General features: G+C 41.8%; 2 protein-coding genes across 2 annotated transcripts; one reads left to right on the plus strand and one right to left on the minus strand.

Annotated features, from left to right (window-relative positions):
* Positions 1–27,232: 27,232 nt before the first annotated feature.
* CDYL (chromodomain Y like) lies at positions 27,233–95,889 on the minus strand. The gene is made up of 7 exons (XM_075826674.1): positions 95,503–95,889; positions 74,509–75,166; positions 40,571–40,824; positions 32,475–32,647; positions 31,576–31,786; positions 27,588–27,731; positions 27,233–27,494 (listed from the first exon to the last, which is right to left on the minus strand). Exons 1-7 carry the CDS (start codon positions 95,524–95,526, stop codon positions 27,336–27,338), a joined length of 1,623 nt encoding a protein of 540 aa, XP_075682789.1. The 5' UTR covers positions 95,527–95,889; the 3' UTR covers positions 27,233–27,335.
* A 1,296-nt stretch (positions 95,890–97,185) lies between these two features.
* Positions 97,186–103,978, plus strand: LOC142652784 (uncharacterized). The gene is made up of 2 exons (XM_075828462.1): positions 97,186–97,769; positions 102,499–103,978. The coding sequence occupies exon 2, from the start codon at positions 102,653–102,655 to the stop codon at positions 103,784–103,786; it is 1,134 nt and encodes a 377-aa protein (XP_075684577.1). The 5' UTR covers positions 97,186–97,769; positions 102,499–102,652; the 3' UTR covers positions 103,787–103,978.
* The last annotated feature ends 40,201 nt before the right edge of the window (positions 103,979–144,179 follow it).

The following is a 144,179-nucleotide window of genomic DNA, read 5'->3' on the forward strand; positions in this document are numbered from 1 at the left end:
TCTAGGAAAACCAGATTCTTGTGGTCGGTAAGGACTGTTACCTGGTGCCTAGCCCCCTCCAGGAAGTGGCGCCACTCTTCAAATGCCCATTTAATGGCTAAGAGTTCGCGGTTGCCAATATCATAGTTACTCTCAGTGGGCGAAAACTTCCTGGAGAAGTAGGCACAGGGACGGAGATGGGTGAGGGACCTGGTACCCTGGGACAAGACAGCCCCCACTCCCACCTCGGACGCGTCAACCGCCACGATAAATGGTTCCATTTGGTTGGGCTGAACCAGCACCGGAGCCGAGATAAAGCACTTCTTAAGGACCTCAAAAGCCTGGACAGCCTCAGGAGGCCAGTGGAGGAGATCAGCACCTTTGCGAGTGAGATCCGTAAGAGGCTTAGCGATGACCGAGAAGTTAGCAATAAATCTCCTGTAATAATTAGCGAACTCCAGGAAGCACTGTAACGCCTTCAGGGAGGCAGGTTGGACCCATTCCGCCACCTCCTGGACCTTGGCGGGGTCCATGCGGAATTCATGAGGAGTGAGGATTTGACCCAAAAATGGTATCTCCTGCACCCCAAACACACATTTTTCGGTCTTCGCAAACAGTTTGTTTTCCCGAAGGACCTGGAGCACCTTCCTGACATGCTCAATGTGGGAGGACCAGTCCTTGGAAAACACGAGTATGTCATCAAGGTACACTACAAGAAATACCCCCAGGTAGTCTCTTAAAATCTCATTTATGAAATTCTGGAAGACCGCGGGAGCATTACACAACCCAAAGGGCATGACGAGGTATTCGAAATGACCTTCGGGCGTGTTAAACGCAGTCTTCCACTCATCCCCCTCTTTGATGCGGATAAGGTTATAAGCCCCCCGTAGATCAAACTTAGAGAACCATTGGGCCCCCTGAACCTGATTAAAGAGATCAGGAATCAAAGGAAGGGGATACTGGTTCCTCACAGTGACCTTATTCAAGTTTCGGTAGTCAATGCATGGCCTAAGACCACCATCCTTCTTCCCTACGAAGAAGCCAGCACCTACCGGAGAAGTAGAGGGGCAAATGTAACCCTTGGCCAGGCATTCCTGGATATACTCTCTCATGGGTTCACGTTCGGGACAAGAGAGATTAAATATCCTAGCCTTAGGGAGCTTAGCTCCTGGTACCAAATCGATTGCGCAATCGTATTCTCTATGAGGGGGTAACACTTCGGAGGCCTCCTTAGAGAAAACATCAACGAAGTCCTGAACAAACTCAGGTAGCGTGTTCACCTCCTCAGGAGGAGAAATAGAATTAACAGAAAAACATGACGTCATGCATTCATTACCCCATTTCGTAAGATCCCCAGTATTCCAGTCAAACGTGGGATTATGCAACTGCAACCAGGGAAGGCCTAAAACCAAATCGGACGATAATCCCTGCATTAACAGTACAGAGCACTGCTCCAAATGCATGGAGTCAACAAGGAGTTCAAAAACAGTTAAAATAACCATTAGCAAGAGGAGTGGAGTCGATACCCACTACCGGGACTGGTTTAGGCAAAAAAATAAAAGGCATAGCTAGAGACATAGCAAATTCCACAGACATGATATTAGCAGAAGACCCTGAATCCACGAAGGCACTGCCGGTAGCAGACCTACCACCAAAAGAGACCTGGAACGGAAGCAAGATTTTATTACGTTTCATATTTACGGGAAATACCTGTGCGCCCAAGTGACCTCCCCGATGATCACTTAGGCGCGGAAGTTTTCCGGCTGCTTATTCTTACGCCTAGGACAGTTGTTCACTTGATGCTTGTCATCCCCACAGTAGAAGCAGAGACCATTCTTCCTGCGGAACTCTCTGCGTTGTTGGGGGGACACGGAGGCCCCGAGTTGCATAGGTACCTCCAAGTCTTCCGTGGAAGAACGAAGCAACGGGACCTCGGGAGGCATCATGGGGGAGTCAGAGGAGAAAACACCAAGACGTTCAAGTCGTCGTTCCCTGAGACGTCGGTCAAGTCGTACCGCTAAAACCATAACTTGGTCTAGAGAGTCAGAAGAGGGGTAGCTAACTAGCAGGTCTTTCAGGGCGTTCGACAGGCCCAACCTAAACTGGCACTTTAAGGCAGTGTCATTCCACCGAGAAGCTACGCACCACTTCCTAAAGTCAGAACAATACTCCTCAACAGGTCTCTTACCCTGACATACGGTCACCAACTGACTCTCTGCAAAGGCAGTCTTGTCAGTCTCGTCATAAATGAGTCCGAGAGCAGAAAAGAAAAGATCCACGGAGGAAAGTTCAGGGGCGTCAGGAGCCAAGGAGAAGGCCCATTCTTGGGCCCCCTCCTGGAGCCGGGACATAATTATACCCACACGCTGGCTCTCAGATCCTGAGGAGTGGGGCTTTAAGCGAAAATAGAGCCTACAACTCTCCCGAAAGGAGAGAAAAGTCTTCCGGTCCCCTGAGAACCGGTCAGGCAACTTGAGGTGGGGTTCAAGAGGTGAGGGGCACTACCATGGTAGCATCAGGCTGGTTGACCTTCTGAGCCAGGGCCTGGACCTGTAGGGAGAGACCCTGCATTTGCTGAGCCAGGGTCTCAAGGGGGTCCATAGTAGTGTCAGGGACCAGGGTAGACTAAGTATATAGGCTTGTGATTATGCAATGACAGGGATTGAGAAACAGACAAGTGAGCCCTAATCTACCCGCCACTCAGTCCCTGCCTACTTGCAACGACCCGCCCTAGGCGACGGGGTACAACTGGGCGACGGTCCCTACACTCAATAAGTGCACGACAGACAACAGACAGGGAACACAGAACCAAAGGGAAACGGGGCAGTTGCCCACGGCAACACCGTGAGCAACAAGAGTAGTAAATGAGCCGAGTCAAACCAGGAGAGTACGAGGTGCCAAACGCAGAGCAGGAGAGTAGTGAACAAGCCGAGTCAAACCAGGAGAGCACGAGGTACCAAACGCAGAGCAGGAGAGTAGTCAGCAAGCCAGGGTCAATACGAAGCAGGTACAAATAGTTCAAGAAGCTGCAGCAGGGCCAGGAAACCAACAGAGAAGAATCACAAGCAAGGAGGAACAGGAAAGGCAGGTATACATAGACAGGGGGCGGGAGCTAGCTCCGTCTGGCCAGGCTGTGATAGGCTCTCCCACTCCTAATCCTGCCATCCTGAGTGGTCGAAGATGGAGTCAGTCTCACAGACATAGAAGCAGGTGCAGACTGATTACCTATGGGCGTTGATACAGAAGCTGTGCCTGGCAGATCCTTTACACCCCTGGCCCTGATGGGTTCCCAAATGAGTATTATAAGACTTTTTTGGATATTCTACTTCCTCGTATGAATAGATTGTTTAACCCGTTCAGGACCGGGCTATTTTGAGCCTTTAGGCCCAGACACCGTTTAGCCCTTTTTAGCACGTGTTAGTTAAATGGCTATAACTTTTTTATTTGTTGGGCTAACGACGTGATTTTTGCGATGTTTTTTCCGTAGACAATGCAGGTTGCTTTTTTTATTGTTTTTATACACATGCTTTTTGCTATTTTTGAATTTTTATTTTATAAGTTTGAAAATAATAGTAAAAAAATAAGTTTTTTTTAAGTTTCAGCTATTTTTTTTGGTAATAACATAGTTTTACCCTAAAATTGACCTTTTATTTGGGATCGTCATTGTGTACCGTAAATTTTAATATATTACATGTCTATATTAGTGTAATTGGGTCAGCGCTAGCGTTACAACAATGATTGGCAGGGGGGGGGGGAACGTTTTTTTTGGGCGTGGGTATTTTATGTGTATTTATTATTAATTTTTTTTTGCACTTTACTTTACTATTTTTTTATTACTATGGTCTGTCCCCCAAAGGTCAAAAAAGACCTTTGGGGAACTTTATATACTTTTTTTCTTTCTTTTACACCATGCTTTTCCACTGTAACTGGAGTTGCACAGCAGCCCCAGTTACAGGGGAAATCAGCCCTCTCATAGTGACGATTGTCACTAATAGGGCTGGGCTGGGTCTAGTAAGACCCAGCAGCAGTCTGTCAGTAACGGCACCCGGCAATCATGTGAGCAGTCACATGAACACCGGGAGGAATAGAGACAGCGGCGTGAGCGCTGTGTACAAGTGAACGGAGAAGACAGAACCAGCGAAAGCTGCTTCTATCCTCTCCTCAGGGTCCCCGGCAGTCACTGACAGCCGGAGACCCGACATTCAGCTGCCCAATCGCTCGGGCAGCAAGTTAAAACCTGAGCCGTAAAAAGTCTATGGCTCGGGTTTTAAGGACCCTGACCGCTGGCCGTAAAAACACAGCCAAGGGTCGGGAACCAGTTAAAAGTATTGGTGAAACTCAATATCCCCCTCCTGAAATGCTACAAGCTATTATACCGTGTTTCCCCAAAAGTAAGACAGTGTCTTACTTTCTTTTTATCCCCAAAAGCCTCACTATGTCTTACTTTCGGGGTATGTCTTATATTGGGAAAAAATTGTCGAATTATTATTATTTTTTTTTTCACAAACTTTATTTAACTGTTTTACATTTTTTTTTTTAGTCCCACCAGGGGACTTCACTATGCGATGTGCCGATCGCATATATAATGCTTTGGTATACTTAGTATACCGAAGCATTATTGCCTGTCAGTGTAAAACTGACAGGCAACCTATTAGGTCATGCCTCCGGCATCGCCTAACAGGCAGATGCTGAAGGCAGACCTGGGGGTCTTTGTTAGACCCCCGGCTGTCATGGAAACCCGACGGCGACCCGCGATTTGTTTGCGGGGGCGCCGATCGGGTGACAGAGGGAGCTCCCCCCTCTGTCAAACACATTAAATGCCGCTGTCACTATTGACAGCGGCATTTAATGGGTTAAACTGCCGGAATCGGCGCGCGGTTCGATTCCGGCAGTTGCAGCAGGAGCCAGGCTGTGTATAACAGTCGTGCTCCTGCCGCTGATGGAGACGTATGGAGAGGGGGGCGGCGCGGAAGTGGGCAGGAGGCGGCAATACCCCCGTGTTTCCCCGAAAGTAAGACATATGTCTTACTTTCGGGGTACGGCTTATATTAGCCGACCCCCCTGAAACCCCCGATACGTCTTACAATCGGGGGTGTCTTACTATCGGGGAAACACGGTAGTAATGATCCCCAAACCTGGGAAGACTCCAAATTCTCCAGCTAATTTTCGCCCAATTTCGTTATTAAATAGCGATATTAAACTCTACTCTAAACTATTGGCCTCCAGATTGAATGACTGTCTGGCATCATTGATAGCTTTGGACCAGGTCGGTTTTGTTAAAGGTCGCCAAGTGAAAGACGGAACTAGACGATTTTTAGATTTGATACAGGTTGCTCATAACTCTGGAGCCCCATTTGTCATGCTGTTTTTGGATGCCGAAAAAGCCTTTGACAGAGTCAACTGGAGGTTTCTAGAGGCTGTATTAGAGAAGTTTGGCTTTACGTCCTTTATAAAGAGTGCAATCCTCTCTCTGTACTCACTGCCTTCTGCAAAGGTATTTTCGTCTCGCTTCTTTTCTAGATCCATACAAATTAGTAATGGGACTAGACAGGGATGTCCGCTATCTCCCCTAATTTTCACGTTATGCATGGAACCATTTGCTGAAATTATTCACACGTCTACCACTATTATGGGCCTTACAATAGGAGATATAGAACATAAAATAGGTCTATATGCAGATGATGTACTTATTGCATGTAATTCCCCTCTTACTTCGGTGCCTGAGATACTTAAGGTTATTCATCAATACTCAGAAATTTCTTATTATAAATTAAATGTTTCAAAATCCTTATTAATGCCAATTCATATCTCGCCTCAGTTAAAATCCTCCTTGGTTAATTTTGAGTTTACTTGGGCTGACTCGGGTGTATATTACTTGGGTATACAACTTACTCCCCAACCTTCTCAAGTAGTGCAAACAAATTATTCTAATCTTATCTTAAAGTTAAGACAGGATTGAGACAGAATGGATAAATTTAGTTTCTCATGGATTGCTAGAATTCACTTAGTAAAAATGATATTACTTCCTAAATTTCTGTATTTATGTAGAATCTTGCCTCTCCTCATTCCTTTAACATTTCTGTCACAAATTCAGTCGCTATTTTTGTCTTTCATATGAAACAAAGAAAGAGCCAGAGTAGCAAAAACTATTCTATACCGCAAAATTAGGGATGGAGGACTGGGTGTACCAAATGTGAAAGCATATAATATAGCGGCTATAATGGACAAATTATATTCTTGGTGGAATTCCCCATGTACTCGCCTATGGTCTCATCTGGAAGATTCGATTATTACAAGCATTTCTCTTAGACATTTAATGATGGCAAAATACTTAGGAGCTAACGCTCCAATATTGCCATTACAGACCATGACGGATTCTTTGAAGGTGTGGGCTGAATATATATGTAAAAACAAATGGGTTTATATCTCTAGTAATTTAATTCCACTATCAATCATAAAACTTCTTATACCGCATATTTCACTCCAACCCTGGATATCTGCCGGTATCACATCCTTCTCAGATTTTATGGACTCTGGACAAGTTATTTCCTTTGAAAATTTAGCGAAGTCTTTTCAGTTACCTCACTCTCTCTTTTACCAATACCTCCAGATTAGACATTGTATACAAGGAAGGACTCTTCCAGCTAACCCTTCCAAACTTACGTAATTTCATAAATTTTTATTCAACTGGCAGGGTTATCCTAAAGGGTTGCCTATTGGTTATGACCTAATTGTTAAGTTAGAGAAATCTGGTAAAGCCAATCATATGTTGAACGGGGAAAGGGAGTTGGGAGAAATCTTTTTGGAAGAACAATGGATTAAAGCTGCTAACTGGGCGCCGAAACATTCAAAATGTGTTAACCATTGGGAGTTGATGAAAAAAATACATCTTAGATGGTATCTGACTCCTACCAGAATTGCCCATATGTCTCCAGGCTACTCCAATTTATGTTGGCGTGGTTGCAGACAATTAGGTTCCCCTTTACATATGTGGTGGTCTTGCCCAGTATTTGCTTCACTGTGGGAACAAGTCTTTAAATTGATTGGAGAATTAGTTGAGATTCCCTTCCAAAAATCTCCAGCTTTTGCTATATTAGATTTATTTTTGGACGAAATTGTTCCTTCCGCTAGATCACTAGTACCACATATACTTATTGCTACAAGACTAGCAATTGCTCAAACTTGGAAATCTCCCATATCCCCCGTCCCTTTCTGATGTTATTCAAAGGGTTAATAGCCAAATGTTACCATTAAACTTTTTTGATATCTGATGCAACGGTGCACTGTAGAAATACGCATTTGTGGGAAGCTTGGTCTCACTCTCAATATTTTGTATGATGTCATTGTGATAGAATGTTTATTTACCTTCTGTACTTTACAGCATTGACAGTGTTTGGTTTTTGTTCTTGTTACTTTATTTTATTATTTAAGTCTTCTTTCTTTAAACAATGGTTCATGTAATAATAATTATAAAATCTTTAATAAAGATCGAATGTTTTAACAAAAAAAAAAAAAAAAACAACGTCGGACAAAAAATGAAAAAGTTATGAGGGAAATAGAAAAAAATTGCTCGGTCCTCAGGGTCAAAATTGGCCCGGTCCTTAAAGAGAATGTGTTGCCAGAAAAACATGTTTTTGTTTTTTAATTAAACATTTAGTGTGTAGGTGATTAAACATTGTTCAAATTTTTTTTATTTTTTTCACGAGTCAGGAAATATTATAAATTAGATTCTAATTTATATTTCCCATTGCTGGTCACTAGATGGAGCTATTCCCAAAATTGCAGCATTGCAAAATTGGGTAAAAAGCCCTCGCTCTAGTGAGCTCTCAGCATCCCCCCTCCTTTATTCTGGCTAGTGCCGGGATAAACGAGGGGTTTGAACGGTCTAACCTCCTACACTGTGTGTCGCCATTTTTTGAGCTAACACACAGTGTAGTAGGTTTACATACAGTAGTAAACGTACACAAACACGAACATACATTGAAATCTCTTACCTGCTCCTGCCGCCGCCGCGGCTCCCTCCGGCCCGTCCGCTCCGTCTGCTGCCACTGGTCCAAGTGCACAAGTCCGGAAGCCGCGACCGGAAGTAGTAATCTTACTGTCCGGCGCGACTTCCGGTCCACAGGAAAATGGCGCCGGACGGCGCCAATTTCAAATTGGACTGTGTGGGAGCGGCACATGCGCAGTTCCCACACAGACGGCGTACACAGAAGTGGCTGGGACGGGACCCGTTCGCAGTCCCTATGGGACTGTGGCTGCCGTATTCCATGTCTGTATGTGTCGTTAATCGACACATACAGAAATGGAACAAAAAATGGCAGCCCCCATAGGGAAGAAAAAGTGTAAAAATAAGAAAAAGTAAAACACAAACACACAAATAAATATAAACGTTTTTAATAAAGCACTAACATCTTTAACATATTTAAAAAAAAATTGTGATGACACTGTTCCTTTAAGGAGTTGAAGACCTTGCGACCTCGCTCTGTGAGTCTGGTGGTCTACTTCTTCATGGCTGAGCGGTTATTACACCTACACACTTCCCCTTCACAATAATAACACAGTTGACCAGGGCAAATCTAGTACATCAGAAATTTGACAAACTTACTTATGGCAAAGGTGGCATTCTTTGATGGTGCCATGTTTAAAGCCACTGAGCACTTCAGTATAACACCTACAACTATAAATGAGTGTCTATGGAGATTGCATGGCTGTGTGCATGATTTTATGTACCTGTTAACAATGGGTGGGGCTGAAACACCCGAACTCAAAAAATAGGAGGGTGTCCACATACTTTTGACTATATAGTGTATATTGTAAATGATTTAACTTGAATGTGTTTGAAATTATATTTATTTAAATAAAATATTGGTAGAAATCCCTTACTTTTTAAAGGAATATTTACATCTATTTGTTAAAGCTTTGTATTAAAACAAGAATACAAATAATTAAATACTACAAATAAAAAAAAAACATTACTCTATTTAATTTAATTTTACCATTTAATTTTTGTCTTCTCAATGAAACCTTGATTCATTTAATAAGCTTTTGCATTTTAAATTATGTTCGCTGCTATAAAAAAAACATTGTTGTATACAGATGTCTTATATATTTTATTTCCTGTGGGACTATAAGAAAGCTAATGCAGAATTATTTTACACTTTAAGGCGTAACTAAACATTCAACAAACTTCTGACATGTCATAGTGACATGTCAGAAGTTTTAATTGGTGGTGGTCCAAGCACTGGGAACCCCACCAATCGCTAAAACGAAGCGGCAGAACAGAAGCAATAGTGCGAGCGTTCAGCCGCTTGGCTTCTGCACGGCTTTTTAAGGAAATCAATTTATCGGTGTACGGGCTCAATAGAAAGTCTATGAGCCCGTACTCCGATAAATCGGCTTTCCGGAAAAAGCCGAACAGAAACCAAGCAGCTGAGCACTCACACAAACGCTTCTGACGCTTTGTTTTAGCGATTGGTGGGGGCTCCAACAACAGACGTCCTCTCCTGCTCTACCCTCCCCGGCTCACCGCTCCACCAATGTCCTCATATACTCCTGCTGCTCCAACATCCTCCTCATCACTCCTGCTCTACCAACATCCTCGTCAACGCTCCTACTCCCGACACAGACACTCCGCCACGATTCCCCTGAACAACGAGCACTAAGTATCCACATGTAGCAGTAGCTGCACATAACCCTCCCCCTACACACACATTTTCCCCCTGATTAACCCTTACCTCCACTAGACAACGAGCTAGTTTATTAACCCCTTCCCCTATACGAGCAACCCCTTTACCCCCATCCTAGTCCTGCACAATAACCCTTTCCCACCTGCCTGCACATTCCCCACTGGTTATCCCCTAGCTGGTTAACCGTTTTATATCCCCTAGTATTATCCCAGTACATTCCCCTTGTTAACCCTTTCTCCATATCCCTTGTTAACCCTTTAGTGTATAGGGAAATTTAGAGATAGGTGGGAGGGTCTCATAGTTAGCGTGTGTGTATTGCAACATAACTTATGAGTATGTTTAGATAAATGGGTGGGGTTATAAAATAGTATTGTGATACCTTGTTAATAATACAGTGTACCACGCAGTGTCTGTATACTCAATACATATTAACTTGTTATGTGTATTGGGGTATGAGACTATACTGCGATTATTTAATGTGTTCTGTGTTTGGTGTTTTAGTGCGATTACGGTTTGTATTAACCCCTCCCCCCTGCTTGCATTCTGGGCCCTAATGACCATGCAATTTTTTTTAGTTTTTCCATCGTCCCATTCGAAGAGCTATAACTTTTTTATTTTCATATGGATATGGCTGTATAAGGATTTGTTTTTTGCGGGATGAGCTGTATTTTTCAGGGTATGTAGAATTTTTTTTATTAACGGTTATTAACTTTTTTTTTTTGGAGGGGGGGGAAATAAAAAAAACAGCAATTTAGCCATTGTTCTATGCGTTTTACATTTACACCGATTACTGTGCGGCGTAAATAACATACTACCTTTATTCTATTGGTCGGCACGATTACGGCGATACCAAATATCTAGTTTTTTTTAATGTTTTACTACTTTTGCAGAATAAAAACTCTTTTGAACTAAAATAATTTTATTTGTCATCTCTGCTTTCCAAGTGCCATAACTTTTTTATTTTTCCGTCAATGTCGCCATATGAGGGCTTGTTTGTTGCGGGACTTCATTGCTACCATTTTGTGGTACATGGGACTTGTTGATTAACATTTTATTATTATTATTTTGGGGAGAAATGGGAAAAAATAGTAATTTTGCCATTGTTTTTTGCGTTTTTTTTACAGGGTTCAACTTGCAGTTTAAAAAATATAACTATTTTTTGGCTCATTATGATTGCGGGGATACCATATATTCGTATACCAGAGCATTATTGCCTGTCAGTAAAGTACGAACAGGCATCTATTAGGACATGCCTCTGGCACGTCCTTATAGGTATATAGCCTGGGGGCCTTTGTTAGGCTCCCGCCTGCCATTGCATTTGCGGGCCACTGATGGGCGACAGAGAGAGCGTGCAGGACGTTGATTAAGCCACCGTGAAAAGGCGGCGGCCTAGAATAAAGCCCATTAATAACCGCCGTGAAAAGGCGTATCGGCGGTCATTAAGGGGTTAATAAATATTTATTTTATTTACTATACAATTGTATATACTTAGGAGCAAAGCGATTAGATTAGCGTTAATACAAGAGAAAGTTAGGGGAAACTAGGCATAACCCTAGTGACGCTGATATTAAATGAGGTAGTAAGAGCGGGTGAGTGGTTTATTTTTGAGACTTTTTTTTTTTAACATTAAACATTATCTAACTTTTTTTTATCTCACTAGGGGAATTTTACTTTAGAACATTACTTTTTTCTTCTACAAAATAAGAATAACTGTGCCCTTACAGGTAAGATTTAAAATCAGCCCAGGGAGCCATTGTTAGTCTCGAAATCGACACTAAAAAACCATCAAACATGGCAAACCCATCCCTTTGTTGATGCTGCGATCACTATGGACCATGGCAGCTCAAGAGTTAAAGTGCTGGGATATGAGTTATCATGTTGCTTTAAATATACATTAACTTTTCAAACAAGTTATGCTAATCTAATAGTATACCTGGTATATATAAACTTTGCAATTCACTTACTGTTAAAATGAAGTTGTTTTATCCATGCAAATTCTATTTGAAGTTCCTGTAATCTGCTCTTCACCCCATTGTTTTCACAAGGGATAAAGGACAAAAGGCAGACCAACATTTGTTAAGCAATTTTTCCCGAATACGGCAATACCCCACATGTGAAAAACAACCTATACCCGCACAAGCGCCAGGGACATAACATCCCAATAAAATCTAGAAGTAGATACCATGAATAATAAGAAAATATATATTTTTATTAGTTTATCACAATACATGGTATAACAATATCAAGTGTGTTAAAAACTGTATATGGCGGATCATATATCAAAAAGAGTAACAAAGCGGTAAGTATGACAAAATACCATGGGAAGCACAGAAAACATAACCAAAAAAATCCCCACAACTCAATGCGACCATACCAAGAGCACAGATGATGAAAATAACAGAGACAGAGAGACTCTATATCGATGTGAATAAAATACCCACATAGAGAGAGTACATGTCATAAATCTACAAGGAATAAATAGCGTGCTATACATATCGCCATATTAGGTGCACATAATATTGAGAACCTAACTCATGTAAATACCTGTCGACATGATGGAAGCAAGAGATGGGGGGAGATGGCACAGGAACGCCTCGACGCGCGTTTCGCCCACGACCGGCTTCGTCAGGAGGCTACCATATATACAGAACCGGGGGTTTATATACCGCCATATGTAAACTGATCATTAATTAATTCATTGGTGGCATCTGTGGGGTGCACGCATGGACGGCGCTCACAGGACATGATGCGAGCACTGCATCATCAGACAGCGCCATGCTGTCTGCGGTGTGACGATGCGTCTCACGGCATGAGACGCACGTCACCATAGTAACGCAGACAAACAAAGTGAGGCACCCTGAGATACAGCGCCCGCAGCGCATGCGCCCGAGAGCGTCTGGTACACATATACCAGCATAGACCATCAGGGAATACAGAAAAGGAAATATTTAATAGCATTCATACAAACATTGGCAAAAAAAGAGAAATAATGAATAAATAGATACATAGCTATGTGATGTACAATCTAAGAGGAGAATTTAAACAAAATTATAAATAACCTAAATCGGTACAAGTACACAATAAACCTCTATATAGTGTATGTATCACTAAATGGTATTTTGATACAGAGTTCATCACAGACATAAACCAGTTACATAAATACATGGAATATGAAAATAAGACAAATAGTTTTAATAAATAAAATAAATACAAAAAATAAAAAATAAAAATTAAAAATTAAAAATTAAAAAATAAAAAAATAAAAAATAAAAAATAAAAATAAAAATTGAAAAATAATAATAAATTGAAAATAATAAATAAATAACAAAATAAATAAAAAATACAAATAAAAATAAAAAATAATAAAAAATAAATGAAAGATGAATAAAAGGTAAATAAAAATAAAAAATATAAAGAGTACAAAAATAAAAAATAAAAAATAAAAAATAAAATAGAATATATAATATAAATAAAAAATAATAAATACAACATAAAATATAAAAAATAAAAAATAATAAAAATATGTCCCTATAAATAAATAAAACAATAAAGAATAAAGTGAAGCATAAAAACAAGAATATATATGTAGTGAGTGAAATACAAAACAGTGCTATATATAGAAGAATATAAATATAGTAATTTAATTATAGTGAAAAGATGTGTATAAATTTGTACAAAAATATATATCATATATATTGCAGAGAAAAATCTAAATACAAAAATAAGGAAATAAATCAAAGTGATCAAAAAATAATAAAAGTGAACAAAATATAAATAAAAATTGAAAAATATAAAATATATATAAATAATATATTATGAACAAATATTATTGAAGAAAAATATATAATAGAAATGATATTGCACAGAAACAGAGAAATTGAAAAAGTGAATAAGCAGGATGATAACGCAACACAAAAAGGCGTTAATATGTGAAACCAAACAACCCTACATACATAATATACAATAAATGCATAATAAAAAGGTGAAAATACATGAAAGTGAACAATAAATATAAGGTGAAAAATATAATGAAAAACAAAAAAGATTTACATATAAATTAAAAGATAATAAAATAAAACTAATAATAACAACAAAACAAAATGAACTATAAAAATACAAAACAAAAAAAGCCAGACGTATGGACAGCAAGCCCAACAGATGGTCATTCAAAGTCCATACGATGAAAGATGTATTGCCCACATGATGGTAGATGTCACCAGTAGAAACAGCAGCACTAAAATATAACACAGCTGAAATTAGTAACATATCACAGAAACAAAAAAGGCAGAATATCGGTCCCCCAAAACTTAAATTAAAATTCACGCTAACTATGATGATTTATAAAAAAGGTTTGAAGCTAGTGGCCTCATTGAATTTAGGTTGTCGAGGAGGAGATGTACGCAAGGCTCTCCTAAAGAAAGAAATGAAATGGATCACCCTGCTTAACACTACCACACCATTTGGTCTCATGAGGCCACTAGCTTCAAACCTTTTTTATAAATCATCATATTAGTTTTATTTTATTATTTTTTAATTTATATGTAAATCTTTTTTGTTTTTCATTATATTTTTCACCTTATATTTATTGTTCACTTTCATGTATTTTCACCTTTTTATTATGCATTTATTGTATATTATGTATGTAGGGTTGTTTGGTTTCACATATTAACGCCTTTTTGTGTTGCGTTATCATCCTGCTTATTCACTTTTTCAATTTCTCTGTTTCTGTGCAATATCATTTCTATTATATATTTTTCTTCAATAATATTTGTTCATAATATATTATTTATATATATTTTATATTTTTCAATTTTTATTTATATTTTGTTCACTTTTATTATTTTTTGATCACTTTGATTTATTTCCTTATTTTTGTATTTAGATTTTTCTCTGCAATATATATGATATATATTTTTGTACAAATTTATACACATCTTTTCACTATAATTAAATTACTATATTTATATTCTTCTATATATAGCACTGTTTTGTATTTCACTCACTACATATATATACTTGTTTTTATGCTTCACTTTATTCTTTATTGTTTTATTTATTTATAGGGACATATTTTTATTATTTTTTATTTTTTATATTTTATGTTGTATTTATTATTTTTTATTTATATTATATATTCTATTTTATTTTTTATTTTTTATTTTTTATTTTTTATTTTTGTACTCTTTATATTTTTTATTTTTATTTACCTTTTATTCATCTTTCATTTATTTTTTATTATTTTTTATTTTTATTTGTATTTTTTATTTATTTTGTTATTTATTTATTATTTTCAATTTATTATTATTTTTCAATTTTTATTTTTATTTTTTATTTTTTATTTTTTTATTTTTTAATTTTTAATTTTCAATTTTTATTTTTTATTTTTTGTATTTATTTTATTTATTAAAACTATTTGTCTTATTTTCATATTCCATGTATTTATGTAACTGGTTTATGTCTGTGATGAACTCTGTATCAAAATACCATTTAGTGATACATACACTATATAGAGGTTTATTGTGTACTTGTACCGATTTAGGTTATTTATAATTTTGTTTAAATTCTCCTCTTAGATTGTACATCACATAGCTATGTATCTATTTATTCATTATTTCTCTTTTTTTGCCAATGTTTGTATGAATGCTATTAAATATTTCCTTTTCTGTATTCCCTGATGGTCTATGCTGGTATATGTGTACCAGACGCTCTCGGGCGCATGCGCTGCGGGCGCTGTATCTCAGGGTGCCTCACTTTGTTTGTCTGCGTTACTATGGTGACGTGCGTCTCATGCCGTGAGACGCATCGTCACACCGCAGACAGCATGGCGCTGTCTGATGATGCAGTGCTCGCATCATGTCCTGTGAGCGCCGTCCATGCGTGCACCCCACAGATGCCACCAATGAATTAATTAATGATCAGTTTACATATGGCGGTATATAAACCCCCGGTTCTGTATATATGGTAGCCTCCTGACGAAGCCGGTCGTGGGCGAAACGCGCGTCGAGGCGTTCCTGTGCCATCTCCCCCCATCTTTTGCTTCCATCATGTCGACAGGTATTTACATGAGTTAGGTTCTCAATATTATGTGCACCTAATATGGCGATATGTATAGCACGCTATTTATTCCTTGTAGATTTATGACATGTACTCTCTCTATGTGGGTATTTTATTCACATCGATATAGAGTCTCTCTGTCTCTGTTATTTTCATCATCTGTGCTCTTGGTATGGTCGCATTGAGTTGTGGGGATTTTTTGGTTATGTTTTCTGTGCTTCCCATGGTATTTTGTCATACTTACCGCTTTGTTACTCTTTTTGATATATGATCCGCCATATACAGTTTTTAACACACTTGATATTGTTATACCATGTATTGTGATAAACTAATAAAAATATATATTTTCTTATTATTCATGGTATCTACTTCTAGATTTTATTGGGATGTTATGTCCCTGGCGCTTGTGCGCGTATAGGTTGTTTTCCTATTTGGCTTGGGGTTTCCCCTTTGTCCTGTTGTACCTTATTTTGAGGTCCTTTTGTAGGTTTAATACCCCACATGTGGTCATAAACTGCTGTTTGGACACACGGCAGGGCTCAGAAAGGCAGGGGCGCTATTTGGCATGCAGATTTTTGTCGCATTTGCAAAAGGTACCAGAGTACAGTGGAAGGAAGCCCCCAAAAAGGGACCCCATTTTGGAAACTACACCCCTCAAGCCATTTATCCTTTGCCTGGACATTTGACAGGACTAAGAAGTGAAGAGCAAAATGTGCATTTGAGGCCTATTTTGGTGATTTTCACAGCATTGGCCTACAATTGCAGGGCTCTGAGGTGAACTAGTAAAACAAACGCCCAAGTAGTGACCTATTTGGCAAACTACACCCCTTAAGGCATTTTAAGGGGTATAGTGAGCATTTTGACCCCACAGGTGTTTTTTTTTATTAGAAATTAACCCTTTCAGGACTGAGACATTTTTTGCTTTTTCATTTTTTAGTCCCCGCCTTCCAAGAGCCATGAATTTCTTATTTTTCCCATCAATAGAGTAATGTGAGGGCTTATTTTTTGCAGGAGGAGTTGTAGTTTCTATTGGTCCTATAAAGTACCATATAATGTACTTGGAAACTGCCCAAAAAAAAATTTGCAGGCTGAAATTGGAAATTTTTATGCAATTCCTCCATTGTTTTTACTGCTTTCACCGTGCAGTTAAAAAACTACAACTTAACTTTATTCTGCGGCTCAATACGATTACGGTGAGATTTATATAGTTTTTTTTAATATTTTACTTCTTTTACAAAGAAAAAAATATTTGTTAAAAAAATTATTGTTTTGTTTCACCACATTCTGACAGCCATAACTTTTTTATTTTTTGGTCGATTGAGCAGTGTGTGGCCTTAATTTTTGCGGGACAAGCTGTAGTTTTTAGGGGGTACATACATACATACATGCTACATTTTTTGGTACATACAACTTTTTGATCACTTTTTATGACTTTTTTTGAAAGCTAAGTTGAACATAAAACAGCGAATTCGGAGGTTTAAATTTTTTACGGCGTTTACCGTGCGAGTTAAATAATGGTATATTGTAATAGTTTGGACTCTTGTGGAAGCAGCAATACCTATTTTTTTTTTTATATTACTTCTGAGAAAAAAAGGTTAAAGTTTTTTTTCACTACTAATAACTAACTTTTTTCACACATTTTATTAGTCTCCCCAGGGGACTTGAACCTCAGATTGATAGTACAATACACTGCAATACTAGTGTATGGCAGTATATTGTCGTTTTTACAGGCTTCTGTAACAGTTCAATCGCTGTTCCTGTCTGTTAGTTTCAGGTGTCAGTTATAATACACAGCGGACACCCGCAGCTTATTGAGCAGGCTCAGCGCTTGAGCCCATTTCATACATCACACCCCCCCCCCCCACACACACACACACCATGAACTGCTATTACTTCATGGTGCGCGAAGGCGTTAATGCGCAGTGGATGGTTTAGAGCGAAAATTGCAATTTTCCACTGATATGCCATTTTAGTGCACAATATGTTGTGCCCAGTTTGTGCCACTGAAGACAAATTCCTCATAAATGTTAAGCGTGTTCTCCCGGGTATAGTGATACCATATATGCGGACATAAACTGCTGTTTGGGCACACTGTAGGGTTCAGAAGTCTTTTGAACCGCAGATTTAGCTTGGTAGTTGTTCTGTTTGGCATTTTACTGGTATTTCAGTTTATAATGTGCGGGCATGTGTAAACTGTGCGGAGTACATCAGGGCATATGTAAGCTGTGTGGCGTACATCAGGACATAATAAGAGGGTACAATAATGGGGTAAATAAAGAATAATCCCAGATGTGTGGCCGGTGTCGCACTGATAAATGGTGCCCAATCTTATCCGCTTTTGGAACTCTCTGCACATTTTGCATCGCCATATTCTGAGAGCCAGAACGTTTTTCTTGCACCGGAGCTGTGTGAGGGCTTATTTTTTGTGGGACAATCTGTAGTTTTTATTGGTACCATTTTGGGGTACATGTGATTTTTTGATCACTTTTTATTCATTTTTTGGCAAGCAAGGTGACCAAAAACCAGCAATTCTGACAATGTTTTTTATTCTTTCTACTTTTTATGTTTACCGTGTTAACCATGGGCTATAAATGCCATTTTTACTTTATTCTGCGGGTCGATACAATTATGGCGATATCATATGTATATATTTTTTTTATGTTTTGCAGCGTTTGCACAATAAAGTCACGTTTTTATTTTTTATGTCACCATATTCTGAGAGACATAACTTTTTTATTTTTCAGTCAAAAAAGCTGTGTAAGGACTTGTTTTTTGTGGGATGGGTTGAAGTTTTTATTGGTACTATTTTGGGGTACATGCGACTTTTTGATTACTTTTTATTCTATGTTTTGGAAGGGGTGGTGACCAAAAAATAGTGATTCTGGCATTGTTTTTTATTTATTTATAGGTGCGTATTTCACCGTGCGGAAAAATAACATTATAGTTTGGGTCGTTACGAAAGTGGTGATACCAAATATGTGCACTTTTTATAATAAAAGTCTTATAGGAAAAAAGGCAGTTTTAACCCCTTCCCGCTCCTTGACGTACTATTACGTCATGGCAGCTGTATCGTTCGCGCTCCATGACGTAATAGTACGTCACGGGAGTAACGGCCGTTTCGGCCGTCCTCCCGACACATACAGGAGCTGTGACTCTGCTGTCTTGTTCAGCAGCTGTCACAGCTCCTACAGCGGGGACCGATCGCTGTGTCCCCGCTGATTAACCCCTTAAAAGCCGCGTTCTATAGAGATCGCGGCTTTTTAGGGGTTAAGCTGCCATCGCCGGCCTGCTACGCGATAGCGGCCGGCGATGGTGACTATGGCAACCGGACACCAAACAATGGCGTCCGGCTATGCCATAGACGTTAGCCTAGTGGGTCCTGACAACGTCAGGACCCACTATGCTTGCTGTCAGTGAGTAGCTGACAGTTCTAATACACTGCACTACGCATGTAGTGCAGTGTATTAGAATAGCGATCAGGGCCTCCTGCCCTCAAGTCCCCTAGTGGGACAAAGTAATACAGTAAAAAAAAAGTTAAAAAAAGATGTGTAAAAATAAGAAAATAAAAGATTTAAAAGTAATAAAAGTAAAAATCCCCCCTTTTCCCTTATCAGTCATTTATTATTAATAAAAATATATAAACAAACACATAAACTATACATAATTGGTATCGCCGCGTCCGTAACGGCCTGAACTACAAAACTATTTCGTTATTTATCCCGCACGATGAACGCCGTAAAAGAAAATAATAATAAACCGAACCACAATCACAATTCTTTGGTCACTTCACCTCCCAAAAAATGGAATAAAAAGAGATCAAAAAGTCGCATGTACCTAAAAATGGTACTGATCGAAACTACAGTTCGTTACGCAAAAAATAAGTCCTCGCACGGCTTGATTGATTGAAAAATAAAAACGTTATGGCTCTTAGAATAAGGTAACACAAAAAGTGAATGATTGTTTACAAAACGTATTTTATTGTGCAAACGCCATAAGACATAAAAAAAAAACTATTAACATCTGGTATCGCCGTAATCGTATCGCCCCGCAGAATAAAGTGAATATTTTATTTATAGCGCACGGTGAACGCTGTAAAAAAAAAAACAAAAAAAAACAATAGTAGAATTGCTGTTTTTTAGTCACCACGCCACCTAAAAATAGAATAAAAACTGATCAAAAAGCCGCATGCACCCCAAGAAAACTACAATGAATTCCTCAAGGGGTCTAGTTTCAAAATGGGGTCACTTTTGGGGGGTTCCCAATGTTTTGGCACCACAAGACCTCTTCAAACCGGACATGGTGCCTAATAAAAAAGAGGCCTCAAAATCCACTAGGTGCTCCTTTGCTTCGGAGGCCGGTGCTTCAGTCCATTACCGCACTAGGGCCACATGTGGGATATTTCTAAAAACTGCAGAATCTGGGCAATACGTATTAATTTGCGTTTCACTGATAAATCCTTTTGTGTTAAAAAATCCTCTTTATACCATTTTTTTTATGACAATAAATTTTTTTAAAATTTCACCTCTACTTTGCTCTAAATTTTTGTGAAACACCTAAAGGGTTCATAAACTTTCTAAATGCTGTTGTGAATAATTTGAGGGGTCTAGTTTCTAAAATGGGGTATTTGATAGGGGTTTCTAATATATGGGCCCCTCAAAGCAACTTCAGAACTGAACTGGAACCTAAAAAAATAAATAAATGAGGCAATACTTCGCTTCTTACATTATACTGATAATGAGCCGTGCCCACCCCGAGATGACCCCAGTTTTGACCGTTTGTATAAACGGAGACCCCTATTAGACCGTTCCAGTGCCCGGTTTTCCCCAGCATACACCCCGAGAAGTGTATTTCTATTGATGAGTCCCTGGTACATTTTAAAGGGAGGGTTCAATTCCGCGAGTACCTGCCGGGTAAGAGGGCAAGGTATGGCGTGAAGATGTATAAGCTGCGAGAGTGCATCAGGGTATACCTACAGGTTTAGGATATATGAAGGAAAGGCCACCCCCAAACCAGACTGCATCCTGGACTACAATAGGTACATGGGAGGGATGGACTTGTAAGATCAAGTCCTGAAGCCCTATAGCGCCATGCGGTGTGGTATAAGAAGCTGGCCATGCACATCATACAGATGGCTTTGTACAATGCGTACGTGCTACGTCGATGTGCAGGCCAGACGGGAACTTTCCTGGAATTTCAAGAGGTGATTATCAATAACCTAATCTTTAGGGACCAAGAAGGGGGGGCACCCAGTACTTCTGGAAGCGGGGCCACACGCATCGTACCAGGGCGGCAACACTTTCCAGGGGAAGTTCCCCAAACTGGCAAGATGGGAAAAAGTCAAAAGAGGTGCAAAGTCTGCTATAAGAGGGCGATAAGTATGACACAATATATCAATGTGACACGTGTCCCGAATAACCAGAGCTCTGTATGAAAGAGTGTTTTAAAATTGATCATACATCCCTTGGTTTATAATTTACTTCAATTTTGCTTACCCTGATGCACTCCGCACAGCTTATCCCCCCTCGTCTTTCCCCTCTGAGCCCTGCTGTGTGCCCAGGCAGCTGATAACAGCCACATGTAGGGTATTGCCATACCCGGGAGAACCCACATTACAGTTTATGGGGTGTAGGTCTCCGGTCAAAATGCTCACTACACCTCTAGATGAATGCCTTAAGGGTGTAGTTTTTAAAACGGGGTCACTTCTTGCGGGTTTCAACTGTACTGGTACCTCAGGTGCTTCTGCATACATGACTTCGCACTAGAAAATCCCCAGTAGGCCAAATGGTGGTCCTTTCCTTCTGAGCCCTCCCATGGGCCCAAACGGCAGTTTATCACAACAAATGGGGTATTGTAGCCCTCAGAACAAATTGCGCAACAGAATGGGGTATTTTGTTTCTTGTGAAAATAAGAAATTTTCAGCCAAAACTACATATTATTTGAAAAAAATAATTTTGTTTTCATTCCCAGCCCAATTCAAATTAGTTCTGTGAAAAAACTGTGGGGTCAAAATAGTCACAACACCCATAAATGAATTCCTTGAGGGGTGTAGTTTCCAAAATGGGGTCATTTGTGGTTGGTTTCTATTGCTTTGATACCTCTGGGGCTCTGCAAATGCGACATGGCACCCGAAAACCAATCCAGCAAAATCTGGACTCCAAAGAACACACAGCGCTCCTTTCCTAATGAGCCCTCCCATGGGCCCAAACGGCAGTTTATCACCACAAATGGGGTATTGCCGCACTCAGGACAAATTGGGCAACAAAATGGAGTATTTTATTTCTTGTGAAAATAAGAATTTTTGAGCTAAAATGACATATTATTGGAAAAAATATATATTTTTTTAATTCCCAGCCCAATTCAAATAAGTTCTGTGAAGAAACTATGGGGTCTAAATGGTCACATTACCCATAAATGAATTCCTTGAGGGGTGTAGTTTCCAAAATGGGGTCACTACTGGTGGGTTTCCATTGCTTTGATACCTCTGGGGCTCAGCAAATGCGACATGGCAGCCGAAAACCAATCCAGCAAAATCTGGACTCCAAAGAACACACAGCGCTCCTTCCCTTCTGAGGCCTCCCATGGGCCCAAACGGCAGTTTATTGCCACAAATGGGGTATTGCTGCACTCAGGAGAAATTGGGCAACAAAATTGAGCATTTTGTTCCCTGTGAAAATAAGAAATTTTGATAAAAAATTACATCTTATTGGAAAAAATGTCATTTTTTTAATGTCACAGCCCAATTGAAATAGGTGCTGTGAAAAAACTGTGTGCTCAAAATGCTAACAACAACCATGAATGAATTCCTTGAGGGGTGTAGTTTCCAAAATGGGGTCACTTTTGGTGGGTTTCCATTGCTTTGATACCCCTGAGGCTCTGCAAATGCGACATGGCACCCGAAAACCAATCCAGCAAAATCTGGACTCCAACAAACATATAGCGCTCCTTTCCTTCTGAGCCCTCCCATGGGCCCAAACGGCAGTTTATCACCACAAATGGGGTATTGTCACACTAAGGACAAATTGGGCAACCAAATGGGGTATTTTGTTCCCTGTGAAAATAAGAAATTTTGATCACAAATGACATTTTATTGGAAAAAATGACATTTTTTTCATTTCACAGCCCAATTCAAATACGTGCTGTGAAAAAACTGTGCGGTCAAAATGGTAACAATAACCATAAATGAATTCCTTGAGGGGTGTAGTTTCCAAAATGGGGTCACTATTGGTGGATTCCTACTGTTTTGGCACCTCAACACCTCTTCAAACCTGGCATGCTGCCTAAAATATATTCTAATAAAAAAAGAGGACTCAAAATGCAATAGGTGCTTCTTTGCTTCTAGGGCTTGTGTTTTAGTCCACGAGCGCAGTAGGGCCACATGTGGGACATTTCTAAAAACTGCAGAATCTGGACAATACATATTTAGTAGTGTTTCTCTGGTAAAACCTTCTGTGTTACAGAAAAAAAAATGAATAAAATTGAAATTCCGCAAGAAAAAAGAAATTTGCAAAGTTCACCTCCACTTTGCTTTAATTCCTGTGAAATGCCTGAAGGGTTTAAAAACTTTCTAAATGCTGTTTTGAATACTTTGAGGAGTCTAGTTTTTAAAATGGGGTGTTTTATCAGGGTTTTCTAATACATAGGCCCCTCAAAGCCACTTCAGAACTGAACAGGTACCGTAAATAAAAGGCATTTGACATTTTCTTAAAAATATGAGAAATTGCTGTTTATGTTCTAAGCCTTGTAACGTCCAAGAAAAATAAAAGAATGTTCAAAAAACGATGCCAATCTAAAGTAGACATATGGGAAATGTGAACTAGTGACTAGTGTGGGTGGTATAACCGTCTGTTTTACAAGCAGATGCATTTAAATTCTGAAAAATGCAATTTTTTCAAAATTTTCTCTAAATTTTGCAATTTTTCACCAATAAACACTGAATATATCGACCAAATTTTACCACGATCATGAAGCCCAATGTGTCACGAGAAAACAATCTCAGAATCGCTTGGGTAGGTTTAAGCATTCCCACGTTATTACCACATAAAGTGAAATATGTCAGATTTGAAAAATGGGCTCTGAGCCTTAAGGCCAAAACAAGGCTGCGTCCTTAAGGGGTTAATTTTTCTAACTTATAACTTTTATTTTCACACTTTTATAAACTTTGTTTGTCTTCGTCCCACTAGGGGACTTGAAGAGCTACAGCACTGATCTCTGCTGAAATACATTACACCTACGTAGTGTAATGTATTATAGCTGTCAGTGTGACACTGACAGGAAGTGTATGAGGAGGACCAGCCATTGTAAGGCCTCCGGTTGCCATGCCAACCATAGCCCCTCCCTTGATCGCATCGTGGGGGGGGGGGGGTTACAATCTGCTACAAACCCCTTAAATGCGGTGATCGCCGCATTTAAGGGGTTAATTGACAAAATCACTGACGTTTCACCGCTGGCCCGCAACAGGGGAGTGTCAGCTGATCTTCCTGTTCCTGGACACTGTCCTTTGGGACAGTGCTCACTGGGAACGTCTCTGTAACTGTACGTCCTGGTCCGGGAAGTTACCCCTACCCAGGATGTATAGTTACGTCGTCGTGCGGGTAGGGATTAAGCCACCTTTCATAATTCTATGAACCATTAAGATCATACTACTGTAAACAGGTTGTCCCAACAAACATTTTTGGCACGTGGACGAGATATGCCATAAACATTTCACTGATGGGAGTCTGACCACCGGGACCCCTTAGGTGGCCACACATGTAGGGGCACTCTCCATTATTCTCTACGGGAGATACAGAAACAATTATACTGTGTTAGTGAGGCCAACTGTATTAGGGAAATGCTTAATTTATCCATGTGATCAAAACAATAATATTCAAGCCTGCAGGTTATTCAAGAAATCTGTGGCCTACTGCAGACTATTCTATGAGTGTCTACAGCCTGACTGCCATCCACAGACTACAGAATGTGGTTATCAGAAGCCTAAACTTGCTGATGGATTCACATGGTAACCATGGGGGATTGGTAAGGCTGCCCTGCTGTTTTTTCTGATCCTTCATATAAATAGGCTAGCTCCCACTGGCTTACATATTCAGTGGCTTAGAGCGCAATGTAAGGCCTCATTTACGCGAGCGTAATATACACGCGTGCGACGCGCGTGCTTTTCACGCGTGTCGTACGCACCTATGTTACTCTATGTGGCACTGCAGACGATGCGTGAATTTTGCGCAGCGCGAGTGCGTTGCGTAAAACTCACGACATGTTCTATAATCGTGCGTTTTTCGTCACTGTCCAGGGTGCTGAAATAGTTAAACTGGTTCAGCACCCTGCACAGTGACTTCCGATCCCAATATACGTGAACGTGTAAAAAAAAAAAAAAAAAAAAGTTCTGACCTACCGATAAAACTCCCGGCTTCTTCCTCCAGTCTGACCTCCCGGGATGACAATTCAGTCCAAGTGACAGCTGCAGCCAATCACAAGCCAAGCACAGGCTGCAGCGGTCACATGGACTGCCGCGTCATCCAGGGAGGTGGGGCCAGATGTCAAGAGAGGCGCGTCACCAAGGACGCGACGCGTCACCAAGCCAACGGCCGGGAAGTTCTCGGTAAGTACGAACCTCTTTTTTTTTTAAACAGGTTACTCGATATGGTGATCGGAATTCACTGTCGAGGGTGCTGAAAGAGTTACTGCCGATCCGTTAACTCTTTCAGCACCATGGACAGTGACTGACGTCGGCTAGCCTCATCTCTATGATGGCGGCTGCGTGAAAATCACGCAGCCGCGCATCATACACGGATGACACACAGAGCTGTCAAGTGCCTTTTGCGCACGCAAAACGCTGCGTTTTTTACGCGCGCAAAACGCACACGCTCCTGTAAATGAGGCCTAAATTAAGATTTATAATATCCAGGAGATTTTTGTACTCCTAAATACAAAATGTGAGATCGGGTGAGATCTCTACTAGTATGTAAGCTGGAAATACAGATTTTACTCTTCTTACTTTCTGTACATTGGATTCCACAATTTGTTGTACCTTTTAAAATACGCATGGACTCGTGAACATTGTAACAATATAGAACCCCCCAACATGACCTTTCATTAAAACATCTGGTCTGCATGTCATAGTAATACTAATGCTACTCCTTGTGAAACATGGAAAGAAATGCTGTAACTTCCTATAAAACATGTTTATTTTAAAGCGACAGATCAATAAAGCACGACAGCTTGCCAGGACTGTATTGGTTAAGTTAAGAAAAATTAGTTTTATTTTAGCCAATTTCACAGCTGTATATTTTAGAAAACTTTACAGACTGTACAGTGTATATATATTTAAACTTTAGAACAAAACCATAGATCCAATGAATGCAAATACTGTACCACCCCAAGCAACAGGGAGATTTACACTACTCTCCAACAAGAATGGGAGATGGTCAGTTTGAAGTAAAAATGTAAAAACTGTACAAAAATAATGTGGATTCATTTTCTCCATACATTCAACTACATTGCAAGCAGATACAGATACCTTAGTAGCCAGAGTAATATATCTGTAGTCACAAATCTATGATACACCCTGGGAACTGAATGGCACATTTTGTATATTTACAAGACACTCCTCTACACTAGTATATATATATATATATATATATATATATATATATATATACTTATTTGGGATTTATATAGTGTATCAATTAAAAAAGGCAACAGAATAGCACACTAACAAAAAAAGGCAGTTTGCGGAGGGTATTTTGCAATTTAATAGTGTACCAAAATTAACTTATTAAATAAAATATATTCTAGTGAGATCTAACATTTATACATGTATAAACATAAAATTATTTTTGGTGTAATACATTACCTGCAAACAGCTAGGAAGTTTCCCTCGGGAACTAAAACTATATAAAATTGCTGCTGAAAAGTAAATGAACCCCAACCTTAAATACAAGATAAATCAGTGACCTGTTAATACTGCATCACACAAAGGAAAATACATGGACAGTGGTTTCTTCATGCTAACGTAAAATTAACTAGACATGTTCCTGACAGTGTACGAAGGTTTGTTTTCCTTTTCCATTTTATTAGCATATGTCCTGAGTACAAACACACACTCTTTTTGGGGCTTGTTAAAATTTATCGGTACACAGTACACATAGCCTTGTTGGAATTGATTAAGTCCATTACAAAAAAAAAAAAAAAGTCCATGTCTGAGGTATTTTACCTTCTTTTTAACCAAAGAATTTGCACAGTCCAACCTCAGTGGGCAATGAAAGTCAGGGCTCACTGCTACCCGTTTTTTATTTTAAATATATTTTTATATAATTTTATATATATATATATATCTTATCTTTTGAACAAAAAAAATATGCATTTTTCCATACTTCCTTGTCACAAAGTTTTTCAACATCTTGTTTTAGCACTATGTCTGCAGAGTTCAAGATGTGGCTTGCTAGATGGTTCTGTAAGTTTACTCCATATCTTACTTTTGCCTGGGAAGCATTGATGACAGGCTTTATTTGTTCAACAATAAAAAAAAACAAAAAAAAAAAACTTTAAATAAGCTAGGACATTGGCGCAGATGTCCCTTTACGTGTTTCAAGGCGACTTTATAAAACAAGCAATGGATTTTTAGAATTCATCAATTTTCCTTTGCAAATATTTCAACATGGAGTCCATTCCTTGAGCAGATCCCCAGATCTTCTTAAGCAATTCGCACTCCCTTTCATTTGTCTGCTCTAAATCTCCTCTCATGACATTCCGGACTAAAGCTTTAGACTCTTCAAGTACCTGATGAAACAAGGAAATAGAAAATGAGTAACTTGAATCCCACCCATAACCAAATAAGTAATAAAATATATTCATAACATTAAATCCACCTACAACGGGATTGCAGGTCACAAGTTCCTTAATTCGGACCATAACTTCTTGTGTGAATGTCCCAGGCCAGAACACCTGAGATACAAGGCCCTTTGCACATGCTTCTTGTGCAGTCAATTTTCTTCCACTGAGTAACATCTCATTTGCCTAAAATGAAAGAAAATTAAATGTTTGCATATAAGACAGCAATTTGTCACTTGTCACATGATTAGAAGAAAACACAATACAATACAAAATACAGTGAAACATCTCTATAAGTCACCTCTTTAAGAGGACCCCCTCCCCCATAGAAAAAAAGAGATGTTCCTGGGACGGATTTGCAATTACATTATAGTCTATGTACAGTCGCCCTCTTTAAAAAGACCAACCCGTGACTACACCTTTAGCGCACATTTTTTTGCTGGGATCCCTCTTTGTAAATTCACATGGGTTACTTTTACTTGACCCTTCTCCCCTTGCTGTGTCCCATGAATTGAAATGCAGAGTGGGACAGCAAGGCCTAGCAGAGGATAAGAGGTAGCCAAAGGAGGAAAGGAGCTGCCAAGCTTTGACTCTCTTCTCTGGTTTCCCTGTTCCCAGAATCAACAAGCCCCTGATTGAATGCAGTGTAGGGGAGCAAGGCATTGCTTACTGGAGGACGGGAGAGAGCCAGAAAAGGGGAGCTGCCAAGCTCTGTGTCCAACAGATGTCATGCTGCATGTGAACAGAGTTTAGACCATGCCATAAGTTGCAGCACATCCTGCCACTACCTGGTGAGGAAGAAACCATCGTTTTGAGAAAAACAAGTTAGCCATGCTGTGTAGAATGAGAGGGGGGAGGCTATGGTTGGGGCTGAACAATGGGAAGCTATGCTGGGGAGTCGGGACCAAGGAGGAGAGTGGAGCCATGATGGAAACCGAAGAGAAGGGGGAGGAGCCACTCTAGGGACCGAGATGGAGAGGGGAGCCATGCTGGGGACTAAGAAGCATACTGTACAGTACTAAGCTGTGGCCCTCCAGCTGTTATAAAAATAAAGCTTGTATCATGCGCTACAAGCTACACGTAGAAGACTACTGCAGTATAGGGTTTTGATATTTATTTACATAGTACACTTAAGTTACAAGACTAGGTGCAGGGCAGGACAATGCTTCCCAGATGCAGGGAATTAATGGAAAATGTCATAGCTGTGTGCTATATTCAAATTGTGTCATTGAGGACATTATTTTTGAGGAGTTTAATCATTGTGTATGTTTATGTGTACTGTGCATGTTTGTGGTTTGTATGCAGAAAACACTTTAACCAGCATTTCGTATACTTTTTTGAGAGGAGCACTCCCATAAAAACAACATTTATTTCACTGTATATGTGCTACTACACATTTATACTATAATGGCACCTTATCTTTTTTAATAAACACTATGGTGCTGCTGTGTCTGTATTAGGGGAGGGATCTGCACACACGCTGCCAATTCTCATGTTTCATGGGGGAACAGATTATTGATCACAGGACCCTCTGCTAGTTCATTAGAAGCAGACACAGAATTTTGTGCTGGGGTGAGAGAGAATCAGTGGTCCCGAGTGTGGGAGAACATCATAGCAGGCGACACAGCACATCCAGATCACGCTGTGCTGTAATTTACAGTGAGATTACGCTTGCTGTGCTGTAAGTCTCACACAAACGTTACCGAAGTGTCAGGATTGTGAATAGACATCTCGTCCTGGTTGGATGCGATGTCTATTTACTGTCAAGACACTTCAGTAACGTTAATGTGTGTGTATGTGACTGAACATAGTGAACAACGCAGGATCACTATGTGCAGAGTAAATGAATGGGGAGAAGTGTATGACGCCAATTGGTCAGCGTCATACTCTTCTCTTCACAACGCCCACTTGGTCAAAAGTAAAAACACGCTCAGTTATCCATTAAGAAAGTCATTAGCATAAAGCTAAAATAGGTCATAACTTGGTGAAAATCGGTCGTTTTTCTCAATAAAAACCACTGCTGTAACCTACATTACAGCGCCAATCACATTATGTACAAGATAGTTCACTTATAATGTGGTGACAGACCCTCTTTAACTTCACCAAAATAATCAGTCTAGATTGAAACACTAAATATCGGACAGGGAAGAGGAAGCAGCAGCAGAATATCTCCCTCAGTGTCTGTGTGAGACTCTGTGCTGTGAGCGGGTAGGGGGGATAATATTACAGTCAATGAGCATTTGCAGAAAATATGCACATTTGACACATTATTTCTGGCTACTCCCATAATTACGGGCCATAGACTTCTATTGGCCATGGGTACCTTCCCGTTTGCGTACAGGAAGGTGCCCGGGCCGTTGAAATATATGGAACATGTCCTATTTCAGGCCGTACTTATGGCACGGGCAGGCCCATAGAAGTCTATGTGGCTCCCGTAATTACGGGTGGCTATGTGTGTGCACCCGTAATTACGGGAGTGTTGCTAGGCGACATCAGGGACATAATTTCCAGCCCCCCTTTTTTTACGGGTCCGTAAATACGGGTGGAATACGGATGACAACGGGCACGGGTCCGCAAATACAGGTTACGGACCCGTATTTACGGGAGGGAAAAAATACAGTCGTGTGCATGGGGCCTCACAGATGATTAAAGAGTGATTGACAGCTGACTAAGGAATGATTGAGATTTTTTTTAAAATAATAAATAGGTGTTCTTTCTATAGTTGTCTGCAAATGTTAATACACCATTACTGTTCTTTGCTGATGTTATCAAAGTGGAAAAAATGAAAGATAGAATTTGTGCAAATTTGGACATCCAGTTAGTTAGTATTTAGTAACAAACTACTATCAGGCTCCCAACATTGTAGCCGCCTTCCCACTCTCCTTTGCAGAGAGTCTTTAGTTCAGGAAATAATCTTTGCTCGCCGTGCATACACAGCAGAATTGAGATCTACTCACACTTTTTAATAATGTCTAACTCTGGGGACTGTAAAAGCCTTTCCAAAACCTTAATATTTTGTTTCTATATGGGTACCTACACACGTAGAAGATTTGTCGCAGATTTTACATCCAGATTTGTGGGCTGGAAATACGCAGCGGAAGACTGTTGTAGGCAAGTGTATGAGAGATTTATCAAATCTCATTCACATGCAGCGGAACATTTTCCCGCACAGAAATCAGAACACGCTACAGAATTTCAAATCCACGGATGCTCATTCTGTTCCGGATGTTCAATATTTCAATGTAGAAGAGGTGAAATCCACAGTGAATCTGAAGCAAAATCTGCATGTAACACATCGGATTCCACTGGCTTCCAGGATTTATTCATATTAAATATGATCCATTCTTTCCTCTATCCACACAATATATCAAATGCCACTGGCTGCCACGCAACCACAAAGCATAACAGGACTACTCCATCCTTAGTAGCTGGCACGGTGTTCTTTTCTCTTTTTTTCTTAAACATCGCATAACAGCATTTAATTCCAAAATGCTTCTATCATATCGAAGTTCTGTGTGGCATTCTTGAAACGTTGGCCTGTAAACAGTTTGCAGGTAGCATTTTCATTTGATGACTCTTGCACTCACATGATGTTTGTGTGTGCCGCAAGTCCCTCTACTCCCATAGAAGCCAAACTCCCCTGCAGGTTCTTTGCCGTGAAGTGGGGGATTTAATTTCTCTACAAGCAGTTCTATCATCGATATTTCCAGATCTAGTCTTCACTTCAACAGTCTGTTATAAGTTCCATTTCATTGGAAATTAAAAGAAGAAATCTACCTGCTTTGTGAGAGTCAATTATCTTTATTCTCCTATTCTCAGTAATCTGCTTAGGGGAGCCCAAGGCTGTTGTGTAGGTAAGACCTAACAAGAATAGGGTTCAGAAACTTTTCTAAACTTTTGCATCTTCCCAGTTTCGTTTCATATTTCCCACTACAATAAAATCATCAAGCTTTTCAACATATAATAATCTGTATTTTATTTCCCATAGACAATATCTGTAAAATCAAGTATCTGTAGAAACAAAACTTACTGATGCAATGCCCATTATTTTGGGGAATAGTAAGGATGAGCAACCATCGGGGCTTTGTCCAAAAGTAGTGTAAGGCGTTTGAAACCAGGCCTTCTCATTAGCCCAGATAACATCACAAAGAGGCAATATGGATGCACCAAGGCCAATTGCAGGTCCATTTACGGCAACGATAATTGGTTTCTTAAACTGTATAAAAGTATTCACAAACGCTCTGCAAAATAATATATTCAACAATTAATATATACACACACACACACATACATATTGCAAGAAACATATTTAAATTATTGTGAATTTCTTATTGTTTAGTAACAATTTATCATACAGTTGTTAACTCAATGCTTGCGATGGCCCACATTAGACTACAAAATGCCAAAAAAAGAAATACTAATACCATCGGCAAGAGGCTGCTTAGCACCGACTGGAAAGAAACTCTAAGCTCCACCCTTGTTTAAACCCCACCCCTTAGCCATCTGTCCAGCAAAAACCGGAAAAGAGCAGGAGTAAATTAACACCTGTGTTCTCTACATGATTTCTACAATACTGAATGTCAGTCTGTAGGATTTTCTGCATGCCTCTGAAGCAAACAGATTTTTTTTATAATCATATTTTTTATTATTCATGTCTAGGTTTGGGGTTCCTTTAATCTATCTAATCTCATATCTATCTATATTTCTATCTATCTATCTTTATGTCGATCTTCATACGTCTCTATCGATCTTCATACGTCTCTATCGATCTGCATATCTATCTATCTATCGATCGATCGATCGATCGATCACTAATCCAACATTCAACAGATGCACAATAGCTCAAACTGCTTTTATTAATAAACTTTGCAAATATTACTCCACACGATTGCTATATAATGCAGCACAATTTCGAGAAAGCATACATACCTAATTGCATCAGCCATTTTAGTGCTCTCTTTTTTTCGGTCATCTGTCAAGCGTCTTATAAAATAAATAAAATCCAGCCCACAGCAAAACACACTCCCAACTGCACTGAAGAGAACTAGCTTGCTGTCATCTGCAGCTGCTGTGGCTAGTGCACCTTGTACTTCCTTCATTACCTACAGAGTGACAGAGAGAGAATGTTCAATTTATAGGATTAGATTACTCACAATGTAAAACTGCAGTCTTGTTATTTGTAAGAAAGGATAGCTGCAGAAAGTTTGTTTTGGAGTTGGATTGTCCAGCACGACTTTTATATGTCCTCGCTTAAAAATTCACAGGATTCTAAAGTGGAAGGTGCAGATACAAAACTGAATAAAGTAATTTCTAAGAATCTGGATATTCCTGGCATCACTATTTATTTATTATGTTCATGGCACAAGAAGTTGCACAACTGTAACAAACCAAATGTCTAACTGACTGTATACATGCCACAAAAAGTGCAGTTACTGGAAGATAAATCCATGTTCCAGAATCTAAGGCTGTGTTCACATCAGAGTTAGTTTCCGCTGAGGGGTTCAGTCTGAGGTTTCCGTCGGGTTAACCCCTCAGCGGAAAGGAAAACGGAAAACTCAGCTTCCGTTTCCCTCACCTTTGAACTCAATGGTGACGGAAACCTAGCTAATGGTTTCCGTCTGTCCCCGTTGTGACAGGGTTCCGTCGTTTTGAGGGAATCAATAGCGCAGTCGAGATGGAACCCCTCAACGGAAGGGCAACGGTGATGTGAACAGGCCCTAACTTGTATTTTACATTTCCTTCTATACAGACTTAATGGAATAATTATTAGCAACTGTGTGAAGATAAAATCTTGCACAAACCATACTTTTTATTTTGTTTGCTTAAAATTACAGAACTCAACTGTATTTAATTAAATGTTGACTATATTACAGAAATATTAGTAATAAAAGGATAATTCTAAATAGAAGTAGAATCAAGTCTATGTCCATATAGCATTTTTGTATTGTGTTCGGGCACCCGGTGCAGACACAGCATGCATCCATAGGGGGCTATTTACCTGATGTATGCCAAAACAATGTCCTTTTAGCATATGCTCAGGGAGGTATGCGCAGGTATACCTTTATATTTATTCAGAACTAGTGACAAGAAGCTATGCTTTTCAGTGCAGTGGAATTCCCCAAGGAAACCTATATGTACGGTATGTGTTTCTTTTACATGGGAGCCGATAAAGGTGCATGTCAGATTTCCCTGGTGTAAGTGACAGCACCCGGAGGACAGCATGTCTGTCGCTTGCTTATGCTGCCCTCAGAGAGAGCAGCATAAGTATCTGACAGATCCTCTTTAAAGCTCTAAAAAAATAAATAATTTAGCAATCTTGTATTTGCCTGACTTATGTTTTACAATTTTTCTTTTTTTAAACAGGCAGCCATAGTAACATTATTTGTATAATTTGTAGCAGCATTCTATAGCTCAAACTCCTGGCAAATTTTTATGACTAGCAACATGGACCTACTAGTTTCATTTACCATAGCATGGTGACCTCCTCTCTGACATTACTCAGTGCTGTGCAGCTATTGGCTGAAGCTGCATCACATAGATTTCCTGTTCTTCGCATCTCCTGCATGCACTTTGCACATATTTATAGAACAAGAACCTAAGAACGGAGTCAAAACCACGATATTATAGATAAAATAATAAATTTTTATTAATACATAACAAAACAACAATGAATATAAATGCTCACATATTAAAATCAAGGAGGACTACCACATTGTGGAAAGAATGGAAGCCAGACACCTGTATGTGATGGGCTAATGTAATAGCATATGCATAAGGTAGATAGTACAAAAGTACATGAATGAGAAAGCAAGCAAGTCACTAAAACCTGGAAGACCATCAAAAAGTATGTGTTTGTGTAACGAGCTATACACTGTCCCAGGTCATGTTTGTGAGGTTGTAACTATTGGTGTCACTTGGCACCTACCTCACATAGGTCACTAATAAAGGGGAACATATGCAGCTTGATGTAAATAGCTTACCCATAATGTATAGCACTGTTTGTCTGGCGTAACACCCGACGCGCGTTTCGGCGAGGAAAGCCTTCGTCCGGGGGTGTAAGTTTGAAAGATGTAAATTTGTAAGCTATTTACATCAAGCTGCATATGTTCCCCTTTATTAGTGACCTATGTGGGTAGGTGCCAAGTGACACCAATAGTTACAACCTCACAAACATGACCTGGGACAGTGTATAGCTCGTTACACAAACACATACTTTTTGATGGTCTTCCAGGTTTCAGTGACTTGCTTGCTTTCTCATTCATGTACTTTTGTACTATCTACCTTATGCGTATGCCATTACATTAGCCCATCACATACAGGTGTCTGGCTTCCATTTTTTCCACAATGTGGTAGTCATCCTTGATTTTAATATGTGAGCATTTATATTCATTATTGTTTTGTTATGTATTCATAAAAATTTGCTATTTTATCTATAATATCGTGGTTTTGACTCCGTTCTTAGGTTCTTGTTCTAATATATATATATATATATATATATATATATATATATATTATGAGTCATAGCCAATGTTACCAATAGTCATGGGCATCAATTGGTTTTTGCCCTCCCCCAATATATGATACAGTATTTGAAGCAATTTAATTTATTTTGCATTAATCGTAAGGCGTATTCAGGTTGTCCTCCGTATTGGTTGCGTATATTTATAGAAGTTGTCTCATCAGGACACCTGTCCAGATCACAGGAGGGGTGGCCCCCTGCTCAGCACTTGCCTCTATGAGCCAGAGCTATGAACCACTAACAAACAGCAGCTCTGGAAAACTAGCTCTGTATGGTCACCATTTCTCCAGGAGTGGCCGTATCTTAAAGAGGCTCTGTCACCAGATTATAAGTGCCCTATCTCCTACATAGTCTGATCGGCGCTGTAATGTAGATAACCGCAGTGGTTTTTATTTTGAAAAACGATCATTTTTTTAGCAAGTTATGAGCAATTTTAGATTTATGCTAATTAGTTTCTTAATAGACAACTCGGCGTGTTTTTACTTTTTACCAAGTGGGCGTTGTACAGAGGAGTGTATGACGCTGACCAATCAGCATCATACACTTCTCATTGTTCCAGCCCAGCTTCTTTCACTGCACAGTCACGCTCTAATAATGTGCTGGAACAATGAGAAGTCTATGATGCGGATTGGTCACTGATTGGTCAGCGTCATACACTCCTATGTACAACGCCCAGTTGGTAAAAAGTAAAAACACACGCCCGGTTGTCTAGTAAGAAACTAATTAGCATAAATCTAAAATTGCTCATAACTTGCTCAAAAATTATCGTTTTTCAAAATAAAAACCACTGCTGTTATCTACATTACTGCGCCGATTAGATTATGTAGGAGATAGGGCATTTATAATCTGGTGACAGAGCCTCTTTAAGACAACCCTTTTAATTCGGAGAGCTATTTGCTCCATCTTAAAGAGGCTCTGTCACCAGATTTTGCAACCCCTATCTGCTATTGCAGCAGATAGGCGCTGCAATGTAGATTACAGTGACGTTTTTATTTTTTTAAAACGAGCATTTTATGGCCAAGTTATGGCCATTTTTGTATTTATGCAAATGAGGCTTGCAAAAGTACAACTGGGCGTGTTGAAAAGTAAAAGTACAACTGGGCGTGTATTATGTGCGTACATCGGGGCGTGTTTACTACTTTTACTAGCTGGGCGTTCTGATGAGAAGTATCATCCACTTCTCTTCACAACGCCCAGCTTCTGGCAGTGCAGATCTGTGACGTCACTCACAGGTCCTGCATCGTGTCGGCCACATCGGCTACAGTTGATTCTGCAGCAGCATCAGCATTTGTAGGTACGTAGCTACATCGATTTACCTGCAAACGCCGATGCTGCTGCAGAATCATCTGTAGCCTCTGGTGCCGGCTCGTCTAACACGATGCAGGACCTGGGGAAGTGACGTCACAGCGTGATCTCTCGAGAACACGGCTGTGTCTGCACTGCCAGAAGCTGGGCGTTCTGAAGAGAAGTGGATGATACTTCTCGTCAGAAAGCCCAGCTAGTAAAAGTAGTAAAAACGCCCCGATGTACGCACAATACACGCCCAGTTGTACTTTTGCAAGCCTCATTTGCATAAATATAAAAATGGCCATAACTTGGCCAAAAATGCTCGTTTTTTAAAAATAAAAACGTTACTCTTATCTACATTGCAGCGCCGATCTGCTGCAATAGCAGATAGGGGTTGCAAAATCTGGTGACAGAGCCTCTTTAAATACTTCCTCCTACAGTACATTTGGATCAGAATGCAGAGAGAATAATTTGAAAAGAAGCAGAGAGCTCTCAGTATTATGTACAGAGTGAATGCAGGGGACGGCAGAGTAGGAGATGTCCTTTTGGCAACTTTTTCAGTGGTGTTAAGGTACTATAGTGCGCAGAGCACCTTGGAAACTTAATTGGCATGTTAAATAGATCTAATAAGTTGATTTTGCTAAATATCTTGTTACTTTTATAATAGGCATGTCGGATATTTAAATAGCTACTCTGATTTGACTATAAGCAAATATTGACAAGAAAATAAGGTTTTATAGCTTCAGACGTTTCGCAGATTATGGATTCGCATTCAAAGAGAACCTGTCAGCAGTTTTTAGTACTCAAAACTGCTGACAGCGATATATACAGGGTGGGGAGTGCAGCATAACAATACCTATGTTGTTGGTCATGCAAGTTGAATGAAGAGAAAATCTCTGTTTAGATGTCCCCGTCGCTGGGATCGCAAGTGCCCCTCTAGCAGTCTCCTCAGACTGGAGAGGTTTTCAGCGATCAGTGCAGAGAGCCCGGAGCACTGAACATTGAGAGGCCACCCCTGTGGCACTTGCGTCAAAACGTAGGTTTCTCGGACACACGACCTGCCTGACCAAAAAATTAGGCATTGTTGCACTGCACTCCCCACCATCTACATCGTGGTCAATAATTTTGAGACCTCAAAACTGCTGACATGTTCTCGTTAAGGTCAGTTTACAGGTAGCAATTATCAGCTTGTAACTATAATTTTACAGAGAAAACGCCTAAAGTATAAAAAATAAGCATTGGTCTAAATGAATTGTTAATAAAATAAATATATATACTAGTCCTTATCAATGAATTAGAATATCATCAAAAAGTTAATTTATTTTAGTAATTCAACTCAAAAAGTGAAACTCCTATATTATAGATTCATTACACACAGAGTGATCTATTTCCAGCATTTTTTCCTTTTAATGTTGATGATTATGGCTAACAGTTAATGAAAAACCAAAATTTAGTGTCTCCGAAAATTAGAATATTATATAAGCCCAATTTAAAAAATTATCTTTAATACCAAAATATAGGCCTACAGAAAAGTATGTACAGTATATGCCCTCAATACTTGGTCGGGGCTCCTTTTGCATGAATTACTGCATCAATGCGGCGTGGCATGGAGGCGATCAGCCTGTGGCACTGCTGAGGTGTTATGGAAGCCCAGGTTGCTTTGATAGCGGCCTTCAGCTCGTCTGCATTGTTGGGTCTGGTGTCTCTCATCTTCCTCTTGACAATACTCTATAGATTCTCTATGGGGTTTAGGTAAGGTACTGGTCAATCAAACGCAGTGATACTGTGGTTATTAAACCAGGCATTAGTGCTTTTGGCTGTGTGGGCAGGTGCCAACTCCTGCTGGAAAATGAATTCAGCATCTCCATAAATCTTGTCAGCAGAGGGAAGCATGAAGTGCTCCAAAATTTCCTGCTAGACGGCTGCGCTGACTCTGGACTTGATATAACACAGTGGACCAACACCAGCAGATGACATGGCTCCCCAAACCATCACTGACTGTGGAAACTTCACACTGGACCACAAGCAACATGGATTGATGCCTCTCCACTCTTCCTCCAGACTCTGGGACCTTGATTTCCAAATGAAATGCAAAATTTACTTTCATCTGAAAACAGGACTTTGGATCACTGAGCAGCAGTATTGGTCCACTGTGTTATATCAAGTCTACAGTCAACGCAGCCGTCTACCAGGAAATGTTAGAGCACTTCACGCCTCCCTCTGCTGACAAGCTTTATGGAAATGCGGATTTCATTTTCCAGCAGGACTTGGCACCTGCCCACACTGCCAAAAGTACCAATACCGGGTTTAAGAACGACAGTATCACTGTGCTTGATTGGCCAGCAGACTCGTCTGACCTAAACATCATAGAGAATCTATGGGGTATTGTCAAAAGGAAGATGAGACACCAGACCCAACAATGCAGACGAGATGAAAGCCGCTATCAAAGCAACCTGGGCTTCCGTAACACCTCAGCAGTGCCACAGACTGATCGCCTCCATGCCACGCCGCATTGATGCAGTAATTCATGCAAAAGGAGCCCGACCAAGTATTGAGGGCATGTTCTGTACATACTTTTCAGTAGGCCTATATTTCGGTATTAAAAATCATTTTTTAAATTTTGCTAATCTAATATTCTAATTTTCTGACACAAAAAATTAAATGTGACATTAAGTGTGCGTGCGGTCAGCATGAGGTGATGCGGCCGGCGCTGCACTAATGAGCGGCGGTTCAGGCACCGAAGACAGAACATGGGGGTGTTTTGCAGTCTGCCCGCCATGTTCGGTCTTCAGTGCCGCCGCTCATTAGTGCAGCGCTGGCCGCATCGCATCATCCGGACGGTGCCATTGTCAGGACTCAGGAGCGGGGCAGTGGCTGTATTACACAGCCGCAGCCCCGCTCTCATACATTCATGTGTTACAATGCGGCTGCACAGCTTAGTATCAAAATACATGAAATATCCGCGGCACAGTAAATTGTGCAGGTCCTGATCTGCAAGGACCTTCTAGCCACGCCCCCTCCTATGTACAGAGCAGATTCAACACCATTAACCCCTGCCTCTCCACACCTCCGATGTCTGGTTAGTTCAGGAGAGGCTGAGAGCACTATAGCTGCCAATATCTTGTATTTCTGTGTCTGACATTGTTATGGGGCACTGTGGCTGGCATTGTGTTGGGGCACTGTGGTACCCTATTGTCTCAATATTACCCAGGAAATGCACAGTTAAAGGCAAAAACTATTTTTTCTCCTCTGTTATGCTACAATTTATGGATGTGCCTTATGGTCCAGTACATCCTATAGTCCGTAAAATGCAGTAAATGACTTATTACTCTTAGATTATTGTCTCATTGACTATTTTCAGGAAATGAGACTAAGGGGTTTTAATAGGACTCAAAAGGCTGGAGATATGACCAATCACATTCACTGTTGATCAGCAGTGAATGTGTCACATGACAGACCAGGAGAGGAAAATGCTAAATATTCATGAGCATCCATTTTTATTAAAAAGATTTATCAAAATCTGCATATCATTTTAAAAACAATTTTGAAAAATAATAGGCTTTATGACACTCCCCCCGGGCTTCATTCAATTCAATTCCTTCTGCGTTGTCTATAATGATATCACTTGTTAGAAGCGGTTAACTGCTGCTGGCGGTGAGGTCTCATCTGCAGCAACATCCTGTGTCAGCAATTGGCTGCTATGGTCGGGTGATGCGATACCATTCTGGACAAATGACGTTAGGTGGAAGAAGATAGATGCCAGCAGAGGGGAGGCAAAGCTCAATTTTTAGGGTAAATATATTACTAATGTTTTTATATTTCAACACGGTGGAGCTTCAGTGAACTTTCTTCTTGTTGGAAAATAGTTCCAGGAGGCCTGAAGAGTAAGTTCACTCAAGAACATAACGCTAATATATAGTGAAAAAGTAATAAAAAAAGGACCTGTCATGTCCCCGGAAATGTTAATCTGCTGCCATACCTGCATTGCTCGCTTTCCAAAGCTGATGAAATGGTCTGAAATTGAAATCCCATTTTTGTACCAGTCTACATGACTATTTCTGCAGCAAATCTATATTTCCAAGGTATTTATGTGCTTCGTCTCAAATTAAACATACAAAGCATGCACCATACATTACTTGTAGATTAAAAGAAAAAAAAAAAACACACAATCATGTTGAAGGCAAAACTTGCAACTGAATCATTTACTGATGAAACTAACCTCAGGATTCAGTGAATTATTATCAGATGATTTTGTGGAAAGTAATATATGTGTGAAGCCGTCCTGTTTGCGCACAACAATATCCCTGTATCGGTAAGCACTTTCCGTTTGTCTTACACTGAATCGTAGCCTTTTATCAAAAGACTGGTCTCTTCGCTCATCAATAAACTTCCGCTTTCCTGTAACTCCAGCCACTGATGTCTGTAAAGTGTTGGTACCATTTGCTGTCAATGCCTGCATGAAAGTAGATGGCCCTGCAAATAATTAAAAAGAGGTTACACTTTGGTTATTTTCCAGTAAGATGGTTACAAAAGCTCAAACTATATTGCAAATATTAGAGGTTTGGTTCTGGGATAGAGCTTCTAACACTGGTGTGACACTTGTCATTCTTACTGCATTAAATCAACGGTTGTATAATGTTTATCCATTATATACACAGCTCTACCTATTGAGGTCCAATTATTCCAGCCACAACACAATTGCTAATCATATCTCACCACTCCAAGTACTCCTCACCTATGAACAGATACTGAAGACATGGAGCCAGAGCCCAAACAATGCCAACATAAAAGCAGCCCATTACAAGGAACCACCATCCAATCCTTAGTCATAGTATACTATGATTAAAAGAGCTGTCAGGATCAACATTAACCCCTTCCCGCTCCTTGACGTACTATTACGTCATGGCAGCTGTATCGTTCGCGCTCCATGCCGTAATAGTACGTCACGGGAGTAACGGCCGTTTCGGCCGTCCTCCCGACACATACAGGAGCTGTGACTCTGCTGTCTTGTTCAGCAGCTGTCACAGCTCCTACAGCGGGGACCGATCGCTGTGTCCCCGCTGATTAACCCCTTAAAAGCCGCGTTCTATAGAGATCGCGGCTTTTTAGGGGTTAAGCTGCCATCGCCGGCCTGCTACGCGACAGCGGCCGGCGATGGTGACTATGGCAACCGGACACCAAACAATGGCGTCCGGCTATGCCATAGACGGAAGCCTAGTGGGTCCTGACAACGTCAGGACCCACTATGCTTGCTGTCAGTGAGTAGCTGACCGTTCTAATACACTGCACTACGCATGTAGTGCAGTGTATTAGAATAGCGATCAGAGCCTCCTGCCCTCATGTCCCCTAGTGGGACAAAGTAATAAAGTAAAAAAAAAGTTAAAAAAAGATGTGTAAAAATAAGAAAATAAAAGATTTAAAAGTATTAAAAGTAAAAATCCCCCTTTTTCCCTTATCAGTCCTTTATTATTAATAAAAATATATAAACAAACAAATAAACTATACATAATTGGTATCGCCGCGTCCGTAACGGCCTGAACTACAAAATTATTCCGTTATTTATCCCGCACGGTGAACGCCGTAAAATAAAATAATAATAAACCGAACCACAATCACAATTCTTTGGTCACTTCACCTCCCAAAAAATGGAATAAAAAGAGATCAAAAAGTCGCATGTACCTAAAAATGGTACTGATCGAAACTACAGTTCGTTACGCAAAAAATAAGTCCTCGCACGGCTTTATTGATTGAAAAATAAAAACGTTCTGGCTCTTAGAATAAGGTAACACAAAAAGTGAATGATTGTTTACAAAACGTATTTTATTGTGCAAACGCCATAAGACATAAAAAAAAACTATAAACATCTGGTATCGACGTAATCGTAACGCCCCGCAGAATAAAGTGAACATGTCATTTATAGCGCACGGTGAACGCTGTAAAAAAAAAAAAGAAAAAAAAACAATCGTACAATTGCTGTTTTTTAGTCACCACGCCACCTAAAAATAGAATAAAAACTGATCAAAAAGCCGCATGCACCCCAAGAAAACTACAATGGATTCCTCAAGCGGTCTAGTTTCCAAATTGGGGTCACTTTTGGGGGGTTCCCAATGTTTTGGCACCACAAGACCTCTTCAATCCGGACATGGTGCCTAATAAAAAAGAGGCTTCAAAATCCGCTAGGTCCTCCTTTGCTTCGGAGGCCGGTGCTTCAGTCCATTACCGCACTAGGGCCACATGTGGGATATTTCTCAAAATTGCAGAATCTGGGCAATAAGTATTGAGTTGCGTTTCTCTGATAAATCCTTTTGTGTTATAAAAAAAATGGTATAAAGAGGATTTTCTGACAAAAAAAAATGTAAATTTCACCTCTACTTTGCTCTAAATTTTTGTGAAACACCTAAAGGGTTCATAAACTTTCTAAATGCTGTTGTGAATACTTTGAGGGGTCTAGTTTCTAAAATGGGGTATTTGATAGGGGTTTCTAATATATGGGCCCCTCAAAGCAACTTCAGACCTGAACTGGAACCTAAAAAAATAAATAAATGAGGCAATACTTCATTTCTTACATTATACTGATAATGAGCCGTGCCCACCCCGAGATGACCCCAGTTTTGACCGTTTGGATAAACGGAGACCCCTATTAGACCGTTCCAGTGCCCGGTTTTCCCAAGCATTCACCCCCGAGACGTGTATTTCTATTGATGAGTCCCTGGTACATTTTAAAGGGAGGGTTCAATTCCGCGAGTACCTGCCGGGTAAGAGGGCAAGGTATGGCGTGAAGATGTATAAGCTGTGCGAGAGTGTATCAGGGTATACCTACAGGTTTAGGATATATGAAGGAAAGGCCACCCCCAAAGCAGACTGCATCCTGGACTACAATAGGTACATGGGAGGGATGGACTTGTAAGATCAAGCCCTGAAGCCCTACAGCGCCATGCAGTGTGGTATAAGAAGCTAGCCGGGCACATCATACAGATGGCATTGTACAATGCGTACGTGCTACGTCGATGTGCAGGCCAGACGGGAACTTTCCTGGAATTTCAAGAGGTGATTATCAAGAACCTAATCTTTAGGGACCAAGAAGGGGGGGGCACCCAGTACTTCTGGAAGCGAGCCCACACGCATCGTACCAGGGCGGCAACACTTTCCAGGAGAAGTTCCCCAAACTGGCAAGAAGGGAAAAAGTCAAAAGAGGTGCAAAGTCTGCTATAAGAGGGCGATAATGAATGACACAATATATCAATGTGACACGTGTCCCGAATAACCAGAGCTCTGTATGAAAGTGGTTTAAAATTTATCATACATCCCTTGGTTTATAATTTACCCCAATTTTACTTACCCTGATGCACTCCACACAGTTTATCCCCCCTCGTCTTTCCCCTCTGGGCCCTGCTGTGTGTCAAGGCAGCTGATAACAGCCACATGTAGGGTATTGCCATACCCGGGAGAACCCACATTACAGTTTATGGGTTGTATGTCTCCGGTCAAAATGCTCACTACACCTCTAGATGAATGCCTTAAGGGTGTAGTTTTTAAAACGGGGTCACTTCTTGCGGGTTTCAACTGTACTGGTACCTCAGGGGCTTCTGCATACATGACTTCGCACTAGAAAATCCCCAGTAGGCCAAATGGTGGTCCTTTCCTTCTGAGCCCTCCCATGGGCCCAAACGGCAGTTTATCACAACAAATGGGGTATTGCGGCACTCAGAACAAATTGCGCAACAGAATGGGGTATTTTGTTTCTTGTGAAAATAAGAAATTTTCAGCCAAAACTACATATTATTTGAAAAAAATAATTTTGTTTAAATTCCCAGCCCAATTCAAATAAGTTCTGTGAAAAAACTATGGGGTCAAAATGGTCACAACACCCATAAATGAATTCCTTGAGGGGTGTAGTTTCCAAAATGGGGTCACTTCTGGTGGGTTTCCATTGCTTTGATACCTCTGGGGCTCTGCAAATGCGACATGGCACCCGAAAACCAAACCAGCAAAATCTGTACTCCAAAGAACACACAGCGCTCCTTTCCTTCTGAGCCCTCCCATGGGCCCAAACGGCAGTTTATCACCACAAATGGGGTATTGCCGCACTCAGGACAAATTGGGCAACAAAATGGAGTATTTTATTTCTTGTGAAAATAAGAATTTTTGAGCTAAAATGACATATTATTGGAAAAAATATATATTTTTTTAATTCCCAGCCCAATTCAAATAAGTTCTGTGAAGAAACTATGGAGTCTAAATGGTCACATTACCCATAAATGAATTCCTTGAGGGGTGTAGTTTCCAAAATGGGGTCACTTCTGGTGGGTTTCCATTGCTTTGATACCTCTGGGGCTCTGCAAATGCGACATGGCACCCGAAAACCAAACCAGCAAAATCTGCACTCCAAAGAACACACAGCGCTCCTTCCCTTCTGAGGCCTCCCATGGGCCCAAACGTCAGTTTATTGCCACAAATGGGGTATTGATGCACTCAGGAGAAATTAGGCAACAAAATTGAGTATTTTGTTCCCTGTGAAAATAAGAAATTTTGGTAAAAAATTACATCTTATTGGAAAAAATGTCATTTTTTTAATGTCACAGCCCAATTGAAATAGGTGCTGTGAAAAAACAGTGTGGTCAAAATGCTAACAACAACCATAAATGAATTCCTTGAGGGGTGTAGTTTCCAAAATGGGGTCACTTTTGGTGGGTTTCTATTGCTTTGATACCTCTGAGGCTCTGCAAATGCGACATGGCACCCGAAAACCAATCCAGCAAAATCTGGACTCCAACAAACATATAGCGCTCCTTTCCTTCTGAGCCCTCCCATGGGCCCAAACGGCAGTTTATCACCACAAATGGGGTATTGCCACACTAAGGACAAATTGGGCAACAAAATGGGGTATTTTGTTCCCTGTGAAAATAAGAAATTTTGATCACAAATGACATTTTATTGGAAAAAATGACATTTTTTTCATTTCAGAGCCCAATTCAAATACGTGCTGTGAAAAAACTGTGCGGTCAAAATGGTAACAACAACCCTAAATGAATTCCTTGAGGGGTGTAGTTTCCAAAATGGGGTCACTATTGGGGGATTCCTACTGTTTTGACACCTCAACACCTCTTCAAACCTGGCATGCTGCCTAAAATATATTCTAATAAAAAAGAGGACTCAAAATGCACTAGGTGCTTCTTTGCTTCTAGGGCTTGTGTTTTAGTCCATGAGCGCAGTAGGGCCACATGTGGGACATTTCTAAAAACTGCAGAATCTGGACAATACATATTTAGTAGTGTTTCTCTGGTAAAACCTTCTGTGTTACAGAAAAAAAAATGAATAAAATTGAAATTCAGCAAGAAAAATGAAATTTGCAAATTTCACCTCCACTTTGCTTTAATTCTTGTGAAATGCCTGAAGGGTTAAAAAACTTTATAATTGCTGTTTTGAATACTTTGAGGGGTCTAGTTTTTAAAATGGGGTGTTTTATCAGGGTTTCTAATACATAGGCCCCACAAAGCCACTTCAGAACTCAAGAGGTACCTTAAAAAAAAGGCTTTTGAAATTTTCTTAAAAATATGAGAAATTGCTGTTCATGTTCTAAGCCTTGTAACGTCGAAGAAAAATAAAAGAATGTTCAAAAAACGATGCCAATCTAAAGTAGACATATGGGAAATGTGAACTAGTAACTATTTTGGGTGGTATAACCGTCTGTTTTACAAGCAGATGCATTTCAATTCTGAAAAATGCTATTTTTTCTAAATTTTCTCTACATTTTGCAATTTTTCACCAATAAACACTGAATATATCGACCAAATTTTACCACGAACATGAAGCCCAATGTGTCACGAGAAAACAATCTCAGAATCGCTTGGGTAGGTTTAAGCATTCCGACGTTATTACCACATAAAGTGAAATATGTCAGATTTGAAAAATGGGCTCTGAGCCTTAAGGCCAAAACTAGGCTGCGTCCTTAAGGGGTTAAATGAGCAAAGGGAGAGGGAGTTTGCTCTAAAATACTAAAAGATGCATTACTTGTCTGTTAAATCCCCAGTCGCTCCAGTGCTCCTCACCAGACTGTTTACTGAGCTGCAGCGATGGCTGCTGTGGTCATGTTTCGCCATGACGTCATCGCTACAGCACAGTTATCATAGACCGGCAGGGAGCACCAGGATGGCAGGGATCTCACGGGTAAATAATACTTTTTTTACTATTTTATGGCACCGCCCCCCTTTGCCGTTTTTTTTTTGCCAATTTCAGACAACCACTTTGCGTGGACCAACACAGGCTGCTTTTATGCTGATCAGATTTAATAAATTGGAGCAGTGTTTTATGCTTGATAATAAAGCAAGGATGCAATATTCAGATCCTGCACGTGAAACGAGGAAGAAAGACCACAACCTGTTAGGATAGAGTTACACTTTGCTCACTAATGGAAAAAAAATTTTGCTCTCCATAAAAACGCACTTCAAAATCTCTTCAAACTAGTTGCTAGCGATTTCCTTAAGTTATCAAACCAATTATAATTGGGATGGGGGGTCTTTTGGGACCAGTGGGAAAGGAAGGTTGCAGTGTCCCAATACAGCTGAAGTCCAGAGAAAATGATAAAAGAGCTTATGGGCGTTTAGAACTCCAGCAGTTCCGAGCACGCGCCAGGCTGCAGGTCACAGATTTCTCACTTGCCGCTAGAGAGCATCACGTGACCTGACTTGTAAAAAAAAGTGCATCTCTATGAATGATGCGGTCGCGTGATGCCACTTTTGCCACCATTTTGTTTGAGTGGCTCTGAAAGGAAAAAGAATGGGTAACTATTTACAATAAGTAAATGTTTTCCCTTTTTTAAATGTATTTAGCTATACTTTTGCATTAACTGCTTTAAAAGGAAACATTTAATAAATTTTTGTCTATTTGGGGACCATGGCGAGTAACAGTTACATTATTAATTAGGTTGAAAAAAGACACAGGTCCATCAAGTCCAACCTTTAATACTACTGTGATCCAGAGGAAGGCAGAAACCCCTATGAGGCAGATGCCCATTTCCTCATTAGGGACAAAATCAGAATAAATCCATATACAATGTGTGTGCCTCCAATATGGCAGTCCAAGGGAAGTTTTTACATTTAAAAAATAAATAGCTACATAAAATATATATATATATATATATATATATATATATATATATATATATATATATATATCTTCCAATTAGTTAAAGGGTATCTAACTTTTCAGAATAAGCTGTACGTACACAAGGAATAACATTATTTCTGGCCATTACATGTCATGTATCCTGAATTTTTTTAGCATTTTTTTCCCCTCTGCAGGCGCTCGCTCTCAGCTAGTGGGTTGGGATTATAGATCGATAGACTTTAGTCATCTCCAATTGGGAAATTGTGTTGCAGCATTATGTAATCACATAAAAAATGGAGTACAAAAAAACACATAAACATGACATAAAAAGACAATAATACAATAAAAACAATTTGCCTGCCTATAGAAGAAACACCAGCAATACTTGTACTTCTATGTCTATAATGTTAATGATTTCCACATCCATCTTTCTCTGCCAATGATTTATAGTAGAGTTCAATGGCAGTTGGCAGAAATGACCGCCGATAACGCTCTTTCACACTGCGTAACTGTACAAATCTATGGCTAAAAGTGCTGCGCTGTGCCTTAACCACTTCAAAAAATGGATGAGAGTCATTCTCAATTATCGCTCTGAACCGAGAGTGTCCTAGTCTCAAATAGCAAAAGAACAAACTTACATCCAACTACCTGACCTGCTTTCTTAATTCATTTCTCTAGCTTGTTAGCATCTACACTCCTGACATTGTTCCCCCAGCAGATGGTCCCATAATAAATTGGTACGCGCAACAACCAACCCCTAAAACATTGCTAGTATTTTTGTTATTTATTTTTACACACCCGAAAATTATAATTAGAAATTATAACCGTACCATACCCTTATTGTAGATCTTTTCTACACTTGTACAAACAAACAATCAAGCTTCTGGTCAATATGGACACCTGAGTACTTGTAATTGTCCACACTCTCCACATCATGGCCACCTATAACCACCAAAGCAATATCCCTACTCTTCTTGCCCAAATCAATAATCATTTCATTCATCTTTCCGACGTTCAAAGTAAGGCCGTTGGCTGCACTCCACTCAACAAAATTTTCCACCAACTGCCTATACACCGTGTTCCAAATTATTATGCACATTGGATTTAAGTGTCATAAACATTTAATAATTAGTTTTTCAATTAAACTCATGGATGGTATTGTGTCTTAGGGCTCTTTGGATCATTGTAATCAATCTCAGACACCTGTGATAATTAGTTTGCCAGGTGTGCCCAATCAAAGGAAAACTACTTAAAGAGGCTCTGTCACCAGATTTTGCAACTCCTATTTGCTATTGCAGCAGATAGGCGCTGCAATGTAGATTACAGTAACGTTTTTATTTTTAAAAAAACGAGCATTTTTGGCCAAGTTATGACCATTTTTGTATTTATGCAAATGAGGCTTGCAAAAGTCTAAGTGGGCGTGTTTAAAGTAAAAGTCCAACTGGGCGTGTATTATGTGCGTACATCGGGGCGTTTTTACTTCTTTTACTAGCTGGGCGTTCTGACGAGAAGTATCATCCACTTCTCTTCAGAACACCCAGCTTCTGGCAGATCACGCTGTGACGTCACTTCCCCAGGTCCTGCATCGTGTCAGACGAGCGAGGACACATCGGCACCAGAGGCTACAGGTGATTCTGCAGCAGCACCAGCGTTTGCAGGTAAGTAGCTACATCGACTTACCTGCAAACGCCGATGCTGCTGCAGAATCATCTGTAGCCTCTGGTGTCGATGTGTCCTCGCTCGTCTGACACGATGCAGGACCTGTGAGTGACGTCACAGCGTGATCTCTCGAGAACACGGCTGTGTCTGCACTGCCAGAAGCTGGGCGTTCTGAAGAGAAGTGGATGATACTTCTCGTCAGAACGCCCAGCTAGTAAAAGAAGTAAAAACGCCCCGATGTAACACACATAATACACGCCCAGTTGGACTTTTGCAAGCCTCATTTGCATAAATACAAAAATGGTCATAACATGGCCAAAAATGCTCGTTTTTTTAAAAAATAAAAACGTTACTGTAATCTACATTGCAGCGCCGATCTGCTGCAATAGCAGATAGGGGTTGCAAAATCTGGTGACAGAGCCTCTTTAAGAAGGACGTTCCACATTATTAAGCAGGCCAGAGGTTTCAAGCAATATGGGAAAGAAAAAGGATCTCTCTGCTGCCGAAAAGCGTGAAATTGTCCAAGGTATTACACTAGGTATGAAAACATTGGATATTTCAAGAAAACTTAAGCGTGATCATCGTACTGTGAAAAGATTTGTGGCTGATTCAGAGCACAGACTGGTTTGTTCAGATAAAGGCATAACGAGGAAGGTTTCTGCCAGACAAATTAATAGGATTAGGAGAGCAGCTGCTAAAATGCCATTGCAAAGTAGCAAACCGGTATTTGAAGCCGCTGGTGCCTCTGGTGTCCCGCGAACCTCAAGGTGTAGGATCCTCCAGAGGTGTGCAAGTGTGCATAAAGCTATTATTCGGCCACCCCTAAATAATGCTGTTTACCGATGAGTGCCGTGCAACCCTGGATGGTCCAGATGGATGGAGTAGTGGATGGTTGGTGAATGGCCACCATGTCCCAACAAGGCTGCGATGTCAGCAAGGAGGTGGCGGAGTCATGTTTTGGGCTGGAATCATGGGGAGAGAGCTGGTAGGCCCCTTTAGGGTCCCTGACAGTGTGAAAATGACCTCTGCAAAGTGCGTAGAGTTTATGACTGAGCACTTTCTTCCGTGGTACAAAAAGAAGAATCGTGCCTTCCATAGCAAAATTATCTTAATGCATGACAATGCACCATCTCAAGCTGCAAAAGAATACCTCTGTGTCATTGGCTTCTATGGGCATAAAAGGAGAGAAACTCATGGTGTAGCCCCCATGTTCCCCTGACCTTAAACCTATTGAGAACTTTTGAAGCATCCTCAAGCAAAATATCTATGAGGGTGGGAGGCAGTTCACATCAAAACAGAAGCTCTGGGAGGTTATTCTGACATCCTGCAAAGATATTCAAGCAGAAACTGTCCAAATACTCACAAATTCAATGGATGCAAGAATTGTGAAGGTGATATCAAAGAAGGGGTCCTATGTTAACATGTAACTTGGCCTGCTAAGTTTTTTTTGATTGAAAGAGCTTTTGATTTCTGTAAATATGACCTCCTGATGCTGAAAATTCAACAAATTACCATTTTAGTTCTCTTTACAACCTTTAAAATGTTTTGACCTCTGTTGTGCATAATAATTTGAAACAGTGCATTTTGAGTTTTTTACTTCTAAAAAAAAAAATCTGTTATCATTAGGAGATTTGTTCAATAAAATTTGCATTATACTCCAACGGTTGATGGCTTGAAGATTATACTGACTGTCATTTGCATCGACTATTTAGGAAAATCAACGAAAAATAACATTTGCATAATAATTTGGAACACGGTGTACACTTATTCATCACCACATTGTCATAAAAACACTTCTGAAGATGACAAGTTTCCATACAATATCAGAAATCATATGTGTACAGGGTAAACAGAAAAGGCAACAGGACAGTTCCCTGTGGCACCCCAATGTTACTCAATAAACAAGTCTTCAATGCGCACTGAATTAGAGCTTGCCGTCAGGTAATCCATCACTGGCAACCAGACGTTCATCCCCACCAACTTATCCCGCTACCCATGTTGGCGTACGGTGTTAAAATGCACTTAAGCAGTTAAAAGACATTAACCATATTACTGCGCCACTCTGATCTAGGCTAGGGTTGTCATGATACCAGAATTTGAAATTCAGCTAGATGACATATTGCAGTATATTGTGTTTTTTTGGCTTTTAATTATAAGAGCATAAAGATGGCAGACCGACCATTGTCAACCTGCAATTGCGCTGCGGGGAGGATGGCTTGCGACAGGTCGACGGAGGGAGCCGGCCCTCTCTGTCCAACGGCTTAGATGCCGCGGTCGCTAAGGCTGCGGCATCTAAATGGTTAAACGTCCAGGAAAGGAGTAATGTTCAATCCTGGCTATTGCAGTGAGGTGTCAGCTGTAAAATACCGCTGATATTCGCGGAATATTTTTTTGGGAAAAACCATCATTTTTGGCCAAGTTATGAGCAATTTTATATTTATGCAAATGAGCTTTGAAATGGACAACTGGGCGTGTTTTTTTTTTCGTATTTCCAACTGGGCGTGTATTGTGTTTTTAGCAACTGGGCGTGTTTACTTGTTTTACTAACTGGGCGTTGTGAATATAAGTGTATGATGCTGACAAATCCGCATCATACACTTCTCATCGTTCCCACCCAGCTTCTTTCACTAAAGACACACAGCGTGACGTCACCCACAGGTCCTTCAACCTTGGCGTCGGTCAGAGAAGATACATCGGCTGAAAGGCGTCCAAAAGGTTAATATGAAGAACCTGTGGGTGACGTCACACTGTCTGCAGTGAAAGAAGCTGGCTGGGAGTGATGACGTCACCCACAGGTCCTTCAACCTTGGCGTCGGAAGAGAGAAGACACGACAGCTCCAGGCGTACAGTTGAATTTGCAGCAGCATCACCATGTGCAGGTAAGCATAGCAAACTCCCTAGAGAGACGAGCATATTACCTTTTGGACGCCTTTCAGCCGATGTATCTTCTCTGACCGACGCCAAGGTTGAAGGACCTGTGGGTGACGTCACGCTGTGTGTCTTTAGTGAAAGAAGCTGGGTGGGAACGTAGAGAAGTGTATGATGCGGATTTGTCAGCATCATACACTTCTATTCACAACGCCCAGTTAGTAAAACAAGTAAACACGCCCAGTTGGAAACACGGAAAAAAAATTCAAAGCTCATTTGCATAAATATAAAATTGCTCACAACTTGGCCAAAAATGATCGTTTTTAAAAAATACAACACGTTACTGTTATCTACATTGCAGCGCCGATTACATGCAATAGGAGATAGGGATTTGATAATCTGGTGACAGAGCCTCTTTAAGTGATGTTTAGATTTAACAGGTTTGGCAGTAATTATGACTGAGTGTGGCTAGTGAAATAGAACCCATTAGAAACATGAGAAAAAGGAGTCATGAGCCAAAAGTACACAGAAAATATATATATGATTTTATTATTACATCAAACAAACAAAACACATATAAAAACACAGGCTGAGGAAGCGACATACGCGAAACGTACAGTGGTGGAGAATTTTTCAAAGGGGAACTTCATGGTCACAAATAACATCGGACTTTCATTTACATTTTGTATGATATGGCATTTACACCAGCCGTGTATCCTAGTCAGAGATGGGACTGGATTTTTCTTCACCAAGGGAAAGGACTTAAGCCCACATTTACCACTATATTTGTAACTTTTCTTTTTGCTGCAACTTACTCCAAAATAGTGTCAAATCTGCTGTGTGACATATTAATCATTTGCGCCATGCACGTCAGTTTGTAAAAGTAACTTAAATATGGGCATGGCTTACTGTTTGGCCACAACTGAGACACATTTATGAATGTAAATCATTTAAGAAAAAAAAAAAAAAGTCTGTGGAAAAAAGCACATCTCTACTCCAAAAAGACATTGGCATAGAAAAAGTTCCATAATTTAAGCTAGTATTATAGTTAATAAAGGTGCTGTAAATTGTGACAGATTTAAGGGGGTACATGCAATCATAAATTTGTGGCAACATAGGTCAGTAAAACTGTCTAGTTTTAAAGGGTACCTGTCACAAGGTCATATCAGATGAACTAGTTGTCACGTATTTGGACCCACTGGGCCGCTCCACTGTAGCGGAGTACCAGCTGGTCAAACGGAAAGTCTATGACAAACGCTAGGGCGAGGGTACTGTAAACAATAAAAAATGTAGACGAAACAGTAGACTCACTCGTAAGATAATTGTAAGAGAATTCAGCCCATGGAAGAAGATGCACCCAATTGTCATGTTGAACAGATATGAAATGACGAAGATAATTTTCTAGCACTTGATTGATCCTTTCAACTTGGCCATTGGATTGTGGGTGATATGCAGAAGAAAAGTTCAATTTTACATCCAAGAGTTTACATGGGGCTCTTTAGAACTTGGAAGTGAATTGTACACCCTGATCAGACAAGATATGGAGGGGCAGTGTGTGTAGACGAAAAATATGTTGAACAAACAAATTTGCCAGACGAGGAGCTGAGGGAAGGCTCAAACGATCCACCATGACCCAGACAGTGGTACAACCAGAAGAAGGAGGAATTTCTGTAATAAAATCCATAGCAATATTTTGCCAAGGACCTTCAGGAACAGGCAGAGGTTGGAATAGATCCGCAGGTTTGGAATGGATAGCTTTGTATTGAGCAAAGTTGGTAAATGAAGAGACACAGTCCACAACATCTTTGGACAGCGTGGGCCACCAGTAACGATGAGAAATAAAGTCCTGAGTCTTACAGATACCAGAGTACCCTGCCACCTTAGAATTGTGAACCCAGAGGAGAATTTTCTTCCTATCAAAAATGTTTCCAGAAGGAATGTGTTTCATCTGCAGTGGGTTAACAGAAATAACCTAAGAAGGGTCAATGGTATGTTGAGGATCCACTTCTGAGTTATCTGTCTCAAACTACTGAGACAGTGCAACGCCCTTTATATTTTTATCTGCAGAACGGAAATGAAGTAAGAACTGGAATCTGGCAAAGAACAGCGACTATCTGGCTTGACAAGGGTTCAGTAATTGGGCAGACTGTAGATAAGTGAGGTTTTTGTGATCGGTGTAGATAATAGGATGATCAGCCCCGTCTAGCAAACGCCTCCATTCTTCTAAGGCTAATTTGACGGCCAGTAATTCTCAGTCCCCAATGGAGTATGGAGTAGTGTCATTTTGCAAGAGAAAAGAGCTTTGAGAAGACACAGGGCACCGCCTTACCCCTGGAGTTTCTTTGAAAGAGAAGTGCTCCAGCGCCAATGGAAGTAGCGTCAACCTCCAACGAGAATTGCTGAGACACATCATGGTGAAGAACGGAAGCTGAAGTGAAGGCTCTCTTGAGGTTGGAAAATGCTGACTCTGCCTCAGGGATCCAGACCTTAGCGTTCACTCCCTTCTTGGTAAGAGCAGAGATAGGAGTGGTAAGTGAAGAGAAGTTTGGGATGAACTGGCGGTAGAAATTTGCGAAACCAAGAAATCTCTGTACAGCACAGAGATTTTGAGGATGTGGCCACTCTAAGACGGACTTCACTTTCTCCGGATCCATCTGTAGTCCATGATCTGAAATTATCTAGTCCAGAAAGGGCAAGGATTTATTTTCAAATACGTACTTTCAAGTTTAGCGTAGAGATTATTCCCCCTTAACCGCGACAGGACTTGGCGAACATGCTTCCAGCGAGTCGTCAGATATGGTGAATAAATCAAAATGTCGTCCAGATATACCACCACAAAGACATACAGTAGATCCCGGAAGATGTAGTTTACGAATTCCTGGAACACAGCTGGAGCGTTACACAATCCAAAGAGATATTCGTAGTGAGTCTCGGGTGTTCAATGTGGTTTATATTCGTCACATTTGCGGATACGGATCAAATGATAAGCCCCACGTAGATCCAGCTTAGTAAAAATCTTGGCTCCACGAATCCTGTCAAAGAGCTCAGAGATTAGCGGCAAGGGGTATTTGTTCTTGACAGTGATATGGTAAACTACAGTAGTCGATACATGGCCGGAGAAAATCAATCTTTCTTTTCTATGAAGAAGAATCCAGCTCCGGCTGAAGAAGTAGACATAGCTTGGGTCTCAGGCAAGGAGAGAGGAGCATTCCGTCCACGAGGAGTTGAAGCTTCTGGGAGCAATTCAATTGGACAATCATACGGATGATGGGGAGGACGAACCTAAGCCTCGTCCATTGTGTGGAGGCAGACCAGCGAGTGACTGAGGTATTGGGGACTAGACATGCCAAACCTGAAGCAGGCAGCGGTGAAGACATTGGGATCCTGACTGGAGTACTTCTCTGGCATTCCAGTCGAGGACAGAAGTGTGTTGACGAAGTCATTGTAAAATAAAAAAAGGTTTGGACCCTTGGTAATTGGCAGGTCTAATATAACAATTGAAAAACGAATGCCAGAGGCAGAAAAACCCTATTTCCCAACTACCATTAATGGTAGTTGGGAAATAGGGTTTTCCTGCCTCTGGCATTCGTTTTTCAATAGACGAAGTCATTGTAGTCTCAGCAGGTTAAGCTTAATAATTTTTGGCAGAACATACAAAGCTATTTGTTCCGAGTGAAGAACTCCCACTCGCAACTTCATATGTTCCAGTAACATGACGATAATTGCCTTGTGAAAACAGGGCAGTGATCAGCAGATGAAAGTGCAATTCACCTGCTGATCGTATAGTTTTGAAAAAAAACGTTATTATCATTGTTGGCAGCACATCTCCCTGTGTAAACAGGGAGACGCGCTGCCGACATGTTGATAATGTATGGGGACTAGCGATCGGAGTAAGGAGCGCTCGATTGCGGGCACGGTCGTTTGCATGGGGCCTTATGGCCACAGTACAAACATAATCCTGCTGAAGGTCTGCGCTGCCGCTCCTGGTCAGACAGTCCGAGTCTGTCCACTTGCATCGGCTCTTCAGGGATTACAACCGAAGGATGTAGCAGAGGTCTCTAGAACTTAGGCGCCTATGTAATGACAGGGATAGGGAAACAGACAAGTGAGCCCTAATCTACCCGCCACTCAGTCCCTGCCTACTTGCAACGACCCGCCCTAGTCGACGGGGTACAACTGGGCGACGGTCCCTACACTCAATAAGTGCACGACAGACAAGGAAACACAGAACAAAAGGGAAACGGGGCAGTTGCCCACGGCAACACCGTGAGCAACAAGAGTAGTGAACAAGCCGAGTCAAACCAAGAGTGTACGAGGTACCAAATGCAGAGCAGAAGAGTAGTCAGTAAGCCAGGGTCAATACGAAGCAGGGACAAGTAGTTCAAGAAGCTGCTGCAGGGCCAGGAAACCAACAGAGAAGAATCACAAGCAAGGAGGAACAGGAAAGGCAGGTATAAATAGACAGAGGGCGGGAGCTAGCTCCGTCTGGCCAGTCTGTGATAGGCTCTCCCACTCCTAAGCCTGCCATCCTGAGTGGTGGAAGATGGAGTCAGTCTCACAGACATAGAACCAGGTGCAGACTGATTACCTATGGGCGTGGATACAGAAGCTGTGCCTGGCAGATCCTTAACAGCCAGTCTGTAGGACCATTTTTCCCTATGAACTTCCTGGGCACATTCTTGGAACCTCATATCGATCCATGTAGCCAGAAGAATTAGGGCATCCAAGGAAGATCACGAGCCGCTAGCTCATCTTTTATTTGGGGAGCTAATGCTTGTCAGAAGGTTGCCACCAAAGCCTCATTATTCCAGGCAAGCTCTGCTGCCAAAGTACAGAACTGGATAGCGGACTCTCCTATCGTCAATTCCCCTTGACGGAGAGTTAGACGCGAAGCAGCTGAAGAAGACGTTTGGCCTGTTTTTTTCAAACACTGTGCGAAAGTTTCCAGGAATAGCTGTAGGTTGTAAGGTTCCAGCCCCTCATGTTACGAGATAGGGTTCACCCATGCCAGAGCTTTGCCAGAGAGGAGGGAGACAATAACGGCAACCTTTGTCAGATCGGAAGGGAAGAGATGTGCGTGCACTGGTTGAGAAAGCCCCTACTGGTTGTTGCATCTCCATTGTAACGAGGTGTAAGTGGCAATGAAATTCCGGACCCAGAACTGACTGGAGTGCTGGCGGGCAGTGGAGTAGGTGGGACAGTAACTGAAGCAAGATCCAAGCGTGTGGTAATAGCATTGACCGCTTGCAGGAGCTGATCCTGACATGCTCAAAGATCTCGTATGTCTGCTTGCATTGCTTGGACCGGCGTCTTGGATTGGCCAGCAGGATCCATGGCCTCAACAAACTGTCACGACTGTGGGGTAAGTGAACCCACTGGACCATTCTGCCGTAGCGGAGTAGCAGCTGGTCAAACGGAAAGTCTATGACAAACACTAGGGCGAGAGTACCTGGGTAGCTGGCTTGTGCCGTACTATCGGAATCAGGCTTGTACTGGATAACCAGACTTGAACACTGAAGTCATCTCGGACACTTGTCTTGACACCGGACACAGATACTAGATACGGGAATACAGGATACAGCTAGGGAATCTTTGCAGACATATACTGGGTAAGACACAACAGGCAATGAGGAAGTTGGCAGAGTTCCTTTTAAAGTCCAGGTTGTGCTGGGATAGGTTGGGGTCAATAATCCTGGTGCACACACTAGCACTTTAAGAATGAGGGCGAGCACCCTTCGGGCACAGAGCGGTGGAGAGAGCAGAGTGTGCCAGCGTCCCAGAGCAGGGAGACGCCGATGCAGAGAACAACGAGGCTGGTGGCTACTGGAGTGAGTGATCTGAATAGCGCGTGTCTCCTTGATTCTTGTGCTGTTTTTTTTTTTTTATACTTCCTAGACCCTACCTACTATCATTGTCCCGAGGTGGAGCTAGAATCCCTGCCTCTGACGAAGACAAATCAGCGCTAAGCAGCTTCAGAGCAGCAAGGCACAGAGTGATCTTGCCAGAACAACCATATCATGCTGTGACTGGCCACTCTGAAGCTACCTCGCGTGTGTGGAGCAGTTAAAGGAATTATGGGGAAGAAGCACTTGCACGAGAAGCAGTCCCTTCAAATAGCTGATCGGCGGTGGTGCCGAGAATCAGACTCCCACCGATCAAATACTGATGACCTGTCCTGATGATCAATTTTATTGCTTCGGACTGCCCCTTTAAAGAGGCTCTGTCACCAGATTATAAGTGCCCTATCGCCTACGTAACCTGATCGGCGCTGTAATGTAGATAACAGTGGTTTTTATTTTGAAAAACAATCATTTTTTAGCAAGTTATGAGCAATTTTAGATTTATGCGAAATCTAAAATTGCTCATAACTTGCTCAAAAATGACAGTTTTTCAAAATAAAAACCACTGTTGTTATCTACATTACAGCGCCGATTACTTATAATCTGGTGACAGAGCCTCTTTAAGTGCTTATAAACGGTCAGCAGACAATTACTCAGATGCCAGATGAAGTAACAAGATTTTTATGATGTTTCGAGAAGCCTGACTTCCAACTTTCAAATTGAATGCTGGGACTCTCACATTAGTACTAATTCATTCACCCCCCCCCCCACCATTTTTGCATTTTGTAATCTCCCCGAGTGCTCCAACAGCCACAAACAACTCCCAAGATCTATTTTGATTCTCTGGAAAGGTACTAAGACACTATTTGAGGAATTCGTGGCGACTCTAAATGTGAACAATCTGGGTCTATTTTTTACATGTGAGATCAATGACAGCAAGATTACGTTTCTTGATATTATGATCTCCAAAACACCATCTGGGAATATTCAAACCAATATGTTCCGTAAGAAAACTGCCACGAATAGTCTCCTCAGATGGGAAAGTTGCCATCCAGCTAACCTTAAACGAGGAATACCCAAGGGCCAGTTCCTAAGGGCGAGACAAAATTGTTCCACAATATCGGACTACAAAATTTCAGCGAGAGAATTGGAGGATAGGTTCAAACGGAGAGGATATCCGAAATATGTTCTCAAACAGGCCTATCAGAATGCACTTGGTTGTAACCGAAATGACCTTCTTAACCCTAAATCACGTATGAAGGATGACGACACCATACGTATTATTGGTACTTATGACTCTGCCAATAGGGAGATTAGAGAAATCCTGCAGAGATACTGGGGCATCTTGCAAGCTGACCCTGATGTCGGGAATCTGGTAGGGGACTCTCCCTTTATAACGTACAAAAGAGGGCGCAATATCAAAGATCGTCTGGTACATAGCCACATGAGCACACAGAATAAACCCAATACCTGGTTGGACAGGGGGTTCAATGGTAGCTATAGATGTGGCTCATGTAAGGCATGTGACTCGATTCTTTGCAGTAAGAGCTTTAAAAGTACCAAAACTGGAAGGGTCTTCGACAACAGATCCTACATTAACTGCAAGACCAAAGGTGTTGTCTATTTGATTACATGTGGGTGCCAATTACAATATATAGGTAAAACCAAGAGAGAATTTAGAAGAAGGATCAGGGACCACATTGGGGATATAAGGAGAAAGGAAGATACCTCGGTGTCGCGGCATGTATGGGAATGTCATCATGGTGATTCCCTGGTACTCAAATTTCAAGGGATTGAGCATGTCAAACCCTTGGTTAGAGGCGGTGACCATGACAAAAAGATCTTACAGAAGGAGGCGCAGTGGATCTTTCGTATGCAAACCATGAGTCCCGCTGGCCTGAATGAGCAGATCTCCTACGCATGCTTTTTGTGAGCGTCAATTTAAAAGCTGTACCATATATGTATTAGATTTTACTTTGCACATTGCATATCCTTATACCTTGTTTTATTTTTCCATCAACATCAACTGTTTCTATTTACAATGTAATTTTGGTTGACCCTTGTTCACATTTGTGCAGGGTCCCTATGTGCGTTTTTTCCAATAACATCATACTCATTTTTGACTGATACTGGCTGGCTGTCTGGCTTAATTCAGTACCTGGTCTCTTTACATTTTTTATCCTTATGAATTGTTTACCTTTATTTATACCACCACAGGATCCCATATACGATTCTCCAATAACATCATACCTAGGTTTTACCAATAGGGGTTTAAATTATACTTTATGGCCAGTCTCTAAACCTTTTTTCTTAGGTTCATCCCATATTTACGATGGTCTGTTGATCATCGTTATATTAATCTCCCTGTGCATCTTTTCCATGTTTATGCATTGTCCCATAGTCTATCTGAGGTCCGCTTTAGGTCTCCATGGTTACTAGACGCTTTGTCGTCATACCTCAGCCCGATTGGTTGGGCTGTCTGGAGGCTTGCCACGGTCCCGATACGTCACTGCTGTGACGTGTCTACCTGTGATTGGTGGGGAGTTGACAGCCTCGTCGGTGCAGGGGGAGGGCTCTAGCCCTTCATATGCTCCCAGTATCGCCGGCTCGTGTGCGGCCATTTGTATCAGAGTCGTACACGAGCCGGGTGAAACTATTTCAGCACAAAATTGTGCTTAAACCGGCATCCAACTCATTCATACAATCCCTGATGATGTGTCACGTCTATCAGTGACACTGAAACGCGTAGGGTTGTTATAATCATTGCAGTAGTGAGCGGAGTGTTCTCTAAGAGCAGTCTTACAACCAGGACTGACTTCTTTCACTCTGATCTCAGACTGTGAGCCCGGTGGGCTGGAATCATTCATTTTTCTCAGCAAGTTACATCAGGGCTGTATATTATAAGAGGAGAGTTTCACTTTCTCCTATCCCTGACCACTTTGTCTGAGCCTGAACATATGTTGTAATTGGGCTATATGAGCCATATTTTTTATATATTCTACTATTAAAATTCAATTTTAATCGTTCTATTCAGGCAGTTAATCCAACTCCCAAGATCTCTACAAAGTAGGACATTTTTAATGAAAACTATTTTAGAAAATACTGCATTTACTAAGCAAATTAAAAATAAAAAGAATTTTAATGCAAAGGTGTCTATAGCCTTTAACCCTTTTCTCTGCTACAGATCTCATACGTCCTTACAGGAAGGCACTTCAGTATGGGATACTAAAGGCTGTAGCTTAGGCTAGATCATAGCTAGCAATCTAAGTTTTGTTTTAAATGTAAGATTCTTGTTTTTAAAACAGGACCTAGATCTAGTCTGAGCTAAAGCAGGTTGAGATAAGAGCTGTCATAGCGATAATGATTAGGACTAGAAAGAAATATCTAATACATTTGTGATGAACAGAAAAGATTTACGCAAGTCAGAAAAGACATTTACATGCACTGACTGTCGCCAAAACCTATACCAGTTCCCCGTGTGGACACAGCCATAAAAATTGTATAAAGGGTTAAAAAAATAAAATAAATTATATACCTGTATAGTCCCCAATTTAATTTGCATGCAGAAATTGGTTGGTACATTCCTGAGGTTTTTGAGTTTCTTAAAAAAAAAAACACACCTGTGAAAAATGTGTGGTTTGTATGAACTCCTCACATCTTTCAGTTTGTTTTGTAGCGTACATTTTGTTTGCTTGATCCCAAATTGTATAATCATTGTTTGATCCAAAGTTGCGTGAAGGTCATCGTGTGTATAAATTATTAAGTTGTATTTTTATACACAGTATGCTATGCGCTCCAAAAAACAAAATCCGATTTTGGTAGCATGGTAGCTGTTTACCGTGTGCAGTATATGTTTTTTAAACACATTTGTGGATGATGTCCGCATAATGTATGGCCTGTTTCAGCATTTTTAAGTGCACAATGCCTTGCGAAGTTATTCACCCTGCCTTGGTGATTTTCCTGAATTAAAATTAATCTTAAATTTCATTTTATGTAATGGACCTGACAAAATAGTCTAAATTGGTTGTATGAATAAAAAATAACTAGTTAAAAAATAGACTTAGATCATTTCCTAGATGGAAAAAAGATCAGCTCCTATCTTAGTGTAGAATTCTTGTTTCATCCCTTCCCTCTCTCCCATCCCTTGGTTGAACTTGATGGACATATCTTTTTTCAACCGTACTTAAACTATGTAGCTTAAAAATAAATAAATAATATATAAAAAAGTTGTGAGTGCATATGTATTCACCCCCTTTGCTATGAAACCCCTTAATAGGTTCTGGTCAAATCAACTAACTTCAGAAGTCACATAATTGGTTGAATAAGGTCCCTGTGTGCCATCAAAGTGTCACATGATCTGTCACATGTCGTCAGTGTAAATACACCTGTTCTGAAAGGCCCCTGAGTCTGCCACACCACTAAGCAAGTAACATGAAGCCCATGGAGCTCTCCAAATAGGTCAAAGACAAAGTTGTAGAGATGTATAAATCAGGTTTGAGTTATAAAAAGTATCCCAAACTTTGAACATCCCATGGATCACCATTAAATCCATTATAACTAAAATTGAAAAAATATATGGCACAAATTCAAAACCTGACAAGTGAAGGCCACCCACCAAAACTCACAGACCAGGCAAGGAGAAAATGAATCAGAGATTCAACAAAGACACCAACCATAACACTAAAGGAACTCCAAAAATCCACAGTAGAGATGGAAGTATCTATAACACAAGTATAAGCCATACACTCCACAGAGTGGGGCTTTATAGAAGAGTGGCCAGAAAAAAAGTAATTTCTTAAAAAAAAACCATAAGAAAACATGTTTTGAGTTTGTCAAACAGCACGTGGCATACACCCAAACACATGGAAGAAGGTTCTCTGGTCAGATGAGACTAAAATTTAACTTTTTTGCCTTCATGGGATGTGGCACGAACCCAACACTTCCCATCACCTAAAGAACACCATTCCCACAGTGAACCATGGTGGTGGCAGCATCATGCTGTGGGGGATGCTTTTCATTGGCAGGGACTGGAAAACTGGTCAGGATTGAAAGAAAGATGGATGGAAGTAAATACAGGGCAATTCTTAAATAAAAACCTGTTTCAGTCTGCCAGAGATTTGAGATTGGGACGGAGGTTCACCTTCCAGCAGGATGATGACCCTAAACATACTTCTAAGGCTACATTGGAGTGGTTTAAGGAGAAACATTTAAAGCTCTTAGAATGGCCTAGTCAAAGCCCAGACCTCAATCCAATTGAGAACTTGTGGCATGATTTGAAGACTGCTGTATACCAATGCTACCTATCTTTAAAAGGGGTAAGCGAATTGAGCCATACCCCAAGAGACTTGCATCTGTAATTGCAGCAAAAGCTGGCTCCACAAAGTATTAACTTCCATGAGGTTAATACTTTAAGGACTATGTACACTTTTGAAGGCAATTTTCTTCTTTTTTTTTTAAATTGTTTTATTTAAACAACGTTTGAATTGTTTTTTATTAAAAATTGTTTGCGATACTTCTATGTATCCAGTATACATAGGAACTGTATCTTGCAGTCAAAGCCGAATCTGTCAGGTCTGCAGGACTGACGGATTAGGTAAACGCTGGTCCTGCATGTCTCTGACACACAGAGTCCAGCTATTATCGATCACATCTAAGTTAGTGATCGATAATAGATGGATCCTGCGTGTCAGAAAACCAAATTCAAAAGTTGTTCAAAATGAAAAATAAAAATGTATTTATTAAAAAAAATAAAAAAAATTCCCTACAAAAGTTTACACAGCCTTTATTTGCAAATTTATTTGGGGCTAAAAATAATTTTTCTAATCTATTGGTATTCAAATTTTGCAGCATTTTTTTTTTAAGATGCAGCTTCTATGCATCAACATTGCATATAAGCTGCATCTTAGCACTTTAACCTGAATCAAAGCAGATCGTGTATGCTACTAATGATCAAATCTAAGTTGATCTACCGAATACTTTCACAAGATACCTTAGATGTGTGATATTTATGAACTTTGCACACCTTGGTCTATTATTTTTACATTATTTTTGGGTGCTAATCTCTGCTTGTCTGAGTCTTAGGTGAATATGTATGTTTTAATGCATTTTTATATAAAAATAATTCTGTTTGGTCAAAAGCTTACGTGAATGTGGATATGGCTGCCAACATAATGTCAAAACAACTGCAAACGTAAGATTGACGGATTTCAATAAATATAAAAGGTTTCAGAGTGCACTTACTTTTCAAAGTGTGTAATCCAAGTATTTTAAAGGTTGTTACTTATTTTTTTTTAGATTAAAACCAGATTTTGGTCTCGAATTCTGGTGATTTTCTGGACAAACGTGAATGTAGACATAGGCCTAAGTGGTATGTACAGTTGGGTCCAGAATTATTTGGACAGCGACACAAGTTTTGGCATTTTAGCGGTTTACCAAAACATATTGAATATACAGTTATATAATCAATATGCTCTTAAAGTGCAGACTCTCAGCTTTAATTTGAGGGTATTCACATCCTAATTTGAGCAAGGGTTTACGAAATTACAACTCTTTAATATGTAGCTGCCTCTTTTTCAAGGGACCAAAAGGTAATTGGACAATTATTTCAAAAGCTATTTAATGGGCTGCATGGGCTATTCCCTCATTAACCCATCATCAATTAGGGTATGTTCACACGCTAGCTGTCATTTACGGCTGAAATGACAGCCTGTTTTCAGAAGAAAACAGCTGCGTCGTTTCAGCCGTAAATGCTCCTCCTCGTAATATACGAGGCGTCTGTGACGCTCGTATATCTTGAGCTGCTCTTCATTGAGTTCAATGAAGAACGGCTCAAATTACGTGGCAAAGAAGTGCCCTGCACTTCTTTGCCGAGGCAGTCAATTTACGCGTCGTCGTTTGACAGCTGTCAAACGACGACGCGTAAATTACAGGTCGTCTGCACAATACGTCGGCAAACCCATTCAAATGAATGGGCAGATGTTTGCCGACGTATTGTAGCCCTATTTTCAGGCGTAAAACGAGGCATAATACGCCTCGTTTACGCCTGAAAATAGGTCGTGTGAACCCAGCCTAAAGTAGGTAAAAGGTCTTGAGTTGATTCCAGGTGTGGCATTTGCATTTGGAAGCTGTTGCTGTGAACCCACAACATGAGGTCAAAGGAGCTCTCAATGCAAGTGAAACAAACCATCGTTAGGCTGAAAAAAAATGAAGAAATCCATCAGAGAGATCAGCACAAATGTTAGGAGTGGTCAAATCAACAGTTTGGTACATTCTTGAAAAAAAATAAGAGCGCACTGGTGATCTCGTGAACTACAAAAGGCCTCAATGTCCACGGAAGGCAACAGTGGTGGATGATCACAGAATCCATTCCATGGTGAATAAAATAGCAATTAGACCTACCGGTAATTGTATTTCCAGGAATCCATCATGACAGCACTACAGGAGGTTGCCCTATTGACCTCTGTAGGGGCAGGAAGACAGAGACGTTAAAAGGCCCCTCCCACCACCCCTTGCCAGTGTTTTTCAATTACTACACCAGGATGGATGCAACCCTATTTTATTTCTAGGGATAATAACTGACATGTTAATTGCACAAATCAGAATTCAATAAGGGAGGGAATGTAAGAGTGCTGTCATGATGGATTCCTGGAAATACAATTACCGGTAGGTCTAATTGCTATTTTCCAGTACATCACTCATGACAGCACTACAGGAGCAATACCAGATTATAATGCTCAGGGCGGGACTACGGATTGAAGTACTTTCCGTCCAAAACTTAAATCCGTATCGGACAGAACATCGAGCCTATAATGTTTGCAAAACGTATGATGGCTTGACCAAGTGGCAGCTCTGCAGATTTGGTCCATAGAGGCTTCTCTTCTTTCTGCCCAGGATGCCGAAACTGCCCTCGTTGAATGGGCTCTGATGCCTTGTGGGGCACATAGTCCTTGGGACTTGTAGGCTTCTTGTATGGTCGTTTTTACCCATCTCGCTAGAGAGCATTTTGAGGCTTTCTTTCCTCTATTCTTTCCCCCAAACAGGACAAATAGATTTTTATCTAGTCTCCAGGAGGAGGTTCTATCCAGATACTGAAGAATTGTTCGCCTGACATCCAGGCAATGGAATTTTTCTTCTTGTTGGTTTTTTGGATCTGGATAAAAGGAAGGTAGAATTATTTCTTGTTCTCTATGGAAAGCAGTAGATACCTTTGGAATAAAGGAAGGGTCCAGCTTTAGGATGATCTTATCCTCTTGTACTTTTAGGTACGGTTCTATGACTGACAGAGATTGGATTTCTCCAATCCTTCTTGCTGAAGTAATAGCGACTAAAAATGCAGCTTTTAGAGTTAAAAAGTGCATACTAATTGTGTCGAGCGGCTCAAAGGGGGGCTCACAAAGAGTTGTTAACACCACATTCAAATCCCAGGTAGGAACTGATTTCTTTAGGGAAGGTTTCAGTTTAGAGACCGCTTGAGTGAATCTTCTGATCCACCGATGTTCAGCCAGAGGAGTGTTAAAAAAATTACCTAAGGCTGAAATCTGTACTTTTAAGGTACTAGGACTAAGTCCTGTCTTGAATCCCGATTGTAAAAAATCTAGGATTTTCACGATGTTGGGAGAAAAGGGGTCTGGTCCTGGGTTTCCATACCAGGAACAGAATTTCTTCCAAATTCTTTGATAGATTTTTGAGGTAACTTCTTTATGACTTGATAAGATAGTTGAAATTACCTCATTTGACAGACCGTGGTTCCTCAAGATCTGCCTTTCAGGATCCAGGCTGACAATTTCAGAGTTTCTATTCCTTGAAAGAATAAGGGACCCTGGGAGAGAAGATTCTCCTTGACTGGGAGCATGATAGGGTCTTCCAACGCTAGGTATTTTACGATTGGAAACCAACTTCTTTTTGGCCAATAGGGAAGAATAATGATGAGCTTTGTCAAATCTTCCTGGATTTTTCTTAATACCATTGGTATTAGAGGAAACGGAGGAAAGGCATAGGCCAGATCCATGTCCCAGGGTTGGGACAATGCGTCTACTCCCAATGGGTTGTCTCTGAGATTTAGGGAGAAGAATGTCTCTACTTGAGAGTTTTTCCTCGTGGCAAACAGGTCTATTTGTGGATAACCCCATTTTCGGGTTAAGGACAGAAAGACTTCCCTGTTTAGGGACCATTCTCCAGGGTCTACTTTTTCCCGACTCAGGAAATCTGCTGATAGGTTCTCTGAGCCTTTTAGGTGGACTGCAGAGACTGATAGGACATTTTCTTCTGCCCAACTGAAAATTTGTGAAGAGAGGGCCTGAAGAAGAGTGTGTCTTGTTCCCCCTTGATGGCGAAGAAAGGACACCGCTGTCATGTTGTCCGATAAAATTCTTATATGCTTCCCTTTTATGATGGGTGAGGCTCTTATAAGTGTCTCCCATACGGCTCTTAGTTCTTTGAAGTTTGAGGATATCATCTTCATTTGAACAGGCCATGTGCCCTGAAAGTGCTGGTCTTGGATTACCGACCCCCAGCCGTGTTTGCTGGCATCTGTGGCAATCACTACATAAGGAGAAGTTCTCCAGGGGACTCCCTTGTCTATGTTGTTTGTGCAGAGCCACCACAGGAGGGATGATTTCACAGTCTCGGAAATTAGAATTTTTGAATTCAGGGAGTTCTGTTTTCGATCCCACTGGGACAAGATCAGATTCTGTAAGGGTCTGGAGTGAAATTGGCTCCATGGAATAGATTGGATGCAAGACGTCATCATTCCCAACATCCGCATGCATTCCCTTATGGAACAGGCGTCTTTCCCCCAAAATTTCCTTACTTCTGCCAGTAGGAGTATTTGTTTCTCTCTTGGGAGGAAGGAATGTTGAAGGGAGGAGTCTAGCAGTACTCCTAAGAAGACCTTCTGTTTTTGGGGAGGAAGACTCGACTTCTGAAAGTTGATTATCCATCCCAATTCCTGTAGTAGGGAAAGAACATGTGACCGATGACTGTCTAAGATAGACGGAGTATCTGCCGTCAACAAGAAGTTGTCTAGGTATGGGATAATTACTATGCCCTGACTTCTTACGAATGCCATGATCTCTGCCATAATTTTTGTAAATATTCTGGGGGCGGAGGAAATGCCGAAAGGGAGGCAGACAAACTGGAAGTGGAGAATGGAAGGACCGTCCTGAATTGCGAATCTGAGGAATCTCTGGTACACGGGGTGGATAGGAACGTGATAATACGCATCCTTTAAATCGATCGTACACATTGATGCCTCTCCCCTTATTAGAGGAATAGTCGATCTGATAGACTCCATCTTGAATTTTCGATATTTCACCCATTTGTTTAGGACCTTCAGGTTGATTATTGTCCTGTAGGAACCGTTTGGTTTTTTGACTAAGAAGATTTTTGAATAGTGGTCTTTGCATATTTCGTTGTGGGGAACTGGAGAAATGGCTCTCAATTTGAGTAGTTTCTGGACGTCCTGGATAAGGATCTGATGAAGGTCTTTTGCTTGGTACTGGGTTATTAGAAATTTTTCTGGAGGAATGGAGGAAAATTCTATTTTGTACCCTTCTTCTATGATCTTTAGAACCCAGGGGTTCTGGGTTATTCTCGACCATTTGGGATAAAATTGTAGGAGTCTTCCTCCTATGTTCTTGGCGTCATTGCTTTGAGGGCTGGAATGAATTATTTGGGTTAAGGAGATATCCTCGACCCCTTTTTCCTTTGGGGTAACTCCAGCGACCGGACTTCCCTGCTGTAGTTCTGTAAGGTAGGATCCCTCTGTTGGCGAAATCTTCCAAACTGAGGGGGTTTTTTTGGTTTCTCTTCAGGAAACCCCTTTTTCTTATCTGCTGCACTCTCCAGCATGTTATCGAGGAGAGGACCGAACATTGGAGACCCTGTAAACGGGATAGAACACAGTTTGTTCTTGGACTTCGTATCTCCTGACCACATTTTGAGCCATAATGCTCTTCTAGCAGCATTTGAGAGAGCCCCATTCCTGGCAGCAAATCTAATAGATTACGCTGAAGCCTCTACCAAGAATGCGGTTGCCATTTTTAGTAAAGGTAGAGATTCTAATAGATCTTGTTGTGATGTCTTCATCATCAAATGGGACTCCAGCTGGTTTAACCATATAAACATTGCTCTTGCTACTGATGTGGCCGCGATATTTGTCGAGATCAAAGCAGAGGAAGATTCCCACGCTCTCTTTTTTTTTTTTATAGTATTTTTGCAATACAATCCTGACACAATTGTTTCCTATGGGACTCTGGCAATTTTTTTGCACAAGTCGCACATTTTTTAACCTTCTTTTTATCAGTTTGTCTCGGAGAGGAATCTTTATCCTAGAGAAAACAGAAGGTAGGTAAAGTATGGTGTGCATACATAAGGGGTCATAACCCTTACCCCAAGGGTGAGACTCACGTGACCCTGGGACATATCTGGAGTTCCATCAGGACGAGGAAGTTCCATACCGCGACAGGTAACAGGCAATGCAATATGCAATCCACAAAAATAATCCAAGTTAGAGTTATCAGCTCTAACTACATACCTGTGCGTGTCCCTTTAAATGCGGGCGTTTTGAATTTCCCGCCTTCCAAGATGGCCGCGGACCGGAAGTAGCCCAACGTCATTTCCGGTCGGCTATTCGTCTCCAACATGTTTTCCTTTGGAGTGCAGCCGCCATAGCCAGCGAGGCTTGCTATGCGTCGCAGCGAGGATCCCTGCCGGTGCGTCCACGTTTATGGAGCTGCCGGTCCCCGCCTGGTCCGCGGCCAGGCCGAAGCCTGCTTGGGAATCCCCAGCCCCCACACACTACCCGAACCCTGCCTAGGATTCCTCCGGTAGGTGTCTCAGGGTGGGAGCTAAGGGACCCCTCGTTCGAGGGGTGTTAGCCTTGGTTTTAGGGGGAAGAGAAGGGGGAGTGCACGGACCCCCCGATCTTGCCCCCTGCCAGAGTTTCTTTTTCCTGCCGTAATACAGGAGCGACGTCTCTCTGTTCCTGACCCTGTGGGGACAGGAAGAACACTGGCAAGGGGTGGTGGGAGGGGCCTTTTAACCTCTCTGTCTTCCTGTCCCTACAGAGGTCAATAGGGCAACCTCCTGTAGTGCCGTCATGAGGGATGTACTGGAAAAAGCCCTTCACAACATCTACCCAAGTGAAGAACGCTCTCCTGGAAATAAGTGTATCAGTATCTAAGTCTACCATAACGAGAAGACTTCATGAGAAAAAATACAGACTGTTCACCACAAGGTGCAAACCATTAATCAGCCTCAAAAATAGAAAGGCCACATTAGACTTTGCCAAACATGTAAAGAAGCCAGCCCAGTTCTGGAACAACATTCTTTGGACAGATAAAACGAAGATCAACCTGCACCAGAATGATGGGAGGGAGAAAGTATGGAGAAGGCTAGGAACGGCTCATGATCCAAAGCACACCACATCCTCTGTAAAACATGGTGAGGCAGTGTGATGGCATGGGCATGCATGGCTGCCAAAGGCACTGGGTCACTAGTGGTTATTGATGATGTGACTGAAGACAGAAGCAGCCGCATGAATTCTGAAGTGTTCAGGGTTATACTTTCTGCTCAGATTGATCCAAATGCAGCAAGGTTGATTGGACGTCGCTTCACAGAACAGATGCACAATGACCCAAAACATACTGCGAAAGCAACCCAGGAGTTTTTTAAGGCAAAGAAGTGGAATATTCTGCAATGGCCAAGTCAATCACCGGATCTCAACCCGATCGAGCATGCATTTCACTTGCTTAAGACAAAACTTAAAGAGGCTCTGTCACCAGATTTTGCAACCCCTATCTGCTATTGCAGCAGATAGGCGCTGCAATGTAGATTACAGTAACGTTTTTATTTTTTTAAAACGAGCATTTTTGGCCAAGTTATGACCATTTCTGTATTTATGCAAATGAGGCTTGCAAAAGTCCAACTGGGCGTGTTGAAAAGTCCAAGTGGGCGTGTATTATGTGCGTACATCGGGGCGTGTTTACTACTTTTACTAGCTGGGCGTTGTGTATAGAAGTATCATCCACTTCTCTTCAGAACGCCCAGCTTCTGGCAGTGCAGACACAGCCGTGTTCTCCAGAGATCACGCTGTGTCGTCACTCACAGGTCCTGCATCGTGTCAGACGAGCGAGGACACATCGGCACCAGAGGCTACAGATGATTCTGCTGCAGCATCGGCGTTTGCAGGTAAATCGATGTAGCTACTTACCTGAAAACGCTGATGCTGCTGCAGAATCAACTGTAGCCTCTGGTGCCGACACGATGCAGGACCTGTGAGTGACGTCACAGATCTGCACTGCCAGAAGCTGGGCGTTCTGAAGAGAAGTGGATGATACTTCTCATCAGAACGCCCAGCTAGTAAAAGTAGTAAACACGCCCCGATGTACGCACATAATACAGGCCCAGTTGTACTTTTACTTTTAAACACGCCCAGTTGTACTTTTGCAAGCCTCATTTGCATAAATACGAAAATGGTCATAACTTGGCCAAAAATGCTCGTTTTTTAAAAATAAAAACGTTACTGTAATCTACATTGCAGCGCCTATCTGCTGCAATAGCAGATAGGGGTTGCAAAATCTGGTGACAGAGCCTCTTTAAGGCAGAAAGACCCAGAAACAAAGCAACAACTGAAGACAGCTGCAGTAAAGGATTCCACCCAGCGTTTGGTGATGTCCATGGGTTCCAGACTTCAGAAAGTCATTGCCTGCAAAGGATTCTCTACAAAGTATTAAAAAAAAACAATTTTTTTTATTTATGGTAATGTTAATTTGTCCAATTACTTCTGAGCCCCTGAAATGATGAGGCTGTGTAGAAAGATGGTTGCAATTCCTAAATGTTTCACAGGATATTTTTGTTCAACCCCTTGAATTAAACCTGAAAGTCTACACTTCAATTACATCAAAGTTGTTTCATTTCAAATCCAATGTGGTGGCATGCAGAGCCCAAATCATGAAGTGTGTCACTGTCCAAATAATTCTGGACATAACTGTATGTACTCTGGACGTATGGAACTTGTTTTTTTAGGATGTGTGGTGCATCTCATTTTCTGCTTGGGTCACACTTTTAGCCACAAAATATAAATATGCATTTTTTCAATAAAAAATGATATATATGACACAAAATTGAATGATAGTGCCTGTGTGTATTTTGACAATATGCCAGGTGTCTACTTTTAAAAAATATATGTATGGGGGTTTAGCATTCGTTATTTTGTCATTTATTTTTTTTGTACATGTCCTGGCTACTAGGTGTTCAAAGTGTCCAAAAACCAATGGAAGTGAAAAGGTTAAGTTATATAGAGAAGCCTATGAAGAAAACCGCCTGGAAACAAAACAACCTAGAGCATGCTGCGTTTTCCTAAAAATGTCACTGACCCCAAAAAAACAAAACACTATGGGCCTCATTTATTAAAACTGCCAGATTAAAACAGCCCTTGTTACCCAATCACAGTGCAGCTTTAATTTTATCAAAACATGTAAGAAATGAAATCGGCACTCTTCTAGTTGCTATTAGCAACATGACCAGTTTTACTCTTAGACAGTTTGATAAATAAGGCCCTATGTACGCACACATTATTGGATTTTACTATATACTTTAAACTAACATCTGGCCTCAGCCTTTTTGCCCCTCAAAAACACGGCCATAATCATACATGCTCAGATCGGCTGATAAGTGACTTCCAAATACCTCTTTCAGCAGTTTATCGCTTGAAGAATCAAAGACTTCGGCATGCTGAAACGCAAAATACTGATTATTGTTTCCCAGACAGCACAACTGTCCTCATATACATTAGATTGTCAGTCGATTCCATTAAAATCAATGCGACCAACATTTATCCAATGTGATTGCCCAGCTTTACAGATTGGCTGCAATCCTACTATTGGCTATTCTACACGGGCCAACGATCGAGTAAATGATCGTTCACACGAACGCTCATTCCAGATCACTGACCTCATTCATCGGTCGATCGCATCTTTTATGGGACTCCAAAAATGGTCCCTAGTCGGCAGCCCATTTCCCAAGACAGAGATTTGCTGCCGACATGATGCAAAAGCATGAAGACAAACGATCGTAGTAGCGATGGTTAGTCCCCATACATTAATGATGATTGCTTATTGTGAATTGCTCGCCGATTAACGTGCTGTATCGTTGATCGTCGCTTGTTTTCTTGCCCAGTGTCGGGCCGTTTAACCACTTAGTGACCACAAATACACCTTTTCAAGGCGGTCACTAAGGAGCCTTAGGCAAACCTTTTAGTTTTTAGCCTGGTATAAACACAATCCCACACAATGTACCAAAGAGAATGGTGTGTACAGACAGAACTAACATGAGGTTGCATTGGAGGCTCTTTTAGGAGACACGGACGCAGATTCGGTCAAAAATGCTGACCAAAATAGCGCATCTTGCAGCTATTAAAATAACAGACAAAATGACGGGAACCAGACGGATCCCATTATAGTGAATAGGTGCTGTTGGTGTCAGTCACCTGACGGTTCCATCACTGCAATCAGTTTTGTTTTTCTGCTTCTATGAGATAATAGAAGGGAAATTAACAAGGCATATGTGAACAGAGCCTGAGAAGATGATGTGAGGTCATGCAACCGGATAGGAAATCAGCAGTATTTTGAATGTAGCATTGGGCGTGCGAGAGAAGCCAATATTATGCAACGTATTTACAGTTTACTCAACATAATATGTAGATTTAAATTGTAAAAGGACATTGAAAATTAGAGAGCTATGCTATGAAACGTAAAACCATGTCAATGCCAACTCTACAACAAAATGAGGTCAGGACAAATGCTCTGTAGTCTCGCCAAAGTTATCCTTTGCTTTGCAGTGTTTGCAAACTTTTGCAGAGAATACAAGTTTAACATAAGGCGCTGTTCATTTCTGCGCCATTGTTTCCGTTTATAACAAAAACCACGATGCAGTGCTGGATCCGTCATATGACGGATACTAATGGCACTCAACAGACACGATTGAAATAGTGGTGTCCTTTTGGGTTCCTCTAAGGTGTCTGTCGTTGTTTTTCATGCAGAGCTATTTTTTCCGTCAATTGTGACAAAATCTGTGACGGCCTCCGACAAGGATTTGGACATAGGTTTATTACATCAAAAAGAAACAAAAATTAAAACAAGTTCAAAACAGTTTCCTATTAAACTTGGAAAATACATCTCAAATATCAAAAATGACCATTCCCCTAGATTTCAAAATGAAAACTAGAAATCAACAAAATGTAAAAATTAAAATAAAAAAGGATTACTTCTTCAAAGAATATCTCTGCAATAGTGCTGTATGGAGGTAACATACGGCAGCACACGTAGCGCCTACGACTCCATAGTATGGAGCTGCAGCGACTGTGTGCCTCTTTCCAGGCTCTGTGCACACAGCTTGGTAAATAAGATTACAAGAACATTTTTGGATATGTAAAATCAAAATTTCAGGGAAAACGGATGCACTGATAAATTCTGATACACTGTTATGTCTAGTACCGATCCTGACACAGGAATGCAATGATCACAAAATAGATAACTTATTTTTTTACTTTAAAAAGGACACTATAAAGTTTATCAGAAACTCTATGATAAATCTATAAATTATTAAGAATCTAGTAATCATACATACAAGAATCAGGATTTGTTATTTCATGCAGAAAGTTGGAAAATAAAATTGGATTTCTTACCTTTTCCATTTATTGCTAAAGCGGACGCTGCTGTAACAGTCAATGGCAGCTGAATTTGTGGCACTAGTGATGGTGGTCTTGGTCTGCTTCCCATTCGAGCCCTTTCTGCACCAGGTCCCAGTAAAGCTCCAATTGGCTTCTCAGCAGTTACCTCTGGTGCTACAGAATCCTGCTCTTGTTCAATATGGTTTAGCTTTTCTCCAGGTTCATTTTGAAATCCATCTATTGAATTCCTGTTTTTCATTGGACTTTTTGGTACAAGAATTTTGATACCCGATCTAGAAAGATCCATATTCTTCCTTAATGGAATTATTTGAGGACTTTTGCGTAATTTTGGACTGGCAGAAAGTTGAGCATTTTTTGAGTCGCCATCCTTACTAAGAGTCAAAGATTTTGGTGAAGTTCTTGAGAAAGAACTATTTGTTGACCTGGAGATTTGCTTCCTGGCATTATTAGGAGATGTCCTATTTGTTTTTGATATTGTGTGGTCTTTTGGCTTTTCATTGTGTCTTCTATTGAATTCAAGAATGTATTCTTCACAGTTTACTAGATGTTGTTCTGGTTCCCAGGTATCATCACCACTGGCATAACCTTTCCAGTGTACTAGATATTCAATTTTACCTTTTTTATTTTTCCTTTTGTCAACAATTCTTTCTACCTAAAAATAAAAACAATACAATACAATTTATTCAGGACATACAGAAAAGTTTCTATACCTCACATTTCAAATAACACAATAAGTAATATAAATCATATGCAAAAGATCATCATTTGAACAGGCACTAACAGAATCCTTATGTAAGGAGCACTTTAAATAAACTCATTCATGAGAAGTAAGGTTACAAATAAAGGAATAAAGGGTAACGAAAGACTAGAGAGATTAAAGAGACTCTGTCACCAGATTATAAGTGCCCTGTCTGCTACATCATCTGATCGGTGCTGTAAATGTAGATAACAACAGTGGTTTTTATTTTGAAAAGCGATCATTTTTGAGAAAGTTATGAACAATTTTAGATTTATGTGAATTCGTTTCTTAATGATCAACTGGGCGTTTTTTAACTTTTTACCAAGTGGGCGTTGTACAGAGGAGTGTATGACGCTTCGGTAGGAGATAGGGCACTTCTAGACTGGTGTCAGAGCCTCTTTAATATCCATTTTGTGAGTTTCTTTAGTGGATTGACACAAGGCAAGAACTTCCTCTGACTTTATACATCCTTAAAAAAACAAAGTTATGAATGGTTTTAATTTTTTCCCCTGTAACATACGAGCTGGATTGTGGATGCTGTATTGTTTAGCATGTTACCAGTGAGTACCAGTGAATTTACTTTAGGTGAGCTGGTATGGCTGAAACTATAGTATCCTTGCTATATAGAAGGGTCGAACTCTGGACTACATCTCAAAGGAAACCTGTTACTAGGTTTGAAGCCAGTAAACCACCAGCATGCCATTACGCAGGTGGGGTTTAGTGTTCCAAAGCGGACCACGTTGAAACCGGCTGTTTAGGCAATAATCAGTAAAATTACTTACAAGTCACTGAGGAGTCCGGCGGCATCGGCATTACGCACATGAAGCCAAGGACAGTACACCTTGCTTCACTGAACGTGCGCAGTGCACTCTCCTTGGCTTCATGTCCGCTATGCGAATGCGCCCGGAACCACTCACGAACTGATCTCCGTTCATGACATCCGTTTTCAAGGTGGGCATGTTTGGAACACTAAACCCCAGCTGCATGACGACATGAAGGTGGCTTAGTGGCTCCAAATCAAGGGACAGGTTCATTTGAAACTCCTTTTAGGACCAATTATTGCAAGGTTGCCAATAGCAGATTGATTATTAAAAACAGATATAACAAAACGATTAACACTTAAATATTGTGGTAAATATTAACCAGTAAATGTAGACATTATGAGGGAGATTCTCAAGTAGTAATGCAAATTAAAAAAAATTCCAGCTGTTATTTCTGTAGGGTCAGGATCACACATGTAGTTTTGATGCAATTTTTGGAGTCTTTTTTTAGGACAAACACAAAAGTGAACACAAAAGAAAGTAAATGCGTCAGTCTTTTCTTATATTTTTCCTTCCTTTTGAAACCGTTTCGGCTCACAAAAACTGACAAATAATGAACTAAAAATTGCATCAAAACTACGTGTGATCCTGGCCAAAGCTACTTTTCGACTCAAATGATTTCTATCGGAAACTCATTCACCTTTCCTTTGCACTACTTTTTGCACTACTTATTAAAAGTCACGACTGTCTGCCATGTGTTAACAAAGTTTATTAATTTAGTTGACGGATTGTGCTTGAAAGTACCAACAAAAAACAAAAAAAAGTTAAAAAAATAAGGCAGCAGTCCACTTGTCTGTAAAGGCACATGACTGCTACAGCTAATCATATAATAGCATGGCACGTCACAGCTTCAGCCACTATAAACACCAACCGGTGGGGAACCATGGACAAGCGGCGCTGGATTAAAAGGAGAGTATGAGCGGTTTTTAATTAAGCTAAAACATATGTAACTCATAGTTGTTGTTTTTTTTTTTTTTTTTTACAAAGTCTGGAAAACATGACATAAAATTTGCCATGCGCAGAATGCCATTTTTTTTTATGTACTATGCAGTACAGATCATAACATATAAATTAAATGAGCACCTAAACGCTTTTAGCTTCCAATTTCACAATCACAATTCTTACCTATAATAATCTACACAGAATGGCATCAATGTTAATTTTTACATACAATGACATATTTCCTATGAATTTTTGTACAAGACTATGCAAATAAACATAACCCACATGTCTAAAAAGAATTGCATCTGCTTATTTCCCATACGTTTACTGTAATGTGTACAGCTCGTTGGGAACTTCAACATAGGGAAATGAAATGACTAGTAGGCAGGAATTTCCAAGGATTTAGCAATCCTGCCTCGAGGAAATATATACCATTCATGGGTTATATGGTACTTTGTCAAAACATCCTAAGTTGGAGATCCGAAATACAAGGACGAAACCAGAGAGATTCCTCTATCCAATTACAATTGGACCTAGGCATAACATGAAAATGTCCCCATAAAAAATAACTATTGTATACATCTTAATGAAAAATTTGTTCTAGGAGGTGGGTTGGAGCAAACTATGCCGAAAGTCCTTTGTGTAGCAAGTGTTTTTATCCTGAATTAAAACTTTATCTAGAGATAAAGAGGTCTCCAGCATAGTGGAATATAGACAAGGATATTGAAAGATGAAAAGTAATAAAAGGGCAATCAGCATGGCGCTACAAAAGACAGGAAGTCTATATGACCATTTACAGACAATCTAACAGGGAAGAAAGGCAATATTGATATCTTATTTATATACAGTGGATAAAATAAGTCTACACCCCCCTTTTAAAATGCCAAGTTTTTTCATGTCAAAAATCAGTACAAGATTAATCATTTCATAAGTTTTTCCACCTTTAATGTGACCCATAAACTGTACAATTGTATTGAAAAACAAACTGAAATCATTTAGAGGGAAAAAATAACAAAACTACAATAATGTGGTTGCATAAGTGTGAACACCCTCTTATAATTGGGGATGTGGTTGTGTTCAGAATTAGCCAATCACATTTAAAGAGGCTCTGTCACCACATTATAAGTGGCCTATTTTCTACATAATGTGATATGCGCTGTAATGTGATCGGCGCTGTAATGTAGGTAACAGCAGTGTTTTTTTTATTTAGAAAAACGATCTATTTTCACCAAGTTATGACCTATTTTAGCTTTATGCGAATGACTTTCTTAATGCCCAACTGGGCGTGTTTTTACTTTTGACCAAGTGGGCGTTGTGAAGAGAAGTGTAGGACGCTGACCAATCAGCGTCGTGCACTTCTCTCCATTCATTTACTCTGCACATAGTGATCCTGCGTTGTTCACTATGTGCAGTCACATACACACACATTAATGTTACTGAAGTGTCTTGAGAGTTAATAGACCTCGCGTCCAACCAGGACGCAATGTCTATTCACAATCACGACACTTCGCTAACGTTTGTGTGGGACTTACAGCACAGCAAGCGTTGTCTCGCTGTAAATGACAGCTTACAGCGTGATCTCGCGAGATTACGCTTGCTATGAAGTAAGTCCCACACAAACATTAGCGAAGTGTCGGGATTGTGAATAGACATCGCGTCCTGGTTGGATGCAAGGTCTATTAACTCTTAAGACACTTCAGTAACATTAATGTGTGTGTATGTGACTGCACATAGTGAACAACACAGGATCACTATGTGCAGAGTAAATGAATGGAGAGAAGTGTATGACACTAAGGCCTCATTCACACGGAAGGGTTTCCCGGCCGGGTGCCGGCCGTTCATAAATCGGCCGGCACCCGGCTGCATTAGGAATGATAGATCCCTAATGGGGCTATTCACACGACCGATTTTTTGACGGCCGGGAAATCCGGCCGTCAAAAAATAGGACATGCTCTATCTTTGCCCGGGCACCCGGCTCCCATAGAAGTCTATGGGGCCGGGTAATACACGGCCATCACCGGAATGTGTTCCGAGTGATGGCCGGGTTTCCCGGCGCTTGCGCTCTATCTCCTCCTCCTCACAGCGCAGAGTGCATGTGAGGAGGAGTTGATGCCATTCTGACGAATGGCATCGCTGTACACTGTGTGGCAGGGCCTGGGTGTACAGCAGGTGGAGGGAGCGCTGCGCTGGCTCCCTTCCCCTGCTTGTTAAAAGCACCCTGGCTCGGCGACACCTTTGATGGCGCCGCTAGTAGCAGCAGCTGCTGCTGCTGCGGCTGCTACTACTGCAGCGACGCCACTATAGCAGAGCGGGGAGGTATCTCCCCGCTCTGCTATGTGCTAGCCGCACTTTAGCTCCTTGAAGGAGCGGAATCCCCGTGTTTTCGGGGATTCCGCTCCTGGACAGAGCGCTTGATGTCTCTGTCCATATCTGGGCAGTGACATCAGGGGAAACTCCTGAAGCGGAATCCCCGAATACATGGGGATTCCCCTTCAGGAGCTGCCGCTGATGTCACTGTCCGGATCTGCCCGGCCCGGCACGGATGCATAACTTTATGCAAACCGGCCGGGCAAAATGGCCGATTTTACCGGCCGACACTCGGGCTCGGGAACGACCCGGTCGTGTGAATCCCGCCTAATTGGTCAGCGTCATACACTTCTCTCCACAACGCCCACTTGGTCAAAAGTAAAAACACGCCCAGTTGTCCATTAAGAAAGTCATTAGCATAAAGCTAAAAATAGGTCATAACTTGGTGAAAATAGATAGTTTTTCTAAATAAAAAACACTGCTGTGATCTACATTACACGCCAATCACATTATGTAGAAGCTAGGCCACTTATAATGTGGTGACAGAGCCTCTTTAAACTCATGTTAAATAGTAGTCAGTACACAGCTGCCATTATTCAAAGTGATTCTGAGTAACCCCTTATAAAGTTCAGCTGTTCTATTAGGATCGATCTTCCTGACATTTTCTTTGTTGCATGTGACAGCAAAAGCCATGGTCCGTAAAGAGCTTACAACACTTTAAAGGGATCTGATTGTTGAAAGGCATCTGTCAGGAGAAGGGTACCAAAGAATTTCCAAGGAACTAGATATACCATGGAACACAGTGAAGACCGTCATCAAGAAGTGGATTACATTTAGCACAACAGTGACATTACCGAGAACTGGACGTCCCTCAAAACTTGATGAAAAGACAAGACTAAAATTGGTCCAGGAGGCTACCAAGAGGCCTACAGCAAGATTAAAGGAGCTGAAGACTTTCTGGCAGGTACTGGTTGTGTAGTGCATGTGACAACAATCTCCCATATTCTTCATATATCTGGGCTGTTGGGTAGGGTGGCAAGACGGAAGCCTTTTCTAACAAAGAAAAATGTGTTATGGTCTGATGAAACCAAGGTTTAACTTTTTGGCCATAATTCCTAAAGGTATGTTTGGCGCAAAGCCAACACTGCACATCACCAAAAGAACAACCATACCCAAAGTGAAGCATGGTGGAGGCAGCATTATGCTTTGGGGCTGTTTTTCTGCAGATGGAACTGGGGCTTTAGTCAAGGTGGAAGGAATTATGAACAGTTACAAATATCAGTCAATATTGGCACAAAACCTACAGGCCTCTGCTAAGAAGCGGAAGGTAAGGAGGAATTTCACATTTCAGCAAGACAACAACCCAAAGCATACCTCCAAATCAACAAAAGAATGGCTTCACAAGAAGATCATCAGAGTTTTGGAATGGCCCAGCCAGAGACCAGACGTGAATCCCATTGAAAATCTGTGGGGTGACCTGAAGAGGGCTGTACACCGGAGATGCCCTCGCAATCTGACAGATTTGGAGCGCTTTTGCATGGAAGAGTCGGCAACAATGGTCAAGTCAAGATGTGCCATGCTGATAGACTTCTACCCAAAAAGACTGAATGCTGTCATAAAAAGTCAAAGGATAATTCAACTAATGATTAGTTTAAGGGTGTGCATATTTATGCAAACACATTATTTTTGTTCTTTATTTTTCCACCCTAAAATATTTCAGCATGTTTTTCAATACAATTGTACAGATTGTAGGCGACATTAAAAGGTGGAAAAAGTTCTGAAATTATTCATCTTGGACTGATTTTGTAACATGACAAAACCCTGGCATTTTAAAAAGGGTGCGTAGATTTTTTTATATCCACTGTATACTGAGTAACGTATGACTCCGTTCTTTTTGTAGGTAGTATAATATTGATAGTCTCTTATACATATTGTCAAGAGGAAACTTAAAGTGTAGCTAAACTCTTGACAAACTTCTGACATTTCAAAGTGACATGTCAGAAGTTTGGATTGGTGGGGGTCCGAGCACTGAGACCCCCACCAATCGCTAGAACGAAGCAACTGAAGCGCTCGTGTGAGCGCTCAGCCGCTTCCTGTCTGTTCGGCTTTTTACGAAAAGCCGATGTATTGGAGTACGGGCTCATAGACTTTCTATTGAATCTGTACACCGATACATTTATTTCCGGAAAAAGCCGAACAGACACGAAGCGGCTGAGCACTCATGAGCGGTTCAGCTGCTTTGTTCTAGCGATTGGTGGGGGTCTCAGTCCTAGGACATGTGAGAAGTTTGTCAAACAATTAGCTACACTTTAAGCGTGAACCAATCTTTCAGCTGATATAAGTTGGCACTAATAGTGGCATCTTCTATTCAACTTGGCCATTTTTTCTTTTTATGTGGTTTTCAACAATGACAGATTTCAAATCTATTTTCATTATGTTTTTACAAACACCATATACAGTTCACATTACCACCAACCTAATTACAATTAGGATATACACTTTCAGTCCACAAAGGCTATTAACCCTTTGTGGTCCTGGCCAATTTCGGTCTGAAGAACCCGAAAAAAAAACAGGGAGTTCTTTGGTCATACAAAGGTATAACAGGCAACATGGGCAGAAAGCTCTAGGTTTCCTAAGGAATGCCCTGTGATGTGATAAGACCCCCCTTTTTGGCTTTGCCCTTGTATGCTGCGATTAGCTTTGATTACACGTACTAGGGGTTAAACAAAGCGGTCAAAGGTTTCTTTGATCACTGCCATTCCTCTAAGGTATAATTTAGGAATTGTAAAAAAGGAATGTTAAATATGCTTGCATACTTATAAACTAAACACAGAATTAAAAACTCGGCTTCTATATAGTTTAATAGATAAAAGTTTATTGCTTTAAATTTTGAACACTCGGCCAGTAACCATTTTATTGCGCAAGTATTGAGTAGATAGTAAAGCAAAACCCAAATCAAATGCCAAAACTGACCCGAGAACCATATAAAAAAAAATAATTAAACTTTCCAAAACATACAGTTTTGCTGAAGATTTAGTTATGATTGTAGAACATGGCTTAATCATTGTAAACAACGTATTTTAATTATTTTTTATGTTGGGAGCAGATGTTAAAGAGGATGTATCATCAGAAAATAACATTCCTTAAAGGAACAGTGTCATCACAATTTTTTTTTTCATGTTAAAGATGTTAGTGCTTTATTAAAAACGTTTATATTTATTTGTGTGTTTGTGTTTTACCGTTTCTTATTTTTACACTTTCTTCCCTATGGGGGCTGCCATTTTTTGTTCCATTTCTGTATGTGTCGATTAACGACACATACAGACATGGAATACGGCAGCCACAGTCCCATAGGGACTGCGAACGGGCCCCGTCCCATCCACTTCTGTGTACGCCGTCTGTGTGGGAACTGCGCATTCGCGCCGCTCCCACACAGTCCAATTTGAAATTGGCGCCGTCCGGCGCCATTTTCCTGTGGACTGGAAGTCGCGGCCGTACAGTAAGATTACTACTTCCGGTCGCGGCTTCCGGACTTGTGCACTTGGACCAGCGGCAGCAGACGGAGCGGACGGGCCGGAGGGAGCCGCGGCGGCAGGAGCAGGTAAGAGATTTCAATGTATGTTCGTGTTTGTGTACGTTTACTACTGTATGTAAACCTACTACACTGTGTGTTAGCTCAAAAAATGGCGACACACAGTGTAGGAGGTTAGACCGTTCAAACCCCTCGTTTATCCCGGCACTAGCAAGGATAAAGGAGGGGGGGATGCTGAGAGCTCACTAGAGCGAGGGCTTTTTACCCAATTTTGCAATGCTGCAATTTTGGGAATAGCTCCATCTAGTGACCAGCAATGGGAAATATTATAAATTAGAATCTAATTTATAATATTTCCTGACTCGTGAAAAAAATAAAAAAAATTTGAACAATGTTTAATCACCTACACACTAAATGTTTAATTAAAAAAAAAAAAACATGTTTTTCTGGCAACACATTCCCTTTAAATCAGGGTTACAGTTGTTGCCGCAGTTTTTTTTAGCCAAACACAGGAGTGTATACAAAAAAAAAAATATGCATAATTTTTTTTCTTTATACCCTCCTCCTGCTTTTGGATCCACATTTGTCCTTGGCTAAAAAATGCATGTGTGATACTGGCCTAAAGTTTCACCCCTCCTAGAGAAAGGTCAGAAGTTAAAGGCTCTGGAAACCATTGAAGACTTTTTTTTAATTATTATTGCTTTGTATGTATTTAATAAAACATATTGACAATTGTCTTTCATTTAAAAGTTTTCCACCGTTTGTCTACTGGAGATTATGCCTTACCATACAATACAAGCTGCTAGAAGCCATTCAGGGCTCAGCCGTGAGACCGACAAGCTAATTGCCGGTTTATCTTTAGCCTCTCTCCCTGCTCCCCTGAATGCTATTCTAAAGGTAATGTATGGCGTAGAAAAGTTAATAAATTTCCCCCATAGTATTCTGCCTAGTGTCCTTATAAAATATAAAACTATACCACTTTATAATATATCTTAATTACCTATTTTGCCTCCCTAGTCCTATTTCAGCCCTGGGTACAGGGTAATGGATTTCTGTAGTTAACTGGTAAATTCAGACTACAAACCGTCTCTTTGGTAGTCAGGTTCAGTAGAAGCAACCCTTAGAGTATGTTCACACGCAGTGTTTTCAGAAGTAATTTGGGCGTTTTTCCCCTCAAATTACGCCTGAAAAAATGGCTCCATTACGCCTACAAACATCTGCCCATTGCTTTCAATGGGTTTTACAGTGTTCTGTTCCCACGAGGCTTAATTTTACGGGTCGCTGTCCTAATACGGCGCGTAAAAAGACGCCAGCGAAAAAGTGCATGTCACTTCTTGGGCCGTTTTTGGAGCCGTTTTTCATTTAACCCATTGAAAAACAGCTCCAATAACGTTCGTAAAATACGCCGCGAAAAACGTGAGTTGCTACAAAACGTCTGAAAATCAGGAGCTGTTTTCGCCTGAAAACAGCTCTGCATTTTATAGACGTTTTTGGTCACTGCATGTGAACATACCCTTAACCCGTTAGTGACCGCCCCATAGTGTTTCTACGTCGGTCACTAACGGGCCTTATTCCGATGCAAAATACTTTTTACGTCGCTGCATCGGAATAAGTAAACAGAACAGGGAGCTGTCAAATCTCCCTGCTCTCAGCTGCCAGAGGTAGTTGAGGGCTGGGGGCGTCCCTGGTCGAACATGTGAGATCGATATTAGTATCGATCTGACCCGTTTAACCCTTCAGATGCAGTGCTCAATAGCGTGCACCGCATCTGAGTGGTTTTGGAGAGAGGGAGGGAGCTCCCTCTCATCCCACGGACACCCGGCGATAAGATCGCCGAGTGTCTGTGTCTCCGATGGCAGCCTAATAAAGGCCCCCAGGTCTGCCTGTAATGAATGCCTGCTAGATCATGCCGGAGGCATGACCTAGCAGATGCCTGTCCGTTTTATACTGACAAGCATAATACACTGCAATACAGAAGTATTGCAGTGTATTATAAATGCGATCGGATAATCGCATAGTGAAGTCCCCTAGTGGGACTAGTAAAAAAAATGTAAAAAAAAGTTTCAGAAGTGGAAAAAAAATATGAAAAACCCACTTTTCCCCCTTACAAACTGCTTTATTATTAACAAACAAAATAAAGTAAAAAAGTTACACAAATTTGGTATCGCCGCGTCCGTAACAACAACTATAAACTTATTACATCATTTAACCCGCACAGTGAACGTCGTAAAAAATAAAATAAAAAAACATGCAAAAATTGCTGTTTTCTTTGAATCCAGCCTTTAAAAAAATGTGAAGTGATCAAAAAGTCGCATCTACTCCACAATGGTACCGATAAAAACTACAAGTCGTCCCGCAAAAAAAAAGCCCTCCTACAATTGCATCGGCGAAAAAATAAAAACGTTACGGCTCTTCAAATATGGAGACACAAAAACAAATAATTTTGAAAAAAAAAAGTGTTCTCACTGTGTAAAAGTAGTAAAACATAAAAATACTATGCAAATTTGGTATCATTGCAATCGCAACAACCCACTGAATAAAGGTATTGTGCTATTTATACCACGCGGTAAACGGCATAAATTTAGGATACAAAAAAGTGTGGCGAAATTGCTGTTTTTTTTCTATTCCCCCCCCCCAAAAAAAAAAGTTAATAAAAGTTAATCAATAAATAATATGTACCTCAAAATGGTGCTATTAAAAATTACAACTTGTCCCGCAAAAAAAAAGACCTTATACAGCTATGTCGACGCAAAAATAAAAAAAGTGTATAGCTCTTTGAATGAGACAATGGAAAAACTTTAAAAAAATGGCTTGTCATTAAGGTCTAAAATAGGCTGGTCATTAAGGGGTTAAACTCCTCAGCACACAGGCTTTTAATTTTAGTGATTGATCCTGTAGCTGCATCATCTCTGATGTCATACAGCATGCTGCAGTGACTGAGAAGAACCATTTCAGCAGCAGGGAGAAAAGTAAGACTTAGGAGACATTATAGCCTAAAGTGATAAGACGAGAGAGGAATAGAAGGGCTGCCTTAGTGTTGAAGAGAAAGATTTAGTATGTGCCACACTGATCATACAAAAGGAAGGGAAGGGGAGTGCACGTTTCACTGAAAAAAAATGATCAGAAGTGCAAAAAAACTATGACAACCCAAATGAAACGTAGGCCTTAATCACAGAAGAGTGTACGATGTCCGTTTTAACAACGGACAGCATACTGATCCATGCAATTTAAATGGCGCTATTCACACATCCAGAGAGTGTGTCCTTTTTGAGTAACTCACTACATGGTCTATTCTAGTACGTTTTTACAGACCAAACTTGCCCATTAAAGTTTATGGGTGTGTGAGAAATACGGACAGCATAACAACAACATCCATGTGCGGTCTGTTTTATCACGCATCAGTTGGCAAAGAAATTCAGAGAAAAAAAGAAAAGTGAAACCACAAAGTGCTTGCAGAGTAGAAACATGGACGAGGAAACTGGACACAAACCACACTGACACTCGTCTGAGTAAGGTCGTCGGTCCATGTACTCTGTAATATGTCCAAAAATAAAGGGTTTGAATGTAAAACTGAACCTTGACTAAAGTTCTTCTAAAAGTATATATACTAAAAAGTCTAGGGAACAAGAAAAGTAACATTTTACTTGACAGAGAAGGACATTTGACTTGGATATGGGAGCCAAGATCTGAGCACGGGTTGAGCAGACGTCGGCTGTATGTTGAAGCTGACACTTAAAGGGGTTGTCCAGACACAGACAACTGATGATCTATCCACAGGATAGGTCATTAGTATATGATTGGTGGGGGGTCTGACAACCGGACCACGCACCAATCAGCTGCTCTGGATGTTATGCAGGGTATGAAGTATTCGGATCCAGAAGCAGATGGCTCCGTACAACGCATAGCGGCCGTGCCGCAGAACAGCAACTCTGCTCCTATTCACTTGATCATATACTGATGACCTATCCTGTAGATAGGTCATCAGTTGTCCGTGCTTGGACAACCCATTTAACTCCAATCCAGTACATTTAAAGAGGCTCTGTCACTAGTTTAGTAATGCCCAATCTCCTAGCTAACCTAATAGGCGCTGTCATACTGATAATGCTAGCAAAAATTGTGTCCCAAAACGATTATTATTTTAAAAGTTTTTTCTAAACATGTAAATAAGCCTTTATTAGACAACTGGGAGGTAACACCAGCGATTCTCCTGAGGTGGAGCTACCTCACAGACTGACGCTGTCCTATCAGCATGAAGCTGCTTTACACAGTGTGAGAGACCGAGGCTGGAGGGAAGGGGGATCATTTCAAACTGCCATATATCGGGCTGTGAACAACCTGGAACAGATGTCATGAAAGATTAGAATCTCCCCTTTCATATATGACGCCAGGATCACAGTTCTAGCTGTGACACAACCGGAGAGATCGCCAGTTGAAAACCCAGTCGGGAATGGAAGCGGTGTACTAGAAGATCAGGTTGTGTTGCTGGGCAGGGAAGGGGGAGAAGCTGTATGCGGATTGGACAGCGTCATACAGAAAACATTACACCGCCCAGAGTGAAAAGAAAGAGTCACCTCCTATTTGGCTATTATAGCCAAATTATCATATTTAGAAAAATGCCCATAACTTTGCAAATAATAAAAGTTTTTTTTAAAACAAATCACACTGTAGTTATCGGCTGCGGCATCTAAGCCGTTAGAAAGAGGGGGACCCCATTAGTCTCTTTGTTGGCCAACCTGGACACAATGGAGGGGTGCTGAGGATTGTCCATGGACCCCCAGGTCTGCCATATTTCTGCTGGTGAAAGTAAAAAATTACAATGTCAAATATAACGGCATCGATATCTAAATAACGGAGGAGGATAGGAAAAAAATTAAAGTGAGACAAGGTTTGTGCAGCCCTGCCTATTACATGGTGCACTCAGCTGCACATGTACGGGCTGGTGAAAGATTCAAACAGAATTTATATACCTGTGTCCGTAAAAGTCCAAACTATTAAAATATCATGTTATTTAACCCGCCGGCTGAACGTCTTCGGTAAAAAATTCACAATGCCAGAATTGCTGTTTTTTGGTCATGTCGCTTCCCCAAAGAAATGGAATAAAAAAAATAAAAAATAAATCATATGCATCTGAAAATGGTACCAATAAAAAAACTACAGCTTAAAGTTATGTCTCTTAACATGGTGACACAAAATAATTATTTTTTAACAAGAGGTTTTGGTTTTTTGTAAAGTATTAAATCATTAAAAAAAAAGTCAATTTTATATCGCCGGAATTCAATTGACCTGCAGAATAAAGTTAATATGATGTTTTAACCGCATTGTGTACGCCGTAACAACAAAACCAAAAAACAATGAAGGAAGCAGTTTTTATTCCAGTTTCAACAGCACCACAGAGATTGCCCCTCGATATTTAGGAACAAGAAACACAAAGAGGTAAAAAGGACACCTTCCCCTTACCATCCTCAGTGATTCCAAATTACTGTGCAGAAAGGAACATATATGTCCAGAAAACATTTTAATTAAAAATCACAACAATGGGAGGAATACGTAAGGGGAGAGTTATGAAAAGTTTGTAAGTACCAAACTAATGGCAAGTATATACATTATTTCCTTGTCAGCACCACAGAGAAATATCAAATCAGATATTTAGGATGGGGAAGGACAACAGCCTGATACAGTTTTCTCCCAAAAGCTAAATCCTTGAAAGCTAAAACGTTAAGCCTGTAGTGCTTGTGGCGGCCAAACATATCTGTTCAATGAAGGTAAACAATTTGTCAGCCCAGGACACTGCCATAGCATGGGTAGAATGTGCTCGAAGACCTTCTGGAATGGGCTTTCAAAGTGCTTAATGGGTTTTGCCAATAGCTTGCTTTAACCATACAGAAATTCCATTTTTGGAGGATCTCTTTCCTTTGTTTAGACCCTGAAACTTTAAAAGAAAGGTTTTGATCTGGTCTCAAGAAAACCGTAGCCTGCAAGTATTTTAGAGGGCAACTTCTAGACATCCAGGAAGTATGGAATTTAGCTTCACAAACCTTTTGAGAATTGTTACAAAATTAAGGTTAAATTATATCCGGAGATCGGTAAGTCATTAACTACCTTCGTTAGGATAGATGGATTTATCGTGAGGGTGACCCTATCTTCTGAGATAGACATACAGGGCTAGTAGAGAAAGCTTGCATTTCGTCTACTCTCCAGGCTAAGGTTATGGCTACCAAAAATACAGTTTTAAAGGTGAGTTTTTCCATAAGTCCGAGGGAGGACACAAGTTCTTAATAGAAGGATGCAAACGTTGCTCAAAGTAGCTCAGAAAGTCTGCTACTTGATGCTCTACTCCCTTCAGGTGAACTGCTATAACGGGGTTCTTCTTTGCCCAACTGAGGATCATGGATGTTAGGTTCTGCAGAGTCTCTGGTCTGGTACCCTCCTGATGTCTGATGGACGCCACTGTGGTGAAATTGTCCAAGTACAGACAAACGTGATGGCTCTGGACCTTGCGACTTTCAACTCTCAGGGCTTCCCAGACCACTCTCAATTCCATGAAGTTGTAAGACTGGTAGTGGACATACTGAGGCCATGTTCCCTTGAAAAATTAGTTGCTAATCGGCGGTGAAGATTATCTTGGGGTCCAGATGCCAGACTACTCCTCTGCTGAGGTTCTTGTCTTGTAACCAAGATAGGGAGGCCTTTACTACCTCGGTCGGTTTTATCTTTCTGTCCAAAGACATCAGGCATCTGTTCCAGGATCTAATTATCAATTTTTGAAGGGAACTTGAATAAATTTGCTCCAAGCCACTGCAGATTTACAAGATGTCATGAGGCCCTAGATGGACATGGTTTTTCTTAGGGAGCAGCAACCGAAACTCTTGTTTGAATTGATTTATTTTGCTGTTTCTCTGCATCCAATAATGTTCCCAGGAAAAATTTGAGAAGGAAAGTCATATTTTTCTAGTTTTGGGATCCAACCCAGATGCTGTAGCAGGGTGCAGGACGTCGGAAGAGGACACTGAATAATTTGAGCAGAATCTACTACAAGAAAGACGTCTAGAGAAGAAATAATTGTAAAACCTTTGAGTCTGAGAAAGGCAACCACTTCCGCGACCATCTTTGTGAATATTCTTGGTGCAGAGGTTATACCGAAAGGCAAGGCTATTATCTGGTAGTGTAGTTGCACAGACCCTATCATTACCACAAACCTCAGGAATCTCCAAGAAGCGGGATGTATCAAGAGATAATAGTTATATTATAAATATAAGGTCGTCATAACTGCCTCACTCTTGATCCGAGGGATTGGTGACTTGATGTTCACCATCTTGAACCTTCGGTAAGAAATATAAGTGTTTAGAAACTTAAAATGTATTATAGTCCTGGAGGAGCCATTTGGCTTTTTTATGAGAAATAGCCGGGAGTAATGGCCCAGTCCTCTTTCTTGTGGTGGGTCAGGAATGAGGACACCTAGATCGAATAAGGATTCCTTCCCTTAGTATTTGTTGAAGAGTTTCTGATTGCTGAGATGTGATGACAAATCTGTGTGTAGGAGAGGCAAATTCAATAACGTAGCATTTGGAATTGGTTCTTAGAACCCAGGGATTTGATGTTATCGCGGTCTACCAGTCTGAAAATGTTGACAACCTTCCTCCCACCTGTCTGGCATCATTGCTTATTTCAGGATTGATTGGGATTAAGAAGAAAATCTTTTCTGCTTCCCCCTTTGGGGTTACTCCATATGCAAAATGTACCCTTCCCTTTGAAGTCTTGGGTTTTTGCAGATGGGTGGGGGGACGACAAATATTCCTTCTCTTTTTAAAGATGGTTTCCTCTGGAAACCCTTCTGGTCTGAGGCCTTTTCTAGGATCTTGTCCAGGCGAGGACCGAATACAAGCTGGCATTCAAAACGTATTCCACACAACTTCGTTTTAGAAATAGTGTCCCCTTGCCAGTATTTGAGCCACAGTGCTCTCTTGGCAGAATTTGGCAAGACCGCTGCTCTAGTAGCTATGCGGACCAATTCAGCTGAGGACGTCGGCCAAGAATCCAGCAGCCCACTTGAGGAGGGGAATGGAAGATAGGATCTGTTCCCTAGATGTTTTTCCTCTTAGGTGGACCCCTTACTGATTTAACCAGATAAAGAAGACAGCCACACTGGTAGCAGCGACATTGGGTTTTAAAAGGGCCAAGGAGCACTTGTCAGACTTGGGAATACCCTCGGAGCACATGGCATCCCATAATCTCTTAAGGAGACCCTCAGGTTTTTCTGCCCATGGGGTCTCTAAGTTGCGATTAGTCTTCAATGGGTAACACGGTTTTCTTTACTACCTTCGCAACTTGAACATAAATCTTTGGAGTTTCGGCCCACGCTTGGGATTTCTTCTTCATGAAAGGGCAGCCTATTCTTGATGTCTCTAGGAATTACAAGCTTTATTTCAGGATGCTTTCATTCTTCCAGGATTACTTTTTTAGACGTTATCTTGGATAGGGAAGACTCTTTTCTTCCTAGGTCTTAACCATCCAAAAATGGCATCTTGGACTGATCTTGGCTGCTTGATATCTCTGATGTTCATCGTACTTCAGACCGCTTTTAAAAGCGCGTCTATGTTTTTCACCCTAAAGAAGTACTTAACATCATCAGTTGTGAAGATATTCACTATATGGACATAAAGCTTATGGAATCCAAGCGTGGTACTGTAAAATAATACCACCGTTGCAACAAGTCAGTTTGTGAAATTTCTTCGCGCCTAGAAATTCCAAGATCAACTGTGAGTGGTATTATTGCAAAGTGGAGGCATTTAGAAACCACAGCTACAAATTGGCAGACCATGCAAAGTTACACAGTAGGGTCGCAGAGTGCTGATACGCATAGTGCAATAAAGGTCACCAGCTTTTATTGACTCAATAACTGTAGAGTTCCATACCTCCTCTGCCATTAACATCAGCACAAAAACCATGTGCTGGGAGCTTCATGGCATGGGTTTCCATGGCCGAGAGGCTGCAGACAAGCCTTACATCATCAAGCACAATGCCAATCATCGGATGGAGTGGTGTAAAGCATGCCGCCACTGGACTCTGGAGAACTGGAAACATGTTCTGTGGAGTGACAAATCACGCTTCTCTATCTGGCAGTCTGATAGAAGAGTCTGGGATTGGCGAATTCTAGGAGAACATAACCTGCCTGACTGCATTGTGCCCACTGTAAAGTTTGGTGGAGGACGGATTGTTTTTCAGGGGTTGGCCTAGGACCCTTAGTTCCAGTGAAGGGAAATATTATTGCTTCAGCATACTAAGACATTTTGGACAATAGTATGCTTCCAAGTTTGTGGGAACAGTTTTGGGAAGGCCCTTTTCTGTTCCAGTATGACTGTGCCACAGTGCACAAAACAAGGTTCATAAAAAGGCATAGTTGGGTGAGTTTGGGGTCGAAGAACTTGACTTGTCTGCACAGAACTCATCCCCATCGAACACCTATGAGATTAACTAGAACAGGGATTGCGAGCCAGAGCCTCTTGTCCATCATGCTGAGCTTACAAATGTTCTTCTGGATAAATTGGCACAAATTCCCACAGACACTCCAAAATCTTGCAGAAAACCTTCCCAGAAGTGTGGAAACTCTTTTAGCTGCAAAGGCGGGACCAACTCCATATTAATGCCTATGGATTTAGAATGGGATGTCATAAAAGCTCCGGTAGGTGTAATGTATGTCCCGATACTTTGTATATATAAAATGCTGACAATCCCTGTGCAAAACTCCAATTGAGGGGAAGCCCTCCCAGTCTATAATCACAGCAACTCCTTCAACAGGTCTTCTTGGAGTACTGAGTCGCTGTGTTGAAGGACCTGCGGCCGGAAGTGATAAAACACAGCTTGATCTTGCGATTGAAGCTGAGATCACGCTGTGCTGGGAAGACAACTGTATGACACTGATTGGACAGCATCATACAGAAAATATTACACCGCCCACAGAGAAAACGAATAGTTACCTCCCATTTGGCAAGTATAGCCACATTAGAAAAAAGTCAATAACTTTGAAAATAATAAACTTTTTGGAACACAATTTACATAGTAGTTATCAGCATAACAGCGCCTATTAGATTAGTTAGGGGATAGGGCATTAATAAACTAGTGACAGATCCTCTTTAAGGTGGCCACAGGCTAAATAGACAGCTGTGCTTCAGCCTTTTACTACTATCTTTCTTGACTCCACAGCAGTTTCTATGGAGGGAGAAGGAGATAAGTGGTGCCAGGTGTCTGATAGACAGTTTTCTCTGGGTAAACAACAGGGAAGACATGTTGAAATCCAACCTAATCCCTATTTTTTCCCTTACTAATGTTATCTGTGGACAAAACAAATCTCAAGGCCAGCGTTTTACAGTTGATTATGGAGTTCCACTTTAAGAAACGTCCCAGTATACTTTAAAAGGTACCTCCAAGGTCACAGTTCACTTCGATCCTTTAGGTCTAGGGTGCACAACTTGCAGCCCCAGATGCGGTTCTGTGCGGCACTCAACCATCAAGGTACAGACCAGATGGCTGATTCGGTTCTATTTTAAGCAACTTAAAAGGAACAATCCAGGCAAAACTGTGTTATACATAGCTAAGGCCTGAGGGGGCACTACATGAAAAGTATTCTCTCTTTGGTGGTCTTTGAATCCCTTTGTCATGCACCGCCCGCTCAGGCCTTGCACTGGGCATAACGCAGTGCATCAGTTAGCCGACAGTGATCTTTTAAAGGGATATTTTCATCTGATACATTTATAGCATATTCGGTGATACCCCGTTTGGTAGTCTCCAGAGTGAAGGAGATGAGGTGGACAGGGGGCCGCACATGCAGGCTGCTCGGACCATTGTAGTTTATAAGAGTTGCAAAACTCTGGCTTGTTCCTGTGTTTTCCAAATAGTTGGGAGTCACAAAAGTGGGACCCATATCTATCTTAAATTTATAGCATATACAGTAGATATGACATACATGTCCCAGATGGAGATACCTCTACGTTTTCTTCAGGCCGACTGGGAGAAGTACAATCTGACAATGTGGGCCAGTAAATATTGGGCACCCCTGCTTTAGATCAAGGCTGGATTATGTATAGTGTTGCCAATGCACCTACAAATTTACCATATTGTTATGGTAATTTCTACTGAGGTTTTTTAAAAAAAAAAAAAACTGTTGTTGTATGGTCACTAAAGCAACCCTCTGGTCCCAGGACAAAATTATAAATGTGATAGGGTATATGGAGTTATATTACCTGGTGCCCACCAGTTGTGCCCCTCCGCCGTGAATCCGCTGCTTTGTGGTCACCTCTGTGCTGTCCCAAAGTGGATGCAGCGCTTCCCAGACTGAGTCTAAGACACTCCCACTGTTCTCGGATTGGCCAAAACTGCTCACGTGAGCAGCTCTGGCTAATCCGAAAACAGTGGGACTGTCTCAGACTCCTAGTCTAAGAAGCACTGCAGCCATGTTGGGACAACACGGAGAGGACCACAAAGCAGCGGATTCACGGCGGAGGGGCACAACTGGTGGGCACCAGGCAATATAACTCCATATACCCGATCACGTTTAGGATTATGTCCTGGTACTAGAGGGTCGCTTTAATAGTCAACTTGACTGCTGGTGTGGTCTTATTGGCCACTAAGAGCTTCAGTATTTTAAACATTCCTGCTCTATATGAATGCAATGAATCAACAGGCTTGATAGGTATAAACTCATTTCCTCTCTGGAACAATGGCTCAATTAAGTGCATAAAGTTTCCCATCTTCTCAGCCCCTCGGTGATACTGCACATCACATCCATGATCCCTCAGTGCTACATAAAGAAACCAAAAGCTCCTATACTGTGTACCAACAAGTCTTCACTTGTTTACCAACAAGTCTTCACTTGTTGGTCATCTGCTTGCCAAGTGAAGTTATGACCCAAGTCAATTGATGCAGGGCATTTCCCCAACATGAAAGTATTGGAAACCACCCATGTCATGGTGGACTAGTCTAACGGCTGCTTGGCCACAGTAGAGCCCTGAGTGTTGGGGATTGAGAGATCAGTGTGAGCCCACTACAAGTGTCAACACTAGCAGGTAACGACTTTCACGATAGTTTGCCCCTAATCACACGTGTCTGCCCTCCCTCCCGCACACGCTACGTGCCTTCTGCTGCCTCAGCACATTCATAAAGATGACTGTTCCTCACAACACGGGGTGGCAGCCGGGTCCTACACCCATATGGCGTGCAAGGAGTTTAGAAAGTGTTCACCCAACTCCTTGCCCCTCTCAGAGACATGGCAGTTACTTCTCCCTGCATGGCACACAGAGCAAAGTCACTGCCAAGGCTGCTCCCCTCATCTTCCTCATCACTGGAGGAGGAAGGCCGGGCCAACACTTGGCTCTCCCCATGATTTCTGTCCAGCAAACTGCTTGCTGATATAGCCGCACAGAGTACGAGGAAGAGGAGGAGGAAGATGAAGGTGCAGCTGCCGGTGGGAGGAAGCAGGGACGAGAGTAACTCCACACACAACACATACACAACTACCGGGATACACACTCCCCGGAATGTGGGGACAAGAGAGGAGGGGGGGGGGCAGTTAGGAGAAAAGGGAAGAAGAGCTGCCTGGAAGGGTCAGTGTCTCCCCACCCTCTTGCCAACCGCCCCCGGCCGGGTTACTGTACCTCATAGAGTTCCTCGGAAGCCATGCTGGTGGGGGCCGGGGGTCTGGGAGCCGCCGCCGGGCTGAGTAGAGTACTTTCTCTCAGTTGTGTGTGCTCGGCCTCCTCTGAAATGCCAGTGTGATAGTAGTGTGCGCACAGGAGCTGCGCAGCCGCCTCACACACTCACTCGGGCACACTCACACGGATACACCGAGCGGTGTATATGCGTCCGTGTATACACTCAGCGCTCCGGCGGCTCCCCGGCTCTCCACAGGATCCACAATCGAGCGCAGATAGGGAGGGGGAGGGCGGGTGTAAAAGCGCGATCCGAGCTCAGCGATCTTCTTCTTCTTCAGTGTATCCTTCAGCACCAAGCACCGAACCGCCCACCTCCATTATTACACCCCTCCCTCCTTCCTCTCTTCGTCGGAGTCGCTAGGTCGCTGTTTTTCCCCTCCTCCTGCCCCCTCCCATTGTCCTTCCAGCTCGCACCCCCCCCCCGTATCTTCCACCGACCTTCCCTCTGCTGGGGAGCGGGCTTGACTGTTGGGGAGTCCTCCTTTGCCACCTCAAGCCAACAACTGCCCATCCTGCCTAGACTTACCCAAGCTCATGGCACTGAACACATACAAAGTGCGACCTCATCTATGACACCAAACACACCCAAGATCCTTCCACTCACCCTGTTGCTTCCCTGAACTAGCAGTAGGACAGCTCCCAACTTGGATATATTTCCAAAGGCATCCAACAGTTGGAAAATGTAACAGCTAGCTTCATAATAAAATACCCTAGGAGTGTCTTGGCTTAGACATATTAGTCATGTTATTTCTTAAACAATCATAAATATTTGGACAGTTCTTATTGAGTTCTTATGAAGACCAGAAGTGCTCAATATGGCACATACCGATATTCCAACATATTGGAAAATTGTTTGCAAAACTTTGATCATAGAAGAGGAAAAGAAGGACCATAATGGATACAAGACAATCATAAATGGTTGGCCTTCATGTGGGGGCGATGAGGAGCCCAGGGGATTAATATTGTTTGGTGACTATGGCAAGCTATCAAGTTTTCTATGAGGAGATCCAAGTTGGCCAGTACGAGGAACTATAAGTATCCATGTTGGCCAGTGTGCGAGGACTATGCGGAACTACAGAGTTTTCTGACTTTCTCGAGATTCATGTTAGTCCATGTGTGGGGACTATGAGGAGCTCTAGAGCTTTTGGAGGAGATGAATTTTGGTCAGTGTGTTGCAACCATGGTGAGCTGTAGTTTTCTGAATATCAGAAGACCCATGTTTGTCAGTGTATGGGGACTATATGAAGCTATATAGTTTTCTATCAGGAGATCCATGTTGGCCAGTGTGTGAAAATAAGGATGACCTAAAAAGTTTCCTGACTCAAGAGATACATGTTGGTCAGTGTGGGGACTAGTAGGAACTTAAGAATTTTCAGACTATCAGAATATCCACATTGGCGTGTGTGTGTGTGTGTGTGTGTGTGTGTGTGTGTGTACACTATGAGGAACCATAGAGTTATCAGGAGATCCAAGCTAGCCAGTATATAGGGACTATAAGGAGCTACTATATAGAGCTTTTATCATGAGATCCTTGTTGGCCAGTATGTGAGAACTAAGAGGACCTCATCTATGTGAGAACTAAGTGCGACCTCATCTATGACACCAAACACACCCAAGATCCTTCCACTCACCCTGTTGCTTCCCTGAACTAGCAGTAGGACAGCTCCCAACTTGGATATATTTCCAAAGGCATCCAACAGTTGGAAAATGTAACAGCTAGCTTCATAATAAAATACCCTAGGAGTGTCTTGGCTTAGACATATTAGTCATGTTATTTCTTAAACAATCATAAATATTTGGACAGTTCTTATTGAGTTCTTATGAAGACCAGAAGTGCTCAATATGGCACATACCGATATTCCAACATATTGGAAAATTGTTTGCAAAACTTTGATCATAGAAGAGGAAAAGAAGGACCATAATGGATACAAGACAATCATAAATGGTTGGCCTTCATGTGGGGGCGATGAGGAGCCCAGGGGATTAATATTGTTTGGTGACTATGGCAAGCTATCAAGTTTTCTATGAGGAGATCCAAGTTGGCCAGTACGAGGAACTATAAGTATCCATGTTGGCCAGTGTGCGAGGACTATGCGGAACTACAGAGTTTTCTGACTTTCTCGAGATTCATGTTAGTCCATGTGTGGGGACTATGAGGAGCTCTAGAGCTTTTGGAGGAGATGAATTTTGGTCAGTGTGTTGCAACCATGGTGAGCTGTAGTTTTCTGAATATCAGAAGACCCATGTTTGTCAGTGTATGGGGACTATATGAAGCTATATAGTTTTCTATCAGGAGATCCATGTTGGCCAGTGTGTGAAAATAAGGATGACCTAAAAAGTTTCCTGACTCAAGAGATACATGTTGGTCAGTGTGGGGACTAGTAGGAACTTAAGAATTTTCAGACTATCAGAATATCCACATTGGCGTGTGTGTGTGTGTGTGTGTGTGTGTGTGTACACTATGAGGAACCATAGAGTTATCAGGAGATCCAAGCTAGCCAGTATATAGGGACTATAAGGAGCTACTATATAGAGCTTTTATCATGAGATCCTTGTTGGCCAGTATGTGAGAACTAAGAGGAACCATAGAGTTTTCAGACTATCTGAATATCCACATAGGCACGTGTGTGTTTGTGTGTGACAGAGAGAGAGTGTGTGTGTGTGTGTGTGTGTGTGTGTGTACACTATGAGGAACCATAGAGTTATCAGGAGATCCAAGCTAGCCAGTGTGTAGGGACTATAAGGAGCTACTATATAGAGCTTTTATCATGAGATCCTTGTTGGCCAGTATGTGAGAACTAAGAGGAACCATAGAGTTTTCAGACTATCTGAATATCCACATAGGCACGTGTGTGTTTGTGTGTGACAGAGAGAGTGTGTGTGTGTGTGTGTGTGTGTGTGTGTGTACACTATGAGGAACCATAGAGTTCTCAACGATCAGAAGATCCACATTGGTGTATGTGCGTGTGTGCGTGTGTGTGTGCGTGTGTGTGTGTGTGTGTGTGTGTGTGTGTGTGTATACACTATGAGGAACCTTAGAGTTCTCAGACTATCAGTAGATCCAAACCAGCCAGTGTGTGGGGACTACAAGGAGCTACTATATATATATTTAATAATCAGAACCTTGTTGGCCAGTGTGTGAGAACTAAGAGGAATTATAGAGTTATCTCTATGAAGATCCACATAGGTGTGTGTGTGTGTGTGTGTGTGTGTGTGTGTGTGTGTGTGTGTGTGTGTGTGTGTGTGTGTGTGTGTGTGTGTGTGTGTGTGTGTGTGTGTGTGTACACTATGAAAAACCATAGAGTTCTCAGACTATCAGGAGATTTAAAGAGGCTCTGTCACCACATTATAAGTGCCCTATCTCCTACATAAGGAGATGGGCGCTATAATGTAGGTGACAGTAAAGCTTTTTATTAAAAAAAAACAATCTGTTTTCACCACTTTATTAGCGATTTTAGATTTATTCTAATGAGTTGCTTAATGCCCAAGTGGGCGTGTTTTTACTTTAGACCAAGTGGGCGTTGTACAGAGGAGTGTATGACGCTGACCAATCAGCATCATGCACTCCTCTCCATTCATTTACTCAGCGCATAGGGATCCTGCTAGATCCTTATGTGCTGTCTTATACTAACACATTAACAATACTGAAGTGTTTAGACAGTGAATAGACATTCCATGGGATGTCTATTCACAATCCCTGCACTTCGTTACTGTTTCTGTGGTAGTTACAGCAGAGGAAGCGTGATCTCGTTGTAACCTGTCATCTACAGCGTAATCTCGCGAGATTACGCTTCCTCTGCTGTAACTACCACAGAAACAGTAACGAAGTGCAGAGATTGTGAATAGACATCCCGTGGAATGTCTATTCACTGTCTAAACACTTCAGTATTGTTAATGTGTTAGTATAAGACAGCACATAAGGATCTAGCAGGATCCCTATGCGCTGTGTAAATGAATGGAGAGGAGTGCATGATGCTGATTGGTCAGCGTCATACACTCCCCTGTACAACGCCCACTTGGTCTAAAGTAAAAACACGTCCGCTTGGGCATTAAGCAACTCATTAGCATCAATCTAAAATCGCTAATAAAGTGGTGAAAACAGATAGTTTTTTTTTAATAAAAAGCATTACTGTCACCTACATTATAGCGCCCATCTCCTTATGTAGGAGATAGGGCACTTCTAATGTGGTGACAGAGCCTCTTTAAGCTAGCCAGTGTGTGGGAACTATACGAAGCTAATTTATAGAGGTTTTTTTTTATCATGAGATCCTTGTTGGCCAGTGTGTGAGAACTAAGAGGAACTACAGAGTTTTCCATATGAAGATCCACATAGGCATGTGACTCTGTGTGTGTGTGTGTGTGTGTGTGTGTGTGTGTGTGTGTGTGTGTGTGTACACACTATGAGGAACCATAGAGTTCTCAGACTATCAGAAGCTCCACATTGGTGTGTGTGTGTGTGTGTGTGTGTGTGTGTGTGTGTATGTGTGTGTGTGTGTACACTATGAAAAACCATAGAGTTCTCAGACTATCAGGAGATTTAAGCTAGCCAGTGTGTGGGAACTATACGAAGCTACTTTATAGAGTTATTTTTTATCATGAGATCCTCGCTGGCCAGTGTGTGAGAACTAAGAGGAGCTATAGAGTTTTCCATATGAAGATCCACATAGGCGTGTGTGTGTGTGTGTGTGTGTGTGTGTATGTGGATGGGTGGGTGTGTGTGTGTGTACACTATGAGGAACCATAGAGTTCTCAGACTATCAGAAGCTCCACATTGGTGTGTGTGTGTGTGTGTGTGTGTGTGTGTGTGTGTACACTATGAGGAACCATAGAGTTCTCAGACTATGTGGGGACTATAAGAAGCTACTTTATAGAGTTTTTTTTATCATGAGATCCTTGTTGGCCAGTGTGTGAGAACTAAGAGGAACTGTAGAGTTTTCTATATGAAGATCTACACAGGCATGTGTCTGTGTGTGTGTGTGTGTGTGTGTGTATGTGTGCACGTGTGTGTGTGTGTGTGTGTGTGTGTGTGTGTGTGTGTGTGTGTGTGTGTACACTATGAGGAACCATAGAGTTCTCAGATTATCAGAAGCTTCACATTGGTGTGTGTGTGTGTGTGTGCGTGTGTGTGCGTGTGTGTGTGTGTGTGTGTGTGTGTGTGTGTGTGTATGTGTGTGTGTACAGTATGAGGAACCATAGAGTTCTCAGACTATCAGGAGATTAAGGCTGGCCTCACACAGAGTTTTTTTGACAAGTTTTTTGACGCTGAAACCGTGCGGCAAAACTCGTCAAAAACCGGCCGAAAATGCCTCCCATTGATTTCAATGGGAGGCGGAGGCGTCTTTTTCCCGTGAGCGGTAAAACCATCTCGCAGGAGAAAGAAGGGACATCCCCTATCTTCAGGCGTTTACGCCTCTGACCTCTCATTGACATCAATGGGAGGCAGAGAAAGCGTATTTCGAGGAGTTTTATGCCCGAGGCGCTCAATGGCCGCGGGCGAAAAATGCTGCAAAAATCAGCGTGCAGGCAGAGGAAAATCTGCCTCAAACTTCAAAACGGAATTTTGAGGCAGAAATACCGCCTGCAAAAAAACTCAGTGTGAACATAGCCTTAAGCTAGCTAGTGTGTGGGGACTATAAGAAGCTACTTTATAGAGTTTATTTTATCATGAGATCCCTGTTGGCCAGTGTGTAAGAACTAAGAGGAATTATAGTTTTTTTTGGTTATCAGAAAATCCTCTGGCAGTTTTGCAAGGCAATTCTTCTTTTTTTGCATATATTCTACCATACCAACGTAATAGGACCATTTTATTACTTATAGTGCAGTATTTTCACTTTATGAGCTCAGTGATACTGATCTGAGCACACAGATAATGTATTTGCATTTTATAAGTACTTCTCAATACACACTATAAAGTGACAACTGTCAGGAAGGCAAGACATGCAGTATTGTCTAGAAATGCATAATACGCAAAATTAAAGAGGCTCTGTCACCACATTATAAGTGCCCTATCTCCTACATAAGGAGATGGGCGCTATAATGTAGGTGACAGCAGTGCTTATTATTTAGAAAAACAATCTATTTTTACCACTTTATGAGCGATTTTTAGCTTTATGCTAATGAGTTTCTTAATGCCCAAGTGGGTGTGTTTTTACTTTAGACCATGTGGGCGTTGTACAGAGGAGTGTATGATGCTGACCAATCAGCGTCATACACTTCTCTCCATTCATTTACACTGCACTAGGGATATAGCTATATCGCTATCTGCAGCCTCATACACACACTATAACATTACTGCCGTGTCCTGATAAAGAATATACATTACCTCCAGCCAGAACGTGATGTGTATTCAGAATCCTGACACATCTGAACCTTTTCTGTGAGATTTCCAGCAAGGCAAACGTAATCTCGTTTTAAATGATTTTACATCTTAAACTCGCGAGATTACGTTTGCCTTGCTGGAAATCTCAGAGAAAAGATTCAGACGTGTCAGGATTCTGAATACACATCACGTCCTGGCTGGAGGTAATCCGTGAGCGTTCCCAAGAGGTTCTCCGGGAGAGAGGATTTTCTAGGCTGGCTTCTACTTTCCAGCAATCCCTACTGTCCTCTTCAGTTGTCCCACCAGAGGAGCCTATGCAGATGGACCGGGCCAAATTATCTACCCAGACATGCTCAAACCCCTTTTATCTGAAGAGGACCTGAAGAATTTTAAACAGCGTATTGTTGAATCAATGCAGAAATTTCGTTCCAATGGAGAAAATGCTAAATGCCAAAAATGGCATCGCGATATTGAGGATTATGAATCCGGGAAAATATACAGTTGGCAAAGAGACCCTACCACCAATAAGGGTAGAATGATCACCAAATACATCAAAAAGAGGAAAAGATTTTCTAATACATCTGACTCTGATAATGTTGAAACCCGCACTGGTTTTTTAGGCATCACTCCGGACAGAGACGTCCGAGACGAGGGGGACGTAAACACAGGAGGTGGCACAAGGACTCAAGCTTTCAGAGCAAAGAGGGACCGACAACAACCCATCAACAAGGAACAGAAAGAAACCAAGAATCCACAGAGAACCTTGTGGTAAATATGTCATCACGTGACTTATCCAATGTTGAAATTTCAGCTCTGAATAATGGCTTAACATTTAGTCCTACTACCAACATGGACTGGTTCCAATTAGAACTGGACCTTTTTGATTTTTTTCGTAAGATCAAATTTAAAGTGCTGTTTGCTGATAAAAATTTAGAAGCCAGACCTGAAAAACACACTGAAATAACTCTAAGAGAGGTAAGGCTACACAAAAAAAGTTTAAATCAACCCTATATTAGTGAACCTGCTATTGATGCGTTCATTAATATTGTTAAACAGCGAATACGGATTCTGAGAGAGAGTGAAAATGGTAGATTTGTGGGTCCTCCCAATTTAACGAGGGATGAAATGGTGGCAATTGATGGCCTCTCTCGCGATGTGTCCCTCACCATCAAGCCCGCAGACAAAGGCGGTGCCTTGGTGGTCATGGACACATCGCCATATTTGGCTGAACTAACTAGGCAATTAGCTGATCCGAATGTTTATGAATTACTAGCTTTGGACCCAAAATTTAGAATCAAAAATACCATAGATGAACTATTAAGTGAGGCTTACCATGCGGGCATCATAGATAGGGATCTATTGGAATTTATGACGGTGCGGCACCCGGTGGTTCCAGTGCTGTACTGCCTTCCAAAGATCCACAAGTCAATGGTTCACCCCCCTGGTAGATCGATTATATCCGGCTGTGGCTCTATCTTCTCCCCGATAGCAATCTTCTTGGATAAAATATTACGAAATTTTGCAATTAACGCTAAGTCCTACATTCAGGACACTACTGATTTCTTGACCAAATTAGATGAGGTTCAATTAGAAGGAGACTGCATACTCGTATCATTCGATGTATGCAGTCTCTATACTTCAATTAATCACACTAGAGGTCTTCGTACAGTATCTGAAGCTTTACAGCAGTCAAATTATACCCATGAATGTATTAACCTTCTCATGTGTCTATTGGAAATTGTCCTCACTGAAAATTACTTTTTATATGGTGACTACTTTTATGCCCAAAAGAGGGGAACGGCCATGGGATCCAATGTGGCCCCTACATACGTGAACATGTTTATGGTGGCCCTAGAGGAATGCGCCATCTATGTCTCTCCCCACTTCACTAGTGTTCTGAGGTGGTAGAGATACATAGACGACGTCTTCGTCATCTGGACAGGCTCCCAGGTCGAGTTAGAATGCTTCTTCACCTTCCTGAATGAGATGGATGATGATATTAAATTTACTATGGAATCATCAGTAACATCTTTCAATTTTCTTGATACCAGAGTCTTCATTCAAGACAATAAACTTATTACTGATTTGTATAGCAAACCTACAGACCGTAACAATCTGTTGAGGTTTGAAAGTTGCCATCCTCATCCTATGATTGCCTCTCTCCCTTACAGCCAGATGTTGAGAGTAAAAAGGATTGTACAGGATCCTTCCACGCTCGAAACCAGGTTGAGAGATATGTCTCAAAAATGTAAGAACCGCGGCTATCCTAGAAAATTATTAGATAATAAGAAATTGAAAGTGGATGAGATCTCGAGACATGACCTTTTGAAGAATAAGATACAGTCATCATCTCATAGATTAACATTAGTATCTACGTATTCTCACAAGAGTAATGAAATTGCTAGGATTATTAAAAAAGAATGGGGGATATTAAGGAGTTCGTATAATAAGATCCCAGAATTCGTGGCTCCACCACGTATGGCCTATTGTAGGACTAAAAATGTAACAGATCGCTTGGTGCATGCGGATGTGGGGCCATTGGCCAAGAGTCATCAGTCTGTGTTAGCCCCTAAAAAACTTGGCTGTTTCCCCTGTTTGGGATGTAACAATTGCAAAAACATAGTCAAGGGTGAGGTCTTTGTTCATCCAACTAAAGGCACTGCACATAAAATCAAATATCATTTAACATGTAAATCGGATTATATGATATATATCATACAATGTCCCTGCAAACTATTATATGTAGGTGAAACCACCCTTGAGTGTAGAAAACGTGTTAACAATCATAAATCCACAATCCGTACTAAGAAAATTGACCTACCCTTGCCCAAACACTTTGCGGAAAACAACCATGGGGAGAATGACTTTAAACTATTCATCGTAGATCATGTACCCCGCCATAGACGTGGCGGTGATAGGATCTCTAAGTTAAAACGATTGGAGCTAGAGTGGATATTTAAACTAGATACCTTATCCCCTAGGGGCCTTAATATGGATTTTAAGATTTTCCCAAGTTTCTCTAGGTAGTCCAGAGTCACACTTTGATATGAACATCTGCCTGTGGTTCCATCATTATCCCTGCATTCCTCTCCCTCTTTATGGGTAGGAAAACAATAACAGTTTGACCATTTCTTATCAATATGTATATTTTTTATATATTGTCGATAATGTTCATCATTGGATATATCATTAGTATTTTGTAAAATTATTCATTATATCTCCCTCTTTTTTTCAGATATTATTCTCAAGTTTTGCCTCTAGGATCGGCTGAAGATACACATACACTGCTCTCATGTCATCTATCTAATGCATTTCATTCCCAAAATTATTATATGCTCTATTTGTCCATCATTTTCCTTTAAATTAATACCATCCTTTGTGATGAAGTGGCCTTCCATTTATATATTATAATGTACACTAATCTATTTAATATTACAATTTAATCCTTGTCTCTCTACGTGATAGTAGTAAATGAGGAGATTATTATATATTGTCATGGTGACGATGTATCCATTTATAGATTACACTTAGACATATGGGTGCTCTATATACTATACACTCTTATTTGAATGGCCAATTACATATATCTGTCTATTTATCAGCAGAGTTATGTGAGGATAAGATGGATATTTAGCATATAAAGTAGAGTTGCCCTCTTTCAAGATGGCGCTGTGTACCACTAGTGAGTCTCGCGCATGCGCGAATTGACGCTATGCTCTGTGACTCATACTAATACCTGAGGGGATGTGACGTTATTTATATTCAAAATGAAAGGTTGAACGACCCTCTTTCAAAATGGCGATAAGTGTCATGAGTGGGTCATGCGCATGCGCGAATCGGCGCTATGCGCTACGACTCATATTAACATCTGATAGGATGTGACGTAACTTGTAGACCTGCGCAGTAGAGAGTGTAAAACGCCATCAGCCGATCCAGCGAGGGTAGGATATCTTTTAATATTTTATAATAAACACCTGTTTTTGATATTGTTCACACGGTATTGCACATATGTTGCCCATCCTGTTGATTGGCCCTATTAAAGTAACATGATATTTTCACTAAGTATATGCAATATTCTATATATATATACATCCCTATATATGTATTACTACATCCATTAGGGATCTTACTGACACAATATTATGTATATTTTCTGTATCGTTCTTTCACGATTTCATTATATGTCTGTAATTGGCTTTGTAATTTTGTACTGCATATATATGCGTTTTGTGTGTCACACTGTTATGCTTGAGAAAGGCTCACACTGAGCTGAAACGTCGCACGTGGAATAAAAGGATTCTTATCCAAATATCTGGTAGTACTGCCTCACTTTCTTTTGTCCTGAATAGTCCAGACAGTGGCCGAGGCTTTAGCACGGATGGAGGTGGGTGCAGCAGGTTACGCCAGACATGGCGAATGACAGCATGTGCAGCAGGTTGCGCCAGGCGTGGTGGACAACACGGGATGTGGTAGATGACACTGGACGTGGCAGATGACACTGGACGTGGCAGATGAAACTGGACGAGGCAGATCAATAATAATGGAAGCAAGACCCAGATAGTTGGTGGGCTAATTAACAATCAATAGAAATATTTGCCTGCCGGCAAAAGGCCCCTTTTTAACAACTACAAGCAAGATAAAATAACAAATTTTTATTAGGCTATTATAGCAAAGACACACTACATAGAAATTAAAAGTTATGTTCACTGCTGATGGTAACCAGCATAGTGCAATGTGTACCAGTAGCAAGATTCAAAGTGTCAGTAGCAAGATTCAAAGTGTCAGCGGCTGCAGTACGCTGCACTCTGACCAAGGTCAAAGTCAGTATCAGAAATCAGCAGTATCAGAGATCAGCAGTAACAAGTTAATTAGCCCCGATACCCCTGAAGACGCTGCATCTGCAGTGAAACATGTCGGGGGGGCTCTTTTGAAATTTTAACTTGTTACTGCTGATCTCTGATACTGCTGATCTCTGATACTGACTTTGACCTTGGTCAGAGTGCAGCGTGCTGCAGCCGCTGACACTTTGAATCTTGCTACTGACACTTTGAATCTTGCTACTGGTACACATTGCACTATGCTGGTTACCATCAGCAGTGAACATAACTTTTAATTCCTATGTAGTGTGTCTTTGCTATAATAGCCTAATAAAAATTTGTTATTTTATCTTGCTTGTAGTTGTTAAAAAGGGCCTTTTGCCGGCAGGCAAATATTTCTATTGGACGAGGCAGATGACACGGGTGCAGTAGGACACGACTCCAACACTAACAGGCTCAGGAACAAGGACACAGCATGGGAAACAACGGGAACAGGATAACACTAAGGGACCATTTGCAAGACTGACATGGGAATACTAACAACGCTCAAGCAATGAGCAAAGGGACAGGGCCCTTCTTATAGTCGGGGGAATCATGGGCTAGTTGATGATGATAATTCCCATGTTCGCGCGCTGGCCCTACGGAACACAGCGGACCAGAGCGGAAGTGAGCAAACCCGACGGTCCACGGACATGGACGCTACAGTATCCCCCCTCTTATGCCCCCTCTACTTGGGGCCAGAGCGGGAGAGGAACTTCTTAAAGAGAGCAGGGGCACTGAGGTTCTCTTCCGGCTCCCAAGACCTCTCCTCAGGACCAAACCCTCTCCAGTCCACCAAATAGAAAGTCCTTCCTCCTACCCTTTTGCAGTGTGTAAGCCCGACGGTCCGCGGCCATGGACTCTGCATAGATATAAAAACTTTCCTTGCATGAATTGTTTTCTTAAAATAAAGAACAAGAACTGGGTCTTTTATACAGTTAAATTACAATGGTATTCTTACTATCTGGTAATGTCCAGTAGGTGAATCCTCCTTGATAGAACTACCAATGACATATAATGATTGATTCCAAATATTCAAAAGAATAGAAAAAGCGATGATGTCCTGGATAAGATATGAAAAGGGCAATGTTACGTAGGAAATATCCAAAAATAGAGAGGACTATGTGGAGCATCAGATATTGATTCAGTTATAATGTATGTACACAGGATCAGATGGCTTCCCTACACATCCACTTTATGGTACATGTCCATACTGAGCACAGAACAACAAGGTACTTTAAAGTATTTTAACCCCTTAGTGACTAAGCCTGTTTTATCCTTATGGACCAGACCATTTTTTTCAAATCTGACATGTATCACTTGAAGTGGTAATAACTTTGAAATGCTTTTATTTTTTCAAGCGATTCTGAGATTGTTTTCTCATGACACATTGGACTTTAAGTTAGTGGTAAAATTTGGTCGACACATTCAGTGTTTATTTATGAAAAACACCACAATTGTAATGACGGGGTAGGGAGACAGACAGGTGAGCCCTAATCTACCCGCCACTCAGTCCCTGCCTACTTGCAACGACCCGTCCTAGGCGACGGGGTACAACTGGGCGACAGTCCTTACGCTCAGTAAATGCACGACAGACAAACAGACAAGGGCACACAGAAGCTAGGGAAATGGGGCAGCTGCCCACGGAGACACCGTGAGCAACAAGAGTAGTGAACGAGCCGAGTCAAACCAGGAGTGCACAAGGTACAAAACGCTGAGCAGGAGAGTGGTCAGTAAGCCATGGTCAATAACAATCAGAGGATCAGTAGTTCAAGCAGCAGCAGCAGAGCCAGGAAACAAGCAGAGCAGAATCACAGGCAAAGGAGGAACAGGAAATGCAGGTATAAATAGACAGTGGGCGGGAGCTAGCTCCGTCTGGCCAGGCTGTGATAGGCTCTCCCACTCCTAATCCTGCCATCCTGAGTGGTGGAAGATGGAGTCAGTCTCACAGACATAGGAGCAGGTGCAGACTGATTACCCACGGGCGTCGACACAGAAGCTGTGTCTGGCAGATCCTTTACAACAATTTTGAGAGAAATTGCAAAAATTTGCATTTTTTTAAATTTAAATGTATCTGCTTGTAAGACAGACAGTAATACCACACAAAATAGCTACTATTTCACATTTTCCATATGTCTACATTATGTTTGCATTGTTTTTTGAACGTCCTTTTATTTTTCTAGGACGTTACACGGCTTAGAACTTTAGCAGCAATTTCTCCCTAATTTTAGGGATCGGTTCCGTTCTGAACTGGTTTGAGGGCCTTATTGTAAAGGATCTGCCAGACACAGCTTCTGTGTCGACGCCCGTGGGTAATCAGTCTTCACCTGCTCCTAAGTCTGAGAGAGTGACACGATCTTCTACCAGTCAGGCTGGGAGGCTGAGGAGTGGGAGAGCCTATGATTCTTTTCTCTTTCCTGGCTCTGCTGCTCCTGCTATGATTATTGACCTTGCTTCATTTTTGACCCTGGCTTTACTGACTACGCTCCTGCTCTGCAATTTGTACCTCGTGCACTCCTGGTTTGACTCGGCTCGTTCGCTACTCTTGTTGCTCACTGTGTTGCCGTGGGCAACTGCCCAATTTCCCTTAGCTTCTGTGTACCCTTGTCTGTTTGTCTGTCGTGCACTTATTGAGCGTAGGGACCGTCGCCCAGTTGTACACCGTTGCCTAGGACGGGCCATTGCAAGTAGGCAGGGACTGCGTGGCGGGTAGTTTAGGGCTCACCTGTCTGTCTCCCTACCCCGTCATTACACTTATATGCTATAAATCCCCTATATATCACCCTATTTTAAAAAAACTGAACCCCTCAAAGTATTCAAAACAGAACTTAGAAAGTTTCTTAACTCTTTAGACGTTTCACAAGAATTAAAACAAATGAAAGGTGAAATTTACAAATGTAAATTGTTTTGCAGAAAATCAGTTTTGATCCATTTTTGTATGTAACACAGAAGGTTTTACCAGAGAAATGCAACTCAATATTTATTGCCCAGATTCTGCAGTTTTTAGAAATATCCCACATGTGGCCCTAGCGTGCTACTGGATGGAAACACAGGCCTCAGAAGCAAAGGAGCACCTAGAGGATTTTGGGGCCTTATTTTTATTAGAATATATTTTAGGCACCATGTCAGGTTTGAAGAGGTCTTGTGGGGCCAAAACAAAGAAAACACCCCCAAAAAAGGCACCATTTGGTAAACTACACCCCTCAAGGAATTTATCAAGGGGTATAGTGGGCATTTTGACCCCACAGGTATTTTGCTGAATTTAGTGTAATTAGGCTCTGAAAATGAAAATCTACGTTTTCTAATAAAATGTCGTTTTAGCTCAGATTTTTCCATTTTTACGATAGATAAAGAAGAAAAAGAACCCCAACATTTGTAAAGCAATCTCTTTTGAGTACGGCAATACCCCATATGTGGTAATAAACTGCTGTTTGGACCCACGGCAGGGCTCAGAAGGAAAGGAACGCCATTTGACTTTTGGAGCTCAAATTTTGCTTGATTGTTTTTCAGGTGCCATGTTTCATTTGCAACGGCCATGAGAGGCCAAAACAGTGGAAACCCCCCAAAAGTGACCCCATTTGGGAAACTACAGCCCTCAAGGAATCTATCTAGGGGTATAGTGAGCATTTAGACCCCACAGGTCTTTTGCAGAATTTATTGGAATTAGGCCGTGAAAATGAAAATCCACATTTTGTTCCACTAAATTGTAGAATGTCTTCATTTTCACAAGGAATAAAGGATAAAAAGCACCCCAACATTTGTAAAGCAATTTCTCCCGATTACGGCAATACCCGACATGTGATCATAAACTGCTGTTTGGACACACGGCAGGGCTCAGAATGGCAGGAGCGCTATTTGGCATGCAGATTTTGCTGTATTGGTTTTTGGCCACTATGTCACATATGCAAAACCCCTGAAGTACCAGACTACAGTGGAAGCCCCAAGAAGTGACCCCATTTTGGAAACTGCACCCCTCAAGGTATTTATCATTTGCATGGACAAGACAGGGCTCAGAAGTGAAGAGCACCATGCGCATTTGAGGTCTATTTTGGTGCTTTTCACAGCATTGGCCCACAATTGTAGGGTTCGGAAGTCAAATAGTCAAACAAACCCCCAAGTAGTGACCCCCATATTAGAAACTACACGCCTTAGGGAATTTTAAGGGGTGTAGTGAGCATTTTGACCCCACAGGTGAATCTACATTAGAAATGAGTGCCCAGCGGATGGTTCAAAGTTCTCCCGAGTATGGCAATGCCATATAAGTGGATGTAAACCGGTATTTGGGCACGCTGCAGGGTTCAGAAGTGAGGGAGCGACATTTGGCTTTTGGAGCGCAGATTTTGCTTGGTAGTTCTATTTTGGGTTTTGCTGGTATTTCAGTTTCCAATGTGGGGGCATATGTAATCTGTGCGGGGTACATTAGGGCATAATAGGAGGGTATAATAATGCAGTAAATAAATAATAACACGTCCACAGGATATTAACAGGATATATCATAAATGTCAGATAGATGCGGCTCCCAGGAAGTGGCCGGGAGGCAGCGAGATCAGACAAAGCTAGAACAGGGTTTAGGGGGCCCCTGTTCTAGAGATAGGTGCGGGTCCCAGAGGTAGGACCCGCATCTATCTGACATTCTGTGGATACGTCATAAATGTCTCTCATGAGAAAACCCCTTTATGCTCAATGGTAGAAGCAACTGTCACACAATAAAATAACAAACATGCCAAATACTTTAGGATGGACTATGATTTGGAATACTAAAATTTCTGTCCTATGGGTTCGCATAACAATTACAGAACTCTTCTGTATCATTCATGTTTCCTTTCAGTGGACACATTAGTATGTATTCTAATGTATATTAGTTCTAGTTTTGTTGCAGATAAGATCAGAAAATACCTAATCAAAATAAATAATAATTATAATATAATTTGACTCCATGATTCATTCAACATATATATTATTTGTTTTGATCTCTAGTACAGTAATTTGTTTCTTATATATTATAAGCATGAGGTCAAAGGGAAGAAACCCACATCACCAATCCTCTAATACTAATTTATTAAGATTATTGAGATGACAGATATTGATGGAGAAGTGTTGGAGGTGTCTGATTTTTAGCAAGTAGCTGGCTGACGTTGCATGTGGCAGGAGCTGAAATTCAGAGGCGACCGCACATGTGTGTGACTCTCTCCATTTAAAGAGGCTCTGTCTCCATATTATAAGTGGCCTATATTGTACATGATGTGATCGGCGCTGTAATGTAGATTACAGCAGTGTTTTTCATTTAGAAAAATGATCATTTTTGACGGAGTTACGACCTATATTAGCTTTATGCTAATGAGTTTCTCAATGGACAACTGGGCGTGTTTTACTATATGGCCAAGTGGGCGTTGTACAGAAGAGTGTATGACGCTGACCAATCAGTGACCAATCAGCGTCATACACTTCTCTCCATTCATTTACACAGCACTAGCGATATAGCTATATCGCTATGTGCTGCCACATAAACACAGTATAACATTACTGCAGTGTCCGGACAATGAATTACCTTGAGATCTCGCTGTGCTGTGCTGTAAATCACAGAAAAGATTCAGAAGTGTCAGGATTCTGAATAAATATCACGTCCAGGCTGGTAGTGATGTATATTCATTATCAGGACACTGCAGTAATGTTAGTGTTTGTGTATGTGGCTTCACATAGCGCTATAGCTATATCGCTATCTGCAGTGTAAATGAATGGAGAGAAGTTTATGACGCTGATTGGTCAGCGTCATACACTTCTCTTCACAATGCCCACTTGGTCAAAAAGTAAAACACGCCCAGTTGTCCATTGAGAAGCTCATTAGCATAAAGCTAATATAGGTCATAAATTACTGCTGTAATCTACATTACAGCGCCGATCATGTACAAGATAGGCCACTTATAATGTGGTGAAAGAGCCTCTTTAATGCTTTATACAGTGCCCTCATTAATTTAGAAACAAACTGTACTTTCCAATTTGAGAGAATATGAACTAAAAGACCATGAAGGTGGGATCTTTTTCTTAACCCATTGAGGACGCAGCCTGTTTTGGCCTTAAAGAGGCTCTGTCACCAGATTTTGCAACCCCTATCTGCTATTGCAGCAGATCGGCGCTGCAATGTAGATAACAGTAACGTTTTTATTTTTAAAAAACGAGCATTTTTGGCCAAGTTATGACCATTTTTGTATTTATACAAATGAGGCTTTCTAAAGTACAACTGGGCGTGTTTACAGTAAAAGTCCAACTGGGCGTGTATTATGTGTGTTAAATCTGGGCGTTTTTACTTCTTTTACTAGCTGGGCGTTCTGACGAGAAGTATCATCCACTTCTCTTCAGAACGCCCAGCTTCTGGCAGTGCAGACACACAGCGTGTTCTCGAGAGATCACGCTGTGACGTCACTCACTTCCTGCCCCAGGTCCTGCATCGTGTCGGCCACATCGGCACCAGAGGCTGCAGTTGATTCTGCAGCAGCATCAGCGTTTGCAGGTAATTAGCTACATCGACTTACCTGCAAACGCCGATGCTGCTGCAGAATCAACTGTAGCCTCTGGTGCCGATGTGTCCTCGCTCGTCCGACACGATGCAGGACCTGGGGCAGGAAGTGAGTGACGTCACAGCATGATCTCTCGAGAACACGCTGTGTGTCTGCACTGCCAGAAGCTGGGCGTTCTGAAGAGAAGTGGATGATACTTCTCGTCAGAACGCCCAGCTAGTAAAAGAAGTAAAAACGCCCGATGTAACGAACACAATACACGCCCAGTTGGACTTTTACTTTAAACACACCCAGTTGGACTTTTGCAAGCCTCATTTGCATAAATACAAAAATGGTCATAACTTGGCCAAAAATGCTCGTTTTTTTAAAATAAAAACTTTACTGTAATCTACATTGCAGCGCCTATCTGCTGCAATAGCAGATAGGGGTTGCAAAATCTGGTGACAGAGCCTCTTTAAGGACATGGCCAATTTTTTAAAATCTGACGTGTGCATTTTATGGGGTAATAACTTTGGAATGCTTTTATTTATCCAAGCGATTCTGAGATTGTTTTCTCATGACACATTGTACTTTATGTTACTGGTAAAATTTGATCTATAAATTCAGCGTTTATTTGCGAAAAAAAAAATACATTTAGATAAAATTTGGAAAAAATTTCATTTTTCTAAATTTGAATGTATCTGCTTGTAAGACAGATAGTAATACAACACAAAATAAATACTAGTTCACATTTCCCATATGTCTACTTTATGTTGGCCTCGTTTTTTGAACATTCTTTTATTTTTCTAGGACGTTACAAGGCTTAGAATGTTAGCAGCAATTTCTCATATTTTAAAGAAAATTTCAAAAGCCTTTTTTATAAGGACTAGTTCAGTTCCTCTTTGAGGAGCCTATATATTTAGAAAACCCCCATAAAACACCCCATTTTAAATACTGCACCCCTCAAAGTATTCAAAACAGCATTTAGAAAGTTTATTAAACCTTTAGGCATTTCACAGGAATTAAAGCAAAGTTGAGATGAAATTTTCAAATATTATTTTTTTAAGAAATTGGAATAAATTCCATTTGAATGCATTTTTTTCTGTAACACAGAAGATTTTACAAGAGAAATACAACTCAATATTTATTGACCAGATTCTGCAGTTTTTATAAATATCCCCCATGTGGCCCTAATGCGCTAAAGGAGCACCTAGTGAATTTTGAGGCCTCCTTTTTATTAGAATATATTTTAAGCACCATGTCTGGTTTGAAGAGGCCTTGTGGTGTCACATGATAACCTGACTCAATTGCAGCGGCAGAGTTTGAATAAAATGCAAAAAAATGAAAGATATAGTATTCAAAGCTGCGGATAAAGGTGCTAATGTGGTGGTGTGGCCTTGCAATATGTACGAGGCAGAGGCCTATAGGCAACTGTGGGATAGGCAGTGCTATAATAAACTGACCTTTACTCCATAATCTTCCTATAGGTTAGAACTACATCAGATAATCTCTCAAGCCGTACAAAAGAATATCATCACAGAAGAATTGTGCGCATCCCTGACTAATGACAAACCAACCATACCCACGTTATATTTACTTCCGATGGTGCATAAAAACGAAGCATTTCCTCCAGGAAGACCGATAATCTCAGGTAGGGGCAGTATCACTGAGAGAATATGCAAGTTCATTGATTCCCACCTTAAAGGGTTGGTTGAAAGCCTACCATCACACGTCCACGATACAGCAGACCATTTACAGAAGATCAACGGCATCAGTATTGAGGATGATATGTTATTAGTCACAGTTGACGTGGAATCCCTTTACACCAGCATACGACACACAGATGGCATTAGGGCTGTTACCCATTTTCTTTCCATAGCCAATATAATGACACCATTGTGTGCTTTTGTGGTGAGGCTGCTTGAGTAAGTTCTGACGCATATTTTGTTTGTTTTCAACGGATTTTCCTACTTGCAGCTCCAGGGCACGGCTATGGGGGCAGCCTGTGCACCATTATATGCCAACCTTTTCCTGGGGCTGTGAGAGAGGTGGTCAGGATGGTTTGATGGATTGAGTCCTTCTTTGGGCTCGGTACACTGATGACATCCTGATAATCTGGAAGGGCACACCGTTGGATCTAGATTTGTTTATGATCAATTTGAATAGAAATAATCTTAATCTGAAGTTTAGCTACAAATATGATAGGTATGATAAACAACGAATTGATTTTCTTGATTTCAACGTCACCAAGGATATACATGGTTTCATACAATGTGATGTGTATCATAAAAAGACATCTGTGAACTCACTACTGCACTCCTCCTCTTCTCATCCTTCACAGACCATCCAAGCTGTCCCGATCTGACAATTTTTGAGATATAGGAGGATTTGTTCCTCTCATACGCTTTTTGAGGAGCAATCAAAGGATTTAAAGAATCGTGGATATAGTAGGAGATCTATCAAGAAAGCATATCACAGAGCTAAATATACAGTACAATAAGAGTGGATCTCATATACGCAAAAAAAAGAACTGACACACAAACACATGTGAGATTTATAACCAACTATAATTCTAGGTGGCCACAAATAAGAGAGATCTGTAATCGGTATTAGCTGATCCTCTTAACAGATCCCACATTAGAAAAATACATTACCAGATATCCCAGTATCGCAGCTAGAAGATCAAAAAACCGTAGGGACCACATTGTTAGGAGCCATTATGACCCCAAAAATTTAAAATATCCTTTTGGCACCATGGGCCCCAAATGGGGGTGTAGCCCTTGTGGACTTTGCATAGCATGTTCCAACATTGAAAAGGCAACTACCATTTTGGATGCAACAGGCTTCAAAACTTTTACCATCACACACCACATTGCATGCACCACTAGAGCAGTTGTATACTATGCGACATGTCCGAGCCCAAAAATTGATGTTGGTCTCACATCCAGGGAACTGAAAGTATGAGTAAGAGAGCATGTACGTGACATCGTGGGAGCTGTAGAAGATCATGTTTTGGAAGTCCTGAAATCAGTGGCTCGACACTTTAAGGTGCATCATTCCTGTGATCCAACTAAATTTAAGGTGAGAGGGATCGACTGTTTTATGGTCGGCATGAGGGGAGGTGCCATTACACAAAGATTGTCACAATGTGAAGCCAGATGGATATGGACTCTTGGAACAATGCATCCACTCGGTCTTAATGAGACATTAAGTTTCGCTCCATTCCTATAACCATTGACTCCTTTGCGGGTCTGTTTTTTATTCTTTTATTTTCTGTTTCTTTTATCATATACATTGTTAACTACCCTCCCTTTCTTTTGGATTGTTCTGATATAGGCACTGAGGCCAGGACGTAGGAGGAATGTGTGGGAAACATATTGCCACGATCTGTGGGTATGTGGACCCACTGGGCCGTACCGCCTTAGCGTGATAGCAGCTGGCCAAACAGTGTACCAAGTCAATGTCTATATAGTCCAAGCACAAGGGTACCTGTAGCAGTTCAGACAGTAGTAATGGCTTGGCTCAGAAGAGACCTTGGCAGCAGACATCAGGCATGGTGTAACACAGCAGTCATGACAGATGGCACAACACAACTCCAACTTTCTAAGGCACAGGAACAACGTTAGCACAGGATACAGGTAGCAGGTACGGGAACACTGGGAACAGGATAACACTAAGGGACCATTTGCAAGACTAACATGGGTAAACACAACAACGCTCAGGCAATGAGTGAAAGGGCAGAGCCCTTTTTATAGTCCAGGGTCATCATGTGTTAATTGATGATTATTTTCATGTGTGTGCGCTGGGACATAGCAGAACAGAGCAAAAGTGAGCGCTGGCGTCTCCTGGGGAGGAGATGCGGGCCAGCACTCACAGATCCATGGCTGCGGGCTTCGGGGGGTGATTAATCCCGACGGTCCGCGGCCGTGGACGCTACACATATATACTGAACAGCATGGACTAAGAACTATGTTATTTATTACTCACCCTAATGTTTGAAAGCCGTATATGTCAGGATTAATGCTATATGTATACATCTGTGTTATTATCTAATTCAGGCATGTGTGTTATTTTTTTACTATGACTATGACATCTTTCACCTATTGTGATATTTGTATCATTATTATGCGTTAAATCCCTTATAAACTATCACAGTATTACTAGGCATCTATATTCTTCAATATTTATCAATCATCTTATATCTCATTTTTTTCTTCGCATATGAATGTCACCATTTATACTGCATATTTAGCTCTTCTCTGTATTTATATTTATACATGGTCCATTTGCGATTGCCATTTTTGCATGATGTCGGCCTTAATTGACCGTCTTATGACTTGTACCACACTTTTTAATCTTTAGACCTTTTTACAGCCTTTTACATAATTTTTCTTGTGTTTAGTCACTAGTGTCTCTCTCTCACTTCTTTCTCTTGCACAGGTATGTATTCAATCTCTATATAGATATCTTATCATTACTAGTGAGTTTGTTCATATCATTGGGAATTGTCCATTCATGTTCAGTATTTTGCATTCCTCTATATGCATGTCCCAGTTGTTATTTACCTGTGTGATTACTGATACAGACATCAGTCAGAGATCTTGGTAGAGGGACAATGCGCTTGCGGTGGGGGGCCTACACACCTTTCGTCCACAGTCTCTACTTGGTTGTGGATTAAGAAATCGCCGCGTCATATCCACTCCGATGACGCGGGACCAGAAGTGTGGCAGTGGCCATCTTCGTACCCACCGCATGACACTAATATGCATCTCCTCATCTTAGGTCCTCTGACTGGTGCCTGATTGGTCATCTGGACCTTAAAACGGAAGGTCCCCGCTGGGATGACGCCACCCCCGGACGAAGGCATCAGCCGAAACGCGCATCGTGTCTGGCGTCTTTCCCTGTGTAGGAGCATTAATATGGGTATGTGTTCACCTCTGTATGTTATTGGTCTTTTGTAGCCCTGTGGTCACTTGGATATGTGACGATGCCAACGCTCTGACTGACACTGTATACATGCATTTGCTCTTTGATATGGTTTTCTACTTCTTTGACTACATTGTCACTTCATTATCACTGTTTTAATAAACTGTATTTCCATGTAGAAACCAGCTAGATTTTTTCTTTAGTCAGGTGTGTTTGCCCTGATCCATGTAGCCATATGTCTATACATTATATGTAATGCGTACACATGCCTTGATTCTATTTTGTACCTCCTGCATAGGCTGACGCCATATTTTACATTGTTTGACTCATTTATAAGTGTTATGTATCTATCCCCTAATAAAGTGATTCTTTTCACAACAGTTCATGACCTTTTGTGCCATAATTGACCCCTTTGCTTGTAGGCTCATTCCAAATTCTCTTGGTCAATGCACCAAGTTAATCTTGGTTTACATGTTTGGATGCCTCTGCAAATACTAGGCGTATGAGAATTATTCTCTAATCCTTGATTTAAGTTGCATCACTGTATCTAGAGGCAGTTCTTCTGTTCCCTGTATGTACAGATAGGCTGTGCTTGTGGTGTCAAAACAGTGGAACCCGCCCCAAGACACCATTTTGGAAACTACAGCCCACAAGAAATTCATCTAAGGGTGCAGTGAGCATTTTAACCCCACAGGTTTTTGCTGAATTTCTTGGAATTAGGCCGTAAAAATGAAAGTCTACATATTTTTACGCAAAAAGTAGTTTTAGTGCAAATTTGTTTATTTTCACAAAGAATAATAGAGAAAAAGCACCTCTATATTTGTAAAGCAGTTCATCCTGACCCTATATGGGGGTTATAAACTGCTGTTTGGACACACCGCAGGGCTCAGAATGGAATGAGTGTGGTTTGGCTTTTAGAGTTCAAAATTTGCTAGAACGGTTTTTGGGTGCTGTCTCGAATTTACAAAGCCCTGAGGAACCAAAACAGTGGAGACCCCCACAAAAGTTACTCCATTAGGCAAACTACACCCCTCAAGGAATCTAACTAGGACTATAGTGATCATTTAAACCCCACAGGTGTTTTTGCAAAATGTATTGGAATTCGGCCATGAAAATAAAAATACACATTTTTTTTCACTAAAATGTAGAATTGTTTCATTTTCACAAGGATTAAAAGAGAAAAATAACCCCCAACATTTGTAAAGCAACTTCTCTTGAGTACGGCAATACCCCATATGTGGTCATAAACTGCTGTTTGAACACGGGGCTCAGAATGGAAGGAGCGCATTCAGATTTTGCTGGTTTTTTGGGTGCCATGTTTCATTTGCACAGCCCCTGAGGTACCAGTACAGTAGAGACCCCTGTCTCCATATTGGAAACTGCACCCCTAAGGGCATTCATTTAGGGGGTAGTGAACATTTTGACCCCACACGTATTTCATAGATTTTATTAGAATTAGGCAGTGAAAAAAATATATCTATATTTTCCCAAAATATGTTGTATTAGTAAAAGGTTTCACTTTTACAAGGGATAATAGGAGAAAAACACCACACATTTTGTTACTCAATTTCTTCAGAGTACGACAATACCCCATTTGTGGCCTTAAACTGCTGTGGGCTCAGAAGTGAAGGAGCTCCATTTGAGATCCAACTGGAGATCTATGCTGGATTGGTGTTCGGGCGCCATGTCGTATTTGCAAAGCCCCTGAGATACCAGAATATAGTGGAAAAGCCAGACCCCCAGTGACCCCATTTTGGAAACTACACCTCTCAAAGCATTTGCCTGGACATATGATAGGGTTCAGGCATTTTAGGTCTAATGGGTGATTTTTCACAGTATTGGCCCACAATTGCAGGGCTCTGAGGTCAAATAGTAAAACAAGCCCCGAAGAAGTGACCCCCATTTTGGAAACTATACCCCTCAAGGCATTTATTAAGGGGTGCAGTTAGTAGTTTGACTATTTTACTAGTAAATAATGCGCAGTGGATTTTCCTCTGATATGCTATTTCAGTGCACAATATGTTGTGCCCAGCTTGTGCTACGGAAGACAAATACCCCATAAACTGTTAAGCAGGTTCTTCCGGATATGGTAATGCCATGTACGTGGAAGTACACCGTTGTTTGGGCACACTTTAGGGCTCAGAAGGGAGGGAGAACCATTTGGCTTTTGGAGCGCAGATTTTGCTTGGTAGTAGTTCTGTTTGAGGTTCTACTGGTATTTCAGTTTATAATGTGGGGGCATATGTTAGCTGGGCAGAGTACATCAGGGCATAATAAGGTGGTATAATAATGAAGTCAATAAATATTTCACAGATGTGTGGCCAGTGTCGCACTGATAAATGGTGCCCAATCTTATCCCCCTTTTGGAACACACTCTGCACATTTTGTGTCACCGTATTCTGAGAGCCATTTTTTTTTTCTTTGCACGGGGCAGTGTAAGGCCCCATGCACACGACCGTAAAAATTAGCCGTAATTGCGGACCGCAATTACGGTCCGCAATTACGAACGTATTCACTGCTATTGTCCACGGATACCTTCCCGTTTATTTACGGGAAAGTGTCCGGGACGTAGAAGTGTACTGCAAAAGATGTGGCATGTCCTTGCTTTTTATGGTCCGTGCTCTTCAAAAATGTGGGTGGCCGTCGGCATATGGCCATGCCCGCAATCGCTGCCCGGTCTCGGGCACAGCCGTGTGCATGGGGCCTAAGGGCTTATTTATTGCGGGACAATCTGTAGTTTTTATTGGTACCATTTTGGGGTACATGCAAGTTTTTTATAAATTTTTTTGTAAATTCTTTATTTTGATTTTATAGAAAAAAGAGAAGCAAAGGGTAAGGGAGGGAGTTACAGAATGGAAGGGAGGGGGAAGGGAAGAAGGGAGTGAACAATCAAATTAATAACAAACAGTTGCTCTGCTGTTATTCTACAGAAAAATAAATCACTTTTTCTTCAGTTTTTTGAGAGGCGTGGTGACCAAAAAATAGCAATTCTGCTAAAGTTCTTTATTATTTTTTTTTTTACGGCATCCACCATGCACTAAAAATTACATCTTTAATTTATTCTGCGGGTCGATGCGATTGTGGCGATAGCATATGTAATATAGTTTTTTTTATGTTTTACGGTGTTTGCACAATAAAATCGCTTTTTTTTTAAAGAAAATCATTTTTCACTGTAGTTTTTACTGGTACCATTTTTGGGTACATGCCACGTTTAGATCCTTTTTTATTAAATTTTTTGGGAGATGAGGCGACTAAAAAATAGTGATTCTCGTATTGTTTTTTATAAAAAAAAAATTACAGCTTTCACTACGCGGGATAAATAACATAATATTTTTATAATTCAGACCGTTACGGACGCTGCAATACCAATTATGAATAGTTTATTTTTTTCTAATAATAAAGGACTTGATGAGGGAAAAAGGGCAATTTTTAATTTTATTACTTGAAACTTTAACTTTTTTATTTTTTTTAACTTTTTTTCTTTAGTCCCACTAGGGACTTGAAGGTCCACCTGTCCGATCGGTGGTATAATACACTGCAATACTTATATATTGCAGGGTATTATACCTGTCAGTTTCACACTGACAGGCAGCGTATTAGGTCCTGCCTGTGGCAGGGCCTAATCGCCTTCCGTGGATGGCAGACCCGGAGGACTTTGTTAGGCCATCCATAGAACTTTGGCAGACTAGGGGCCTATATTATGCCCCCAGGCTGCTATGACAAACATCGACACCCTGCAATTGCGTCGCAGGGAGGGCGATGGGCTCTGTTGCCCCCTCTTCTAACGGCTTAAATGCCCTGGTCACTATTAACAATGGCTTTGAAGGGGTTAAAGTAGCGGAATCGGAGTTATCTCCGATTCCACCCCTTACTTAGAAGTGTCTGCGTTAACAGACAGACACCCATGTAAACGTTATTGCAGTAAAAAGCAATACTAACTCAAAATAGCAACTAATATATGGAAATGCTGACATACACCCTAATGTACCCTATTACCACGCTGTCTAATCAGACACTCACCCTGAAAGGTGCGACCCTGACCCTTAACCTGCCCTGTTTATCGCTAACCTGCTCCTAGTAAAGTGTAGTAGAAAAAAGTAGTATTCAGCACTCATTGTAGTTAACATAAAAAAAGCACACGTTTTATTTAATCTTGGTTAAAAACAAATAAAAAAAACATTCCTAGGAAGGACGATTGTTTTTTTAGTTTTTATTTAATCAAAATGAAATAGTGCTGGATATTACATTTTCTACTACATTGATTTATTCGATTTTGGCACCGTCTAGATGCAGAACGTGACATATGAATTTCAAGTCCGTGGTGAACAGACTATATGTTTGTTTACTATAGCCTAGTAAAGCCGTAACTTCATTAGGCCAATACAGACACTTAGCATTTAAGAGAAGGGGGAGGTGTGGGAGGGGTAAAGTAGAGAATAGACCAAAAACAACACTACTTTACAACACCAATGATACACTGGACCCTAAATTTAGTGGAACATACCGTACACATACACATATCCCAAAAATGGGATTGGCGGCATTAAAATAATTATACAAGGTCCCTGTATTAGAGGTTTACTAAGGTATACATCGGCAGGTTAGGTGTCACCCCATTGAGGGCAGGTGCTCTGATTACGCAGGGCGGGAATAGCGTGCATTATAATGTATGTCAGCATATTAGTTGTTATTTTCACTTTGTAAGTGTTGCTTTTTACCCTAATAGGTATTACAAGTTATATGTTAACCGTATATTATTTACAGGAACAGTTGTATAGGTTTCTGTGAATCTCATGATAACTTCCGGCGGAGATCAGGAGGTATAAATTAATGTCCTCTGGGAGGAATTTCGCAAGACATATCGGCAGCGGGGAGAATACAGTTGGGGGTCTATGATATGAGGCAAGTTTTCACTGCCAGCAATTCTCAGTCTTCGATGGAATACATTTTTTTTTTTTTGGCAGAAGAGAATTTCTTGGCGATGAAGTCACATGGAATTTGTCTCTTACACTTGGACTGTTGGAAGAATCACTCCAACACCTCCAAGACGAACGGCTTAAAAGGATTAGGAGAATGGAAATCTATAACCGAAGACAAGCATGTCTTGAGATGGCTGAAGACTTGAACTGCAGAAGCTGGTCATATTCTGGGCATTAACCCCCTTTCTGGTTAGGGCAGTGAGTGGAAAGACTATTTGTGTGAAATTTTTCATAAAATGACAAAACCCAGGAATCTTTGGAGACCCTTGAGACCCACAGGTTGAGGCCAATTTTGAATAGCTAACACCTTGACTAGATCCATGTGAAGACCATCATAGAAGATAATATGGACCAGGAATGGAAGTTCTGATTTTTCAAAGAGGTATTTCTCCAACTTGGCATAGGAAATTTTGTTGGACCCATAGTAATACAAAATGGACGTGAGAACAATGAGTTTTCGGATCTTGGGAGTGGATTATGACGTTGCCTAGGAATACTAACTGAAATCATTCCTAAAGATGTAATTCACAAACTATTGGAAAACAGCAGGAACATTGTAGAAACCGAATAGCATTATTAGGTATTCCTGATCCCAATCCCGGATATAGAAGGCAGTTTACCACTCGTCTCCCTCCTTGATCCATATCAAATTGTAGGCCCTCGCAGATCCAACTTGGTAAAATAACAAACAGCCTTGATGCAGTCGAACAAATCAAAGATCAAAGGTAGCGGGTATCTGTGCTTCACAGTAATCTTGTTCAGCCCACTAAAATCAATGTATGGCCTCCTTGACAAAGAAGAGAATACATGAATAAACCCTTTCTCCAAAATCTCTTTGATAAAGACAGACATCGCCTCAGTCCCTGGTAGGGAGCGCAGGTATACTCTACCCCTAGCGGGAGTGTGGCCAGGAAGAAGTGGAATATCACAATTGTGTGGATGATGTGCTGGAAGAGTCTCTGCAGTCTTTTCAGTCTTTCCTGTCTTTGGACGGAGAATGTAGTCTGATTCAGGGTGACCCCATGAGCAAGGGACTGGAAGAGCGTGTAAGAACCAGGAACTTAATCTGTTTGACATGACGGGCCCCCCACTTGAAGCCGCAGTAGTACCATTTGATGGGAGACGTATTCCTACAAAATAAACAATCCATTGACTAAAGTTAAACATGGGGGCTTATGATGAGTCACAAGAGGAATATGAAGTGTCTGGACAAGAGAATGTTCAATAACATTTCCACCAAGAGGAGAAAGGATTCACGGCCCTCACCATTTAAAACAATGTCTTTTCTTTTCTTTCGCATATCCATGCAGGTATAAGACCGGGAGACAAACAAACAATAGGCAACCAATAGTTGTTTCATCTCACAATGAGGCTAAAGGATACAGCGCCATTGTGATGTGAAACGGCAGTTAGCCCCCTGCTGTTTGTTTGTCTCCCAGGCTTATACTTGCATGAATATGCGTAGATAAAGAAAGGACGTTGTTTTAAATGGTGAGTGCCGTGAATACTTTCTCTCCTAAGTGGATTACTCATTTGTGAATATGTATGCATGGAGCACACCAAAATATACACCGATAAAGCCACAGAAGCCAATGTATACAGTACTTCAGAAATTTATTATACTGTATATCACAGACTGATCTATTGCCAGCATTTTTTTTTCTTTTAATGTTGATGATTATGGCTAACAGTTAATACTTTTAATACCAAAATGTTGTCCTACTGAAAAGTATGTACAGTATATGTGCACTCAATACTTGGTCGGGACTCTGCATGAATTACTGCATCAATGCGGCGTGGCATGGAGGCGATCAGCCTGTGGCACTGCTAAGGTGTTATGGAAGCCCAGGTTGTTTTGATCGCGGCCTTCAGCTCGTCTGCATTGTTGGGTCTGGTGTCTCTCATCTTCCTCTTGACAATACCCCATAGATTCTCTATGGGGTTTAGGTCAGGCGAGTTTTCTGGCCAATCAAGCACAGTGATACTGTGGTTATTAAACCAGGTATTGGTACTGTTGGCAGTGTGGGCAGGTGCCAAGTCCTTCTGGAAAATGAAATTAGCATCTCCATAAAGCTTGTCAGCAGAGGGAAGCATGAACTGCTGTAAAATGTTTTGGTAGACGGCTGCGTTGATTCTGGACTTGGTATAACACAGTAAAGACACTTTTTTTTTCCCAAAATTAATTGTTTTTGTGTCTCCATATTTGAAGAGCCATAACTTTTTTATTTTTCTGTCAATGCAGCTGTATGAGGGCTTTTTTTTTGTGGGACGACTTGTAGTTTTCATTAGTACCATTTTAATGAGCTTTTTTCTAAATAGGTTAATGAACCTTTATTAGACAAGTGGGTGTCAATACCAGCGATTCTCCAGAGGTGGAGCTACGTCACAGCCTCTGACGCTGTCCTATCACCATGAAGCTGCTTTACACAGTACGAGACACATTCTAGAAGGAAGGGGGATCATTTCAAATATGCATATTTCAGGCTGTGGACCACCTGGAACAGCATTCTGGTGGCAAATGAAAGAGGAGATTCTAATCTTTCATATGACATCGCAGTTATAGCTTTGAAACAACTGGAGATATCGCCAGTTGAATACACAGTCGGGAATGGAAGCTGTATACTATAAGATAAGGTTGTGTTGATGGGCAGGGAAGGGGGAGAAGCTGTATGCTGATTGGACAGCATCATACAGAAAACATTACACGTCCAGACAGGGCCGCCATCAGGAATTTCAGGGCCCCCTACAGCTACATTTTCTGGGCCCCCCTACCGTGGCACCGCCTGTTAACGGTACTCCGTCCAGTACTATATCATGGTACCCAGGGCCGCCATCAGGGGGGGTATTAGGGGTACTGATGTGAGAGGCCCGGCCAAACCTAATTGAAAGGGGGGCCCGGCAAACTGCCGCGACTTGCCTTTGGTAGAAAAAAAACAGGCCCCTGCAATGGGGCCCGTTTTTTTCACCAAAAGAATGTCATGAGCTGCGGGCCCCCCTTTCAATTAGGTTTGGCCGGGCTTCTCACATCAGTACCCCTAATACCCCCCCTGATGGCGGCCCTGGGTAGCATGGGGGCCGTCAAACACCGCCGCCCGTGCGACCGATCACGCGCACCACGCAAACTCCCGCGCATGCGCACCGGCGACCGCCTGGAAGCGCGCACCGAATTTTGAGGCAGATTTTGACCTGCCCACACTATCTTGCCGCGTTTTTTGCCTGCGGCGATTGAGGACAGCAGACAGAAAACGCAGCGAAAAATGCATTTTCTGCCTCCCATTGATTTAGATGGCAGGTCAGAGGCAGAACCGCGGCAAGAAAGGATGTGCTGCTTTTTCTTTTTTCCGCGACTGGCTCCCATTGATTTCAGATTAAATCAATGGGAGGCGGTTTTGGAAGTTTTTTGGTGCTGATTCTGACGCAGTGTCCGAGTCAATATCAAGGCCCAAAAACTCTGTGAACTGGGCCTTATTGTTAGGGCTTATTCAGACGAACGTGTAATACGCCCGTGAAACGTGTGTGATTTTCACGCGCCTGGCACGGACCTATGTTACTCTATGGGGCCGTGCAGACTGTCAGTGATTTTCACGCAGCGCGAGTCCGCTGCGTAAAACTCACGACATGTCCGATATTTGTGCATTGTTCGCGCATCACGCACCCATTGAAGTCAATGGGTGGGTGAAAATCACGCCCAGCACTTCCGCAGCCGTATAAACTATGAATGAAAACAGAAAAGCACCACGTGCTACAAACATAGTGTCATAATGATGGCGGCTGCGCGAAAATCACACAGCCGCGCATCATACGCTGCTGACACACGGAGCTGTTATGGACCTTTTGCAAGCGCAAAACGCCACGTTTTTGCGCGCGCAAAAAGCACACGCTTGTGTAAATCCGGCCTTAGGGTAGGAACACACTAGGCATGAACACTGCGGATTTTATGCAACACATTTTATTGTGGAAAATCCGCAGCGTATCACAGTCGCAGCAGAGGGGATGAGATTAGAACAAATCTCATCCACACGCTGCAAAAAAAATGGACCTGCAGTGTGGCTTTTTAAGTCGCATGTCAATGTATTCTGTGGAATCGCCGCTCCTCTGTTGCAGAAATGCTGCGGTTCTGCCGCAAAAATCACAAATGAGAAAAAAAAAAAAGGCCACTTTTTTAAATTTATAAAAAAGTTTAGACTTGCCCCGGCCGTAGTCCTGGTGACGCGATCCTCTATTCTTAGTGTAGCCCCGCCTCCTGTCATGACGTTTCATCCCATGTGACTGATGCAGCGGTCACATGGTCTACAGCGTCATCCCAGGAGGCGGGGCTACGTTCAGAAGAGAGAGATGCGTCACTTAAACTACGGCCGGGGTAAGTCTAAACTTTTTTTTCCCTGCAGGATTCCCGCAGCGGACACGCCTCACGAAACCTGCGCCACTATTTGGTGCGGTTTTTCTGGCGGAATTCCCTGCGGCTCCCGGGATAAGCTGTGTAGTTTTACTCAGCATATCCGCCTAGTGTGTCCCTTATGATGTCGCTCCTGGAGCTGCTGCCGGTCTCTAAATAGGCAGTTAGTTCGGTAGAATTTGGAATTATTTTTTTTTGTGAACCAGCTTAAAAAAATACAAAACTTTTGTGTTAGGGCCTGTTCACATCACTGTTCGCTTCCGCTCCGGGGTTCCTTCTGAGGTTTCTGTCGGGTGAACCCCGCAACGGAAAGTGAAAGTGATAGCACAGCTTCCGTTTCCATCACCATTAGCGCAGTCGACTGCGCTATTAATTCCGTCCGAAAACCAGCCGGAATGGTGACGAACGGAAACCATTAGCGATGTTTCCGTCACCATTGAGATCAATGGTGACTGAAACGGAAGCTGTGCTGTCACTTTCACTTTCCGTTGCGGGGTTCACCCGACAGAAACCTCAGACGGAACCCCGGAGCGGAAGCGAACAGTGATGTGAACAGGCCCTAACACAAAAGTTTTGTATTTTTTTAAGCTGGTTCACAAAAAAAAATAATTCCAAATTCTACTGGACCAACTTCCTATTTAGAGAGCGGCAGCAGCTCCAGGAGCGACATCATAAGGGACACACTAGGTGGATATGCTGAGTAAAACTACACAGCTTATCCCGGGAGCCGCAGGGAATTCTGCCAGCAAAACCGCACCAAATAGCGGCGCAGGTTTCGTGAGGCATGTCCGCTGCGGGAATCCTGCAGGGAAAAAAAAGTTTAGACTTGCCAGGGCCGTAGTCCTGGTGCCGCATCTCTCTCTTCTGAACGTAGCCCCGCCTCCTGGGATGACGCTGTAGACCATGTGACCGCTGCATCAGTCACATGGGATGAAACGTCATGACAGGAGGCCGGGCTGCGCTAAGAATAGAGGATCGCGTCACCAGGACTACGGCCGGGGCAAGTCTAAACTTTATCAATTTAAAAAAGTACCTTTTTTTTCTTCTCTTGTGTGATTTTTGCGGCAGAACCGCAGCATTTCCGCAACAGAGGAGCAGCGATTCCACAGAATACATTGACATGCGACTTAAAAAGCCAAAGCCACACTGCAGGTCCATTTTTTTTGCAGCGTGTGGATGAGATTTGTTCATATCTGACCCCCTCTGCTGCGACTGTAATACGCTACGGATTATCCACAATAAAATGTGTTGCATAAAATCCGCAGTGTTCATGCCTAGTGTGTTCCTACCCTAAGGCCGGATTTACACAAGCGTGTGCTTTTTGCACGCGCAAAAAACGTGGCGTTTTGCGCATGCAAAAGGTCCATAACAGCTCCGTGTGTCAGCAGCGTATGATGCGTGGCTGCGTGATTTTCGCGCAGCCGCCATCATTATGACACTCTGTTTGTATGTTTGTAGCACGTGGTGCTTTTCTAATTTCATTCATAGTTTATACGGCTGCGGAAGTGCTGGGCGTGATTTTCACGCACCCATTGACTTCAATGGGTGCGTGATGCGCGAACAATGCACCAATATAGGACATGTCGTGAGTTTTACGCAGCGGACACACGGACACACGCTGCGTGAAAATCACTGACAGTCCGCACGGCACCATAGAGTAACATAGGTCCGTGCGAGGCGCGTGAAAATCACGCACGTTGCACGGACGTATTACACATTCGTCTGAATAAGCCCTAACAATAAGGCCCAGTTCGCAGAGTTTTTGGGCCTTGATATTGACTCGGACACTGCGTCAGAATCAGCACCAAACAACTTCCAAAACCGCCTCCCATTGATTTAATCTGAAATCAATGGGAGCCAGTCGCGGAAAAAAGAAAAAGCAGCACGTCCTTTCTTGCCGCGGTTCCGCCTCTGACCTCCCATCTAAATCAATGGGAGGCTGAAAATGCATTTTTCGCTGCGTTTTTTGTCTGCTGTCCTCAATCGCCGCGAGCAAAAAACGCAGCAAAAAAACGCAGCAAGATAGTGTGGGCAGGGCAAAATCTGCCTCAAAATTCTTTAAGGAATTTTGAGGCAGATTTTTTTTTGCCTGCAAAATACTGTGTAAACAGGGCCATACATAAACAGCACTTTGAGATAATTTACTCACTGTCAGAAGAGCTGCTCCCACTCCAGTCCTCTTCCGGCGATGTCTTCCAGGGGAGGTCTTCGGTCCAGACGTCCAGTCCTTCACCTCCAGCCAGGCTCCAGGTAAGTTTTGTCCATGTGGGTCCGCGGCTGCGCGCGCTTCGTTCGCGGGTGCGCGGGCGGCCGGTCGCGGGTGCGCGCGCGGTCGATCGCGGGTGCGCGCGCGGGCGGTCTCCAGTGCGGGCGTTCGTGGATGCGCTCGCGAGTGCGCACGCGCGGCAGTTTCATTGTGCGCGCGATCGGGTGCGCGCGCGGGCGGACGGTTTGACGGCCCCCCATGACGAGGGGAGGGGGCCCGCAGCAGCAGCAGCTCACGACATTCTTATGGTGAAAAAAACGGGCCCCATTGCAGGGGCCCGTTTTTTCCTACCAAAAGAATGTCGAGGCAGTTGCCGGGCCCCCCTTTCAATTAGTTTTGGCCGGGCCCCTCACACCACTACCCCTAATACCCCCCTGATGGCGGCCCTGCGTCCAGAGTGAAGAGAAAGAGTCACCTCCTATTTGGCAGTTAGAGCTACATTAGCATATTTAGAAAAATGCCCATAACTTTGCAAATAATAAACATTTTTTTTTTAAAACAAATCACACTGTAGTTATCAGCAGCAAAGCGCCTATTAGATTAGTTAGGAGATAGGGAATTAATAAACTGGTGACAGAGCCCCTTTAAGGGCCCTAGGTAGACGCAGTGACAACACTGAGTTGGCAGGCATGGGAGAAATAGTCACCATGGCTGTCTGCTGCAACTCGGATGCTGCGGATGTTGCAGGTGGTGCAGGCTGCAAAGCGTTCAAGCGAGATGTTTTTCCTTGCAATTGGCAATTTCCTTGCTGCGTCACTATGTCTGCAAGTTCATAGTTCATTCTACTGGCAGCGATGTAGACATTGGAGCGCTTTTTGGATCCATGACCTGCAGACACTGTTACGTTTCTCACCAGAGTGGTGGATCCAGTAGATGGAATCCGTTCGGCACTGGCTAGACTTGGGTGCAGAGCCTAAATAATCTTCCCGTTATTCCCCCTTAACAGCAAAGAGGTATGCGCCTTCCCTGTAGAATTCCGAGGTTGTAATACCCAGAATAGTCACCGATTGGCGGCGAATATGCTAAAGTCATAAACATAAAATGGAGTCATCACCAGATAAGGGGTCATCAGAATGCAATAAATCAAAGGATAAGACGGCATTGTAGTCAGGAGTCAGGCCAGGAGTAGATACCAGGAGAACTACAAGAGCCAGATGATAAATTCAATAAGAGAAGACAGGAGCATAATTCAGAAACAAGGACAATGTCAAAATCAGGGGTCAGAAACAGTCAAAATAGCAATAGGAACAATAGCAAAACACAGGATGTACAGTGAAGGAAATAAGTATTTGATCCCTTGCTGATTTTGTAAGTTTGCCCACTGTCAAAGACATGAACAGTGTCGAATTTTTAGGCTAGGTTAATTTTAGCAGTGAGAGATAGATTATATAAAAAAAAAAAAACAGAAAATCACTTTGTCAAAATTATATATATTTATTTGCATTGTGCACCGAGAAATAAGTATTTGATCCCCTACCAACCATCAAGAGTTCAGCCTCCTCCAGACCAGTTACACGCTCCAAATCAACTTGGTGCCTGCATTAAAGACAGCTGTCTTACATGGTCACCTGTATAAAAGACTATACAAACCATTGGTAACACATTACGCCGTAATGGATTAAAATCCTGCAGTGCCCGCAAGGTCCCCCTGCTCAAGAAGGCACATGTACAGGCCCGTCTGAAGTTTGCAAATTAATATCTGGTTGATTCTGAGAGTGATTGGGAGAAGGTGCTGTGGTCAGATGAGACTAAAATTGAGCTCTTTGGCATTAACTCAACTCGCAGTGTTTGGATGAAGAGAAATGCTGCCTATGACCCAATGAACACCGTCCCCACTGTCAAGCATGGAGGTGGAAACATTATGTTTTGGGGGTGTTTCTCTGCTAAGGGCACAGGACTACTTCACCGCATCAATGGGAGAATGGATGGAGCCATGTACCGTCAAATCCTGAGTGACAACCTCCTTCCCTCCACCAGGACATTAAAAATGGCTCGTGGCTGGGTCTTCCAGCACGACAATGACCCGAAACATACAGCCATGACAACAAAGGAGTGGCTCAAAAAGAAGCACATTAAGGTCATGGAGTGGCCTAGCTAGTCTCCAGACCTTAATCCCATCGAAAACTTATGGAGGGAGCTGAAGATCCGTGTTGCCAAGCGACAGCCTCAAAATTTTAATGATTTACAGATGATCTGCAAAGAGAAGTGGGCCAAAATTCCATCTAACATGTGTGCAAACTTCATCATCAACTACAAAAAACGTCTGACTGTTGTGCGTGCCAACAAGGGTTTTGCCACCAAGTATTAAGTCTTGTTTGCCAAAGGGATCAAATACTTATTTCTCTGAGCACAATGCAAATAAATATATATAATTTTGACAATGTGATTTTCTTTTTTTTTTTTTATATAATCTATCTCTCACTGGTAAAATCAACCTAGCCTAAAAATTCTAGACTGTTCATGTCTTTGACAGTGGGCAAACTTACAAAATCAGCAAGGGATCAAATACTTATTTCCTTCACTGTACGTGTCTTGCAAAAGGATTCACCCCTTTTGTGCTTTTTCTGTTTTGATACATTACAACCTGGAATTAAAATGGATTTTTGGGGGGCTTTTACCATTTGATTTAAATGACATGCCTACCATTTTGAAGGTGTAACATATTTTTTACTATGACACAAAAAATAATTCAGACAAAAAAAACCAGAGAACTTTATTGTGCTTAAGTATTCTTTCCCTGAAAGCCAATACTTTGTGCAGCCAACTATTGCTGAAACAGATGCAAGTCTCTTGGGGTATAGCTCTATTAGCTTTGCGCATCTAGACACTGGGATTTTCGTCAATTCTTCCAGTAACAACTGCTCCAACTCCTTAAAGTTAGATGGGTTGCGTTGGTATACAGCAGTCTTCAAGTCATACCACAGATTCTTAAATGGATTGAGGTCTGGGCTTTGACTAGGAAATTCCAAGACATTTAAATATTTCCCTTAAACCACTCCAGTAAAGCTTTAGTAGTAGGTTTGGGGTCATTTTCCTGCTGGAAGGTGAACCTCTGCCCCAGTCTCAAATCTCTGGCAGACTGAAATGAGTTTTCCTCAAGAATTGCCCTGTATTTACTGTCATTCATCTTTATTTCAATCCTGACCAGTTTTCCAGTCCCTGCCAATAATAAAAAAGGCTCCCGCATCATGATGCTGCCACCACCATGCTTTGCTGTGGGAATGGTGTACCTGGGGTTATTGAAAGTGTTGGGTTTGCGCTACATATAAAGTTTTCCATGATGGCCAAAAAGTTCTATTTTAGTCTCATCTGACCAGAGAACCTTCGTCTATGTGTTTGAGGGGGCAATTCTTCCATAAAGCCCCACTTTGTGGTCTTATGGAAAGATACTTCCATCTCCGCTGTGGATCTTTGATGCTCCTTCAGTGTTATCTTTGTTCAACCTCTAATTAATGCCTTTCTTGCCCGGTCTGTGAGTTCTGGTGAGCGACCTTTTCTTGTCAGGTTTATAGTTGTGCCATATTCTTTCCATTTTGTTATAATGGATTAAATGGTGCTCCGTGAGATGTTTTAAGTTTGGGATATTTACTTATGACCAACCCTGATCTATACTTCCCCACAACTTTGTCTCTGACCTGTTTGGTGATCTTGTTGCAGACTCAGGGGCCTTTCAGAACTGGTGTATACTGACATCATGTGACATCTTTTTTTAAATTTATTTTCTAAACATGCTATTTTCTTATTCACTCCACTATAACAATTTGGAATATTTTGTCAGGTCCATTACATAAAATCAAATTTAACCCATTTTAAGGTCGTTATGCAACAAAGGAAATATCTAGAAGCACCTGGGGATACCTTTGCAAGCACTGTAGCTTGATTTGCAGGCAAGGGATCCATGGAAACCTCTTCTTTAAATAGACTGTCAGGCCTGATGTCATCAGTGGCCGCCGATTGCCATGGCAACACGACGCGGCCGATCGATAGAAACAGGAGGCCATGGCATCGTTAGAGCAGAGGCAACAGAGGAGTAGGTGTTCAACTGCATCACAAATAAACACGACTGTCAGCAGGAGCAACGGGCATTCGCCAGTACTTGTCGCTTGATTCAGGCGAGGTAACTAGATGTAGACCAGTGGAGATCATGTTTTTTAGTATAGTTTAGTGTAACCATGGACCGTACCAAAAGGGCCCTGTAAAGCTTTTTACACTGATGTATTTTAAAATTTATTTTCTTATGTGGTATAGAATTTTGTATGTACCATAGAGTAGAGTAGTGGTGTAGCTATAGGGGTCGCAATGGGGATAGGTAAGCAATTATGTTATTGTTTTTCTATTAGGTACATACATATGGGGGCATTATACTGGGTATAGGAGGGGGGCTCATATGGCAGCTGCTGAGGGGGCATTATACTGTATGTGTCAGCTATGGGGGGACATTATCCTGTATGGGGGGCATTATACTGTATGGGGGGCATTATACTGCATGTGGCAGCTATGGAGGGCATTATACTGTGTGTGGCAGCTATGGAGGGCATTATACTGTATGGGGTGCATTATACTGTATGTAGTAGCTATGGAGGGCATTATACTGTATGGGGGCATTATACTGTATGGTGGGGATTATACTGTATGCGACAGCTATGGAGGGCATTATACCGTGTGTGGCAGCTATGGAGGGCATTATACTGTATGGGACAGCTATGGAGAGCATTATACTGTATGGGGGCATTATACTGTAAGGGGGGCATTATACCGTATGGGACAGCTATGGAGAGCATTATACTGTATGGGAGGCATTATACTGTATGGGGAGTATTATACTGTATGTGGCAGCTATGGAGGGCATTAATCTGTATGGGGGGCATTATACTGTATGGTGGCATTATACTGTATGTGGCAGCTATGGAGGGCATTATACTGTATGTGACAGCTATGGAGGGCATTATACTGTATGGGGGGCATTATACTGTATGGGGCAGCTATGGAGAGCATTATACTGTATGGGGGCATTATACTGTAATTGGCAGCTATGGTGGGCATTATACTGTATGGGGGCATTATACTGTATGGGGGGCATTATACTGTATGTGGTAGATATGGAGGGCATTATACTGTATGTGGCAGGTATGGAGGGCATTATACTGTATGGGGCATTATACAGTAAGGGACAGCTATGGAGGGCATTATACTGTGTGTGGCAGCTATGGAGGGCATTATACTATATGGGACAGCTATGGAGAGCATTATACTGGATGGGGGCATTATACTGTAAGGGAGGCATTATACTGTATGGGACAGCTATGGAGAGCATTATACTGTATGGGAGGCATTATACTGTATGGGGAGTATTATACTGTATGTGGCAGCTATGGACGGCATTAATCTGTATGGGGGCATTATACTGTATGGTGGCATTATACTGTATGTGGCAGCTATGGAGGGCATTATACTGTATGTGGCAGCTATGGAGGGCATTATACTGTATGGGGCAGCTATGGAGAGCATTATTCTGTATGGGGGGCATTATACTGTAATTGGCAGCTATGGTGGGCATTATACTGTATGGGGCATTATACTGTATGGGGGCATTATACTGTATGTGGTAGCTATGGAGGGCATTATACTGTATGTGGCAGGTATGGAGGGCATTATACTGTATGGGGAGCATTATACTGTATGTGGCAGCTATGGAGGGCATTAATCTGTATGTGGCAGCTATGGAGGGCATTATACTGTATGGGGCATTATACAGTGAGGGACAACTATGAAGGGCATTATACTGCTTGGGGGCATTATACTGTATGTGGCAGCTATGGAGGGCATTAATCTGTATGGGGGGCATTATACTGTATGGTGGCATTATACTGTATGTGGCAGCTATGGAGGGCATTATACTGTATGTGACAGCTATGGAGGGCATTATACTGTATGGGGGGCATTATACTGTATGGGGCAGCTATGGAGAGCATTATACTGTATGGGGGCATTATACTGTAATTGGCAGCTATGGTGGGCATTATACTGTTTGGGGGCATTATACTGTATGGGGGCATTATACTGTATGTGGTAGATATGGAGGGCATTATACTGTATGTGGCAGGTATGGAGGGCATTATACTGTATGGGGAGCATTATACTGTATGTGGCAGCTATGGAGGGCATTATACTGTATGTCGCAGCTATGGAGGGCATTATACTGTATGGGGCATTATACAGTAAGGGACAGCTATGGAGGGCATTATACTGTGTGTGGCAGCTATGGAGGGCATTATACTGTATGGGACAGCTATGGAGAGCATTATACTGGATGGGGGCATTATACTGTAAGGGAGGCATTATACTGTATGGGACAGCTATGGAGAGCATTATACTGTATGGGAGGCATTATACTGTATGGGGAGTATTATACTGTATGTGGCAGCTATGGACGGCATTAATCTGTATGGGGGCATTATACTGTATGGTGGCATTATACTGTATGTGGCAGCTATGGAGGGCATTATACTGTATGTGGCAGCTATGGAGGGCATTATACTGTATGGGGCAGCTATGGAGAGCATTATACTGTATGGGGGGCATTATACTGTAATTGGCAGCTATGGTGGGCATTATACTGTATGGGGCATTATACTGTATGGGGGCATTATACTGTATGTGGTAGCTATGGAGGGCATTATACTGTATGTGGCAGGTATGGAGGGCACTATACTGTATGGGGAGCATTATACTGTATGTGGCAGCTATGGAGGGTATTAATCTGTATGTGGCAGCTATGGAGGGCATTATACTGTATGGGGCATTATACAGTGAGGGACAACTATGAAGGGCATTATACTGCTTGGGGGCATTATACTGTATGTGGCAGCTATGGGGGGCATTATACTGTATGGGGCATTATACTGTATGGGACAGCTATGGGGGCATTATCCTGTATGGGGGGCATTATACTGTATGTGACAGCTATGGGGGCATTATACTGCATGGGGCATTATACTGTATGTGGCAGCTATGGAGGGCATTATAATGTATGGGGGGCATTATACAGTATGGGGCAGCTATGTGGGGCATTAAACTGTATGGGGCATTATAGTGTATGGGGCAGCTATGGGGAGCATTATACTGTATTGCGCATTATACTGTATGTGGTAGCTATGGGTAGCAATATAGTGTGTGGCCAGCTATAGGGGCATTATATTGTGGGGGCAGCTATGGGGGGCATTATTCTGTGGGGGCCAGCTATGGAGCATTATACTGTGGTGGTCAGCTATGGGGGGGCATTATACTGTGTGGGGGTAGCTATGGGGAGCATTATACTGTGGTGGTCAACTATGGGGGCATTATACTCTGGTGGTCAGCTATGGGGGTGCATTATGCTGTGTGGGGCAGCTATCGGTAGCATTATACTGTGGTGGTCAGCTATGGGGGGTATATATACTGTGTGGGTGCAGCTATGGGGGGCATTATACTGTGGTGGTCAGTTATGGGGGGCATTATACTGTGTGTGGGGCAGCTATGGGGGTATTATACTGTGTGGTGGCATTATACTGTGAGGGCAGCTATGGGGGGCATTATACTGTGGGGGCATTCATGGGGTCTGTCTGGCAAGGCAGCTGGGCATAGGCGTGCGCAGGGGTCTGGTGGTGTTGGAGAGGGGTAGGGGGCCCGAGCTGAATTCTTGCACCAGGGCCCATGAGCCTTTAGCTACGCCCCTGAGTAGAAACTTTGTGAAGACTACTTCCTTCTCATGGTCAAGTTCACTATGTAGTAAGGTTTAGACTAGCAGAGGTGTAATAGTGTGATATCTTATTACAAGAAGCACTTGGCTGCTATTATTGCTGCTAAGGGTATGTTCACACGCTGAGTCAGAAATGTCTGAAAATACGGAGCTGTTTTCAAGGGAAAACAGCTCCTGATTTTCAGACGTTTTGTAAGTCACTTGTGCTGTTCGCTGAGTTTTTGGCAGCATTTTTTACATCCGTTTTTGGAGCTGTTTTCTATAGTCTATGAAAAACGGCTCCAAAAACATCCCAAGAAGTGACCTGCACTTCTTTTTCTCGGCCGTTTTTTTTTTTTAAAAATGGCCCGTCGGAACAGAACACAGTTTTTCCCATTGAAATCAATGGCCAGATGTTTGGAGGCGTTCTGCTTCCGATTTTTCGGCCATTTTTCGGGCATTTACGGCCAGAAAAACGTCCGAAAATAGGCCGTGTGAACATACCCTAAGGCCTTATTGACACGGACGTGTCCGTTTTGCACGCGCAAAAAACGTTTTGCGAGCGCAAAAGGTCCGTGTGGCATCAGCATATGGTCTGTGGCTGCGTGATTTTTGCGCAGCCGGCATCATTATGACACTCTGTTTTTATGTTTACAAACAGAAAAGCACCAGGTGCTTTTCTTTTTTCATTCATTTATTTTACTACTGTAGCGCGCATCACGCGCGGCACCCGGAAGTGCTTCCGTGTGCTGTGCCGCGATTTGCACGCACCCATTGACTTCAATGGGTGCGTGCAGCGCGAAACACGGCCAAGCATAGGACATGTCGTGAGTTTCACGCAGCGCAAATACGTTGCATGAAATTCACTGACAGTCTGAACGGCCCCATTCACTAACATAGGTCCGTGCGACGTGCGTGAAAACCAAGCGCGTAGCACGGACGTATAACATGTTTGTGTGAATAAGGCCTAAAAATGTTGCAACCAGTTACTAAGTTTAAGGCCTCATTTACACGAGCGTAATATACGCGCGTGCGACGCGTGTGCTTTTCACGCGTGTCGTACGCACCTATATTACTCTATGGGGCAATGCAGACGATGCGTGAATTTTGCGCAGCGCGAGTGCGTTGCGTAAAACTCACGACATGTTCTATAATCGTGCGTTTTTCGTGCATCGCGCACCCATTGAAGTCAATTTGGAGGATACGACTGAGGAGACGGACATTGGAGAGTCTCTGCCGGAACCTCCTGCTGCCCATGTGCTGCCCCTTAGCCCCGAGCCGACACCCCTGGACCCTGCCCCTGGCCAGTCTGCACGGGCCGTCGCCTCTCCGGCTGAGGAGCGCCCCGTGCGTGCCCCCACTCGCCGGCGCCGTGCTCCACAGGCCTCCGCAGCTGGGCAAGTTGATAGCCGGGTCCTTGAATATCTACGGCGAGCCGCTGATGAGGACGGGAACGACTCCTTTGGGCGCAGCATCGTTCCACTACTCCGGCTGGTCCCCATGGATCGTATGGCCCGTCTGCAAGCGTCGATCATCACCTTGATCGACACCTCCACACCGCCCCACAATCCAAACCACATTGAGCAGTGGCGCGGATTAGCCATGCCGGCCACCACGCCCCAGATGCCGGCAACATTCCATCCAGCCCCCCAGATGCCACGGCCGCACCCCTATATGCGCCCTATGGCTCCCCACTTCCCTGCCCCAACCTACCACGGACAACATCAGCACCACTATGCTGGCGAGGAACAACCTCCGCAGCTCCAGGTCCAGCATAGTGGTGCTGAAATGCCGGCGTATTCCTCCCCGGGCCACCACTACCAACACCTGTGAGTGTGTTGGTGTCGTCATATTTGGGAGGGCATTTTTTTGTGTATGAAGGGATGGCAACTCGTCCTCTCAGGTAGATTACACCATGTTGGTGTTGGTTTGTTTATCCAATATGTATGTGGATTTTCCTGCCCACACCATGTTTCCTTTGTGTGAATTCCTAACACATTAAAAACATGGCTGTTGATTGTTTCTATTGCGTGTTGGTTTTCTTTTACACCCCTCAGCACAATGGTTGACCCACATTTCTTTTGGCTATACCCTCTCACACTTCTGGCCTTTGGGCCCAATGCATGCACACGTGATATGAGGTTTTAGTTAATCTCTCGGGGTTTGACATAGTTTGCAAGAGGTGTGAACGTTTGGGTGCTGTCATGGGCCCCGAAACACACTAAGTACACTTGCAATTTGAGTTGCCTAACTTTAGGCCGGCCATCTTTCTATCTCCAGAAACCATGTTGCAAAATGTCAAAAGTCCTGCTCAAACCCCAACAGATGTAAGCTCGCAACCCGCGTCAAGGGTCCTCATGTTTTGCGAGTCCCTAACCCAACACTAACCCCAAAAATTTCAAAAAACACTAGCCACATGTGACGTGTGTAGTGAAGCCTCCAAACAACAGACAACCCTTCAAAGGTCATCACGCCCCCACGGTGAGGCTCCTAATGGGCACTCGAGATATGCCGCCAAAGTATCCCGCACTCGAAGGCCGGATGAGATTGATCGGCCGAGAGGAATAACCGGGACAGTGTGGCTGCTGCCTGCATGTGTTAGTATATATTCTGCATCAAAGGTAGCATCATTAATGCGGCAGAAGTTATGCAGAACGACACACGCTTGTATAACACGTGTGACATTCTGCATGGACAATTGCATTGTCGTCAGAAAGACACGCCACCTGTTCGACATAATGCCAAAGGCACATTCCACACATCGACGAGCTCGGCCTAGGCGGAGATTGAACATGAGCCGACGGTCATCCAAGCCCCTTCTCGAAAAAGGCCGCATGACTTGCCTTGTCAGGGCAAACCCCTCATCCGCCACGATGACATATGGGATTGGGGGTCCGCTGGAGCCCGGGAGGATGGAAGGTTCCGGCACCACCAGTCGATTATTCACGAGTCGCTTCCCCATTCTTGATGAACGGAATATGCGGGCATCTGCCGAGCTTCCATACGAGCCGATGTCAACAATAGTGAAACAATAATTCGTGTCCGCCAAGGCTAACAATACCATGGAAAAAAACTGCTTGTAGTTATAGTATTGCGAGCCACTGCGTGGGGGCTTTCTCACACGAATGTGTTTGTCGTCTAGGGCACCAATGCAATTAGGAAATTCACTTGCTCTAAGAAATCCCTCTGAAATACTTAGCCACTGTTCTGTCGTGGGCTGAGGCATGACCGTGGTCTTTAACCTCTGCCACAACACGACACAGGTGGATGTGACAATGAACGAAATGGTGGTGACTCCCAAAAGAAATTCAAAATGTAACGAATGATAACTATTGCCTGTGGCCAGAAATCTAGAAAACAAAGAGAAAGAAAAAGAAAGCCACAACACATGTTAGGGCGGGCTGGTAAAGAAGACAGCGTCATTGACTAAGTAATAGCATCTGCACACATACCTCAAGGTCACAAGCAGACGTTCCTCGGCCGAAATGCAGTGTCTCATATTGGTATTCTTGTAGGTAAGACCAGAGCGAATCTGCTCAAGCAGAAGGTCAAATGTGGCCACAGACATGCGGCAGAAGGCTCGAAATTTTTCTGGATGCCGTCGTAAGTCCTCATACAGGCTATGGAAATGGCCTTTCTTCGTACGTTGGGCCACAAGTGGATGAACCCAAATGCGACATCTTACAGGCGTCTGGTGCTGCAGCATGGGTCGACGCTCCCCAAAACGATGTGAGATCATCCAGGCAAGAAGCACACGTGCCAGCGACTGAGAAGGCATAAGTGTGCCGTGCAAAGGCAATTCCAACTTCAATGGAGAAACACACACTGGGCTTTCTGCAGAGGCGGAAATAAGCTGCAAAACCGGCTTATCCCAGCAAGCAGGGGTTGGGCCAGTTGGCCTATTTGTAGGCTGGCCTCGCATTAATCCCCTCTGCGTTTTTTACCCGCGTTGCAAACGCTAGTCGTGCGCGCGTTTAAAACGCAACAATGCTGCGTATACGCAGTGCAAATGCAATGCCAATGCGCGCAATACGCTGCGTTTTTTACGCGTGCAAAACGCACACGCTAGTATAAATGAGGCCTAAGGGTGTGGTTACTTTTCACATTGGTGATATAGGAGTTGGACAACTTTGTTCCCATAATTATTGAAAAAGAAACTGTGTTATGTTTACTTTGCTTTATTTATGTACAATGTTCATAGTTGACCTCATTTAACCCCTTAATGACCAGCCTATTTTAAACCTTAATGACCAAGCCATTTTTTAAGTTTTTCCATCGTCGCATTCCAAGAGCTATAACCTTTTTATTTTTGCGTCGACATAGATGTATAAGGTCTTGTTTTTTGCGGGACAAGTTGTATTTTTTAATAGCACCATATTATTTATTGATTAACTTTTATTTGGGGGGAAATAGAAAAAAAACCTGAAATTTCGCCACTCTTTTTCGCGTCTTAAATCTACGCCGTTTACCGTGTGATATAAATAACACAATAACTTTATTCAGCGGGTTGTTACGATTGCAACGATACCAAGTTTGTATAGTTTTTGTATGTTTTACTACTTTTACACAGTAAAAACGCTTTTTTTTCAAAATTATTTGTTTTTGTGTCTCCATATTTGAAGAGCCGTAACGTTTTTATTTTTTCGCCGATGCGGTTGTATGAGGGCTTTTTTTTTTGCGGGAAGACTTGTAGTTTTTATTGGTACCATTTTGGAGTAGATGCGACTTTTTGATCACTTTTTATCACATTTTTTTAAAGTCAGGATTCACAGAAAACAGCAATTTTTCCATAGTTTTTTATTACATTTTTTACGGCGTTCACCGTGCGGGTTAAATAATGTAATAGATTTATAGTCGGGGTCGTTACGGACGCGGCGATACCAAATATGTGTAACTTTTTAACTTTATTTTGTTTTTTTAATAGTAAAGCATTTTGTAAGGGGAAAAGCTGGGTTTTTCATTTTTTTTTCAAATTTTTTTTTAATTAACTTTATTAAACTTTTTTTTCACTTTTTTACTAGTCCCACTAGGGGACTATAATATGCGATTCTGCGATTGCATTTATAATACACTGCAATACTTTTGTATTGCAGTGTATTACTGCCTGTCCGTTTAACACGGACAGGCATCTGCTAGGTCATGCCTGGGGCATGATCTAGCAGGCATTCACTCCAGGCAGACCTGGGGGCCTTTATTAGACCCCCGGCTGCCATTGGAGACACAGACACTCGGCGATCGTATCGCCGGGTGTCGGTGTGAGAGAGAGCTCCCTCCCTCCCTCTCTCCAAAACCACTCAGATGCGGTGCACGCTATTGAGCACCGCATCTGAGGGGTTAAACGGGTGAGATCGATACTAATATCGATCTCATCCGGCAGAGCAGGGACGCTCCAAGCCCTCAGCTACCTCTGGCAGCTGAGAGCAGGGAGATTTGACAGCTCCCTGCTCTGTTTACTTATTCCGATGCCGCAACATAAAAAGTCTATGGCATCGGAATAAAGCCCGTTAGTGACCGACGTAGAAACACGATGGGCCGGTCACTAACGGGTTAAAAGTGAGTCAGAGGACGTCAAGAAATGTATTAATTTGCACCTACTGTATTTTTTTTACCCCAAAGAGAAGGAAAACGACTAGATTTTTCTATATAGAGCATGCATCATATTATTACAGAAATAATAGAAGTATGAGAAACAGGTTAGGCTCAGTTCACATTAACATCATGACCTTCTGTTCATAACGTAGCCAAGACAGCTATGCCGTATCCATTTTTAAATGGGTCCAGTTGAATCTTGACGAACCCCATCGACGACTTGTGGGATCTGCCATGTTTTCTTTGTAGATTCCGGTATTATTGATGGCAATAATAGTGCGACCGACTGCTCTATTCCTGAAGTCAAACATACTGGGACATAACATAAAAGGGAAAAAGAGGAAAAATAAAGGGATAATAAGCACTTGGGCAAGGATAAGATAATAAAATACCATATATTTATTATAAATTGATTAAGAAATGAATCAAGGGATTTTGCATGTAAAGAACAAAGCGTTACACAGTTATTAATGTATCTGGCCAGATATAACAATATAACACACTATATGGAGAAAAGTATTGTGACACATCTCTTAATCATTGCATTTAGGTCTTTTATTAAGTCCCATTGCCACAGCTGTATAAAATTAAGAATCTAGCCATGCAGTTTGCCTTAACAAACATTTGCGAAAGAATGGGTCGTGCTCAAGAGCTCACTGAATTCCCGCGTGGTTCTGTAATAGGATGCTACTGTTGCAACAAGTCAGTTAGTGAAATTACACAGTCGAGTCACATTATTATGACCACCAGCTAATATCCATAGTAACCACTGCGTGCAGCACGGACAGCAGCTAGACGGGCTGGGAGTGACTCAATAAGGTGCTGGTAGGTTATCTCAGGTATCTGGGCCATGCTGACTGCAGTGCATCCCACATTTTCTGGAGGGTGCGTGGGGGAGGATCCATAGAGAAAACAAGATAATCGAGGTGGTCCCACAGATACTCAATTGGGTTCAAGTCTGGTGAATTAGGGGGCCAGGGAAGTCTTGGTTGCGCTCTTCCAACCACTGTCAGACATTTCTAGACACGTGACATGTCACATGGTCTTGCTGCAAGATTCCATCTGTCCCAGGGAAGAC

Source organism: Rhinoderma darwinii, chromosome 5 (assembly GCF_050947455.1).
Source record: "Rhinoderma darwinii isolate aRhiDar2 chromosome 5, aRhiDar2.hap1, whole genome shotgun sequence".
Lineage (NCBI taxonomy): Eukaryota > Metazoa > Chordata > Amphibia > Anura > Rhinodermatidae > Rhinoderma > Rhinoderma darwinii.

Excerpts from the sequence above, each read along its gene's own strand:
- CDYL (XM_075826674.1), bottom strand. The coding sequence starts at position 95,526 with ATGGCTTCCGAGGAACTCTATGAG. Across the intron at positions 75,167-95,502 it reads CTTCCGAGGAACTCTATGAG|GTAGAAAGAATTGTTGACAA; the intron begins GTACAGTAACCC and ends TTTTATTTTTAG. Across the intron at positions 27,732-31,575 it reads AAATAATGGGCATTGCATCA|GCAAATGAGATGTTACTCAG; the intron begins GTAAGTTTTGTT and ends CTTTCATTTTAG.
- LOC142652784 (XM_075828462.1), top strand. The coding sequence starts at position 102,653 with ATGTCATCACGTGACTTATCCAATGTTGAAATTTCAGCTCTGAATAAT.